The 141,509-nt window shown below is 41.4% G+C and overlaps 11 protein-coding genes and 1 long non-coding RNA gene across 16 annotated transcripts in view; 10 read left to right on the forward strand and 2 right to left on the reverse strand.

Moving 5' to 3' along the window:
• Positions 1–775: 775 nt before the first annotated feature.
• Positions 776–4,477, forward strand: LOC115403884 (uncharacterized). Of its 2 annotated transcripts, XM_030112921.1 has the most exons (8): positions 784–999; positions 1,118–1,133; positions 1,246–1,279; positions 1,396–1,591; positions 1,778–1,930; positions 2,115–2,281; positions 3,150–3,250; positions 3,870–4,477. In XM_030112921.1, exons 5-8 carry the CDS (start codon positions 1,920–1,922, stop codon positions 4,050–4,052), a joined length of 462 nt encoding a protein of 153 aa, XP_029968781.1. In that variant the 5' UTR covers positions 784–999; positions 1,118–1,133; positions 1,246–1,279; positions 1,396–1,591; positions 1,778–1,919; the 3' UTR covers positions 4,053–4,477. The 2 variants fall into 2 exon arrangements, 1 of the variants encoding a protein (XP_029968781.1); XR_003933255.1 differs by lacking the exon at positions 3,150–3,250 and having other exon boundaries at positions 776–999.
• An 18,905-nt stretch (positions 4,478–23,382) lies between these two features.
• LOC115403855 (interferon-induced protein 44-like) lies at positions 23,383–89,993 on the reverse strand. 3 transcript variants are annotated; one of them, XM_030112873.1, is made up of 14 exons: positions 89,868–89,993; positions 89,514–89,619; positions 89,375–89,408; positions 89,059–89,251; positions 88,622–88,774; positions 88,284–88,455; positions 86,006–86,106; positions 85,672–85,864; positions 85,499–85,532; positions 85,197–85,389; positions 84,771–84,923; positions 25,278–25,449; positions 24,200–24,300; positions 23,406–24,057 (listed from the first exon to the last, which is right to left on the reverse strand). In XM_030112873.1, exons 1-14 carry the CDS (start codon positions 89,877–89,879, stop codon positions 23,884–23,886), a joined length of 1,791 nt encoding a protein of 596 aa, XP_029968733.1. In that variant the 5' UTR covers positions 89,880–89,993; the 3' UTR covers positions 23,406–23,883. The 3 variants fall into 3 exon arrangements, with proteins under 3 accessions (XP_029968735.1, XP_029968733.1, XP_029968732.1); XM_030112872.1 differs by lacking the exons at positions 23,406–24,057; positions 24,200–24,300; positions 25,278–25,449 and adding exons at positions 79,930–80,967; positions 83,600–83,700; positions 84,413–84,584; XM_030112875.1 differs by lacking the exons at positions 84,771–84,923; positions 85,197–85,389; positions 85,499–85,532; ... (6 more) ...; positions 89,514–89,619; positions 89,868–89,993 and adding exons at positions 25,635–25,787; positions 26,699–26,894; positions 27,011–27,044; positions 27,161–27,197; positions 27,349–27,524 and having other exon boundaries at positions 23,383–24,057.
• LOC115403864 (interferon-induced protein 44-like) lies at positions 56,592–59,627 on the forward strand. The gene is made up of 8 exons (XM_030112893.1): positions 56,592–56,687; positions 56,811–56,850; positions 56,945–56,978; positions 57,091–57,289; positions 57,531–57,683; positions 58,145–58,310; positions 58,868–58,968; positions 59,116–59,627. The coding sequence occupies exons 1-8, from the start codon at positions 56,676–56,678 to the stop codon at positions 59,296–59,298; spliced, it is 888 nt and encodes a 295-aa protein (XP_029968753.1). The 5' UTR covers positions 56,592–56,675; the 3' UTR covers positions 59,299–59,627.
• LOC115403860 (interferon-induced protein 44-like) lies at positions 68,632–72,606 on the reverse strand. Of its 2 annotated transcripts, none has more exons than XM_030112885.1 (8): positions 72,470–72,606; positions 72,188–72,224; positions 72,043–72,076; positions 71,718–71,913; positions 71,489–71,633; positions 71,222–71,387; positions 69,443–69,543; positions 68,632–69,302 (listed from the first exon to the last, which is right to left on the reverse strand). In XM_030112885.1, the coding sequence occupies exons 4-8, from the start codon at positions 71,834–71,836 to the stop codon at positions 69,081–69,083; spliced, it is 753 nt and encodes a 250-aa protein (XP_029968745.1). In that variant the 5' UTR covers positions 71,837–71,913; positions 72,043–72,076; positions 72,188–72,224; positions 72,470–72,606; the 3' UTR covers positions 68,632–69,080. The 2 variants fall into 2 exon arrangements, with proteins under 2 accessions (XP_029968745.1, XP_029968744.1); XM_030112884.1 differs by having other exon boundaries at positions 71,489–71,641.
• LOC115403887 (uncharacterized) lies at positions 86,228–87,104 on the forward strand. The gene is made up of 3 exons (XR_003933256.1): positions 86,228–86,434; positions 86,511–86,580; positions 86,656–87,104. It is a non-coding gene; the product is annotated as an uncharacterized LOC115403887 (long non-coding RNA).
• Positions 89,994–100,116: 10,123 nt separating the features above from the next.
• LOC115403877 (fish-egg lectin-like) lies at positions 100,117–102,259 on the forward strand. The gene is made up of 5 exons (XM_030112915.1): positions 100,117–100,171; positions 100,271–100,507; positions 100,604–100,818; positions 100,937–101,052; positions 102,118–102,259. The coding sequence occupies exons 1-5, from the start codon at positions 100,117–100,119 to the stop codon at positions 102,257–102,259; spliced, it is 765 nt and encodes a 254-aa protein (XP_029968775.1).
• A 220-nt stretch (positions 102,260–102,479) lies between these two features.
• LOC115404705 (fish-egg lectin-like) lies at positions 102,480–105,138 on the forward strand. The gene is made up of 5 exons (XM_030114098.1): positions 102,480–102,516; positions 102,575–102,811; positions 102,908–103,122; positions 103,228–103,346; positions 104,997–105,138. Exons 1-5 carry the CDS (start codon positions 102,480–102,482, stop codon positions 105,136–105,138), a joined length of 750 nt encoding a protein of 249 aa, XP_029969958.1.
• Positions 105,139–105,326: 188 nt separating this feature from the next.
• On the forward strand, positions 105,327–107,509 carry LOC115404706 (fish-egg lectin-like). The gene is made up of 5 exons (XM_030114099.1): positions 105,327–105,333; positions 105,427–105,663; positions 105,757–105,971; positions 106,839–106,963; positions 107,350–107,509. Exons 1-5 carry the CDS (start codon positions 105,327–105,329, stop codon positions 107,507–107,509), a joined length of 744 nt encoding a protein of 247 aa, XP_029969959.1.
• A 4,499-nt stretch (positions 107,510–112,008) lies between these two features.
• On the forward strand, positions 112,009–117,799 carry LOC115403878 (fish-egg lectin-like). The gene is made up of 5 exons (XM_030112916.1): positions 112,009–112,063; positions 112,151–112,387; positions 112,476–112,687; positions 112,786–112,904; positions 117,658–117,799. Exons 1-5 carry the CDS (start codon positions 112,009–112,011, stop codon positions 117,797–117,799), a joined length of 765 nt encoding a protein of 254 aa, XP_029968776.1.
• A 221-nt stretch (positions 117,800–118,020) lies between these two features.
• On the forward strand, positions 118,021–121,202 carry LOC115404707 (fish-egg lectin-like). The gene is made up of 5 exons (XM_030114101.1): positions 118,021–118,027; positions 118,133–118,369; positions 118,462–118,676; positions 118,771–118,889; positions 121,061–121,202. Exons 1-5 carry the CDS (start codon positions 118,021–118,023, stop codon positions 121,200–121,202), a joined length of 720 nt encoding a protein of 239 aa, XP_029969961.1.
• An 893-nt stretch (positions 121,203–122,095) lies between these two features.
• Positions 122,096–127,301, forward strand: LOC115404709 (fish-egg lectin-like). Its single transcript, XM_030114102.1, has 7 exons — positions 122,096–122,111; positions 123,185–123,421; positions 123,514–123,728; positions 123,829–123,953; positions 124,317–124,454; positions 125,871–125,940; positions 127,233–127,301. The coding sequence occupies exons 1-7, from the start codon at positions 122,096–122,098 to the stop codon at positions 127,299–127,301; spliced, it is 870 nt and encodes a 289-aa protein (XP_029969962.1).
• A 12,352-nt stretch (positions 127,302–139,653) lies between these two features.
• The window catches only part of LOC115403874 (interferon-induced protein 44-like), a 5,846-nt gene continuing 3,990 nt past the window's right edge, over positions 139,654–141,509 (forward strand). The window contains exons 1-5 of the mRNA XM_030112911.1: positions 139,654–139,795; positions 139,930–139,942; positions 140,059–140,092; positions 140,200–140,395; positions 140,617–140,769. Of these exons, the coding sequence (XP_029968771.1) occupies positions 139,781–139,795; positions 139,930–139,942; positions 140,059–140,092; positions 140,200–140,395; positions 140,617–140,769 (411 nt within the window). The 5' untranslated portion in view covers positions 139,654–139,780. The remainder of the gene's footprint in view (positions 139,796–139,929; positions 139,943–140,058; positions 140,093–140,199; positions 140,396–140,616; positions 140,770–141,509) is intronic.

Below are 141,509 nucleotides of genomic sequence, written 5' to 3' on the forward strand. Positions count from 1 at the left end.
CTTACGTTCATATCAACTCATACCGGCTATTCTCCTCATTTGGTTTTCACTCATTACTCTTGTATAACTCATCAGTTGGTAATCATTTGATATTAATCATTTTCTGGTAATCTGGTTGTTTCATTGGCAATATAAGCTGCTACACTCTTAGGTTGATTACATATACACAATAACCACATATCCTTCAGAAAACGGCACAAGTACACCTTAGCATGCTTACATTCATAGGCCTATTGCATTTTAGGTTAGGAGATTTTGCAGTCTCAAAGGAGGGAAATGTAGAAGGGTTTGCTCAGACGTGGAGAAAGCTCAGACACAGAGCCAGGAATAAAAAGGAAATGGAGAATTAAAATGGGGCATGGAGAAAAGCAAGGCACTTGCGCAACAACAAGGTGCAGAAGTTTACAAAAAATAAAAAGAGTGCCGAGGGCAGGTCTAACAAACTGTATAAAGGAACATGGAGGAGGCTGTAAAATCAGTCTGGAACCGGTTCCTGACTCATCTGCAAACAAGTCTGAGGTCTCCATCTGATTTTTCAGTCCAGTTTTGACTGTCTCCAGTAAAGCTGAAGAATTCTACCAGAAGGTTGGGGGTCATCGTCGAGGCACCCCCTGGCCCAAGGTTCAAGTAAATTCAAGACACAATGCAACCCAAAGAGTATCTGTTGTTAATTTATTCTTCCAGTCATTCTTCTTTTGTTCTGTTCTATTCTGATGAGCGGATAATTAAATTCTGACGCAAATGAACACACCCTTCATTCATACACACCTGGAACATTCCTTCATCTTTACATAACTAAAAAGAAACCGAAAGCATGATGGGTGTTTCTTAACACCATGTATTTGTTGAATGGTTTTATTGAGCATTGACTTCAAGCATAACCAGACATCTAAAACTTCACAGCTTTACTGAACACTTGTTTCTTCAGATTTACTTCAGTTAAAAACAATTCATTGCTTCCCAGTGACAGCTTTATTTTTATTCACCATGGCTTGGATGGTAAGACTGTTTTATACCTTTCTACTTTTTCATGAGTGATTTAAATGTGTTGAGGATTTTTTTTTAAATGTTCAAATGTGATTACTGATTATTAAGATTAGCTTCTGTTCTACCACAGTTTCACAAATCTCCAAGTAAGTCAATTATTTTTTCAAACTCTGAAATTCATATTAGTAAATAAAATATGTACTAATTACACAATATTAGTATAAAATGTGAATTATGAATTTGTGTTTGTCTTGACAGCTTTTGATAAACCATGGAGAGACGTACCATGGGGGTGAGTATTTAGAGGAGTGTGTTCTGTTAAAACCTCAAGTTGAAGAAATATTTGTCGATTTTGAAATGTGTCACAAAGTTCTTATTTATATCCTACTCAATCATCTTTTCGAACAGGAATAAAAAGGAAGACTTTGATTATGTGAGTAAGTTTAAGCCTTGTTCAGAAGCTCAACATCTCAGAGTTCTGCTGCATGGACCAGCAGGCTCTGGAAAGTCCAGCTTCATCAACTCTGTTGACAGCGCTCTGCGAGGAAGAATTGGAACTCGAGCTTTGGCAGCGACTAACCATGATGACAGCTTCTCTAAGGAAGTATGAAGAACTTATCGTAATCATTCACATAAAGACACACAGAATGAAATGTTAAGACTTTTTTTGAACTTAAAGACAGAACAGCTACTTATACTCCAATTAACAGAGTGTCAACGAGAGAAACACAAATCTGACCTCAGGCTAACAGCACATGCTAACATTGTCATCACTTGTTTCAACTTGCAGTACAAAGGTTTTAGAATCCAGACAGAAAAGCCTGGAACCTATTATCCCCTTGTCTTCTGTGACACCATGGGTATTGAGAAGGGCTCTGGGAGAGGTGTTGATGTGGAAAATATCAAACTGATCATGAAAGGACACGTCAAAGATGGATGCAAGGTACGAAAATGATGTTGGCTCTCTTTACTGCTACTTTATTTTTCAAGAACAGTGAGCACAACTCGATTAAATTATACAATTATTTCATGAGAAAAAAACTTCCCAATATATAATTACACAAACATGCAAAAAATGTATTCCAAGTGCTTGCATAAGTTTGCCAATTTTAACTTTTTTGTTGTAGCTCCTTCCTGGCAGTACCCCAACTGGATCCGACTACATTGAATCTCCAACCATCAATGACAAAGTTCAATGTTCTGGTTTGTGTTGTTCCTGCCACCACATTGAACCTGATGGATGAAGAGCCTGTTATAAAGATAAAGAAGGTCAGAGAAGAAGCCCGGGTTTTAGGTGAGTGCATATCTGTTATGGGCATTTTACACTGAACCGGATCCACAGTGCAACCATTACATCTTGCAATAGTAGTTGCACTGCAGGTCTTTATGGTCAATTCTGATTTCTTGCTGAGATCCAACTTGTTTGTGTGATCATTCACATTATATTTAAATGCTACCTATATGAGATTACTGTATGAATGTGATACGACCGGGCAGTGAACAGCATCTAACGAAAAAAGCATGTCTGCACTGTTTTTGTTAGTAAATATGGACGCTATAAAGGCCAGGGTGTGTTTATGCAATTTCAAGTGGTGATGTTATAGGAGCCAATATAGCTTTGAGAAGTAATGATGGAAAAAAAGAGGGAGATTAACAACAAAGAGAGTTTCATGAAATGAAAGTCGCATGCATGAAATTTGACTGTTCAGTTTGCAGTCTTCTTGATAAATATCAGATACTTATCCGATTTGTTACTATATATGAACAATCTGAAACTGGTGTAAAAAAAAAAAAATCGGAATTAAAATGTTTACATTGTCACAAATCAGATTGGATATTAGTCACTTGTGAGAAGAAAATTTAGAATGGGTCACATTTTCCTCTTGTGTGAATGGAGCCAAGATGTGTTCTCTGTCATCCTGCAGCCTTGTGTGCTTTGAATCCATGAGAAGATCATTTTTAAACTTTTCATTTTCCATTGCACTTGTATATCGTACATTTAGTGTCAAAAGGACATGTCATCTCTACCAGTTATGATAAAATATCATATCATGTTCTTTTCAATTTGAGACACGGTCATTAAGCCACATTTCCAAATTTGAAACACCAGCATAATTTCTGAGGAAAACTGACTGCACTGGGTGTTTTCTCTTTCCTTCCAGGAATCCCCCAAATAGCAGTCCTCACCAAAATTGATGAAGCCTGTCCCGAGGTCCAAAAATATATCAGGAATGTCTATAAGAGCAAGTACCTGAGAGAACAGGTTCATAATTCTTGTTTTTTTTTCACATTCCAAACATGAGCCAAACATTAAAGGTATAATGGACGATGTTTTAGCCAATGAATTGCGTGATGCGAATATCAACTATTGGTCCTCCAACATGTCAATCATGCTGGAGAAATGCTTGCGTAATACCATCAAGCGCGCTCGTTCCCGTGATCTGCGCATGCGCATTCAGAGTGTTTATGTGGCCCGTGAGCTTCGGTTTCAGCCAGTGCTTACCGATGGCGAGTCTGACATAAAGAAACTGTAACTGTTTCGGAAAATAAGCTTTATGAACGAGGCCGATTGCAGAAACTGTAAACAGAGCCGTGCATGCCCGGGGAAGATGAGCTCACGCTCACACGCTTCCAACATTGATAGGCGTTTCCTCGGGAGGAGCAGTAGAGCTGGTAGGATGGTATGGCGCGTGCGCATTTTTCAAGACGCGAGGAACAGACGTTTGGCTTCGTCTTTTTGAGAAAATCATCCATTATACCTTTAATAATGTGATATATGTATATGTGTGTGTGTATATATAATATATATATATATATATATATTTATATATATATATATATATATGAAAAAACATTTATATTTTGTCTTGTTGAAAACTCAGATGGAAAAACTCAGTGTGATCCTGGGGATTCCAAGAAACTGCATTTTCCTGGCTAAGAACTACAGCGAAGAAACCAAAACAGACGAGGACACGGACACACTGATACTGGACACCATGAGAAAGATCATCGACTACGGAGAAGACTTCCTCAATGACACCTTACAGACAGCAGACACCAAGTAACCTGTTGGTGATTTGACATTCAGGCCAAAACACGAAGATGCATGTGCTGTCTCTATATAGCTTTCATTAGTTTATGCTCTTTTTTTTTCCATTATGTTTTTGTTCATGAATTTGTATTACATTTGCAAAACGTGGATCAGGACAAGAATAGTTCACAGCTGCAATGTGAAACAAAACAAAAAGATATTTTGGGTTGGAATTCTACATTTTATACTTTGCTTTTGATTCAGACTTTTAAAATGCTGCCATTTTTTCCTTTGATGAATCACATATTGCGTTGATTAAGATGTAATCGTTCATGCTGTTGTATTCACAACATTGCCATTATCTTTATTTACAATACATCTTCATTGTCTATATTAAATCATACTGTTTCCTCTGTTATAGAAAAATGTTTGAATATTATCCTGTAATAAATCATTCTTTGCTTCATTAATTATTTGGAAAGTTTTGGAGTAACAGTTTTACTATGGTAAACGAGCTGGAAAAGATGGTCCATCATGGAATGAATAGCAAGTCAAAGCTCAGAACAGGGTTTAGTGGTGAAACATAATTGCAGCCTGACATCCCAGATGGGGTGGTGTATTGGGATTGATGCATTGTTCCAATCCACCAAGCAAGAACTCTAAAACTAAGGAGGACAACACAGACGGGTTTGAGAAACTAGTCTGACAGGCTGCAATCGAAAACAAAAGTGGCTCACAACATTTTGTTGCCATGCCAGGATGTACAAAAATTATGGTGAGAACAGGGAAATATTGATAAAACATTGGAAATGAGCCCAAATGGCATGCCTGATACAAAGTTTGCCACATTTTCTACAGAAATGGTGAGTCTGCAAGGCTGAGAGCTTTCAACAGCATGGAGATACCTGAAACCAGGCGTGGTGAAGACGAAGTGGGTAGATCAGAATGTGCTCATCAACAAAACAAAAAGACATGTTCTTAGTGGCCTTTGGAATTACACTTGTCATAAACTTTTCAATATGGCACAGACTTTTTAAATGTAAATCTGAGAGTCTCCGCTCAGACTGTAACTTTTCATTGTTTCCCAAAACAATTTTTGAGAATTCTGTGGTAACAAGTTATTCCTTGCTCTGTTTATTACCTGAGCAGTTTTAAACTCCACAAGATCCATACATGTTAAAGATTTTGTCTCAGAGGACTTCATGAATTTATTTTTCACAGTTTTGGATTTTTTTTTCTCCTGAGTAAGCAATGGGATGTGGAAACATCTTTGACAGGGCAACAACTGTTGCTGTTGATTGTGAGTCGAATGGAACAAGTTCAGGCCGTTTGGGCTTCTGTAGAGTCTCCACACATGGCAGTTCTTGCTACAGTTCTTCCAAACTGTCATTCCTGAAACATACACATACCAAAATGAGTTGAGTGGCAGCTGTGGCTGGGATGGCAGACTGGCCATCTTGCAGGTGGAAGGTTGCAGGTTAGATTCCCCCTCTCCCCATGTCAAAGTGTCCTTGAAAAAGACACTGAACCCCAAATTGCTTCCAATGGATGGGCTGAGCACTTTGATTACCTTAAAATTTTCTTTGGTGATCAGTTTATATGATGAATACCCTATCAACATCACCTGCAGTTCATCAAGTATGAAACATTTTAACTTATTGAAGAGTTTTGTCAAGTATAAGTAAACTTTTAAATTTACTCGTGCAGCAATGAATAATAATTTTGATGTTGGAGTGCAGTTTTAAGCAGAACCAAACAAACACACACACACACACACACACACACACACACAATTTGCATGGGCTAAGCATGACCCACTGATCACTGGTAATTTGTAATTTGTTTTGTAATTGCATGGGATAAGCCAAGTCTTTATTTTACTGGAATATGCTGACATTAAAGCCAGGTATGATATGAAGTCTGTGTGTGTTTGAATATCCGCTTTTGTTATGTGTTAAAAAAAAAAAAAAAAAACGTGTGGTAAGACATTAAACGACATTAAATGAGATATTAAACTTACTCACTGCCATTGACATCATTTGTTGACAATTATGTTTTCAGTGGGAAGGACGAGGCGACGTTCTGGAAGAACTTGTGCACAAATTTAAGAATTTGGCCTCGGGCCTTTCAAGCGTTGGATTGTTCACCCACTAATAGGGAACGTGAGCTGGGATTAGACCGTCATGAGACAGGTTAGTTTTACCCTACTGATAATGTGTTGTTGCAATAGTAATTCTTTCCTCTTTCAAGGGATTGTTTTGAATTCCAAGAGGCGCCAAATGCAATCAGTAGGTGTCTCGTTTTGGTGTGGAAGGAGCCGTTTGACCTTCCTTTGCTTAGTTCTCAAAATCTCAGACAGCAGCTGCGTTAACCCTCTCAGTAATGATGACATCCAACTTGCATCTCGAATCGACCACAACCCCAGTCAAATTGTCCATCCTTCGAAAGATTTTGCGCAAACGGTCAGCGTCAGCTTTTGCCCGTTGATTTGAAAAGACAGTCATCCCTTGGACATCTTTTATGGTGGCGATCTTTTTAATTCTCCAGAAGATCAGGCTGCAGTGCGAGCCCATCAGCCGCAGGCCTGTCATCATAAATCTGAAAATGTAAACATCCTGTATGTCCTCCACGGACAGGGGTGCCAGGCATGTGACACCCCTCCACATGCCCCGGGTGCCGATCACATACCCAGCATGCCGAGTCCCATTTGGGCAAGAAGGATCCCCCGCTCCTGTGTTCTTTGTTGAAATGATCGTATCGATTGCTTTGAGAGACCAGCTGATCAATTCCATTGTTGGTATTTGGTTTCTTCGAAAAAGCCAAGTCAAGTGATTGCTCCAGTTCAACAGACGAGACACAGTGCAGCAGCAAGCAGAGACAATACGGGAGGGAGAAGCAAGTAGGGAACGATAGAAAAAGCGTCTGCCATGGGACCATGACCACAGACAATCCAAGTTTACCACAGCTGAATATTCAAAAGGTTTCAGCTTATCTTTGAGTAGTGCACTAGAGAAAAATAATTTTTAATAGTCCAGAATTAATTGTTATTCAAGAAATAAATCCATTTAGAGGTCCGATTGGTAGTGTTTTTGTAATCTATATTGCAACTTTGCTTAAATACTTGTAGCAGAGCAGAGACAAAGTCCCAACTTGGGAGAAGAAAAAAGGAATAAGTTCCACAGGCAGTCTTCAAGTTAAAAAAAAAAAAAAAGATGTTTATTCCAGATGTTACTGAGACAACACCACAACCATACCTGGGGTAGAAGTGCCGTTCCCACCTTATCTGTCTGAACCCGATCTCACTTATTATCAGTTTCTGCCCAGTGTTGCCAGATTGGGCGGGTTCCCGCCCAATTGGGCTACTTTAAAAGTCATTGGGCTGGGAAAAAGAGCCTTGGGCGGGCATGTAAAAATTGGGCTGGTTTTAACTCCTGGGGCTGGAAAAATCAGACTTGGGCCGGAGCCCAAGTTCCGCGATAGCGGAATTTTTTACGGAAATCACGTCTGTCCGCTCTTCCACGGCCGGTGCAGAAATGCGACACGCCCCCCTCCACTGTGTACCTGCCGAGCTGAGACGACTGCAAGGTGGCAGATACGAAAAACCAGTAGTCTGCAGCAACCATTGTCATCCTCCACAGACAGTTACTTGAACGGCTCTTTTAAGTGAACGATGAGAGCCGGTTCACAGCTGTCTGAGAGCCGCTCCTTTGTGCAAATTGTCCACGCTTCCTTCACGTGTCTCCTGAGTCCAGCTGTCACCGATGCCTTCATGTGAATGACCGAGTTTCAGTTTTCCGCAGCTCCCTCCAGTCACCTGAACGCAGCAGCTAACTAGCGGAGGAGGAGTGTGTAGAATCCGGAGCGGAGCCCGTGTTTTGGAAGAACTGGTTTCCCTATTAATTGGCGAGTTCAACGTTCAAAGTAATAAAAAAGAAAAAGAAATGGAACTTTAGCCCGATTCTCCATGAAGGTAAGATAATTTCATTAGGATGTGCGTGTGTGTCTGCGTGTGCGCGTGCGCGCGTGCGTGCGTGCATGTGAGAACCGTGCTGTGCAGATGAGAGAGAGCAGCTGCTGGTTTTGAAATGCATTGTTTTTTCTTAATAATTTTATTGTGGCAACAGAGAGGTGTTACTTGCGTTGTCTTATACAGTTGTTTATCCTCGTTATGGTCACTATGTGAAGGTTTGTATGCTTAGGAAGTGTTTTCTGTTGTGTGTGTAATGTTTTGGCGCTATCTCATGGGTTTGGCCGAATTGGGCTGGTTTTTATAAAAATGGGCGGGTTTTCAGCAGTACTTGGGCTGGAAACTACCATGAGGATCTGGCAACACTCTTTGTGCCTCAAAATCATACATGATGACACAAATCCAGAATGCTCACAGTGCTCACCCCTCCTCTTGGGAGTTTGAACTTGTCAAGGGCATGGCAATGACGCCCTTTTCTGGCCTTTAGTAGTATATCCTCTACCTCTTCAGTGTCAATTCTGACATCCTTCCACCAGAGTGTGACAAATTACATGAAATGTCCCCACTTTGGTCCTGGAACAATGCTAGACTACACACATAGACCTTAAAAAAAAAACCCTTTAGCTGACATCGGTCTAATGTTGACATACATTTCAGCCGCCATCTTACTGAAGGAACTGGCATCACTGCTGTCCATCAATGTTTTATCATTTTAACCTCGTTTAGCCATGTTCAGTGTTGTATCAGTGTTATTGTTTATTTGGTAAAAAAATTTCACCCATTACATCAGTCACTGTAGAGATTTTTATTACCCATTTTTTGGATGTTTCGTTGTTTGTTTAAATCCATGTTTTGGCTGTATTGTTGGTCAGTTTTCCTGATCTATGACTTTTTAAGCCTCGTCGCCACAGCTCCGTTACAGGCCGGGTCGTGTTGGGTCGGCGTGTGTTTCCGCTAAGCATGGTGCCATAATACCTGTTTCCACCCGTGACCACCTGACACCATTTCTCAGTACCCCTCCACATGCGATACCTGGGACCATGTCCCGAATATGACAGGGAGAGACATCAACAGAGCTGCCTGCCGATTGGTCCGTGACAACTGCTACTGTTTGGAAGTCTGCCATCTTTAAAAAGTTAAACAGTAAAAGTAAACAGAAAACACTCCGCGAAACACCAAACTTCTTCAAAAAAGTCTTAAGAACACTGGTCTTTACAGGAGGTGCAGCTGCTTCTCTCCATCATTGGAGAGAAGGCAATTCAAGGGGAATTGTTGTTTTGTGCAAATTGTGGAATTTGTTGTTCCCCCTCTTCCAGTGCAGGAAGCGTGTCTTAATGCCTGTGGACCAATTTATAGAAGAACGTCCCAGTGCATCGAGCCAAACGCACCTATCCCCAAACAGCCACTGTTTCACATGGAAACGCACATGCACAGTCCCTGCTGAGTAAACTCTCCGGTACTTAGCTCCTCAGCGACTTGTTTTCTGAGCTGCTCTGTATCCTTTAAACTTAAAGCGATACTTCAACATTTTGGCAAATTGGCCCGTTTAGCGCAATTCATTAGTCATTTCGAACAGTATACTTACTTTTTTTGTGAGGGCGAGCTGTTGTTTATTCCGAGGTGAGTCGGGGAAGGTTTTCAGGACGGACACAATGGAAGTGGATGGTATTTTTGTTCCCCCTCGTCAAACTCATCAAATACACAATATAACAACCCCAAAACACTTTGGTGGGCAAATTATAATCCGCACATTAACTACGCTGTGAAATATTAATGCAAAATTACGAGATTGAGTTGTTTATGCGAAGATTGCTAAGACGGAACTACTTGTCTGGGCGTAGTGATTTCAAAAGAAAAAGTAGTTCCCAGTATTTGCTTCAGTGTCGTAACGCTACAATATTATTTGTTGGTGTTCCACAGCGTAGTGAATGTGCGGATTATAACGTGTCCACCAAAGTGTTTTGGGGTTGTTGGATTGTGTATTTGATGAGTTTGACGAGGGGGAACAAAAATACCATCCACTTCCATTGTGTCCGTCCTGAAAACCTTCCCCGACTCACCTCTGAATAAACAACAGCTCGCCCTCACAAAAAAAGTAAGTATACTGTTCGAAATGACTAATGAATTGCGCTAAACGGGCCAATTTGCCAAAATGTTGAAGTATCGCTTTAACAAAATAACACGAACCGCAGCCACTTCATCTCCTACAGAGCATGGACACTCATCTTGGACAGCCTGGACGACCTATTCCAGTCAGTCCCGCCACAGACACCGAGGCTGGACGGGAGGCTGGGCGTGAGGCTGGGGGGTCTGGACCAAACAGCCAGCTAGCAACATCAGCAGCAGCAGCTAACTTCAGCTAGCAACAGTAGCAGCTAGCAGCCCGATGGCAGATCAGGCTGAAGACACAAAGTCTTTTGCCCGGCCTACCCCATATCTGTCTGCATTTACTCTTGCGCAACACAAGCACTTTAAGCACAGCAATATTTTTGCATTTGCCTTTTCTGTTGTTGTTGTTGTTGTTGTAATTATTGGTGCTGAATGGTAAACAACTTAGAAATAAAATATTTAGATTTAAAAAAAAAAAAAGTACATTATGTTTTGCACAAGGGCATCATCTGAGTCATGAAGTTTATTCCAGATAAATGTGCACTGCGACACTTAAAAATAACAGGATCCTTGATAAAAACCACATGCTTTAGTCTGACTGCTGTTAAAGAGTGTAAAGTGAGAAGGTGGTGCCAGTGTCATTCACATGCAGGAAGAAGTCCAGACTGATGTAATCTTACTGTCACGCCCCGTGCCCCTCCAGCCTTGTGGGGGCGCTCTGGACTGGTTTTGGTTTTGTTTCCCCATTTTTACATGCCCTGTCTCTCCTGCTTGTCTGTTCCTCATGTTCTCCTGCCTGGTCTCCTTCCTCGTTAGCGCCCTAATGTGCCTCACCTGTGTCCACCTTATTTAAAGCCCGTAGCCCTCACTTGTCCTTGCCGGTCCGTTGTGTGTGTTGTCCGTGTCCCTGCCTGCACCTCAGCTTGTTTGCGTTCCTGTTAACCTGCTTTTCTGGACAATAAACCAGCTCAACTCTCTCTGACTGCCTGCGCGTGGGTCCTCCCTCCTGCACACGTGACAGAACGGACCGGCCACGTCTGGACCCAGCAGGCAGTAAGTCCTACCCCACGGATCCTCTGCCTCTGGCCGCCACCAGCGCAGCTCGCGCCCCCGGACCGTCTGCCTCTGGCCGCCGCCGGCGCAGCTCGCGCCCCTGGATTGTCTGCCTCGGGCCGCCGCCGGCGCAGCTCGCGCCCCCGGATTGTCTGCCTCGGGCCGCCGCCGGCGCAGCTCGCGCCCCCGGATTGTCTGCCTGTGGCAGCTGCCAGCAAAGCTGCTTGCCCCCGGACTATGTGCCTATGGCCCCCCGCCGGCGATAGAAGCCCGCGCCCCTCCAGGGCGTGTGCCGGCAAGGCTGCTCGCCCCTGCGATAGAAGCCCGTGCCCACTGGGCGTGTGCCGGCGAGGCTGCTCGCCCCCGGACCGTGTGCCTATGGCCCCCCCGCTGGCGAAAGAAGCTCGCCCCCCCATCGTGTGCCGCCATGCAGTCCCGACCCGTCCTGTTCCTGTTTGCTGCCGGCGTTCCTGTTCCTGTTTGCTGCCGGCGTTCCAGTTCCTGTTTTCTGCCGGCGTTCCTGTTTGCTGCCGGCGACCCGTCCTGGCTGAAGAGGTGCAGCCCTGGTTCCTGTCCCGTCCCGTCCTGTCTGCCGAGGTGCAGCCCCGTCCTGTTCTGTCCGTCCTGTCTGCAGAGGTGCAGCCCCGACCCATCCTGTTCCTGACCGTGCTGGCTGCCGAGGAGCGCAGCACACCCCGTTCCGTGCTGGCTGCCGAGGAGCGCAGCACACCCCGTTCCGTGCTGGCTGCCGAGGAGCGCAGCACACCCCGTTCCGTGCTGGCTGCCGAGGAGCGCAGCACACCCCGTTCCAGTCCGAGTCTTGTCCCCGTTCCAGTCCGAGTCTTGTCCCCGTTCCAGTCCGAGTCTTGTCCCCGTTCCAGTCCGAGTCTTGTCCCCGTTCCAGTCCGAGTCTTGTCCCCGTTCCAGTCCGAGTCTTGTCCCCGTTCCAGTCCGAGTCTTGTCCCCGTTCCAGTCCGAGTCTTGTCCCCGTTCCAGTCCGAGTCTTGTCCCCGTTCCAGTCCGAGTCTTGTCCCCGTTCCAGTCCGAGTCTTGTCCCCGTTCCAGTCCGAGTCTTGTCCCCGTTCCAGTCCGAGTCTTGTCCCCGTTCCAGTCCTGCCCTCCTCTGCCTTGTGCGCCAGGAGGCGCACATGGAGAGGGGGGTACTGTCACGCCCCGTGCCCCTCCAGCCTTGTGGGGGCGCTCTGGACTGGTTTTGGTTTTGTTTCCCCATTTTTACATGCCCTGTCTCTCCTGCTTGTCTGTTCCTCATGTTCTCCTGCCTGGTCTCCTTCCTCGTTAGCGCCCTAATGTGCCTCACCTGTGTCCACCTTATTTAAAGCCCGTAGCCCTCACTTGTCCTTGCCGGTCCGTTGTGTGTGTTGTCCGTGTCCCTGCCTGCACCTCAGCTTGTTTGCGTTCCTGTTAACCTGCTTTTCTGGACAATAAACCAGCTCAACTCTCTCTGACTGCCTGCGCGTGGGTCCTCCCTCCTGCACACGTGACACTTACTCCTTTACATCTTTAAACACAACTGTCACTAAACTAAATACAGCATTATAAAGCAATCCTGTCAGCAGCCAACTCTCTTTTGGAGTTGGCCTACAAGCATGTAGGCATCTCTTCTATCACAACTGTTTTGTTTGTATATATGAATGTTTCCCATTAATGAGCAAATCTGTGCTTCATATAAAATTCATATAGTATCAACAGGGTTTAGACATTTTCACCTCTGATTTTCAAGTAGTTTTACATGACTTCATACTTGTTACTTAATTTCAATGACCAAAGCACAGCTTCAGTCTTCACTGAAATGTATCTTTATTCCAGTATTCAGCTGAGTAGATCTCCTCAGAGCTCCTCCACTCCCCATCTGATGTCTCCGCCTTATCATCTCTTCAACTCTGCATCAGCATCTCTTCTGGCTGCCTGGAGCCTTCTTTAAAACACAGCCCGTCTCTTTTTTCAAAAATACAATGCACACCATATCCTCCATGCTTGTTCCACAAATTTGCCTTCGTTTGCTGGTGAGTAATAAAGTCACATCCTGTGTCATAAAGTGGCCATTCATCACCCCGAGTACATTACAACCATAACCCCGTACAGTGGAAACGCGACAATGATTTGTATCTGGTACGTTTTGCCGACCCGACCCATACCGATACAAGCTTCACAGTGGAAATGCGGCATTATTGTCATTTTTTAGATCTTATTCACTCTTCTTCTTATCATTATCAATCAGCAGGTTACACCCTGACTCACACCCTGAATTCTTTTCCAGTAACATCAAAGCAGGATCTCACACAAAGGATCCAGAGAAAAGAACCTTCTTCCTATACGTCCTTATAGGTCTTTTCTTCAAAGAAGTATGCTTCAAATGAAAATAACTATGTCCATGTTTTAGCCATAAACCTTAAATAATATTAAATAATATCTATTAACTGGAAAAAAATGGCAAGCCCCACTTTAATAGTTTAATAGTTAATACAACATATAATGAGGCACCTGCAACCGGGGAAAAAATAGATTTTTACGAAAGGGGAAACTGGATGTTTTAATTTATCTTCACGGCCTTTGAGAGCCTTTTTAATAATACAATAAATGTATAAATACTGAGCTTGTTAAAACTACTCTGTTTATGGCATCCTCTGTTTCATGTTTTCTTTGCATTTCTAATTGTTCCTGTTGTTTCCCCTTCTCTTGCTGCACAATTTTGACTGTATTCTGACTCATCTAATATGTGTCCATTCTTGAAAATTGTTAATTAAAAAAAAAACTTCCACAGTAATTAACACATTGTGAGTTAAAGAATAGTGCTATAGCCACACCGTCAGGAGTACACATCCAGTGCACTGAAAAGTGAAACTGAAAGATAAAATACTCAAATACTTTTTAGACACAGCTTTTTTTCCACAGTGCTGGTTATATTAAGCTTTCATTTAAAGTACAAGCAGACGGCAACAGCTTCACAGCATCAGCTGACTCTTCACTCGGGTTCACTTCAGAGGCAGAAATTCACACTTGATTAATTCCAATCATTATCATGTTGATAAGATTTTGTTTTAAACAAAGATTGTCCAGTTTTCTATTAAAACATGAAAAATAATTTGATTTTTGTTTTGTTTAGTTGTTTTAATTTAGTTTCTGTTTTGCTAATCAGTGAAAAAGTTTCCATTACCCTTTAGCTCTTGATACAGATATGATGGTTTTATTCTTGTTGAATAATTCAAACAAAATATAATGCAACTTTTTTTTTTTTTTTGGCATGCAGAAGGGTCTTTTTTTCCATTTTGGATTAATCCTTTAGGTATTGATGTTTTTGTGAGGCAATCTGCCCCAACAATTTTTCAGTTGTTTTAAATTGTCAGCTGCACACATTCTGTACACATGCTTTAGTTTAAGATAGTACATGGTGGAGTTCATGCTATCACTCAATAGTTGGTGTTGGTTCCTCCTCTGAAAATCACATTTTCTCTGCAAAGCGTTGGCTTTTTGGGTCTGGCAATCCTTCATCACCTCCATCTCCCTTGTAAGAGAAATGTTTGAACTCAAAAGAGAAAATAATGAGGTAGGAATGACAAAATTCAGTTGAAATGTGACTGCTGTGAAATGACTTTAGGCTCTAATTTGACGGCGCAACTTGGCGATGATCAGCGGCGGAGGCAGCGCATTCCTATTTTCGACAGGCGCAGAAGAGGGTTTCTGACCGGTCTGCTGCACTTGCGCCGAGATGGGCGTGGCGGCGCACCAGGGGGAGGGCTCGACAGAATCAGCTGGGCGCAGTGAGAGTTTATTGCAGAAGGTGTGAGCAGGCTGGGGAGGAGGATCTGATGATAATTTGTCTGAGAAAACCTCAGAGGCAGGGTTTCAGCTTGTCAGTGTCATGAAAGATACACAAAATCACTCATGAAGCACATAATTGTTTTTATTATCTTCTTTAGCACTAGAACATCCAAGACGATCTGACAGACTATTTGGGTTTTTAGAATTCAAATAAATCTGTTAAAAATAATTCCCCTGTCCTCTAGTTCTTTGACTTTTCCTAAATATGTGTCTTGTATGTTTTTCTGAAGCAAATAAGGTCCTAACAATGACACACATAATATTACAAAGCATTTATACCTCCAAAGGCCAACAGTGGTCTGTGAGACTTATTATTTATTTATTATTATTATTATTATTATTATTATTATTATTATTATTATTATTAGACTGATTAAAAAGACGCACTTCACGGGGCTTTTTTTTTTCTGCTATTGATTTCTTTTGGTTCATGCGCGCATCTGAACAGGGGGCTAGCTCTGACAGCAGACAATCAGACAGATGGCCAAAAATATCAAGCAAATCCCAAAAGAAAGATAGTAAAAACAGGCATAAATAAGAGATATAAGGTGGAAGAAGCTTTAGCAATGATACAGGAGGTCAGTGAGGGGGAATCGGATGGCGGAGACGTGTCGGACATCAGCGATCTTGACTGGAGTGAAGAGGAGGAATGTTCTGAATCAGAGTCAGAACAGTCGCAGGCCAAACAGCGAAACAAATATAATGCTGCTGCCCCAAAAATACCCGACCAACCTCCAGCTGCTGTACAGTCCAGGTAGAACCTGCAGCGGCGCATGAAGCGCTCACGCGTCACCTCCAGGTATAGAGAATTACTGTAGGCTGCTGTCAGTTTACAACTAAATAATAATAACATAAAATGGTGTAAAATTATTATTATTATTATTATTATTTAAACTAATGTAATAAATCTGAGCACAACAGTAAACACGGTATTGACAGCAGGGGCACTGCAGCGTCTCCAGATGTGCCAGTTACAGATTCAGGTAAAATATTATATCCTCCATTAAAGTACAGCAAACCATGTATTTTTCGTTTCCAAAAATTAATTTTAGAACGAACATATTTTCTGAATAAATACCTTTGTCCTGTGGAGCCTGCAGTCCCAGAATCAAATGAGCAGGGTGAGGACGGGTCGGTGTGGGAAGGTGTCCGTCCTGGTGCGCAGCCGGGGAGACTTATTTTACTAATTTTAATATGTTCTTGATTATTATTGCCGGTTAATAGTACAACTATTTTGTGTGTGTTGGCGTGTGTGTGCGTGTGTATCAGGGAAACAAGTGCGCGGAGTGTGAGTGAGAGGTATGCTGCGCAAATGCGCACTGTAAAAAGTTCAATACATTTTAAAACCTGATTTGAGGCATTAATAAAGCAGATATGAGGCAGAAGTTTTGCTGATCCACTTGATTTAATATTTTGTTTCTTTACCTTAAAGCGACACTAAAGAACTTTTCAACCTTAATAAAACATTTTGATATCTTTTGTGACGATACATCGACTTACAACTAGTTGAATGACCCCTCTGTCACGGGCTGAGGGCGTCAGTATTGCTTTCACTTGGACTAAGCAGCTGTGAGGAGGGTGGTAGGAACCCTGCACACTAAAAAACTCCAAATGTGCAGACTGCTTTACGGCATGCGTCACATCATGATATAACATTGTTTAGCCACCATTAGATTCATTACCTCGTCGCTATCCATCCTTCAGACAGCCACTGGAAACAAATGTAGCCGAGTTCAGTCCAACAGCATGTGACCAGGAGCAGCATTTTACCACGCCACGCGCTAGTCCTCATGGGAACTGTGGTATTCCTTCAGGCAAAACACTACCGCTTTTGTCCACTGGCGCCGCCAAAATCAACAAAAACTGAAAGTTCCTTGGTGTCGCTTTAATTTCTAATGCATTAGATGACAGAAAAGCAACCTGTTGGTGTGCTCCTGCGCAAAAACACTGCATATGAATGACAGTCTGGCTGACCATAGCGGCCTTTGGAGGGGGGTAAGAATGCTGGCAACACGTGAAGCAGAGCAGAGGACGGAGCAGATAGCAGATGTCGCCACCATTCTCTCATAAATGATTATCCTTCGTCTGGGATGGCCGGAATGCCATGTGTGTGATAGGAATTATAGGGAATCATTTCAGAGGACATTGATCTGGATGACAGCAGAACCAGCAGTCCTCAGTAGACTCACCCAGCTCAGCTGTGCAGCTGCGCTGAGTGATTGGCGCGCAGACACCTGTAATTCTTTGTGCTTTCCCAAATGTATCTTTAAGAGTTATGATGCACACAAATAAAAACAGATTTTCCCTTTCCCTACAAAGTCTGTATGTAGCTGCTAAATGCAAGGTGTCTGCATTTTTATTTCATTTGTCTGGCTCCCCAAGGTCTTCAAGAGATTATTTATTTCAAAATGCAGTCATATACATTGTTACTTCACTATGGTTTAGTATTGAGGCCAGGAAATAAAATGTATTTCATCATGTTAATATAGCAGTGTCCTTCGCTGCAGTGCATTTGAAAAAAAGGAGAGGTGTTCATTTGATTGGTCAAATTGCGCTCAGCTGGGTTAAACCCACTTTCTCTCCTCTCTCTTGTGCCACCTGCGCCGGTGGGCGGGATGGAGGCGTGACTGCGCCTGGTTCACGAAATTAGGACAATTTTCTGGACACGCCCCGTTGATTTTATCCGCCGACGGCGCACTTTGCGCTGCGCTGACAGCGGGCGGATTCGGCGGAGTCTACCAAGTTAGGGCCCTTTAACTTCATTTGCTTCTGGCTTTTCAGTTTTTCAGGATCCATGGATAAAGACTTAAGTAAAGCCCAAACCATTAAATAATTGACAGAAAATTCCAATTCTTTGAACTTGGAGCCTTTATTGGTTAACCTGACACGCCAGATGGACAGTTTCAGATGTCCGCCACGGAAATATTTCACAAGTCCATCAGGGTAGCCGCTCTTCCGATTTGATTTCAGAGGCAGGACCTTCAAAACAATCTGTAGCCGGCGATTGGACGACCGTTCGAATCAAAGAAGAAGAAGATTGGATGACCGTTCTGATTGACACGCGATTTACTCACCACAGACCAATCCACATCAAGCCACGGTGTGATGGAGCTTACGTGCGCTGCTGCTGGGAAGCAGTAGACATCGTTTCCTGACAAAAAGGCTTGAAGTGATGTTCTGTGCTCCTCTTTCAAAGAAGAAACTGAGTCGCTTTCTTATAAAACTGCAGATATTGCCGTGTCCACGGAGATCGCTCCGCATGCCGCCATTGTTTTCGAACTTTTTCGAGCTTCCCGCTGTCGTCACGTCTTCCGTCTCGTCCGCTCCTCCCGCAGCTCCCGCCTCTTTCCCCTGATTGGGCCGGTGAAATTTTATCAGAGTGAAATCACTGGTCTATGGAGCGCTACAAGATGGGATCTGGAGGATTTAGGAACTGAATCAGGCAGGCCCATCTGCTATGCAAGGTTATTTATTGGTCCCTCTTAAGAAACAAAAATTTTTTTTTCAAATATCATTTTCCATTTATGAGTTTCAATTTGTATCATATTTGATACATTAGGTTGTAATGCTTTACGATAGTTTTTTTCCCTGAAGAAACAAAAACAAATCCAACTTCCAGCTTCCTGGCTGCTTGGGGCCGTCTGCCCCCCTGGGGGTGGGATATGGGTGGGGGATGGACGGGTGGGGTGTTGGGGTGCAGGATTTGGGAGGGGCTGGGGCGGGCGGGTATGGGTGGCGGGTGGGTCAATAAAAAAAAAAAAAACACTTTTTGAATAAAATGTCTCTGTCCTGACACTCTAGTATGTGCTGGAAGTTTTTAAAGAGTTTCTCATTTCTAGTTATTTGCACTTTTGGTACTTTGATGGATTAAATCAAGTTATTGGACAAAATGGCATGCTTTCCCCTAAAGGTTAGAGAGAAGACTCCACCACCACCACCACAGTACTTTAATATCTGATTCACCCCTAGTGGATGTAGAACAAAGCAACTCTGATTCATCCCACATTTTGTATTACAGTGGGCCAGACAGTGGGAAAACTGGTGTGACGGTGTTTTAGAGTATAGTAATACAAAAATAATAGTTCAGTAGGCAGAAATGTGCCATATGTAAGTGTATAATGAAAGTATTCCTTTACTTTTAAAGGGCGGGCGGATGGACAGACAAACGGACAAAGAAACCCCAACGATTACTTTACCTCTGCTGGCGGAGGTAATTTTCGAATTGTAATATGGTAGATTGTAGATATACATGAAGCGATTGTCAGTGAGCTCTATTTTTCCTTTTTTTTTTAATTGTTTTAATCGTGTTCAACCTGTGTTTTTTTCCCCTCTAAACGTATTATTTTCCTGTGCACAACACTGACCAGCGGACAAAGTTTTACATCAGAAGATGACAAGAGTAAGTGCACACACATCTGCATATACAGACATGTAAAAAATCAAACATTTAAGCTGATGAACCCCAGCTTTCCCAGGAGTTTGCTCTATAAAAAATCTCCATGATATGAATTTAAGTAATAAAATTGATTCATAATAAACTTAAGAAGCCCACTGTCCAATTGAAGCCCATGTAACCCATGCAAATTGAATGTGGACCCCACATGACTGTGTTGACTGGGAACCTGGGAACTGAATTTCCCAGTTTGGAATCAATAAAGTAACTCTCTACTCTAACCTCCCCCTAAATCAGTCTTTCATCAGACGCGTGATTGTCTGAGGTTGATTTTCTTTACAGCAGCTCCTGCTCCGAGAACTCGCAATCCCCTCCCCCGACTAAAACGGGAGAGGACGACAGTATCTCCATTTCTAAATTGTTTTCTCTTTTCATGGATCCACTTTTTAGCTCTCATGAAGTTGTGCTGGCTCTTTTTTTTCCTTCGCAAACATTCATTTCTTGTAAATCACTGCTGTCTACTCACTTGCTGAAGGCTCCTCTGTTTCGCGGAACCTTGCTGCTAGTTACAGCTTAACTGATTCTTACCACACTAAGAACCAGTTAAGGTGTAATCTTTGACTTGTGTGTGTGTGTGTGTGTGTGTGTGTGTGGCCCCATGGTGGTATTACTAAGGTAATATGCAGTATGTATTTACTTCAATGTACGTATATATTAAATGTTAAAACTTACGTTTATGCAAAATTGATAATAACTTTCTTGTGTCTCATTTTAGATGCAGTAAGAAGAAATCCATTGACAGCCACAGCTACAAACCAGGATATTCAGCAGTGGATTCGAAGGTGGCTCCATCTTGCTGGGGACAGAGAAGGAGGACGCTGAGCCAGGCAGCGGCCTGAGTAAACTGACTGTTCTGCCGAAAGAATTTCTGATGTTACTTGTTGTAGTAGTAGTTCTTGTTTTAAATGTTTAAGCAGGTTGGCTTTACAGCCAACACACCACACACACACACACACACACACACACACACACACACACACACACACACACACAGTTTATGCATCCAGATAGCAAACTATCTTCAGTTGTCATACATTTTATCTGTGTTGTCTTGCAGACAAGGCAACTGTAACATGCAGTTTTAAGAGTTTTATTCATTTGTAGGAAAATGACAATTTGATATTGCTAATTGCTAGTTTGAGCACTTGGTTGAATGTATATGTGGAAAATTTTGTATAGAAAAGAAAATTGGTGTTCATATTAATAAAATTGTACATCAAGGCAAAAGCAGGTAGTCATTATTGTATTGTATAGCCCTGATCTGGCACATGTTGCCCAATTAAGGTGACACTGTGGTTATTTTATCTGGCCCAGATTTGGCCCAGACCTGGCCCACAACATGTTTGGCATCCGGTCCATGTACGGTTTACCTGTGGCTGAGTTCCGGCAGCCACACTCACCCCTGAATGAACGCCACGACCATGGCCGAATGTGGGCCGGAAGAAGACTACGGATGTGGGCCACATCTGGGCCAAAACATCGTTGCTATCTGGGATGTCTATTTCCAAACATAAAAGTGCTGCCATAATGCAGTAGTTGGAAATCCACCAATGTAACTGATTGGGTGGAAGCCTGAATAACATAACATTCAGTTATTTTTACCCATTTTGCGGTTCACAACCTTTTTACTTTGCATGGTGGTCAGTTTGAAAACAGTTTCTGTCCTTGTTCAAGCAAAGATGCATTTATGACAGTACACATGGGTAAAGTGGCCTGTGAACTTCTTGCATCTCTGTCGGGTTTCCCATGTTGGAAAATGATCCATGCCATCCTTTCTCACATCAGAGGGGACCTCAGTGGTTTTCCTGTTTCGGGGAGGCGTTGGTGTTGCTTCTAGAGAGGTCATTGGTCTGCCACACCTTTTGACCTTTCCTACCCTTGTGAGGGCAGTGCCAACAGAAGCCTGAAACCTGAAAGAGGCAGGGGCTTCTCCCCGGGCTGCAGCTTCTCCAGGTCTCTTCTGTAACAGATCCTTGCATTGATTACTGCCACTGTAACAGTGTGTCACCAAATGTAAATATACCATCATCGAACCTCGTACCATCCAGTCAAGCCTCTCTTCAGAGTCTTCCCTAACACATTGCACCAACTGGACAGATGGAGGTTCAACCTGATTTCTTTTCGACTGATACATCCTACTTTTCATGCTGTGTCCCTTGATTTTGTTGTGTCTTCTGGGACTTCTGGGCTTTTCTCATCATCACTACTATCTGGGTTTTCCTCCTCATCCTCATCACTGCTATCTGAGGTTTCCCCAATCTTTGCAGGAGTCCATTCCTCATTCTCCACATCATTGTCATCATCATAATCTTCCTGTATCTGCTCTATGTCACTTGAATTCCCGTCCATAATCATTTTGAGAGCATCTTCCGCACTGTATTTTTTGGCCATCTAAAAACACACATAAAAAAAAAAAGTGATTTTAATCGAGTTTTATCAGTTTGTAGTGTAAAGTAGTAAGCAAAAGGAAGATACAAGAAATCCGATCACACTGAACTAGTCATCAATCACGTTAACACACCAAGTTACATATCTATTTACTCAAAATGTACCAAATTATGTAATTTAAAAATCAAAAAGACTGTATACTGCTTGATGTCTTATATAATGCATAAAATCCAAGAAAATGATGATTGACTGTTTAAATGTTTGATGACCTTATATACCCGCTGTATCAAATTTGATACACCATTTTCAACACGGTTTTACTAAAACATATATTATGCAATTTTAAGTTTTTTTCACATTGCATGAACGCAGTAACTGTGCCTATTGATATTTCAGTAAAAAAAAAAAAAAAAAAAAATATGTTTTACTTACCTTAACCTTTTCAAACTTTGCAAAGTTCTTCTCCAAAAACTACCTATGTCCACTTCCTGATCCATGGCAATCTTGAAGTGTCACTGGAAGGACCACTAATGAGTGATTTACTACCCCCTGTTGGTTTATCTGTGCACTGCATGTATCTGATTGTATACATCAGGTTTTTCAGGCAAAAATATACCACACTGCTCACGTGGAGGGCCGACAAACTCATGTATCAAATATGATACATTTGGCGTTTTAGGGATAATTCATACCATACTGCCTCTAATGTCCTCCGAAAGACTGTTGCATAATGTCTCATCAAATTGTGGAACCTTTGCAGAGTGCATTTGTGGATCATAATTGTGTAATTTAACCTAATCAATCTTTTATAGTGACAGAGCACAGCATGAGTTTATTCAGAACTATCAGCCAAGACAACAAGCTCAACATCTCAGAGTTCTGCTGCATGGACCACCAAGCTCTGGGAAATCCAGCTTCATCAGCTATGTTGACAGCGCTCTGCGAGGCAAAATTACAACTCGAGCACTGGCCACCACGCCCTATGATCGCAGCTTTACTAGAAAGGTATGGAAAGACTTTGTAATACATCTTATTTTCTACTTACTCCATCTTCTTTCCTGTGTGGTGCTGTATTGCAAGAATTTCCCTCTGGGATTGATACAGTTCTTCTATTGTATTCTGTTTTGTTCTTCATTGAAATGTTAGAGTGTATTCATTCACTTTATTATCTTGTACAGTTTATGTGTGAATATGTAGATCTTCGTCTCAGTTCATTTTCAAGAAGCTGTCTTTAGCTGGAGGAGCGAACATCTGCACAGAGAGGACAATCATGAGTATTGTCATTAAAGTACATTAGAATAGTGGGTAACACTTTACTTGAAGCACCCCTGTATAACACATTGTAAGTACTTTATAACACTGTATAGCTATAGTTATAAACATTCATAATTGATCATCAGGACCGAACCCTAACCATAACCCTATGCTGTATAGCGCTGTATAGTGGGTTATAAAGCATTGTAATCATTTATGAGGGTTTATAACTACTTATAATGTGTTATACAGGGTGCTTCAAGTAAAGTGTTACCAAAGTAATAAAACCACACTTCATTCAAGATTTCAAAACTTTTATTATATAAAGACTTATATTTTTTTTTAACAGAAACAGGGCGTCTTGGCATTCAGTAATTATTCAATCAACTTAATAATCACTTTAACATTTTCTTTGAAAAAATATGTATATGAACATTTCAACAGCAAGGCTCTTTGCATTTGACTCCAAAATCAGCATCATTAGTGATTCCTCAAACTTGAAAAATAGTAGCTATTCAAAAGTCTCATACATTTTAAATGAACTGAAATTAATTTGTGCAGAAATAATAATCTGTCTTATATCTATAGAAAAATTTTAATTCATAACCAAACACACCTCCCCACAAAGACACCAAAGTTATAAAGAGGGCAGTGCACAAATCTGCATGTTTTGGTCTGACCTCTGAAGAACTGAAAGCTCACAACATACTGCCTGTTTAACTTCATTCATGAACATTCATACAGAACTCAGTTCTGATTTCAGGTGTTAAATGTCAGTGTTTTTATTATCACTGTTTTCCATTATGTTGAAGCAGACTGGTAATTCAGGAAGTCATCTCCGTAGTCGATGATCTTTCTCATGACACTCAGTATCAGTGAATCCGTCTCATCGTCTGTTTCGATTTCTGAGCTGTAGCTCTTCACTGGGAAGATGCAGTTCAGTGGAATTCCCAGCGCAGCACTCACTGCTTCCATCTAAGTTTGAACACAAAAAATGAACAGTTTAAAAGATTATCACGGTCAGATTATTTTAATGTACTTGTATAATCATGATCGTCCCCTCTGTACTGATCTGATGCTGTGTTGATCGTCACCAGCTCATGAAATCTCACCATACCTGCTTTTTAATGTGCTTGCTCTTGTAGACATTCTTCAGGTCTTTTTTGACTTCAGGACAGGCTTCATCGATTTTGGTAAGAACAGCGATTTGTGGGATTCCTGCCAAGCAAGAGCAGAAACCATGGCAATTAGTTTATCTCAGAATTTATATGAGTGTTTGAAAGTCAAAAGTTTGACTTGTAAACTGTTGTAAATCCCTTCCCAGTGTTCACTTTGTGTCTTTATTTTGTAATAAAAGATGGCTATAATCCTTTGTGTGTTTTGTGATGTGGAAGATATCTCATCCTCGGTTCTGATGCTTCCTCTGCTTTCAACAAGGAGGCTTCATGAGAGGAAATATCTAGAAACTCACTAGTATTTTGAATGAAATGAGCTGAAAAAAAAAACTGAGTGACCGTCATGAAAAGGACTGTGCCATATATCACTCTTTATGGTGTCGAAAATCATGGTGTAGACAAGTTTGTGGGTCCAACCTTCCATGTGGAACCAAAAAAGTAAGAACCATATACAGCTGAATATGTTTGATATGCTTGTAGAACAAAGGTTTTTGCAATGTAAAGAACATAATGCAGAGGAGTAGACACTGCACATGATGCTGCAAGTGTTTTGTTTTCCGTGTAATGTATCTCTCCACAAACACCATAGCAGAGTTATTGCAGAGTCACTTATCCTGCCAGCCCCAGCCAGTGTTCAGTCATGTTTTTCATGTGACATACAGGAGGCTTCAGGACAGACATATTGGAACATATCCTCGATGCACATTACATGTATTATGAGTTTTTCTGCTCCATAACAAATACAGATGCTTCACTCTCCATGATTTAGCCAAGATGGTGACTGTTAAATGTGGAACTATTTCAACAGTGAATAATCTGAATATCAGGAGAACACAGTCTGGAGTCTGAAATTACACTGGTCAAGCATGAACACAGTACTGAAGAACCTGATGTGGGATGAGGCACAATGGTATTTCAAAAACATTACATGAACATTGTGAAGTGCTTTAGGGGCTGCTCAAGAGTTGGAAAAGTGCTAAATCAGTTTCGCTTTTCCAAAATATATACATCAACTCTTACCTAACTCGCTGGCTGCTTCTCTGACGTACCGTATCTTCTTAACTACTTCATCTTCCAATATTGTTGCTGTGTTGGCAGGAACAACACAAACCAGAACACTAACTTTATCATTCACAGTTGGTGTGCTGTTGTAGAAGGGGTCAGTCTCAGACAGGGGGCTAACAGGGTTGAACTGAAACAACAAAAACATGTTACATCCCATTTTTTCCTGCAGTTCTTCAGTTATCTGTTATTCTTCAGAATTATCTGTATTTTTATGGAATGTTTGGTCAGAATTTCAAACATTTATTGCAGAGCTGTGCTGACTGTTTTTAATAAATTAAGTCTGAGGGAAATTCCTTGGTGCAGTTGTCTCACCTTGTATCCTTCTCTGATCTTTCCTTTTAAGATCAGTTTGATGTCGTCGATATGTACCCCTCCTGTGTTGCTCTTCTCAATGCCCATGGTGTCACTGAAGATGAAGGGATAAAAGGTTCCAGGATCTTCTTTCTCGATTTTATAACTTTTGTGCTGCAAAGTAAAAAGTCATAATGTCATGACAATGTCACCATCTGCTCTCAGGTCCAGTCAGCTTCTCACTTTCCATTCCATTTTTCCATTTATTGTTGATTTCATTCTTTGAAAAAAAACATGAAAAGGAGCAGAAAGAAGTAAAACTTATATCTGCCCCTACCAATACAAAATAACTGACAAAGCAAAAGTTTTCATCGAGATTTGATTTTGAACATAACCATTTCACACGAAAATGATTACAAAATCAAAACATTATAATTTTGTATGATGCAGTAGCATCATATCTGTTTAATAATTGTTCTTTTAAACATTTCCTGGAACTATAAATGGACTGAGACATTTTAATTTTAGAGTCAAGATTGTTCCACAGACTGATTCCTTGGATTGTGATACATCTTTCTTCTCACTTCCACACTAGTTTTTCTCTGTGTAACTTTTCTTTTCTTTTGTTGTTTTTTCTGTAATCAGTAGAAGTGCTCTCCTCCAGGTAAAGACAGTGTCTGTCAGGACCCTTTATGTCCCACTCCTCTGGTTAGGTCTCCCATCCTCTCCTGTGTCCTTGTCCTTCACTGTGTGTCTCATCAGTCCCACCTGTTGTCTGTGTCGGCCTCACCTCATGTCTTCCCTGCTGTCTTTGTTGCTGCATTGTGAATCTGTATGTGTGCATGTCAGTCAGTGTAGTCAGTGCTCTCCTCGGTGTCAGCCCAGTTCCTGTTTATCGTCGTGTTTATGGAAATAAAAGAGTTTCTCCAGAACCCCGCTGCCTGCATTGGTCCTTCAACTTGCACCCTGACAGTGTTAAAACAGAGAGGTTCTTCCTCTTTACACAAATGTTGAACGGTACATGATAATAGCAAAATGAATGAATACAATTTAAGTTTTCATTATATTCAAAAGTATTTCCACACCTTTTTAGTAAAGCTGTGGCCATAGTTAGTAGCTGCCAAAGCTCGAGTTGAAATTCTTCCTCGTAGAGCGCTGTCAACAGAGTTGATGAAGCTGGACTTTCCAGAGCCTGCTGGTCCATGGAGCAGAACTCTGAGATGTTGAGCTTCTGAATGAGGCTGAAAGTTTTTCACATAATCAAGGTGTTCTTTTCTTTTCCTGTTCAAAATAAGATCAGATCAGGATGAAGTAGAAACTTCATGCCCGCATGTTTCAAAACCTACAAATATTTCTTGTTGTATTACAGAAGTGTTACACTCCCCTAAATAACTCACCCCCATGGTACGTTTCTCCATGGTTTGTCAAAAGCTGTCAAGACAAAGACATTTGCATAAATCACATTTTCTAATAATATTGGGCAATTGGCACTTCTTTTATGTACTAAAGTGAATTGTTGAATGTTTGTGAAATAGAAATTGACTTACTAGGAGGTGGAGGTGGAGGTGGGGGCTCTGGTTGTGACTTGAAAAAAAAACATCATTTATATGAATAAAAGTTTCCACAAACAAACAATAATCTCTGTCAGTATTCACGTTTGAACATTTTCAAAAACACTGAACATATTTAAATTAATCATTCAGCAAAAAAATAGAAAGGTAAACAGCAGTCTTACCCATAAAAAACCCATGATGAAGGAAATACAGCTGTCACTGGGAAGCAATGAAATGTTTTAAAATCCGAGGTGAAATGTGTCCAGTAAAGCTGTGAGGCTGTTGATGTCTGGTTACATCTGAAGCCAAAGCTCAGTGTGCTCAGTCCACAAATAACTGATGTTTAAGAAATTGTTCATACTTTCAGTTTCCCTTAAAGTCACATGATTTCAAAGAAAGACTCAGGGTGTATGTAACGGAGGGGTGTATTCAGTAGCATCAGACAGGACACATATGGTTCTGGATGATTAGTCACCCACTGCTCCGATCCCCGATGGACAATCTGGAAACTTTGGAACCCCCAAAACTGTTGTGGCAATTCTTTTGTTCTTGAAAGTTGAGCTTCTAAAAGTGGTTTATTGAAGACTCTTTTGAAGAGGGAAGAATAAGAAAAGTGCCTCTCCCCCAGTCAGGGTTCAGACCAGATACTTATCCAACAAGCAGATGATGGTGCCATCCAGTCTGAGCAAAGCAGAACAAAGGCTCCTGCATGGACAAAGTAAAGAATGAGGGCAAGGGAACCCAGAGAGAGAGGAATAATGATACAGCTGGAAATTAAACATTTGAATAAAATGCAATGCACATAGAAAAATTATATTTTCCTCAACAACAGCACAGAGGCACTGATCATGGCTGCACAAGAACAGGCCATAAACACAAGATCAAGAGAGGCCGGGGTGGATCACACTCCACAGGACCTCAAGTGCAGACTGTGCGAGGAAGCCCCTGAAACAGTGCAGCACATCACAGCAGGGGGCAAGAGGCTGAGGCATTATTCCTCTTACTCATCCCTCTTTTGTCTCACAGACCACATGTGGAGGGCATATTCCTCTGATCTGCCATTTTGAATGTCTTACTTGGACTGTCGGCCATTTTGTTCTGCAGTTTCATTCCTCAAGCTGTCCGTCTCTCTCACAAAAGCACTCTCTCTTTCTCTTTCTCTCTCTCTCTCTCTCTCTCTCTTTCTCTCTCTCGCTCTCTCTCTCTCTCACACACACACACAGACACGCACACGCACAGACACACACAAAACCTGGGTTGGGAAGGTTACTTTGAAAATGTAATCTGGTACTATTACACTCAAAAAAAGCACTCTTTGAATGAACTTAAAAAAATCATGGAAAGTATTTCCACATGATTAAATGTATTTTCTTCAGCATTAAACAATTTAGTCAGTCCAACATGATGTATTTAAGTTGTTTCAACTTAACCTTTTCGGGTTGTGTGAACTAATTTACTAGGTTTGGGTCCAAATTAATTTAGTCGCGTTGATTCAACTGATTCATTAGGGTTCTTGTCACTTGTTTACTATGGTTGGGACCAACTAACTTTAATACTATTAGACCAACTAATTTCACAGTAGCCAAATTACACCAGTATATTAAGTCGATCCAACCCAGGTTAAATATGTCAGCCAAACACACTTTCCTATTGATTGGCCAAAGCCGTTTAATTAAATGGAAATACTTTCCATAATTTAATTACATTCATTCAACGAATACAATTTTAGTTTAAACAGTTTGGTGTCAAGTGGAAAGAAACCTAAAAGAAGGTACACAATTCCATACAATTTTTGGATTTTTATTTTTCAAAATAGTCACATACTCTCAGTAAAATGAAATGGAACAATGCAGCAGCATGCAACAACACAAGCAGTGTGCAACAACACAAAAATGTTGCTTTTTTTTGGACTAGCTGAAATAAACAACCACTAAATGTTGGGCATTAACAGAAAATAAACAGGAAAATGCTGCTGTAACATTTTTTCTCCAAGTAGGCAATAACAGTTTAACAAAAGCAGTCGCTTCAACAAAATGAAAATGCAGTTCTCTTTTTCAAATAAAAATAAAAGATCACAGTGCTTCCCTGCTTTTTTTAAAGAAATATGCTCAGAGAATAAATCACAGTACCTAATAATAGAGCCATATAAAAAAAAAAAAAACAGATACAGTCAACCTAAAATATTTTTTGTTGCTTTTTTTTTCTGACTCATCAAACAAAACACCGCTTTTGGGTCAGTACAAATCAAATGGACAGCACTTCATACTTAATCCATTCCAAAGGAAAAAACAAAACAAAAACAACAACAACCAAAAAAAGACAGTATTCAAAATGAGACTATAACAAGATCATATCTTGCCTTGCTTCTGACCATTAACTGTTGGGAAATGGGACTACCTCCTGAGTCTCCTTCCATTTAAATATTTGTCCTTCACAGATAACTAATTGTCTGAGCTCCAATTCCTGTGTGAAGGATTCTCCATCACTTCACTAACGGCAAAGGAATGTTTTGAGAGCTTGTACTTCTCTGGATAGTCTGCTTCCGTCTAGTTCCATTATGATTTTCTGAAGTGCTTCGAAGGTCTATTTCAACTCCGGAGGGTAACTCAGGTTTAGAGCATACACAAGAGCAAGCAACATCGCAACAGCAAAAGGAACATTTCTCAAGTTGTTGAGTACCTCCACCCCTTCCAGAATGATTCCAACATCCTCTGGGTCATCAGCAGGCCCGGCTCCTTCCTGTCGGATGACAAATATTCCAAAGACCGTCTCTGCCATAGCTGTTCCAGAGCCTTCGTCATCAGCCTGCCGAAACAATTCAGAAAAGGTCAATGATTTTTCTCTGATATACATTTGACACCCCCCCCCATCACCTTAATTCACATAATCAAAACAAATGACTGACAGCATTTCCCAATACACACAGTAAGTGTCATTACAAATCGAAAGGAGGCTTATTTGATAGGTAGAGAGAGACGGGCTCAGCAGGACAGACATCGGGACAGATGTTTGCAGTTCAGAGATCTTCTTCTTTGGAGTGGGTGGCGACCAACAACTTCGGTGCACAGCGCCACCTTCTGTGTCTCTTGGTGAATGTACTTCAGTTTGCTTCCAGATCACTGTATTCACTTCAGAGATCTGTAAAACCGCAACAACATGTATTTTGCGACACCGGGCTGTGGTGGAGGAGAGGCTGAGCGGACCATGAGGAAATATTGGTGAAACTAATGAGTTTTTGGACGATTAAAGCCGTTTTGGGAGCCGGCGCCACGCATGCCCCATTGGCTAACAGTATATGGAGGTCTGCAGCTCGACTATGGATCTAAATTTCTCCCGGACCACTTTTCAGATCAGAAAACCCTTCTGAGTGAATATATTGTTCTACATCTTTCTATAAACAACGTGAAAACAGTTGAATCCAAACTTATCCTTTAAGGTACATCTGTCAAGAAAATACATTTGGCTGAAACTGGCACACATCAAAAAAAATATGCAAGATCTAATCTCTAGGTGAGGCATCGCTGCAGCCACACTGCAATCCTGCACTGAAAATGTTACTAAGGAATTTAACCACCACCACCACCATCCCTCAAACACACTTCATACCTTTTCCAGAAAAGATGTCGTCACTGATGCAAACGAATGGAAGACAGATGTAGTAAGACAGCTCACTTGAAGACACAGGACACTTTGGTGACAAACTGCTGTGAGTTAATGGGGGAGATCAATCAATTCTTGTCCATGACAAGACAACAGTTGACAATTGACAGATGCAAACACAAGTAATGAAAAGGTGCTTTTCATTTTGAACATGAAAACACATTTTCATAAACACATCAGCTTTGCTTAAAATGCTGAGCTCTGCTTAGAAAATGTGGGCATTATTTGCAGGTGTGAAATTAGTTATCAGTATGACAATGGCACAATAAAAATCAAGTTAATTGTGCTTTCTTGAACATATGACAAGAGATAATAAACTGACATTGATATCAGAGTTCAATACTAAAATACATAATCCAGTTTGAAAACAAAGATGCTACAAGATGTTAAAAGATTCTTCCATTCATTATTATCATAATTATTATTACCACAAAGCAACATTATCAAAAAAAAGAAAAAAAAAAAAAAACGGACTGCAGTATTGTTAAACAAATGAACAGAAAATGAACAGACAGAACACTATTCATACAGCCAGGCAACAATCCATGTAATCTATCTTCAGAATTAAAAAGATAACTGCAGGAAAAGAAAGTAGACAGCTGCGCATCTATATCTGCCATCATAATAACAAACGGTTCTTTATGAATATTTTATTTACTGTACGCCCAATATCGACATGTCTCCACCGTCCGCATGCGTTTGTGATTAGCGTTTTAGCATTAGCACCGAGTGTCTCAGGTCGCTCAAAAGTTAAAATATTTTAACTCTGGCTACGGGCGACCTCAGGTGGCTCGTTCTGGGATACAGGACGCGAGTGCAGAGATCGCTCGTCGTCGCTCATCGCCATTGACTTTGCACTGAAATTGGTCACCGGCGCCCTGAAGTCGCGTCCGGTGTGAACACAGCATAAAATACACCAACCTGCGACCAAACAACCTGCACACAGTTCCGCTGCAAAGCGCACTAACCAGCAACATTTATGCATAGTATTTCGTTTGCATTTAGATGGCTAATAATGAAGTTTTATAACATACCTTTTCCATGTGCGCGGTCAGCTCCTCTTCCCAGGTGTCACTGCGAACTGTCGCAACAGCAAAGTCTCGCGGATCATCGCGATATTGACGTTGCTTTCACTGCCTAGTTGTACAAACGCAATTTCTTCACGTAACTGCAATGTGAATTAATTTAATGAATGTTTAGTTGCTTAACTTCATGTAAAGCCAACGTGATTTTGTCATGTTCATGATGGAAACACTAAATTATAGCTTAGATGAAACATGTTACAATTGAGTTAATGTAACAGCCTACCAGTTTGCTTATTTTGAGTGTACAAATTACCTGTCAAAAAATGTAATCAGTTACTTACTCTAACTACTGAAATAAAAAAGTAATATACCAGACAACTTTTGGTTAATTTTAGATTGCTTCACCAGCAGCCATAAAAATAAAGACGAGGACAAATACAATGTGTCAGTGTAGTGATAACTGTTCCAAACAGCAAACCCAAAATGCTCATAGTGTGATGAATACATGCTGAAGTCTGTTTGCTCAGTCCTGATTAATATCAACAACATGACATCTTCTAAACCTACTGAGAATCTTTCTTTCTTTCTGACCCAGTGTGAGAAGGGGCCATTTCCCTTCTCACTCAAAACTGTGACTTTTGCCCACCTGCACACACTTTCATCTACATGGATGTTTGAACGTGTCGGCTGTGAGACACCCATACAGGCAAGGGTGGGGCTAGGAGCATGCATATCTGTGCTTGTCTTTCATAATCAAATCTTTCTCACCACTGGTGAGTGCATGAAGAGACATTCAGGGCAAGTGGTGAGGTTCCCACTACTCCCTGTGTTATGTACACCCCACATGCAATCAGGACTGAAGAGAAACTCCAGAATAAAACTCCCCACGTGCACTTTCTCCTTCTGTACCGGGTTCGACTGCTCACTGTGGAGCGCACACTGTGGCAGGAGCAGTATTTCACCTGTCTGACGGAAGAAGACACATTGCACTACATGTCGGGGGCACTGTGTATATTGGGCTCTATATATATGTAAATATACGTATACACACACACACACACACACACACACACATATATATATATACACAAAACACATCAACATAACAACATAATTGTACAAAATACAATGTTTTCTTAAAGCTGTAATATCGGATGTTCTATTTGCTTTGAGTTGGTGGATCATCAAAATAACTGGTGGGTCTGTTTGTTACGGAGCCCCTAAAGGGACATGCAAAAAGTAAAATTAAAAAAACATTTCAGGTGCTCACCAGAAACTTTCACGTGCGCACCTGAAATGTTTTAGGTGAGCACTTGAAATGTTTCACGTGCGCACCTGAAAGTGTCCTTTATTTTGACTTGGGACTTCATTATAAAGAAATTGCTGCTTTGCTTGCAAGTCGTCATGGTAATGTAGGAACTAGGCGGCAGCCTGGGGCGCAGCGTACGGGGGGCGTGACCGTACACGTGGGCACCCCGACTCCATGTACCGTGTTAGCGCCGCACTGCGCTAACACCGCTAACTCCGCTAACTCCGCTAGTTCCATCCTGCCACAGAAAGGAGTGCAGTTTTAACAGTGCGAAAAGACGCACACGTTGCTGCAGAGCACAGCTTCAGACCCAGCGGGGCAAACGCTGCTGTTCAGCCCCGAAAAGATGTGGCTTTATTTTGGCCTGTGCAGTTTCACACTTTCACACTTTCATTGGCCGATAGAGTTACTTTTGATGCACCGGTGCCACGAGAGGACCCGATGTGGGAACCAGCATGCTGGACGGAGGAGACAGGACCTGAAGAACCGCTAATGAAATGTAAATAAACTCTAAAGCTTAGCAAATGATTTATTTAATCAGTGATGTGCAGCGGCCTAGAAAATAACATATTAGCTAAAGGGAGATTAAATACAAACAGAGGACATTTTGCCAAACATTTTATTAAGACTGCTATGAATTGTCTTTCATTTAAGCAGCACCGGCAGCAGGTGGCAACCGCCGCCCTTTGTGGCCTGAGTCCCGGGTCCTGTTCAGTCCTGTGTGCTGTTCGGTCCGGGGTCCTGCTCGGCACACACTGGGTGTGTGTGTCTCGGTGGGAGGAGACCTGGCCACGGTGCTGCTGGAGTCTGGCTCTCAGACATAATCAAGCGAAACAATAAAAATATGAGCTGTATAACATGAGTCAGCCTCATTATTTGTAATATCAGGGTTAAATTAACGGATCTATAATCTGTTCAGACCTCAGCTGGTGTCCGTTCCTCTCGGCGACGCTGTTCACCGCCGCTGTGATCTCCAGACAGTATTTTTCTATTCCCCTTGAATTCCATTCAATTATTCTTCCAAAGATGATTTACCTCCACCTCGGACCTGAGAGGATCGATTTCCAGCTCCGTAAAAGTTCTTTTTTTCGCCAAAATCGCTCCTTTTCCGTGTTTGACCTCAGTGGGCGCGGCTTCAGATCTATGCATATTTCAGGTCATAGCATAATGCAAATTCAGCCGCAGCATTTATCAACACCCGATCATTCAAACGCTGAGATCGGCGAGGTACGGAACTTTCGTTATTGCCACACAAGGGTCGTCGTACGATGAGCTCATAACTCTCATATACACAAAATACACACACACCAACTCCTGTACTGTCATTCTGAGGAGAAGGAAACTTTCAGGTGCGCACCTGAAACTTTCTGGTGAGCACGTGAAAGTTTCAGGTGCGCACCTGAAATGTTCTTTTAATTTTATTTTTTGCATATCCCTTTAGGGGCTCCGTAGTTTGCCAATCATTCTGACAAGCTGCTTTTGTAAAGACGTTGAACGTGCTCGCTACCAATAAGGTTCTACTTATTGCGCATGCGCATTCAGAGTGTTTATGTAGCCGGTGAGATTCGGTTCCAGCTAGTACTTACCGATGGCGAGTCTGACATAATGAAACTGTAACTGTTTTGGAAAATAAGCTTTATGAGCGAGGCCGAACACAGAAACTGTAAACAGAGCCGTGCACGCCCGGAGAAGATCAGCTCGCGCTCGCACGCTTCCAGCATTGATAGGCGTTTCCTCGGTTGTCTGGCGCATGCGCCTTTTTCAAAAAGCGAGTAACAGACGTTTGGCTTCGTCTTTTCAAGAAAATCCTATATTACACCTTTAACTTCTACAATAAAAAGAACATTGTCCATGGTTGAAAAAAAAATCTTTGGTAACCTGCAACAGTTGGGAGAGGAGAAAACGTACCGGTATGACCGGAAGAAAATTTTTATTTTGGAGGACCAATACGTGGTTTTCCATGGTGTCCCAAATCTCTGTCTTTTCTCCTCCAGTCCTCTGAGTGTTTGCTGAGGCATGCGGGCAAAATAAACTCACCGTCTACCATCTGTGGCTGCGTTGCGTCTTGTCACTGTTAAACTGCATCCAGTTTAAATACAGCTGTGTTTTACAATGAGGGCTAATCCTTGTGTAAAATGGGGGTCAAGGGGACTAGAATTGGAAGATAGATCGAGGCAGTTCGCCAGGAAGACAATTGCACCACTCAGTAAACCTGTGACAATAAATATCACTTTAATTCCCACAATAACCGACCTGAGTCAAAGTTGGACTCCCGCCTCCATCCGTAAAAAAAACAAAAAAGCATAAAAAAAAAACATAAAAATACATAATTGCACAAACATACCAAAACTATATTAGAAGTTCTATTATGATTTAATAAATCTTCATTTCTGGGGGGTTTTCAGCTCCTTCCTGGCAGTACCCCAACTGGATCCTACTACAATGAAACTCCGACCATCAATGAAAAAGTTCATGAACTTGTTTGTGTTGTTAAAGCCAACACATTAAACCTGATGGAGGATGGGCCTGTTAACAAGATAAGGGAGGTCAGAGAAGAAGCCCGCAAATTAGGTGAGTGTGTACAGCAGTTTTAGAAATGTTCATTTGATTTTTTGTGCAAACTGGGGGTTTAATATTCAACCAGCAATATGATTCACTACATCTGAAAATAACTGTTGTATTATTGTGCCTGTACTTATTGTTTCTTAAAGGAGGAGCAAATCTGCTCAGCCTTCAGTATTTAAACTTTTGTTAACATGGTGAGATTCAGTTCCTCAGCTGCTACGTGACTTTCACTTCCTGAATACAGTCATTCTCTGTGCTGCACATCAAACTTTGACAATGTTCCCAAAAAGCTGACATTACTTTAGCTATATGTTATGACAAAGTCAAATTCATTTTCTGTTATGGTTGTCTGTTTGGTTAGTTTCTCCTCCAACCCATCCCACTATTTGTTGATACGATGTATCAAAGAAGAGACAGAGTCATTGAGTCAGAGTTTCAAATTTTACAACTGAGCAAAATTGACTGCATTGAGGTTTTGTTTTTTTTTTGTCTTTCTTTGCAGGAATCCCTGAAAAAGATATCAGGAATGTCTACAAGAGCAAGAGCCTGAAACAGAAGGTAAGTAGTAAGATTTTCAGGAGTGCAGACACTGATGCAGCATCAGCTGAACTGTTCCTCCTTTAAAAACTATAGTGCACTTGAAGCAAAAAAACAAAATAACTTTTTTTTTTTAAATCAGTTTTTCTTCAATGTTGTTTTGTTGAAATGTAGATGGAACAGCTGAGTGGCTCCCTGGGGATTCCCATAAACTGCATCTTCCTGGTAAAGAACTGTACAGAAGATGAAACAGATGACAAGACTGACTCTCTGATACTGAGAACAATGAGAAACATCATCGACTACGGAGAAGACTTCCTGAATGACACCTTTACTCCTGTGGACACTGACTAACCTGTCAGTAATTACAAGTTCATGTTCCTTTTGCAACCAGTCTCGACTGCCCTGTGCTGTATTCTGCTTTGTTTGTTGTGAGATTGGAAATATTAGACTGAGTTGCTAAATGTTTGTTTTGGGTTTTTTTTTGAACCCTTATTCTATTGTTGAAGTTTGCCAGGGAGGCCAGACTTTGTGTTCCTTGCTTGGTTTGATAGCTAACTGTAGCTCTCACTCTTGCTTCAAGTTTTTTTTTAATTACCCCCTTATTTGATCACGTATTACAGTAAATAATTGTATTCCCTTTGTCTGTGAAAACGTTTTGGCGTGGCTGTGTTACTTAGAGTAGAGCAGTAGTTCCCAGCCTCTTTTCACTGAGACACACCCTGTGAACAGTTTTTTCATTCATGTACCGTCTAATCAGGCCTGTGCAGTTAAAGGTGCTGTAGGCAGGATTCCACATCTCCGCCATCTTGCTTAGGCTTACCTAAGCAAGATGGCGATTTGACCCATCTAAGATGGCGATTTGAAACCCAGCACAGCCAATCCTGTCCTGTTTTCTCTGACATCACGCCCTTACGCAAGTTAAGCCCCTCCCACAAGAACGTGCGACGAACGCCCCTCGACCAATCACGGTTAGAGCCTCATGGGCTCTTCTGATTGGTCAAAGATACCTGGAGCTGTCAAGACTCCTTTTCAGCTCAGAACAGAGACAGATGGAAACACCGCGCCCTCGCGGTAGAGCAATTATGCTACACTCCTAAAGGATTATCAATGGATACTCTAACGAGGGGCGTTCGTCGCACATTCTTGTGGGAGGGGCTTAACTTGCATAAGGGTGTGATGTCAGAGAAAACAGGACAGGATTGGCTGTGCTGGGTTTCAAATCGCCATCTTAGATGGGTCAAATCGCCATCTTGCTTAGGTAACCCTAAGCAAGATGGCGGAGATGCGGAATCCTGCCTACAGCACCTTTAATAGACCCTCCAGAAAAACGCGAGCAAAAATTATTGATTATGCATACTTAAATCCCAGATTATGTGAGCTAAAATGTTTGATTATGCAAATGAATATGCGAGGTTTTTATGCCATTTTATGCGGTAAAATTGCGGACTTGTGAAGTATGCTGTGAAATATGCGAAAGGATGCCAGATATGTAGGTTACCCACACTCTCTCTCTCGCACACACACATGCACGCACGCACACACACACACACACACACACACACACACACACACACACACCACTAAATCACATTCATTTTATATTAGTTCGTTATTTATCTTAAATTGTTACTCACCAATGCTCAATGGAACGCACGCGCACACACACACTTTATCACAGGTTTTAGCAATTGTGTGTGTATGTGTGTGTGTGTGTGTGTGTGTGTGTGTGTGTGTGTGTGTGTGTGCAATTGCTAAAGCCTGTGAGAAAGGGGTCAATACGGTGTTTCAAATGAACTGGTTTCCTTGTTACCTGGTGAATGACTTCCTTTAGCACTTCCTGCTGCTGCTGCTAGTAGCAGCGGATGTTGAGATCAGACTCATTAAAGGTCTGAACGGCTTTTTGTCTGGTTTTTAACATCTATCAGCAACAAGGGACGTGAAAGAAACCCAGTGGCCAGTTAATAAGGAAACCAGTTCTTCCAAAACAGCGGCTCCTCTCCGGTTTCTGGACACTTCTCCGCTAGTTAGCTGCTGCGTTCAGGTGACTGGAGCTGCTGCGGAAAACTGAAACTCCATCATTCACATGAAAGCAGCGGTGACAGCTGGACTCAGGAGACACTCAGGAGACACTCAGGAGACATGTGAAGGAAGCGTGGACTATTTGCACAAAGGAATGGCTCTCAGACAGCTGTGAACCGGCTCTCATCATTCACTTAAAAGAACGCGTTCAAACGAACGACTCCTTAATTGAACGTCACAGCACTTCAAGCGAGACAATTTCTCTTTTTTCGCGGTAAATGTGAGGTTACTGCGGAAATTATGTGCCCTGTTGGAAAATATGTGGCCCCTGCATAATCAGCGGCAAAAGGGTGATTTATGCTTGAATTCATGCGACCGCATAATCGCGTTTTTCTGGAGGGTCTACTTTAAGGTAAAAAAAGAGATAAAGAAATAAAATATAGCACTGTGTATTCTGTTTCTGATTTCATAAATTTTATTTCAGTATAAAATATTCCTCATTTGTAGATTTGTTGAAATATAGGAAAAAAGACATGAATCAAAATAAATGACATATTTATATTAAATCAATTATATAGACAGCAAAATAAATAAACTGTGTAAATAATAAATTATTCAATAACAAATAAAGATTTCTACATATAGAAGTAATGATCAACTTAAAGAGCCCTGTTTTTGTATTAAAATAGAGAACCATCTGGATTCACAAACTTAATCATGAATGTGTGTCAGGTAGGATCGCACCATCATGGTCAGAGGAAAACTGGGTTTATTGTAATGACAAGGAGCTCTTACTTCATCTGAAAGTCAGTTGAGGAACTTACACTCATATTTTAATGAAGTATTATTTGCTAAATATATTTCATACATGATTTTTGAATTGCTGCTATTTACAAAAAAAAAAAAAAAAACATACCCTCTGGCATGCCTTCAAGTAACCACAGGGTTGCTGGAACCCCCATTTGAGAACCACTAGATTTGAAGATGGTTTTTCTGCCATCCCAGTCACTGCTCGGCTTCAGTTAGGGTTGCCAACCATCCCGTATTAACTGGGACGTCACGTATTTGAGCCAAAAGAGGTGCATCCCGTACAGGACGTTGCTTGTCCTGGCCACATGGGTCAACGCAAGATGCATACATTTTTTCTGTCGGTCCATGAATTGTGTGTCTGGCTGCCTGCCTGCATGGCCAGCTGTAAACTACCGCTCAGTTGACAGCCAGGATAGGCAGCCACCGCTTCCATGACTGCAGAGCTTATGTGCTTACATGCCTGTGACTCAGTCGCAGTATGTGTGTGTGTGTGTGTGTGTGTGTGTGTGTATACGTGCGCACTACACTGTGTAGCAAGCGACGAGCAGTGAGGCAGGCACGGTGCGGTTTTTTTTTTGAGTGTGTGTGGGGGTGTGTGTTTTCAGTTTGGATACTGCATCTTGTTGGTTTTTTTGTTCAGAAGGTGTTTCAGTTTTGATTTCGCACTTTTTTTTTAGTTGGACACACAAAAAGAAAATGTTAAAATCCAGAAGAGACAGCAGCTGTTTAATATTATTTTACATATTTAGCAACTGTCTCACATGTATGCCTGAGATACAAACTGATCCTGAGTTATTACAATATTGCTACTTTAAGTGTAATGCAGTAGCCTAATGTGTTTTTATAGTCTGAAATGGGTAGAACTGTGCCAAAATGCTGTTATAAAAATTTTTCATCTGCCCATGGGAGGTGTCCCTTATTTCATCTCTGGGTGTTGGCAACCCCAGCTTTCATGTAACAGTGACATAAACTACAGCCTCAAACAAAAACAGCTTTTAAATGAATGAAATTAATTAAAATTAATTTAAAGCTATTTCATGATGTTGTCACGAGCAAAGAATTCAGAACATTTTTGGAGGAGTGATGAGGAACCTGTGTGCTACATTCCAAAACAGTGAAACGAGCCTGGTTGGATTTCCAATTTTAACTCCTCACATGACAGAGCGACAAAGTATTCATTGCAAACTGCAACTTTGTTCCTAAAATGTTACAAAAATCTCAAAGTAGAATTGATGTTTGATTTTTCTCACTTTTCCACTCATCAGTGTAACACGTAAAGGCATGTTTGTTTTACCTTGACAACTGAGCGCGCTCTCGCTGGTTGCTGTTGTGGGAAAAACTAACAGCCTTGGTCTTTTCTCAATACTATATGAACGATAGCGTGAGGAGCTGCGAGGCACAACTTCATTTGGGCCCCTCCCACGTTTACAATCGCCAAAAAGGCCAGCTTGCACGATTTCTTAAGGAAGTGAGCCGGGTCAAGATCCAAAAAGCAGGTCTCCAAGCTGCTCTAATGAGAAAAGGAAACAGAAAGATAATAGTTAAACTAAAGGTCCCAAAGGAAAAACAGGATTAAAAAAAGGTGGCAGCGCCAAATAAAACTTACCCTCTTACCCCCCCACACACACACACACACACACACACACACACACACACACACACATGCTGGCTGCATGACAGATGATTCCTGGCAGCTGGCAGCCTTAACTCCCTGCCTTTTTCCCATGAACAGCCAGTCAGCCATCCTCTGCACTCCGGCAGCACTCCCCACCAAAGAAATCAACATCTGACCAACAGTGTTTCATGTCAATGTTTAATTTTTTTTGTATTTATGGAGTGATACCAGTGTGCTGATATAATCATGCAGTCATAGCTTGTTTTTTATGTAAGTGGCAGTTGACTGGGTGTCTTCCTCCCAGGCCTTCAACAGGATGTAGGTTTTTGCAAGAGACACAGGAGGGAGAGGCGTTTCAGTTCATTCACAGGCAGTCAACTCAGTCAGAAACACAGATGGAAGTTAGACAGGAAGTGAGTGTGTGGAGACCGAGATAAGACAGGCAAGGCTGTAGCTGCCATTGAGAACACTGAGGTGAAGACCTTGATGTTTTTCCATTGTGCTCATGTCTTCTGGCTTTTTGTTTTTGTGTCGTGGCTTTTTTTAAAAAAAAAAAAAAAGTTACCGAAATCACTCTTTGGAACCTAGGATATTTTGCAAGGTCAAAATGAACTCCACTCGTTCAAATGTTGCTTACAAGTAGTTCATGGGTTTTTTTTCTTTTCTTTTTTGAGCAAATGAGAATATTTTTCCAATCAAAAGCTTTTTCAAACAACTGCACACTGATTTCAGCAGGCAGTCCTTCATGTACGCTGAAAACACCAGAAAACTTAGAACCTGAAGGTTTAATCTGTCTTGAAATCTTGAAAAACCTTCTCGGGAAACTGGAATCTGTATCATATCAATCTTGTTCCTGCTTTACATGATAGCCCCATTATTTGACTTTATCACTGTGATTGATCTGTATTTGATTTTATCTCATTTGAATTGTATTCTATCGACCTCTGCACTCTGTTCTAATCCCTCAAACAATGTTTTAAGCTCTTGCTCTAAGCATCTATCTTATGAAGTTTTATATTCCAAAAATTTAACAGCTCAAAAAGAGCTTTTTTTTTTTTTTTTTTCTTTAAATCAGAAAGTTATATTTTTCCTTGAGAGATCACTTCACTTCAGAATTGCTCTATCGTTCCACAAAGTTGAATTATGAGGTGAAAGATTATGGTTGATTATGGCCCATCCAATCTACAACCAGAGGGTTTAAGCTTACTGGGTTGCACAAAAGACCAATTCAGGATGAGAACACATGGATTCATCAAGCCAGTGAAAGCAGAGCAGGATCAGCGTGTGTCGTGAATTTTTATTTAAAAGTATCCTAGGCCAGTCACAGTGCAAAAAAAACCTACAAACATATTTTACAGAAAAATCTTAAAATCTTCAAGTATACCCACTCTTGGTTCTTGAAGTCTTCAATCGTAGTTCTCCTCGGAACAATCAGGCAGAGTCGGAGTCAGAATGCAAAAAGAGGACTTTATTTCCAAAACCCCCGGCAGTCAGGTAGACCAAAAAGAACTGACGCGCTTTCTGCTCCATCTATTTATACTATTTTCTGAGAGTACGTTGCATCTCATATGACTTTTTGTCAAGACTACACAAATGCTCTAAACCATTCCGTAACCCTCCATTGTGGTTGTACACATCTAAAGCGCAATTGTGAACCTGTCATTTGCCTCTCATTTGCCTCTCTTCCCCCCTCCCTACAAATGTGAATGTCCGTGACCCCTTCAGAAGCCTTATCAGCCTCCATCAATCCTCCATCCATTCTCCATCCATTCTCCATCCATTCTCCATCCATTCTCCATCCATCCTTCCCAAATGCCAGATGTTGTTCAACAATTCACATAGTGTCACATTCCTTGTCAATTGAGCCTCATTTGCGTTAGAGGGAAACAGAGAGGCAAATGACCTGTAGTCTTAGCTTTAGAAAAAAGCAAACTGTCCAGCTGCCAAGAGGCTGCCGTAAAAATGAAAAATGACAGGCAGGCAAACCTGAAAGAATACATTGGCTTTTCCACACCTGTGTCCACTAGCACACTATAACTAACAGAGACATGCATAATATGAATAATAGTAAATAACATAATATAATAAGCATGATGTGAAGAATATTCTAAAATCATTGAACACGTGCTACCGGCGAGACCACCGCAATCGATCACAGCATCACGGATTCACCATGACAACCAGAGTGGAGTCCTTCTCTTCACCGACACAGGAAGTTCTCATGGAGGCAGGTGAGGAGTCCGGAGCTCGGCAATGTCCTCTACACACGCACACACACACACACACACACACACACACACACACACACACACACCTTGAAGGCGTGCTGTGAGTGAGAGTGTAAAGTGCATTTGTTTTTTATTTCACAGTGGGTGCATTTGCAAATTTAATTCCAAATATAAGTTAATTCTGATTTAAAATGACCACGTAAACACCTAGAATATTTATTCTGAATTAAGTTTCATTCCAAATAAACTGGACAGTTTATTCTCCTTCGAGGAAGGAACCTCAATGTAAATAAGATATAACTTTATTTCAGTCTTCATGCACATGCTTATTCCTTCCCGATGACGCATTATTCTAACATAGCAACCTGTGGCAAGTGTTGGACTCGTACGGAGATGATTCGAAGAAATGGATATCATGAAAACAGTGGATGGAACAAGGTGGACCTTCTAAAAGCTGTGGCATGAAACTTATTCAACAAAGAAATCGACACAAACGTGGCACCAGGGTCTGTTTACTCATGGTAGACTAAAGTAGGTCACTTTCACCCCTGTCCAATGAGAATACTTCACAAAAGCCAGCGTGAAAGTGGATTTAATCCTTCGCTTTTCACATGTAAACACGACACTCATGAATGTAATTCAGAATTACTTGAATCGTACAAACCAGTTCCAAATTAAAAACACCATGTAATGCACAAACATCATTTCACTCAAACATTTCAGGTATTGTGACACAAAATTAAAATCTAAAAAAAAATCTGGCTTGGAGGCGTGGGAGCATCATCACAGACAATCCATGTTTATGACGACTGAATATTCAAACAGTTTCAGCTCATCTTTGAGTCGTGTGCTGAAGAAATAAATGTTTTTAATAGTCTAGAATTATTTGTTATTGAAGAAATAAATCTATTTCAAGGTCCAAATGGCAGTGTTTTATAATCCATAATGCGACTTTACTTCAATCCTGCAGCATAGTTCCAGCTTGTGAGGAGAAGAAAAAAGGAATAAGTTCCACAGGCAGTCTTCAAGCAAAACAAAACAAAAGGGTGTTACTGAGACAACACCACAACCATACCTGGGGTAGAAGTGCCATTCCCACTGACGAGCAGCCCCTTATCTGTCTGAAGCCGATCTCACTTATGCTCAGTTTCTTCCCTAAAAACATACATAATGGCACAAGTCCAGAATGCTCACAGTGCTCACCCCTCCTCTTGGTAGATTGAACTTCTGAAGATCACTGCAATGCTGCCCTCTTCTGGCCTTTAGTATTATAACCTCTACCTCTTCAGTGTGAATTCTGACATCCTACCACCAGAGTGTGGCAAATTACATGACACGTCCCCACTTTGGTCCTGGAACAAGACCAAGTTACACACCAGAGGTGTCAAGAAAGTACTTTCCCATGCCATGTTTTTGTTGTGCCCAGTCAGTTAACAAAGGGCTGGGCTGATTTGAATCACCTGCAATAAACAGTTCTGGGCCCAGGTGATCACAATCAGCCCAGCTCTTCGAGAACTGACTGGGTACATGGAAAACATGGCATGGGAAAGTACTTTCCTGACACCTCTGTTACACACAGTGAAAATCAAAAGGTAAATATGAGCGAAACTAGTTCAAACTAATCAGGCTATCAACCACCATTCCAATCAATATCTGTCAACGAGCGTTATGCATGTGGAGATGTTCCAGCAATCAAGAAGCAGCTGAGACTTTGACTCCTGAAGTCATCTGGGGAACTCCTCTCAATCAGATGACCCGGAGATTGACTGTGGTTGACTGGATCCTAAGAGGACCTGTGACCTGATGAGGGACATATCCTCCATGTGCAATTTGGCATTGAGGAGGTAAAACTCCCACCATGTGGCAGGTGAGCATTCATTCATTCTGCTGATAGACTGAAATAAACATAAAACACACTGAATATAAAACTCATTGAAGATTTAAAAAAATGCTGGCAAAAACACACTGAATGTAAAACACACTGAACATGAAGCACTGAGCATTGAGCTTGAATTCAAAACATACTGTGGAGCACACATGGCCCTAACACACACTGAATGGAAAAACCTAGTGAATGTGAAACACATGAATGTGAGTCATAAGCGTTTGGTCTGGTCAGATGTAGAGGTCATCTTTGAGTGCTGCTGCTTTCTTGATCCAGTTGTCTTTCTGTCTTTGCAGTGCAGCTTTTCTTTCATTTGTGTTTTTTTATAGGGCTGTCAAAAATAATGTGTTAATTGCGTTAATTAATTTATGTAATTAATCTCATTAAAATTTTGAACACAGTTTAACGCATGCACATTATGACAAGCCTCAGCTCTGCCAGCAGGGGGCGGTAGTGCACCCGCATGGAATGCAAGCTGTCTGCAAGCTGCCAGCAACTGAAGAAGAAGAACAAGCCTCACTTCAGCGTCGGCTCCAATGACGTATCCGCTCGTCCATGCTTCACATGTACGCGTTTCCGCTTCCGCTTTGGAGTGTCCGCGCACCACCGATGCGCACGCACTTTCTCCCACACTACAATCTGGCTGCTGCGCGGACGTCCGCGAATCGGTCCGCGCGGACCCTAGCAGACAGGAGTTCATGACGATATTTACGTCACGCGGACCAACGCGCAACGCACACCCATGCGGACATGTGAAGCTGGACGGGCAGCAGACAGGAGGCAGAGGAGGCCTGGCATCAATTCATTTATCAAAACAGAGGAAGAAAGCAATATGGAGGGAGATAAGCCGGCTGGCCCCATGGATTCTACTTGTTTGATTAAAAAAATGTTGAAGCAGTTTTCTGATTTCCACACAAAAAGGAACACTGGCTAAGAATGCCCTGTTGAATTGTGCAAGAAAAAAGTGTGGTATCTGTTAGTTTTACTTTTCTTGTGGTACTACATTTTAGGGGTGGGACGAGACACAAATTCCACGAGACGAGATGTCTCATGAGATTGAGTCCACGAGATCGAGACGAGACGAGGCTGTACACTGCGCCCGAGGCGGCCGCCGAGTTCGCCTATTCCCGTTCAAACCACGGCGCACAAACGATGTCATGACTGCATTTGCACTTCATGCCACTAGGTGTGCTGTTTGCATGTTCAACCTTATTTTACACAGACACCACAGAGGAAGAAGGGCGCCGCAGCCGCTGCAGGCTCTCTCTGCATGCTGTTAGAAAAAGAGCGTGAGCCGGCAAGACGTGGTAAAATGTTCATTGATGCGATGCAACGTTTTTTCAATAAAAGAGAAGAACTGAACAATCGTTTCCACACATTTTCTTTACGTCGTATCAATTAAACTGCATCACAAGTAGCTTGTGTACTCAAAAGACCAAGATTCCTTGCGGATAGAACATGCGCAGAACAGTATTTCATGTCCCTTTCGACCGGGTTTTTAAATATGAATATGAGCATATTCAGGGTTTTGCACGTGTTTATATGGCTGTGCGCCATGTAATGTATTATTCCGTCAATATTCCAGTTAATTAAGAGTTATTGCCTGCATATAAACGTACTTAATCTCGCGGCATTCGATCTCGCGAGATCTCGCGGCATTTCGATCTTGCGAGATCTCGTCCCATCCCTACTACATTTGTTACAAACCTAAAAATGTAACTCCTGCCAAAAGCCAACTTTAGAGGGACTGCAGAGGAAGCACTGCACACACACAGACATTATGTTATGGTGTGCATGTTTTAGTTTTTTGAATATTTATTTGGAGCCTTAAATATGAAACATATCATGTGTTAAACATATATAATCACGTCCTGTCGTTTTTTTGTTAATGCAATACAGGAAAAAAAAGGGTATATTTCAGACATAGTTGGAAATTGTGATTATTTGTGATTAATCATGATTAATTAATTTGTAAGCTGTGATTAATCTGTTTAAAAAATTTTAATCATTTGACAGCCCTAGTTTTTTTAATGTTTTTTCATTTCATTCAGCTTTGACGGAGCAGCTGACTGTGAACAGCACGCACACACACACATGCTTCAAGCTGCATGTTCAACATTTTGCTACTTCCTCCTTTGAGGCAGAGAGGAAGGCAGAGTTTATAGACAGAGTTGGTCAGTAAGAGTCACTAAGTCAACAGTATGAATGTACATATGTGCAGAGAAGGCGTGTCTGACTGACCTGTCTTGGTGGAGTTTTGTCTGGAGGAGGGACCTGAAGTGGAGTTCCAGCCAGACCAAGAAGCCTGATCAGGAGTGGTCACACATTGTTCTTTCTTTGTGATGGCTGGAAGAAGGAGCCATGGAAGAGGAAAGATCACAACCTCAACTGACTGTAATTTTTTTTTTGTTTCATTTTTCAACCTTGCAATTATTTTTGGTTCATCAATGGAATTTTGAAGTGGTGAAATAAACACCATTTTATCAATCAATCAAACTTTATTTGTACAGCACTTTTTCATATTTATGAAAACATCGCAAAGTGCTGAACAGTAAAAACAGTATAAAAACAAAAGAATAAAAACTGCACCATCAGTTAGTATACACTACACACACACACACACACACACACACACACACGTTTGTACTTATATCGTTGTGAGGACACTCATTGACATAATGCATTTCCTAGCCCCTTACCCTAACCCGAACCATCAAAAATAAATGCCTAACCCTAACCTATGCCCTAAACCTAACCTAAACCCAATGGTAACCCTAAATCAAAAACCAAGTCTGAACCCTCAAAAAGGCCAAAAAAGGCCTTTTGAAAAGTGAGGACCGGCAAAAAATGTCCTCACTTTGCAAAAATGTTCTCACTCTGTTGGTGAAATACGAATTTTGGTCCTTACTTTTGGGTATGTACAAGAACACACACGCACACACACAGACACACACACACACACACACACACAAACAGACACACTCCCAAATTTTATGCAATACCCCCTCTCGACTACGCCATACTGTTTTCGAAATGTTTTGTGGAAGGAACCCCGTCAGAAGTGCTTCGGGTGTACCTTTGCTTAAACTGTTATTGATCAAGCTACTTGGTTGTCTGTTGTTTCTTTTAGCAGTCTCATCAAAATGTTCAAGAAGTCACCATCAATGTATTGCCTGTCGTCAGGATAGTTTATTTCCTCCTGAAGACAGATGAATGCTTTCTCTGTAACACGACACAAAGTGTAACATGTGGTGTTGAACTCTTCACTCAACTATACATTTATTGAGAAAAGGTACAGCAAGTAATTTTAAAAATTGGGCAAAAGGTATGACATCTCAACAGTTTTAAAGTCATAAATTTCATTGTGTACATCAAAATTAAATTAAATCCAAAAGGATGTAATCAAATCAAAACTGTGAGTCAGTGTAGATGATGAAATGTTCTCTCATGAATTGTTATGAATTGTGTGTGTGTGTGTGTGTGTGTGTGTGTGTGTGTGTGTGTCTGTGCGCGCGTGTGTCTGTGCGCGCGTGTGTGTGAGTGAGCGAATGTGTGCGTTGCATTTCTGCATCTTTTTTTTTTTTATGAGATGTCAAACATGACCTCAAAGGAAGTCTCCTTCTGTCAGCTTTACCACTTGACTTCAGTAAACACACTTTCAGTTTGTACATTCAGCTGTTGTGGGTTGAGCTGCAGCCGAGGGGGGTGTGTGTGTGTGGCAGTGTCAGCTCCCTGTGCCACATGACAGAAGACCAGCTCACCTATTGCAAATTACAGAGTAACAAGAACGAAATTCATGTGCTTAAAGGTGCTGTAGGCAGGATTACCTTCGCAAGATGGCGATTTGAAACCCTGAGTCGTGCCCACCTCGGGGTGCCGAGCGGGGCCGGCAGTGTCGCTGCCGCCTGCGCCGGCGGGTTGATTCACCTGTAACCTTTTCACAGCGGGCCTGGGGTCAAAGCCTTTTTTTAAGAACTACAGTAGAAACAGACAGTGTCCTCCGGGGAGTTTTGATGATGTTATGTCCGATGAGGCAGGTAAATATGCGGGCCTGGACTTCCTCGTGTGCGTTCACGAGAAACAGAGCTTTAAAGCGGCGCCCCCTCGACCAATCAGGATAGAGCCTCATGGGCTCTTCTGATTGGTCAAAGATACCTGGAGTGGTCGAGATTCCTTTTCAGCTCAGAACAGAGACAGATGGAAACGCTGCGCCCTCGCGGTAGTGCAATTATGCTACACTCCTAAAGGATTATCAATGGATACTCTAACATTTAATCCAAAGAAAACACAGAAAAATTAGCAATGACTAGCAAAATCCTGCCTACAGCATCTTTAATTGGTTGAGTCAGTCCAGATTACTTCTTAAATACGTTGCATTAATTAAACTAAATAAATCTAAAATGCCAACAGTAATGTAAACAAAATGAATCAGTTTCAGGCTAAAGGCCCTTGGGTTTCTGCAGCAAGGGCTTAGAGATGCACAGGTCCAAAGTCTCCTGTGTGTCAGGGTTTCTGAAAGAGACGGAAAAAAGATGCAGTGTCACAAGTGGATTACAGCTGTGTAGGATAGGGAAAAGTTGCCAAACAATGAGAATTGTATTCCAGATAGTAGTAAGCTGAATTATAAGGTTTTGGGAGAGTACAGGAAGACCATGAACTGGACAGAAAAAATCAGAGAAGGAAAGATAGAAGAAAGAAAGTGGAGTGGTGATTTGACTGATGCCAGGTCACACAACACAAACTGCTTCAAAATTAATTATATTTCATAATTAATACAGACCCACATGTAACTGACTGGGTTATGTGAAAAAAAATGGAAAAAAAATCTAGGTAAATGTGCTTACGTCACGTGACCCCGGACTCCGGTTGATTTACAGGCGAACCGTGACTGGAACGTGTTGGTGAGTGGTAATATTTTGATGTTCGGTCTTAAATGACGATCATGGATCCAAGTAAACGGCCAAAGAAGCCATCAGGTGCCCAGTTTAGAAAAAGAAGAAAAGCAGAAGAGGAGAAACGTCAAAAGATAAAGGTATGCAGATTTTTATGAGTGATGTGATTGACATTATAGGCGACAGGCCAGTTATTAGCCTTTGCTGATATGTTGCTCAGCTACAGAAGATGACTGTATGTGGTATTTAGTTTTGCTGAACTACCAACTATTGGAATTGATGCATCATGTCATGCAATTAATTTCACCCAGAGGCAACCTAATATAGTTTGTGTTTCAAATGCAACAAGAAGTGCAAATTCACACAGACATCCTGACTGTGGACTTTTTTTATTCTTATATGCTATATGCTGAGTTCAACAACTTCTAACATAAATTGACATGGCATTTTGTAAGCTTCATGTGAGATGGCTTTTTAGATTATTTGCAGTGTGTCATGCTTAGCTAATAGAGTGTTGACAAATGTTAATAAAATGTGCATTATGGTCATTTTAATTGGGTAACTGATGCATATGGGATGAAATTCAGGGGCCATTCTGAAATATTTTGGGGGTTGAGCAGCCGCTGACAGACATGGTCCTGGAGTCTGATGAGGAGCCATCCACCTCCTCAGCCACAAGTTATTTGCAGGACTCCTCAGGTGTGCGTGTGTGTGTGTGTGTGTGTGTGTGTGTGTGTGTGTGTGTGTGTGTGTGTGTGTGTGTGTGAGAGAGAGAGAGAGAGAGAGAGAGGGAGAGACAGAGTGGATTGTGTATGTGTTGTTTTTGCATTTTTTAAAACTTTCATAAACACTGTAAATGCTGTGAGTAACATGTTGTCACACCCTGTACTTCTGCAGCCAATTGGGGGCCCTCAGGAGCCTGTTTTGTTTCTCCCTTTTGTGCAGGTGAGTAGGGTCCAGCTATTGTCTCTCTAGGCCACCGTAGTGTCTCTCAAAGTGGGCGTGTTTTGGAGTGGCGTGTTTTGTACGCTGCAGCCGCCTCACTTCCGTTGCCCCCGTCACAGTGGGCGTGTTTTGTAGGGCCTGCGGTCTGCAGCTGGATTTACTCGGTGCAGGTGGGCGGCACTGAGGTGGTGTGATGGAAGCCAGGGGCTGGGCTAATCTCTGGGATCAGGTTCAATGCTTCCAGGAGTGGTGGCCACTTCCGATGAGGAGGACTATTCAAGGAAGACCTCAGTCCCCACTGCAGTGCTGGATCGTAGCACCTCTTGAGTTAGGGGGTGTAATGGTTTTGTTTTTCCTGTGTGGATATTTTTCCCACTTACCCCATGTCTTTTGCCTCCTCTGCCTGCCGACAGCCCAGCCGGAGATCCTTCCGCCCTTGATCACTCGCCTCATTGTCACCTGCCTCCGTCTGCACTCTGCCTGTTCTGAAGACCGGCCCTCCATGCCCGGATCACTCTGCCCCTCTCCAGCCTCTCGACCCAGCTTCTCCCTTCCCCAAGGACTCTGTTCGACCCGGATCTGCCCGAACCTCAAATAAACCTGGCTTATTATTCACAACCCTTCTGCGCTTGAGCCTCTGTTAGCCCCACACAACATGTAAACTAATGACAATACAATTTGTCTTAATTAGAAATGCCTCAATTAGAAATCCCACCAAATCCTGTGCCTGAGCTTGAGCCTCTGTCTGCTGATCCCGCTAATTGGCCTTCAGTTCTGACTGACAGAATTTGGAGACAGCCGGTTTGTAGAGGACCAAGTGAGGTACCTGGTGACTTTGCTTTCCCCAGGATGGAGTTGGATGGAAGAAGCTGTCATTGGCAGTATTTTACAAAGACATTGGTTAATGGTGACAAGATTTCCAGGAGCTGGTTTGTCTATTCTGAGAGAAAGAAAAAAAAACAGCCTTTTCTGTTTTTGCTGCAAACTCTTTTCTAAGAGGGCAATTAATTTAACAAGTCCAGACCTGACAGACTGGAAACATGCAAGTTTTTTGCTCATCTCTCACGACAACAGTCTAGAACACATCAACTCCATGAAAGTATGGAAAGAACTGGCAGTCAGGATAAAAAGCGGAAAACAACTGATAACCAGGAGGTGGCACTTCTAGAGGCTGCTAGAGTGCTGACCCGTTTGACTGCGATTGTGCAGTCTCTGACATTTAGAAATTTGGCACTAAGGGGAAGTACAGAAACACTGTTCACACCATCTAATGGCAACTTCCTCAAAGAGGTTGAACTGATGGCACAGTTTGACCCAATAATGATAGAGCACCTTAACCAGGTCCAGAAAAGGACCTCTGGTAAGACCAGCTACCTCAACTACAGCATACAGAACGAACTAGTTAATTTGATGAGCAACAGGATCATTTTTGAAATGGTAAATGAGATCAAGCAGGCCAAATATTTCTCCATTATTCTTGATTGCACACCAGACATCAGCCACACCGAACAGCTGTCAGTTGTAATTCGTTTGGTGTCACTGACAGAGGAGAATCCCTGCATAAAGGAACATTTCATGGGTTTTTATGGAGGTAGAGGAATCGTTGATTCCTCCAGGACTGCATTTTGCCTCTCTGATTCTAAAGAGACTCGAGGAGCTTAAAGTTCCTTTTGAGGACTGCAGAGGACAGGCTTATGACATCGGGGCCAACATGAAGGGGAAAATCTAAGGTGTTCAAACCAGGCTTCTACCAATTAATCCAAAAGCTCTTTTTGTGCCATGTGAGGCTCATACCCTGAATTTGGTTGTGGCTGATTTTTCTAAGGCATCCAGTTATGCCATGAACTATTTTGGCATCTTACTCAAGCTTTTCACCCTGTTTTCAGCCTCCACTCAGAGATGGGCCATACTGAAAAAAACATGTGGGCATCACTTTGAAGATGTGGACTGACACAAAGTGGGAAAGTACAGTGAAGAGTATTGAGCCCCTGAGATATCAGGCAGCTGCTGTGAGAGACAGGACAGAACAGTCCTCATTCCTCCTCACTCCTCAGGGCTGCAGTCTGGCCCTATAAACGTCTGATCGACAACATTTAGCCAAACAGATGGATATTCTTCTTTAAGAATATTAACATATTAACATTTTCAGGGTGCAGTTGAGACCTTTGAGAGCTCACAATATCTCCTGCTGTTGAAAAAACTCGTTTGCTAGGAACTGAGGTGGCAGGAACTGCAAGGTATGCTTTTGCTATTGGTGCAAGCATGGAGTAAATGTGTGACTTCCCTTTCCACCACTTGAGTGGGCAGCTGGTGAGTGGGACACTTTTTCTTGTACATGATGATCTCTTGTTCCACTGACCATTTGTCCTCTGCTTACTGGGTCTGGGGGGAAGTGAAAGTGTCTCCGAAAAGGTCCTCAAGCGCTGTCCTCTTCGTGGGAGGCTGGTCCAGCTCAGCTCTGTATTTGTGTGTCTCCTCTTGTTCTCCATGTGGGGCGCTGTCACTGCTGGCACTGGCTGCTCCTGCTGTGCTCCTCTCTTCCTCCACATCAGAGGTTGGTCTCTGCATAGAACAGAAAAAGAAAATGCAGGACATTAGTACAACAAAATATGAACACATTTTTCATTTAATTACTGGCTGAGCACTACGTAATTTAAAAAATATTACAAAAAGCTACATATGTGTCTGATCAATTATTATTGGTGTTATAATATGCTGCTCAATGAAAATCTAGAATTGTGTGATGTGTAAAATACCTGATTCTGCTGTAGCTGTAGTGCTGTCTCCCTCAACCATTCAAAAACAGCCTCACGCTGGTCCTCAGGAACATGTGCCAGACCTTTAAATGTGGGATCGAGCGCAGCACTCTCCAGAAGATACTCAGAAACATCTCCAGTGTACTGTCTTGAAGTTTTTGCAGGATTGGCCTTTTTCATTGCAGCCACTGTCGTTGAGTCCTCTGCAATATGGGCCATGCTCTGTTTTATCATGTGGGTCAGGGGTAATATCAGTGACAGTGTTGGGTTTTTCTCATCACTCTGGACTTTACTGACTGTTTTGAGATGACTGAGTAGCTTGACAATATCCTCTGCATCAGTGATCTCACTGCCATCCATTTTGTCGATGTCACTGTACCACGTGCTGTGTCGCAGCTCTGGGCAGATTAGAGCTGCAGTCACAGCTGCATGCTGCTCCGGGGAACGGTCAAGCATTTCTACTGAACTATTCCACTGGGTGCAAACATCCTTCACAAGTTTATGAGGTGGCAATCCAAGCAGTTTTTGCTTGAATGTTTTCAGTTGTTTCCAGTTGCTCAACTCTGTTTAGTTGACATCATATCATCTTCTGGCTGTGGCAGATGCTTATTTTAGTTCTTTCCATAGTTTTACAAGTTTATATTTTACATTTTAAGATTGCCCTCTTTCCATTGAGTAGTAGGCACAATGAATTTCAGCTGGGTCGGAAAATGTTTTATTTGTTAGATTTAATTATTTACAAGATGAGTTTCCTTGTTGCTATAAAATTTTCTCTGGAATGCCATGTGAAGTACAGATCAAACGTAATTTGAAATTATTTGTCAAGACCTCTGATCTAATCCAGGTCTTATTGCAACCCAAAAGGCATACGGTGTTAATTTACTGTTCCAGTCATTCTTCTTATTGTTATGATGAGCTGCAGTTTATCTTCTGGTGCTACTGAACCAGGCTGGCCATCGGGAGGTTCGGGAGGTTTCCCGAACAGCCAGTCTATTCCGGGCCGGTGGCCAGAAATTTTTTGGTAACACTTTATTTGAAGCCCCCCCTGTATAACACATTATAAGTACCGTACTGGCCCGAATATAAGACGACTCCGATTATAACACGACCCCTATTTTTCAAAGATCATTTTGTGAAAAAAAAAATGCTGAAGACAATAAGGTCACTCATAAAACAACTTTTTATTATACAATTATTACAAACTCAAAACCTCACAACTGAGATAACATTTCACAAGATATAAAATGAAAAATTATTACTACAGTATTGAATAAAAAAAATATTCTCTTTCTCAAAACTAGAAATTGGCACTCAGAGAGCGCAGACATCCGCCACAGCTCAAATCAGTCACCAACAACAATAAGAACACCATATATAATCGAACATTTTTCGAGCCCCTTTGTTCCAGATGATCCGCCATTTTTCATCAGATCATTTGATCTCAGGTAATGCTTCCTTTTACAGTACGGTAATTACCATGTATTAACATGGTAATTGCAAGGTAAGTACCATGTAATAAGGAGAAGTTACTGTAAAATTACCATGTAATTACAGGGTAACTATGTTGCTAATTACCTAGTACTTTTAGAGTAATTACCAAGCCAATTCCAGGCAAATACCAAGTAACTACCTGGTAGTAAGTGTTAATTACTGGGTAATTATAAATATATAGCAACTATGTCGGTAATTGCCAAGTACTTACTAAGTAATTGCTAAGTAATTACCATGTAATCATTGGGAAATGTAGACTTTTTACTAGGTACTGCTAGGTGTGTATGCTATGTATTTCCCTATTAGTCAAGTGTTTTTTATTACTTACCTGGTAACTTCTTAGTATTTTCCAGTAACTACAACATTTACCTGGTAATTACGGTTGAACTGTAGACTACTGCAAAAGGAAGTGAGGCATGTTTCCACGCTATTACTTGGTAAATACTTATTCATTACCCAGGAACTGCAAAAATACCTACCTGGAAATTACATAGTTATTAAAGTGGATTTGTACTGTAAAAGGAAGTGAGGTCTGTTTCCATGTTATTACCTGGTAATTACTCATTTGTTACCCAGTAAATAGAAAAATATCTACCTGGAACATAGCGTACACACCTAGCAGTACCTAGTAATACCTAGTAAAAAGTCTACATTTCCCAATGATTACATGGTAATTACTTAGCAATTACTTAGTAAGTACTTGCCAATTACCGACATAGTTGCTATATATTTATAATTACCCAGTAATTAATACTTACTACCAGGTAGTTACTTGGTATTTGCCTGGAATTGGCTTGGTAATTACTCTAAAAGTACTAAGTAATTAGCAACATAGTTACCCTGTAATTACATGGTAATTTTACAGTAACTTCTCCTTATTACATGGTACTTACCTTGCAATTACCATGTTAATACATGGTAATTACCGTACTGTAAAAGGAGCGTTACCTGATCTCATGTCATCACTCCACTTGCTCTCTGGTCAGTGATACTTTGGCTCCATCTAGCGGCGCGGATGCGTATTGACCATCTACCGTAAGTCCGCGATTATAACACGACCCCACTTTTGAAGATGCAATTTCTGGAAAAAAACATCGTCTTATATTCGGGCCAATACGGTACATTTATAAAGCATTTATAAAGTAATGCCATTATAACATGTGGAGCTATAGTTATAAACATTCATAGATGATCACAATGCCAGGACCTAACCCTAACACTAACCCTAATCCTATGCTGTATAGTGCTGTATAGTGAGTTATAAAGCATTGTGATCATGTATAAGTGTTTATAACTACTTATAATGTGTTATACTGGGTGCTTAAAGTGCTACCAATTATTTTTTTTCCTTCTTGTTGTACAGTAGTTTGTTTGGTTTAACCTAAACGCAGCCGTGGCTGACCGCATGTCAGCAAGCACAGACTGGATTAATGATCTACCGTATTTATAATCGAACAGCCTATGTTCCTCTCTTCTGTACTGGGCCATTGAAACTTTCTGTCAGTTGCCTTACACTCCGTGCTCCGTGCATGTGGGGGGGGGGGGGGGGGGGGGCTGAATTTCAAGCACACTCCACCTGTGTACTGAACATAAACTTCCGTTATACACATCCTGAGTATTTCTTTGAAAACACGTGACCTGACAGAAACCGAAAGCATGAACAGTGTTTTGAAACATCAGGCAAGTTAGGCGTTGGCTTCAAACTCAACCAGACATCAACAGCTTCACAGCTTTACACTTTTCATCTCAGTGAGAACAATTCATTGCTTATGGCTTTTTGGGTAGGACTGTCATTTACCTTTCTGTTTTTTAATGTGTTCATCATTTTTTTTGAAAATGTTCAAATGTTGTGGAAATTGATGATTTTCTGCTTGTGTAAATTTTCATTTATTTAAATTATTTAGTCATTCAAGAAACGCAATCAAGAGTCTCCAACTTCTCTACGTAAGTCAATTTATATTTCACAGACTCCGAAATTCACACACTAATTACACAATTTTAGTAGAAACGTGTTATGCAGATCTGTTTGTCTTGACAGTTCTTGATGAAGCGTGGAGGGACGTACCATGGGGGTGAGTAATTGGGGTGGGGTGGAAAACCTCAACAACAAGAAACATTTGGAGCTTCTTTTGACATTTGGCACAAAGTTCATTCTTCATCCTATTGAATCTTCTTTTTGAACAGGGAGAAAAAGAAAGACTTTGATTATGTGAGAAATTTTAAGCCTCATTCAGAGGCTCAACATCTCAGAGTTCTGCTGCATGGACCACCAGGCTCTGGAAAGTCCAGCTTCATCAATTCTGTTGACAGCGCTCTGCGAGGAAGGATTTCAACTCGAGCTTTGGCAGCAACTAATGATGGCAGCTTCAGCTTCACTCAGGAAGTACGAAGAGGTTTTCAGTAATTGTGTACTACTCATGATTCATGTCATAATAATAATAATAATAATAATAATAATAATATGTACACAATAAAATGTTTGGAATTTTCTTCAACCTAAAGACAGAACAGCTACTTTTACTACAATTAACAACAGAGTGTCAAATAGAGAAACTGAGCAGCTGAAATGTGACCTCAGGCTAACGCCCCATGCTGACGTTGTTAACACTTGTTTCAACTTGCAGTTCAGAAGTTATAAAATCCAGACAGAAAAGCCTGGGACCTTTTATCCCCTTGTCTTCAGTGACACCATGGGTATTGAGAAGGGCTCTGGGAGAGGAGTTGATTTGGAAAATATCAAACTGATCCTGAAAGGACACGTCAAAGATGGATGCAAGGTACGTATGAAAAAATGTCTATAAACTCAATATTGGGTCATATATATTTAGCATTTTCAAAGCAATGTTTGCACATAATTCTGGAATTTTTATTTGGAAATCAATTTTTGCCATCCCTTATAAAAAAAATAAAATCTGAATGAAAAATGCAACTTTTTGAAGTAAAGTAATATCTTTGAAGTTTATCAAGATTCTTACGTAAAAGTAACAGAATTTCAACATGGATCGAAGCATTTGGTTAGAAAGACAATTGCACCGTTCAGCAAAATCAGACATTAAACATGAACTTTCGTTCCCACAATATCACATATTATAACCTACCTGAGTCACAGTTTGACTCCTGCCTCCATTCATAAAAAAAAATTCATAAAACAACGTAATGCACAAACATACCAAACCTGCATTCTAAGTTTTAATATGATAAAGTAAATCTTCGTTTTTTTGTTTGTTTTTTTTTTCAGCTCCTTCCTGGCAGTATCCCAACTGGATCCTACAACAATGAAAATCCGACCACCAATGACAAAGTTCATGTTCTGGTTTGTGTTGTTGATGCCTCCACAGCAAACCCGGTGGAGGATGTGTCTGTTAACAAGATAAAGGAGGTCAGAGAAGAAGCCCGGAAATTGGGTTCGTGTATCCAGCAGTTTTACAACTGTTCATTTGATTTTTTTGTGCACAATTAGAAGACACATGGAACCTGGCAGATTAATATTCAACCAGCAATGTAATTCACAACATCTGAAAGCAACTGTTGTATATTGTGTCTGTATTTAACGTTTCTTAAAAGAGGAGCAAATCCGCTCAACCTTAAGTAGATCAGCTGTTTTTATTGTGGTGAGATTCATTTCCTCAGCTGCTATGTGACTTTTACTTCCTGAATGCATTCATGCTCTGTGCTGTACACCAAGCTAATGTTCCCAATCAGCTGACAGATGACTCTATATGTTGTTATGACAAATTGAAAATTATTTTCTGTTATATTTGTCTATGTTTGGCAAGTTTCCCTACCAACCCATCCCACTATGTGGTATCATATTTAAATATTTGCTGGTGGCAGCTCAATGCTCCATGCAGTCACTCCAGTGAAAGCAAGAGACAGAGTCACTTAGAGTTTCAAATTTAAAACTGCAGCCAAACCTGTGAGGAAAACTGACTGCATTGAGTTGTTTTGTCTTTCCTTGCAGGGATTCCCCAAATAGCTGTCCTCACCAAAGTTGATAAAGCCTGTCCTGAGGTCCAAAAAGATATCAGGAATGTCTACAAGAGCAAGACCCTGAAAGAGAAGGTAAGAAATAATTTTTTGACGAGTCCAAATATTGATGCATCATCTGTTCCAGTGATTTAGAAAATGAAAATGCACTTGTAGCAAAAGAATAATATCTTGATTTTTTTTAAATCAGTTTTTCTTTCTTGTTGTTTTGTTGAAACATAGGTGGATCAACTGAGTGTGACTGTAGGGTTTCCACTGAACTGCATCTTCCTGGTGAAGAACTACAGCGAAGAAACCAAAACAGATGAGGACACTGATACACTGATGCTGGACACAATGAGAAAGATCATCGACTACGGAGAAGACTTCCTGAATGACACCTTTCCTCCTATGGACACTGACTAACCTGGCAGTGATTCCATGTTCAAGTTCCCTTTGCAACCAGTCATGACTGCACTGTGCTGTACTCCGCTTTGTTTGTTTTGGAATTTAAAATATTGAAAGACTCTGTTCCTACATATTGTTTTTAACCCCTTTTCTGTTGTTGAAGTTTGCCATTGAGGCCAGACTTTGTGTTTCTGTTCTTGTTTATTTTGATAGTTAACTTTTGACATTGAGAGAATAGTTTGGATTTTTGGTTTATTTTTAGTAGCTCTTACTCTCGCTTCAAGTATTTTTAATTGCCCCTTATTTGATCACGCATTACTGTAAATAAAATATTCCCTTTGTCTCTGAAAACATTTTGGCGTGGCAATGTTAGTAGGTCAGTGGTTCTCAACCTTTTTTCAGTGAGACACACCCTGTGAACAATTTTTTCATTCATGTACCATCTCATCAGGCCTGTGCAGTTGTGGTTATTAATGAAATTAAGTATAGCTGTAGGTTCCTGATCAATGAAGCCCAAGCTTGACGCTCCTATTTCCTCTTATAATCCACATGTGAAATGAAAAACTCCACAGAATCCTCTTGATTCAGTTAAACTGTTTAGTTAAACTCAAAATCGTTAGAAAACATAACACCCATAGAAAAATAAATTAAATAACAAAGGTGATATCCAAAGACAAAAAGAGAGAAAGAGAGGTCAAAAAACTGTGTGGCTCCACTCCACTTGCCCGACTGTCTGAAGCAGGACAGCCACATCCATAACGAAACTAAAGTTTTTTAACAGGTAATAAAATATACAAATTTACAAGAAAACATAAGTTTACTCCACAATATCAAACAGACCTTATCCATATGGATTTTTAACCTTAAAGCTCGTGTCCGGAGTTTCCGTTTCTTTCCAATGTGTGTATCATTTTCTTAACAGAGCTTAAATGTGTCAGTCTGGTTCGAAACTACAATATAATATTAGCATAAAGCAATATAAAAATGTATTTATGAGCCCCGCCTTCATCTCATAGACCCCCATGTTATCGAAAAAGCGCTGGTCAGCTTCAGCCAATAGATTTCGAGCACCCCGTTACATCCTGACATAACCGATGCGCCATCGTAGCACTGACCGACACAAAACTGCAGATTAATGTTACACTGACTGAGGGTGCGCTTGATGCTGGTAAGTAAGGAGCTAGCGTCTCGTCCATCTGCAGCCGTAAAATGCAGAAACTCCTCCTGCACCTGCTCTGTCCCTGGCTTTAAATAGCGAACAATAACTGATATCTGTTCTTTTTTGCTTACATCCATGCTTTCGTCCACCAAAATGGCAAAGTACTCAGCATCCATCAGCTCATCACTTATTTGTGTCCGAATCATTTCAGCCATCACAGAAAAAATGTCATTTTGGATGTCATGATGACTACATTTAGCATTCGATGGATTGTTGTCCAACTTTTTCTTCACCACTGGATCAAATAATGCAATCACATCCAACAGCTCGCGAAAGTTCCCTCTGTTTGTTGATTCCTCCGCCTCATTGTGACCTTTCTAGGCGATCCCCTGACAAGCCATGTACCGTAACCTTTCCACCACTGCCTTCATGTAGCGTCTGTTCTCCATAACCGAAGCTGAATGCCCCTTGTCTAGCATGTTACCTATTCTCCAGCTGCTTGTCTGAGTTTGCTTAAACTCACTCTGTCAAGTCATCCGTGTTTGTGCGCCGCTCCGGACTTGACACGGAGCATTCCCCTCGAAAGGATGTTGTGCAGGGTTTCACTCAAGAACCAGTCCAGGTTTTCTTTCACACTCTTTTATTTCCAACAATTCTGTGTTTTTTTTTTCCCAGATTCCTTTAGTTTCCTTTAACTCCTTAGCCCTTTAGATCCTTTAGATAACTCTTTAGCAGGTTCTTAATTGCTTTGGGCTTCTCTTTAGGATGTTAAATAACTTATAATTGATGGAAGGTCCTCAGGTGAAAAAACTTAAGGAAACAAAATACGCCAATTATTTCTAGATTCTCTTACAAAACAACTAATAATGAACTGGCCATAAAGGACCAAGTGATTTTAACAAAGGCAGGTTCTCAGTATTAACAAAAGTAGATTCTCAGTTTTAAAGTATTAAACTTATTTAACAGCTCAAGCACAGGTGGCAAATGAGCACAAGAATAAATCAAATCCCTATCCTAACTGCTTCAGGTTCCTTTTCATTGGATTTTAACTTAAACTTTACCACCTTAATAAATAAAAATAGTAATTCTTATTTTAATCTAGTGAATGAATTCTTACTACTTCAATGACTTAATGACAAGAAAATGTTAAACTTAAAGTCCGTCGCAGCTGGAAAGCCCAGGTGCTCCTGCACACCAACACTTCTCCCGGTCAGTGGAGATGTGGAAATGGCCACCGTTCCGCAGGCTTACCGGCAGTCCATCCAGTTTGAAGGGTTCTGTCGCACTGGTTAAACCCAGGGAGGAACAACTTTTCTGATCATTTCCAGAGCTGTGTCCTCCCCTGGTCTGTCTCCTGCTGCAAGCAGGAAGGCTGTGAAGCAGGCTTTCCCTCCACCCACCTGGCCAGGGGCATCAATCAGGTGATAGGAATCACCTGGTCTTTGTTCTCCCTGATGGGGGATGGGATGGGAGGCAGAGCCGGCTCACTGCCACTTCTGACAGAACACACTCCATGCCTCCATGGCAAATTTATGTCCCATACTTTCATGGTGGCTCTTCAGGGATGCAGAAGCCTTTCGCAAGTTATTAAAACCACTGCTTGGTAAAAGCTGGCTCAATGTGAAATCCGTGGCTCTGTTTAAGAAAATGCCGACAGGCAAAGCAGAACGCTGCGTCTTTAGACATACTGTATTCCAGCCAAGTGTATTAACCCATCCAGCTTTTGTTAAAACTTCTTTGTTGGTTCCCAAACAGCTTTGAGGGGTACTTTTGGAGAACAGGCCGCCTTGGGCCGTCACATGGCCGAGAACTGATGTCATCTGCAAGGCCAGAGTTGCAAGGGTTGTCAGCAGAAAAAGTGGGCAGCTGCCCTTCCTCATCTCTTTGGTCCTGCTCTGGTCCTGGCATCTCCAGATTTTCATCAACAGAGCAAACCTGACTTGTTTCCCCACCATCAGAAGTTTTTTGTCCACCCATGGACGTTTTTGAAAAACAAAGCGATCCATCTCTGCACCGTTCACCTCGCAAGCTACCAAGCTAACTTCTTCTTCTTCTTTGGACTAATGGCGGGTAGCGAACAACAACTTAGGTGCATACCGCCACCCACTGTATCTGTACCAAGCTAACAAAGAATGCCTCACTAGCCAATAACGGAAGAGTTGGGTCAAAGGTTATGTGTGTATTTTGGCTTTTTTTTCTTTTTAAATTGATAGTTTTTATATTTTCTTATTTAAAACTACTTTGAATGTGTATTGCACAGCTGCAAATAAAATTTCATAAAAAATTTTAATCACTTAAATTTTTTGGGGGGTGCTATGGAAATCCCAGGGGTAGCTGAAGCACCCCCAAGCCCCTCCCTGGCACCGCCGATGGAAAATAGTTCATTCTTCTAATGTGTATAATGACTACATCATGTTGTTTCTTATGTATTGTACCAGAAAAATCTTAAAAGAAGAATGTTAAGGCAAAAACACGACACAGATTTTATTTTCGAACATGTATCTACTTTACTTCCTGCACCCGACTTACTTCTGTTCAGATTGGAGCCACACCGCATCCAGTGTGAGCCCAGCGTAACAAAACCAAACAAAAGCTTCTAATTTTTATTTTTAATAATGGCCAAGAATGACATTTTACAGGTATGTAAAATAAATCACCGAATGCAAATATAATAGCCTTAACTCCGATCAAAGGCAATGAAATTGAAATACTATGGATAATAGGCTAAGAGGGCGAGTGCAAGAGAAAAGCAGTTGTATAATAATTCATTACCTGGACAGGTTTATGTTGAGGGAGATGAGTTTATTGATGTCTGGTAGTAGCCTGGAGTGTTGCTTGGACACAACTTGGCCTGTTGCGGAGAAAACTCTCTCAGAAGACACCGAAGCGGCCGGGATGGAGAGGAATTTTCTGGCCAACCTTCACATAATTGGGTATTGCAGTTCATGGGCTTTCCACCACACAAGAGGGTCTGTCTGAAGAGGAATAGCCGACTCAGAGAGTTATTGCTCTAATTCAGATTTGCTGTCCTCCTCGTTCTCTTACACACAATATGATGCTCCACAAAGAAAAGACATGGCACTAGTCTCTGTTTTCTTCTCTTTTTTTTTTTTGGACCTGGTACCCAATCTTCACTTTGTTTCTCCTCCTCCTCTTCATCAGGTCTCATGTGTGCCTTTTCTTTTTCCTCGTCAAATTTTCCCACAATGTATGTTTGCCCCAACTCGTACTTCTGGTGAGAGGAACCTTCGCTTTTTCTGCTGAGGGTTGAGGACTGCCGCCACCACAGCAGGTGCTGAGGCCGTTTCGATGTCAGACACTCAAACATATTATATATTGAATTCCGCCCGGTCTTACAGCACTGAATAAGTGCATGTTCCTTGTCGGAAAATATTTGTTTTTGCTTTGCACGGAGAGCTTGTGTTGCGATGGTGCTATGGTGAAACTGCGGTACCAACTTGCTGCTGGCTCCCACCACGCGCTCCAGAATCGGGACGGCTTTGAACCCGTTTTGTATTGCCAGCTGAAGATTATGGGCAAAAGCAGCAGACAGACTGCCACTCACAGGCCTGGTTGACTTAGACGATATTTGCTCCATTGTCGTGAACACACGCACTCAGCCTGTCACTCTGGCTGAGTTGCCGTTTTCAATATCATTGAAAACGGCAACTTTCTATCATTTAATGCTCTCACCTCACAATACGGAATCAGCAGCACAACATTTTTAGAATACCATCAACTTAAATCTATTATAGGTTAAAAAATATACCTTCAACCAATTGCACTGGCAGCTTCCCAGGGTCGAAGAATTCTTAAACCTTCGTTCCCCAAAGTTGCTATCGAAGATATGTGGAATATTATCAAAGCTAGAAGAAAAAAAAATCTTTCTTCCGACTTTAAATGGGAAGCTGACTTATCCAATAACTTTGATCAAAATGCATAATCACAGATATGTTGGAATACCTATAAAATGACAAAGAACTCAAATATACTACCAATACAATTTAAAATTCTGCATAGGCTTCCCTTGAAAAAAGACATTGTTGTGTCTCAACAGGTCTGACCTGCTTAAATAAAGGCTAAAAAAATAAATAACAAATTGTTCATGGATTTTTCAAAATAAATTAATCCCAGTCATGACTATGCATCCTAACACCAAAAAGTAAGAGCTGCGGCGAGCTGAGAATCGCGAGACATTCATGACGTCTTTCGCAAATCTCAGATTAATCATTGGTCTTGTCAGTTGGTTTCATTTTAAACTGAGATTTAGACACGACACATCCAGATATATTATTTTGAGTGAGTAAGGCAATTTTTAGCTTGTTCAGGAGACCATTGTACTCTTTAAAGGAATACTCCGAAGATTTTGGACCCACGCCCTATCCCTATCATTTACAGAGTTAGATAAGCTCATAAATACCTTTGTTGTGTCCGTTTGTCCAGCCGCAGGCTAACAGCTGTTAGCATCATAGTTAGCTTAGCTCAACTATGGCAGGTGAAGAGGAGGCAGAGCCAGACTGAGAAAGTGGACAAAATACTCCTTCCAATGGTCCAGGGGACGGCGTATTAGCACGTGAAGTAAATCCAAGTGGTTATAAAGCATTTTAAAAGACGTGTTATCTTTTCAATCCGTTAAAATAACGTTTTGATCCACACAAACCTGCGCATGCGCAGTGCTCCGTGGAAGGATATACCGGAGCACAGCAGTAGAAGCATAGACTCAGCCGCTGTGCGCCTGGTATATCCTTCCGCAGTGCACTATGCTTGTGCAGGTCTGTGTGTATCAAAACACTATTTTAAGGGATTGAAAAGAAAACATGTCTTTTAAAATGTTTTATAACCATTCGGATTTACTTTGCGTGCTAATACGCCGTCCCCTGGACGGAGGATTATGTCCACTTTCTCAGTCTGGCTCTGTCTCCTCGTCAACTGCCGTAGTTGAGCTAAGCTAACTACGATGCTAACAGCTGTTAGCCAGGCACTGGACGAACGGACACAAAAAAGGTATTTATGAGCTTATCTCACTTTGTAAATAATAGGGATAGGGCGTGGGTCCAAAATCTTCGGAGTATTCTTTTAAAATGATTGCTGTAATTATACTCTTGTCCAGCAGTTGGCGGTGCTCAGCTGTACATAATCTGCATCGACGCCTCATTATATACGGGATCATCATCCAGTGTCTCTGTCCTGTTTAAAAGTTGCATCTCTGCTTCTGTGCCTGAAGCTGCTTTCACTGATGTTTCTGAGTCTCCAATTGGCAAAGCTCACCTCAAGCCATCTGGCTGTAAGAACAATTGAAGGATCCCTGCTCTTTTCCAACATAATGTAGTTTGTATTTCACCTGGAATGTCGTACTGGAACTGTCATGTAAATATGTGCTGGGGAAAAACAGGATTTTGCCTCAAAAATACTTTATCATAAAAAAGTTGTGGCAACTGTGGTAAGATACCAGTAGGTTTACCTTGGATTGTGTCTTCAGCAACTTTGAGTTTATGCTGCAAAATGTACTTCCTGGCTTTGCACAGTGTGGCACTTCAGTTCAAAAAGTTTATTATTATCTTTCTTATGAAGTTTTATATTCCAAAAATTTAACTGCTCAATGAGATATTTTTTTTAAATGGGAAAGTTATATTTTTCCTTGAGAGATCACTTCACTTCATAATTGTTCTATTGTTCCACAAAGTTGAATTATGAGGTGAAAGATTGTGGTTAGATTATTTTCCAAACTGGAGGAATTTAGATAAACTTAATGGTGATTTTAAAATCACAGCTCAACCAAAAATTCTCTTCTGATGAGTTGTTTTAATAATGGATCATGTGGAACCACGTGGAGTTTTTATTTCTCATACAGGCTTTTAAAACATTGTGTATGTGCTCTGACAACAAAAGATGAAAAAAGGCATGTAGTGTGCTGTCCATCCGTTGGGTCTGCTTTGGTTCCATCAGAAAATATTGTCCTCTGGAAAAAAGTCAGTTTTTCTGATCAGAGTACTTCTGTTTTGATGCTTTGCATTTTGCTGTTGTCAGTTGTTTTTTTGTCAAAACTGTTTTGACCAGCAGGTGGTGGTGATAAACCTTTGACAGAAGACAAAAGAAAGAAGAACTCCTTTTGAAAGACAAAAACAAAAAACACTCCAATATGAATAGTCCTTATTTGTGTGCTACCAGTGAGTAACTAACTATCAGGTAAGATAAACTTACTAAGACCTAGAGGGGGACACAGAGGGAGACATTAGAGTACCAGGGGCCTTTTGCACAAAAGGAGGATTCAGGCATCAAGGATGAACGACTGATCCAGGCTCGTCTAATCCATAACCAGAGGGTTCAGGCTTACTGGGTTGCACAGAAGACCAATCCAGGATGAGAACGCATGGATTCATCAAGCCAGGTGAAAGAAAACCAGGATCAGCGCGCCCTCGGCGAAACCAACACAGTCGATCACAGAATCGTGGATTCACCATGACAACCAGAGTGGAGTCCTTCTCTCCACCGGAACAGGAAGTTCTCATGGAGGCAGGTGAGGAGTCCGGATCTCTGTAGTCTCCTCTCCACACACACACACACACACACACACACACACACACACACACACACACACACACACATTGCGTGGCCGCATCACTCCACCCATGCCTGCACCATTCCCTCCCCACACCCATGGCGGGGCGCACCGTTCACCCACCACCCCTACACCAGTCGTGCCACCCAACCTCTTATGTCTTTGTTCAAATCATCAGTCAGTTTTCAATATGTGACATTTGATCAAAAAGCCTCCATAGTTTATTATTGTCAGTCAGTGAAGCAGTCAGTCGAAAACAGTGGGGAGATCAAAGGTCACATGACCTGCACCTACTGGCTGACTCAGAACACACTGGTTTTTACATCCAAGTTTGGTTGATGTATTGATTCATTAGCCAGAGTCCGGTTACCAGACAGCAATTTGTAATACTCACACTTACAAAAAAAAAGAAAAACCTTTTTTTTTTTTTTTAAATTTTAAGTCATATTTCTTGGAGGGGCTTGGCTTTCCCAGCACCCCTCACACTTGACCCAGGAAAACAGACCCATTTATCCCTCCATCAGGGATGTATATGGAGCATTCATATGTACAGTATATTGACTCTAACCTAATGATTGCACATAATCTAAAATCATAATCTATCTAAAATGATTGAATGATCACAATGAAAAACAGTCAAAGAAATCACCCAAGAAATAACATTACTGAGCGTGAGATTGACAGGCGGATCGGTGCAGCGGCTGCAGTGATGCAGTCGTTGTATCGGTCCGTCGTGGTGAAGAAGGAGCTGAGCCGAAAAGCGAAGCTCTCGATTTACCGGTCAGTCTACGTTCCCACCCTTACCTATGGTCTTGAGCTTTGGGTCATGACCGAAAGGACAAGATCCCGGATACAAGCGGCCGAAATGAGCTTCCTCCGTAGGGTGGCTGGGCGCTCCCTTAGAGATAGGGTGAGGAGCTCAGTCACCAGGGAGGAGCTCGGAGTACAGCCGCTACTCCTCCACATCGAGAGGAACCAGCTGAGGTGGCTCGGACATCTGTTTAGGATGCCTCCTGGACGCCTCCCTAGGGAGGAGTTCCGGGCATGTCCCACTGGGAGGAGACCCCGGGGAAGACCCAGGACACGCTGGAGAGACTATGTCTCTTGGCTGGCCTGGGACAACGCCTTGGGATCCTCCCAGAGGAGCTGGAGGAAGTGTCTGGGGACAGGGAAGTCTGGGCATCCCTGCTGAGACTGCTTCCCCCGCGACCCGGCCCCGGATAAGCGGTAGAAAATGGATGGATGGATGGATAACATTACCTGTCTTAATGAGTGCTGGAGGGAGTTGGAAGAAGAATAAACTTAGATCATTCTACCCCTTTGCATGTCCAGAGCTTCTCAGTTCAATTCTTTAAATCTGACTTCAATCTAAATCTGTTTCATAGTTGAGAAATGCCATTATGTGACAACAGTGTTTTCATGTCATTGCTTTGATACACCCAGACATCAACAGCTACCATTTTCTCCAACAGCACAACCATCGATGCAATACTATCGTCAAATAAACAAAAAACAAACTCTTTGTTCCACACTTTACTCCACAGATGATGAAATGGAAACTTTTCAGATAAGGTGGAGGTTGAGTGAATGAATGATCTTATTCAACAATCAAACAAGAACTCAGAACTGAGGCGGCACAATTCAAACAAGTTTATTTGACAAAGATGAGGATCTGGTCCAACAGGCTTCATTAAAAACGAAAGTGGCTGACGTGGATTATGTTTCCATGCCAGGATGTAGAAAACTTATGGTGAGAAAAAGGAAAAGATGATAAGCCATCTGATATTAGCCATGAACAGCAACCCTGAAGTTCATTACATAAATATGAGAATAAAGGGTGAGTCTACAAAGCCGAGAACTGTCAACAGCACACACTGAAACCAGGTGTGGTGAACACAATAGAGGTAGAACAGAATGTGCTTATCAACAGAACAAAAGAGACTTCATTAAGAGCACAATCTTAATTCAATACAAAAAAAAAACACACAGGAAAAAAAGATATCAAAGGGGACAACACTTTGGTCTGACCTCTGAAGAAGTAAAAACCCAGGGGTTAAATGTCAGTTTTTATGATCGCTGCTGTCAAGCATGTTCCATGTTTTGATTCAGGGCAATTTCCTGAGTGCCATCATCGCCTGCAGCAGACTGATCATTCAGGAAGTCTTCTCCGTAGTCAATGATCTTCCTCATTGTGCTCAGTATCAGTGAATCCATGTCATCATCTGTTTCGATTTCTGAGCTGTAGTTCCTCACTGGGAAGATGCAGTGCATTGGAATTCCTGTCGTCACACTCACTTTTTCCATCTAATTTTCAATGAGATAAGAAAGAAAATCATTGATTGTAGTTTATGCATAAAAAGTAATAGACATTTCAAAATCACTGAGACTGTGGTCGCATGTCAGCACAGTTCAGCTGATCAGTTGTTTTTTAGTTGATCACTCACCTGCTTTTTCAGCCAATAGCTCCTGTAGACATATTGCAAATTGTATTGGACAACATTACAGGCTTCATCAATTTTGGTGAGGATCGCGACTTGGGGAATTCCTGCCAAGAAAGAGCACAAACCAGAACAGAAATGTATCTTCAGAATGTTTGATAAACATCTGTTTGTGTCATATGACACTGATATAATATAGTTTCTGGTGATGGTGACACATCCTGACAGAAGATGCAAAACATACAAGACAAGTGTGAAGTGAAAGACAGACGTTAAACATTACCCAGTCCTCACTGTGGTCCAGTGGCTACTGACTGATAACCAGAAATACTGAACGTCATTCTGAGAAGAGCTATTTTAAGAAAGGAACGGACAGTGGGCAGCTATAGAGTTGGTGTGGAGGGCTTGACCTTGTTTCACTTTGTTGTTGCTGTTTAAAAGCTGAGCGTGCCCCCTCTGACCTCTTAGGACAGAATGTTTCACAATTATTGGCGAATATTAAAGTTCAGGTAATGACTGATAGCAATGCTTTATTGCAATTCTAACCAAAACGGTTGCTTTTGATCCCTTCACTCAAATAAAATGCCTGTTACTACGAAATGTATTTGAGATGAAAAACTGTGATAACACAAGTTAAGAACTATAAAATAAGATTTTGATTAGTGTCATTGCATTTATGAAATCAACAGATGTTCAGAAAGAGTCACACACATTTTGTCAAAATATTCAGTGGTTAAAACGTTTACATTCTTTTTTTGTTTTTGACATTATTTGCAGATTTATAATTGTGGCGGTGGGGTGTGGTTAGGCACAGCTGTGGGGGGAGTTTGCAAAAGTGGCTCAATGAAAGCACGAATGGAGACACCAGTCTCTAAACATCACTGATTATTAATCGCTCTCTCTCTCACAGTAGACCTTAAAATGGGCCTCTCCAGTGAAGTAGGGGTGGGTTTTGCAAATGAAAATGAAATTTAATAGCATATAACTGGAACAATATCAACTTCATGATACTTTCATTTCAGTTTCTGTTGATTGTCTGCTGTAAAAGTTACTGAGTAGGGCCCACAGTAGGCTATAATCCATTTTGACTATATTTGCATGTGTGACATGATATTGAACCTGATATCTCTTTCTCTTTCGATCTCCCTGAGGTGAAAATGGGACTAAATGAGACATACAGGTTTTCACCTCTTCCTCTGAACAGGTATTTTCCCTGTATAAACATTTAGGTGTTATTGTTTTTATGATTTTGTTTGGGCTGGGGATTGGTGGTACTGATATTATCTATCTATGGGGCGACAGTAGCTCAGTTGGTAGAGCAGGTTGTCTTATAACCGGAAGGTTGGCGGTTCGATCCCCGCTCCCGCAGGCGTAAAACTGTCGTTGTGTCCTTGGGCAAGACACTTCACCCACCTTGCCTCGTATGACAGTTGTGAGAGTGAATGGTTGGTGGTGGTCGGAGGGGCCGATGGCGCAGATTGACAGCCTCGCTTCCTGTAGCTACAGCTGGCAGCTGTGGCTACAGTAGTAGCTTACCACCACCCAGTATGGTGTGAATGAATAATGCAATGTAAAGCATCTTTGAGTGTCCTGAAAAGCGCTATATAAAACCAATGCATTGTTATCATTTTATCAACTTGTGGTTTTGATTTGCTTACGGTGATTTCATGAAAGACATCAGAAACGATAAGGTTGGTTCATTCAGAATTTCATTTCATCATTATAATGAGAACACCATCAGGACACTATAAATCAAATGCTCTGTTATCAAACAGTTAAACTCACCTAACTCACTGGCGTCGTCCCTGACATCTTTTATCTTGCGAAATGACCTTTCATCCATCAGGTCTAACATGGAGGCAGGAATGACACAAACCAGAACATGAACTTTGTCATTTATGGTGGGATTTGCATTGTAGAATTGAGCACTTGGTGGACTGCCGGAATTGAACTGGAAAAAAGGAAAAAATTCTCAGTCACAGTTTTAGTCACAGTAATCGTGATGTTTTAGAGCTTAAAAAAGTCAGAGATAACAAAATATAGATTTCGTACCTTGAATCCTTCTCTGATGCGTCCTTCCAGGATCAGTTTGATTTCATTCACTTCAGCTCCTGTCCCAGAGCCCCTCTCAATACCCATGGTGTCACTGAAGACAAGGAGATAATGGGATCCAGGCCTGTCTCTCTGGATCCTGAAACTATTGTACTGTAAATACAAATATTTTTTTCTTTAAAAAATATTTGAGAAATCTCTAAACAATTATTGTTCAAGCTCTTCATACTGTGTTGGTGAAGCTGCCATCATAGGCAGTGGCTGCCAAAGCTCGAGTTGTGGTTTTTCCTCGCAGAGCGCTGTCAACAGAGTTGATGAAGCTGGACTTTCCAGAGCCTGCTGGTCCATGGAGAAGAACTCTGAGATGTTGAGCTTCTGAATGTGGTTTGTAGTCCTTCACCTTCTGAAGGTTTTCTCTTCTGCGACTGATTCAAAGAAAAATCAGGGGTTGAAGTCTGGAGTAAGTGCCCACTAATATATGAAGAAAAAAAGCAAGATATATTTCATGTTGATGAGGTATTACCAGTGATTTAAATCACACCCTGATTACTCACCCCCACGGCACATCTCTCCATGGTTGCTTTAATGCTGTAAGGTCAAACACGTCGGCATCACTCATATTTTCAACAGTCATTGTGGATTTATTATTTATTTTATTTACTATTGAGGATTGAAGACATGTCATATTAACTGACTTACGAGGCTTTCCAAACCATCGAATGTATTCCCAGGCACTCTTGGTAGAGGCAATAAGAGAAGACAATATATGAATGACTTCAGCTTTCTTATAACAGTTTGAATAAAGCTAAATAAAGATAGACCACTCAAACAAGATGCTTACAGATCAATGTGTTTGACACTTTTTGGCAAGTATGGGCAGAAAAAAGTAATCTTCTTCATTATTTAGTGAATTAAAAATATTTGAAATATTAAAGTACATTTCAGTTGATAACAGAAAAATATAGTTTAAAACAGTCTTACCCAAATATAATCCATTCTGATTAAAAATAAATGTGACTTGAAAGCAATTAATTCTCTTTGCTGAAGTTAGTCTGAGGTGAGCAGAGTGCAGTGAAGCTCTTGATGTCTAGTTATGTTTAAAGCCAAAGCTCAGTGTGCCCTTTCCACTGATAACTGACTTTTAAATACACTGTTCATGCTTTTAGTTTCCTTTAGGTCATGTGATTTCAAGGAAATGCAAAAGGTGTGTAGACCTGAAAGGGAGTGTCACTGCAAATTCCCCAGTGTTGAATTCACTCCGAGAGTGTTTAAAATTGGACTTAATTATACACTTTTGCAGTGATTTTCTAATGCTGGCACTCTGCAGAGTACTTTGTGTTGACCAGTGGCGATTGCTCTAAGACTGCAAGGGAAGCTCAACTTCCCCTAAAATGTCAAAAAATAAGTGGTCCAATATTTACTGTTGTGTGAACATTTCATTGACTAAATATGCGCTACAACACGTTCATCTTTTGTTCAGAATCGGCTACTTATCTCAAGTAATTGACTCGGCTTTTTTCTCACTCCTCCTCGCAGCGCACGGCTCTTTAAACAGCCGGACGCTGAGCGTCCATGCGGAAGCCAGAGTGGGTTGTTCTGCTGCAGTGAAACTGGACGCTCATTGGATAAAATACTGGGCTGGTCCCGCCCACGGACGCTCAGCGTCTCTGGGGGTCTATGGGGCAGTGAGCTGGCCTGGACGCTGAGCTTCTGTGTGGTGATTGGATGATCTGTGTGAAGCTTGATTGACAGCGAAATGAGCAAATCAGCGATCTTGAAGTAAAAAAAATGCACCAAAGTGCTTCTGAAGTTTTTCATTCTGTTGTGCTGAGTTGATTCGGAGGCTTTGCTGATCCCTGGAGACTTTGTGTTTGTGAAAAACGACTAGCGTTGTGTTTGGAGACTCGTTTCGGTCACTCTGTAGTTTCTGTCCTCGACTAGCAGCTGTGGAGCTTCTCCCCTTCTCTCACACAGCTCCAGCCTCGCAGCAGCTCCAGCTGCTCGCTAGCTGCACACAACGCCAGACAATGTGAATGTTGAGGACCGGATTTTGGTGAAGCCATTTGATATTCTTCCTTACGAAGAGAAAATTGGTGTTAAACTGCAGAACAGATCAACTCCTAAGACTGAGCTGGTGCCGAAAGGTGGGGAAAAGTAACAGGTCCTTTCAGCTGTCCTGGTCTGACCAGGTGAGCTGCTGACTGAAGCGCTGTGACCAATAAAATGTACTGCTGGCCATGCCTCTGGATGAAACTATCTCAGGGAGGTGTTGTCTGGTCACAAGTGGGCTTTGAGGATCTGTCTAACTTTGTCAGGGCGTACAAAAGGCATGAAAGCTAATAGAATTTACATACAAAAAACAGATTACACATATTACAATGTATGCTGAAAATGAGCTTCCCCTCTTTGGAAGACCAGCAGCCGCCACTGGTGTTGACCATTATTAATGTTTAACTCTATACAGTGTTGATTCTCAGAATACTCCCTTTTAGGTGTATATTTTAACATTTAACTTTTTATTTTGTAGCATCACAATGTAAACTGCAGCTCATCAGAACAATCAGAAGAATGATTGGAATTAGCGGCAGATGCTTTTTAATTTGTATTCAAGAGAAAAGAATCAAAGCCTGTGCTGGGAAAATGTTGGAACAGAAAATGACTGAATGAATGTGTCTTTACAGTTTTATGTCAAGTAATGTTCTTCTATTGGAAGTTGTAGTCCTAGAAGGTTGTGAGATTCCTGTCACAAGTGATCTGTTTGAAAGCAGCAACATCGTCTTACAGAAGAACATACAAAAGGCCTGTCCTTCATCAGTGTGAAAGCGAAACAATCTGCATGCTGCTGACTTTCCTTTTTAATAAATTAAACAGGTTAATATTTCTCTTCTTTTGCACATAAACTTAATTCAAATTTGAGTCTGAGCAAAAGTTAAGGGATTAACTTGACTAAAAAGCATGCTATGAGCTGAAAATGGTTAAAAACTGATCACAATCAATACAAATTAAAAATCAATGCAGGAAGTTGAAGAATAAATTAGCAGCTTATGCTGTTTGAGCAAACAGAAAGTATATCTACAGTTGTGTGTCCACTTAATTTTTCCACATTAGATATAGTGTTCTGTTGAAGGCTGTATTCCTTTTTAAAAAGCAGCAGCACTGTCTGACCAAACATTTTTTGAGAGGACGGGTGGCATGACTGTTCTGCGATTAAAAGAATAGAATGAGTGATACAATGTTTTAATCGTACAAGCAAAATGAAATTGAAAGTGCATTCCATAAGTTACCACAGTTGAAAAACACTAAAATTAAATGAGCAAAATTAATAGTTGAGAACAACATAAGAAAAACATAACCTGATCCCTGCTCGAAATCATTGTTCAAGTCTCGGGTTATGGTTCAAGTAAAGAATCAATATTCGAATACATTCTGAATTTAGTGGAATATTATTTTTTCTTCAGTTCACATGCTGATCATTCGAATAAGATTCTCTTCATACGATTCTCTTAAAGGAACATTTTGTTCAGATGACACTTGGACTTCATTCAAAGACAGGGCACTGTGTCGAAAGAATTTCAGGTGAACATGTCCGGTAGATGTTCTATTTAGAGGTCAAAGGAGATATGGTCTGCACGCTGAAGAAAAAATATCTGAGAAGAAATACATTTAACACTAAGAACAAAATTTACTATCTGTACTATTTATGTCAAAAAATATTTCAAAACACAAAACATTTTCATGTACAAAAAAAAAAAAAAATCAGTAAATAGTTCTAAAAAAGGACAACAACAGAAATAAGTTATGGAAAAAAGTTGTCTTACTTTATTACTTACTTTATTATAAGTATAAGTATAAGTATAAGTATAAGTATAAGTATAAGTATAAGTAACATTTTTTTTCAGTGTACGCAGTCCAGGTTGTACTTCCAGAATTAAATTCTGGTTAAGTTCAACATGGATAGATTTATATAAGCCCATCAGAGTGCAGGCCCGACTCAATATCTATCATCCATCAGTCTTATCAGTCACTTTATGCAGTCATAATGCCCTGGTGCCATTCCCACATGACTAAAACAGAAATGAAGTGAAGGGACAGATTATGTAGCTCTACGAATTAGGCTACGTTCACACTGCAGGCTGAAGTGACCCAAATCCGATTTTTTTGCCCCTATGCGACCTGTATCCGGTCCTAAATCCGATACGTATCTGATCTTTTGCCATGCGACTTCAGTCTGAACGGCCAGGTCGCATTTATCCGACCTGCACGTCACGATATGGGGCGCCGAAGACGTGTGTCTTGCCATGAGAGTGTTAAAAAAAGGCGCTCGCAGACGCACATTAAGGGAGTTCTTGTCATCCAAAAATTATTATTGAACTCCGTATCACTAAAGCCTCTCATCACTGCCCCACCACTCCTGGCTGCGTTTCTCAGTTGCTGCCGCTGCCCCACAAAACGCCATGGCCAAAAACTTGGCTCTCTTCCTTCTCATTCGCTAAATTCTGCAGCGCCAGGACAACGGGGAGGAAAAATAATAATAATATCCACACGCGCGCTCTCCCTATCTCTATCCCTCTCTCTCGCTCCCTGTCTCTCTCTCTCACACACACACACACACAGAAGGAGCTCGGCGCGGCTGATTAGAAGCGCAGCACTGAAATGATTGCTCACTATTCAATTGTAGGAATACGTGTTTGATCAGTTCTTAAATAAATCATCGACGCTTGAAAAGCTACAGATTCTGTATTGTTTGTGGGTTCTGTAAACACTGAAGTGCGCTGCTGTGTGACGTCGTTCTGTCCTCTTCTGCGCATGCGGGACACTTTTGGGTGGTATTCCGTTCAGACGGGAGATCACATACAAGTCGCATTTTATTGTAAATGTGAACGAACTCGCAAAAAAATCGGATTTCACAAAAAAATCCGAAAGGAGCATCAAACCCTGCAGTGTCAACGTAGCCTTAGTGTGAGGACCCTCCAGGTCCTGGCCTTTTTGCCATGTGAACAGGCTCAACACAATCACAGAAAAAGTCAAACACTGACGCCGTCAAGTCCCATTAAAGGTGCTAGCACACTGTTGCAAGCAGTACAACTAGCGTAGGATCAGGACTGACCAATACTCAAATGGGATGAGGATCTGTTACACACACACACACACACACACACACACACACACACACACACACACACGCTCAGTCTTGTATTTCTATCCTTGTGGGGACCGTCCATTGACTCCCATTCATGTCTAGCCCCTAACCCTGACCCTTACCCTAACCCTAACCCACACCACAACAAAGCCTAACCCTAAAGAAATGTTTTTGCACTTTTACTTTTTTCAGTAACAACAACATGGTCAAGAAAACACTGTTTCTCCTACTTAGGACCGGAAAAAGGTCCCCACAAGGCACGTCGTTCCACGTTTTGCTATCCTTGTGGGGACATTTGGCCCCGACAAGGATAGAAATACAAGAACACACACACACACACACACACACACACACACAGCATTTTTGGCCAGTGTTGCAGCCCCAACTAGGACAAAGGGGGTCTAGAATATGGATCGATGAACAAACAGTACCGTACACAACTCACCAGATTCACTGAAAACAGTGTTTGTTTTCTGACAGCAGCAACTCTGTGTTACACAAGATATTTTTTTACAGTAGAAGGGAAGGGCTTACGTAACTGAAAGGGAAAAAGAAACTCCTTTGAATCATATTGTTTTAACCTTCGTTGTGATGTGTTTTGGTTGCTAACCAGAAAAACAAGTTCTACACACTGTAAATACCTGAAGGGAAGATTTCAAAGTGAAACTACACCAGTCCACGGTCTACCGTGCACTTTAAGGAAATTGTTTTCGGCCCTGAAACAGAAAGGTCAAAGGTCAAGCACTCATTTCAAGGTCAGCTTCAGATTTTCTCTCCAGAAATTCAGATGAAATCATGATAGTGGGTGACTTTACCATTCAAGTAAATGTTGACACTGATATCCTCAACACTGCATTCAGTTCATTACTTGATACAATTGGTTTTTCACAGAAGGTGAATAAACCTACTCATTACTTTAATCACACCCTCGACCTTGTTCTCACTCATGGTATTGACACTGATCAATAAACAGTTTTTCCCCACAGCCCTGTACTGTCTGATCACTTCCTGATATAATTTCATTTTACATTAACTGGCTTTAAAGCACCTGGGAAAAAAAAAAAACCTTACATTTAGAAGATGTCTGTCAGAGGATACTGTGACCAAATTCAAGGAAATGATCCCATCAGTGTTAACTTCACTCCCATCTGTTGGCCCAGTGGACAGCAGTATCAGCCCCACTCAGGTTGATTTAGTTGCAGATGGAGTGGCAGCCTCGCTATGCTACACACTTGATTTGATTGCTCCCCTGAAGATTAAAAACAACAACTCGGAGGGTAGCTCCATGGTACAACAAACAACTGCAAACTTCAGCACAAAAACTAGAGAGGAAATGGCGGCTAACTCAACTAGAAGTATTTCATACTGCCTGGAAAGAAAGTCTGCTAACCTAGAGAAAAACTTTACATAAAGCTCGAACTGCCTACTATTCCTCCTTAATAAAAGAAAACCAGAACAACCCCAGGTTCCTCTTTAATACTATACCCAGACTGACAAAATATCACAGGTCTGTTGTGCCTCATATCCCATTAACTTTGAGCAAAAATGATTTTGTGAACTTCTTCAATGACAAAATTCCAACTATTAGAGATCAAATTGAAAGCACACTCTCCAAAGTGGTCACGGACTGATCAATCACATCCTCAGATCCGTCAGTAGAACCTGACTTACAACTATCCAGCTTCCATCCTATAGAACACTGTGTTATCCTCAATTATAGCCTCATCTAAGCCTACAACTTATCTGTTAGATCCAATCCCAACTGGACTGTTTACAAATATGTTTTCCCCTGATCAGAACATCAATATTAGATCAGATCAACCTACCTTTAGTAACAGGTTATGTTCCACAGGCCTTCAAGGTTGCTGTTATTAAACCTCTTCTTAAAAAAGCCCACCCTTGATCCAGGTGTTCTGACAAGCTACAGGCCAAGATCCAACCTTCCCTTTATTTCTAAAATCCTAGAGAAAGCTGTTGCAAGTCAGCTTTCTGACCATTTATATAATGATGACCTATTTGAGCCTTTTCAGTCATGTTTTCCAGCTCATCACAGTACAGAGACAACTGGTAAAAGTTAAAAATGACTTTCTCACAGCCACATATAAAGGACTGGTCTCTGTTCTGGTCCTGTTAGATCTCAGTGCTTCATTTGATACTGTTGATCATGACATTCTACTACAGAGACTAGAATATATTATTGGCATTAAAAGGACAGCATTAAACTGGTTCCAATCATATGGATGGAGCACTGTCCAGCAGCCCTCCCAGGGACTCCAAGAAGATCGGGTACTCTGCACTGCTGTTCGGCCCGTAAGTCAAGACAACGATGAGGCGCTGATCCTCGACCCGAAGGCACAGAGATGCGACCCTCTCATTCACCGGGGAGAACTCCAACACATGGCAGCTGAGCTGTGGGGCTATAAGCAGACCCACACCAGCCCGTCACCTCTCACCACGGGCAACGCCATAGAAGTGGAGAGTCCAGCTCTTCTCAAGAGACTGGGTTCCTGTGTGTGGAGGTGAGCCCGACTACATATAGTCGGTACCTCTCGACCTCCCTCACAAGCTCCAGCTCCTTACCCCTCAACAAAGTGACATTCCATGTCCCTAGAGCTCGTCTCTGTGTCTGAGGATCGGGTGTCGACGCGATGTAATTTTCTGCCCAGTGCTCTGAATGTCAATATATATATATTTATCCTCATTTGAAGAGTTTTTTGTTTTTCTTTTTGGGAAGAGCTGAACTGAACAAACTGAAAACAATTTATGTTGGGCTGTTTTTTTCATTCAAGTCGTTTGAATTTTATGTATGTGTTTAGTGGTTAAAGAAAAAAAGTTGGCTTGTTAAAATTTTAAACTGAGAAAGACAATCCCTGGCTGAAACTTAAGCAAAAAAAAATCTTATATGTCAGGAGAGAAGCCTGGCTGGCACCCCCAAAAAAGTAAAAAAATAAAATAAAAATGCACACCTGCTCTACTGATCCGTCACAATTTATCTTTAGTGGGTTGGATTATTGTAGCTTTTTGTTTACAAGTCTCCGAAAAAATATGTCAGTCACCCGCAGCTCATCCAGAGTCTTCAACAACACAAAAAGGGTGGAGCAAATTATATCTTAGCTTCAGTCTCTGCACCGGCTGTCTGTGTGCCCACGGATTGACTTCAAAATCTGACTTCTGATCTGTGAAACTTTGACTATATCTTAAGGATTTATCTATTTATGGATTTTTTTTCTTACAATGTGACAGTTATAGAAAACTGGAAAACAACAAAAGTTCCAATAAAAATCAAGCTATAGCAGAGGAATGAGTTAATCAAACTTAATTTTATTGTAATTGAGAATTATTTTAATAAACCAGGCTGAGATCAATGACAATCTTCAAGATTTGAGTCACCAAGAGCACCAAGCTTGTGTAAGAGAAGAAAGCAACACAATAATCTATAGTACATATGTCTTAAAAGTTGAAATAACTGGGGAAAAAAGGGAAGATACAAAAGGAAGAGAAGAGGCAATAGGAAGAAAAAAGTGAAAAAGAAGAAAACAGAATAAAAAAATAGCAAACAATGACCAAAAAAACCAAAAAAAACAGGTATCAACAAAACAGAAATCAAGCAGGGGAATCATATTGCAGGAGAGCACTTTCTAAATTATATACATTGATTGAGTGGACTCTAGATTCAGAAGTTTCACAACAGTTTTCATCTGGCTGTTTCAATCATGTTTTTTTCCGATTTTTTTTCAAGATGTAGCCCGAACACTATTGCAGGTTTAAAACATCCCTGAGCTCATCCTACCACATTAGGGGTTCCTACTGGCTTAATTACATATTCCCTAATGTCAAGGAACTGGAGGCAAGCCAAATCCCATGCATATTCCCACAAAACTAACAACAAGCAATAAAAAAACCCAATCAATTTGTCCCTTTCAAGAAATCAAATTCATGCATTGATCACATCTCCTTACTTGACATTTCTTTGTAGTGCCAGATGTTGCCTTTCATTAATACAGTATTTCACCTGATGAACATCTTGTTGATGATTGAAAAATAATCAATAGTGGTCAACATCTAAACATTTATGTGCAGGCATCTGTACTCCTTCTGACATGGTTATTTGATTTGTGATTGGCACATTATCCTGCATGTGTTTCTGGATTTATAGAATTGAACACCACCTTTCAGGTGGTGAGTCATTCAGGACGTCTTCTCCGTAGTCGATGATCTTTCTCATTGCGCTCAGTATCAGTGAATCCGTGTCATCATCTGTTTCGATTTCGGAGTTGTAGTTCTTCACCGGGAAAATGCAGTTCATTTGAATTCCCAGCACAGCACTCACTGCTTCCATCTAAGTTTGAACAAAACACAAAAAAAACTTAAATTGTTTACGAAATGATCATAGTTAGTGAACCATTCATAGCATGCCATGCTGGCACAACAATATGCGTAAAGCCTGATTTATGGGATTTTTTTCAACCTTTACCGATTCAGAGACCACACAATTGAAGACAGCAAAAGAGAGCTTTCACTAGATTTTACTCTTCTGACCTTTTAGTGTGTGGTGTCACTACGGAGCTCACCACACACTAGAAGGTTCCTCAGCAGAGAATCGGCTCCTTCAGGCTCAGTCTTCCAAATCTCACAAAGACAAACGTGACTTTGAACGGTCATACTTCATTCGTATGTTTACATTCATCACCACTATTAATAACTAGCAGGAGCGTTCTTTCCCTCAGTTCATTCATTCATATCCACATTTCCCCTCACCCCCAACCAGTGCAGAGACTGTGAGGCCTTAAATGGTACAAAATGTTTAACTCTACAGATAGGAGTAACATAGTTTGAGGAAAAAAAAATGACAATTCATCCTTCGCATTTTACTTTTGACTGGAGTGGAGTAGTAGACAAAGCATTTATTAATAACAGTCTGTCACAAATACAAGCTGCTTGTTTTTAAAATCGCCAAATATCTTAAGTTATTCTTTTTTTCGTACCAGATTGGATAGCTTAGACTAGAATAAAAAACATTTTTAGCTTTGATTATTCAAAGTTTTATTATATACATCCACTCTGTCCCCTCTTATTTTCATTCTTCCATAATTGTTAATATTGGAGATGAATGAAAACACTGGGATCCCTTAGAGTTATTGCAGGAGTGGCAGAGATCTGGGCCGGCTCTAGGCACAGGTGAACTAGGCGCCTAGGGCGCCACGTCCTGTGGGGGGCGCCGTGGCCGTACAAGGGGCGTCCCGACGCTCCGTGTCCCGTGTTTCCCGCTCTGCGCTGCCCCTCTCTGCGGCGCTCCGATGCACCACACTGCTCGGCATCATTCGGCATCGTTGCGGTCACGGTGTGACTGCTCGCTCAGATCTACCACGTCTCGTCTTTGGAACAAACTTCCTCTGGACTTGCACTCCCTGGACTCTGTGAATGCTTTCAAAAAACATTTCAAAACATATCTGTTCCAAAGAGCATTTTAGTTCAAACTGACACAGCATTGTCTTGGCTGTACTATTTATTATGTACTTTTTATATGATATCTTATCTCATGCATTATCTGTAAAGCTCTGTTTATATGATCTTTTATCCCTATTTCTTGATCTTAATATGATTCTCTGTCACTGTGGAGCACTTTGTGACAGTTGCTCTGTGAAAAGCACTGTACAAATAAATTTTACTTATTTATACATGTCTCTGGTACTGACAACTGAGATGTTTTTTTCTTTAATCCCACTTCAATCCCCTTTTTAGCAATTTTAAAATGTTCTCAGGAGTGTTGGTTTGTCTTTATGAAGTTTTAAGCGAAAATCACTAAACCTGTGCCATTTCCCAGGCCTCATTATTCACCTCTGGGCTGTGGGCAGAGTCAGTGCTGCTCCGCTCTCCCCTGTCCTGCAGTATGTACTGGCATAAAGATGCAGTTATGGCACTTTTCCTCTTTTCTGCCTCAAAATCCTGGCAATGTACGACAAAATTCTAGGCACTGCGACAATAGCATCAAAAATCTGTCATTATCCATTTTTTCAAGCATAGCATAACGCTACTGCTAACGCACTAGGTTCAGAAGTAGCGTGTCATTTGTAAACACTACACATTTTGTGCTCATGCAATATTTCTGATGTTATAGACAAGTGTAATCATAACAATCAGATATGAATCACTTGATATAATTTGTGCAACTCCACAGTCAAACAAAAACAGATTTCGGCAGCAAATCAAGAGCTCCTGTGTGAATGTACCCCTGTGTGTATTACTTGTTTTTTTCCGTTCTTCCTGTATTATTTTGTACTGTCCTGTTGGCCTCATCATGTCTCACTTCTCTGATCTCCCTCTATGTGTCTGATTATGCGAAGTCTCTCACCTGTGTCTGCTCCCTCCCCATATTAAGTCTTTCTCCCCAGGTGTCTGTACCAGAATGTCTCAGTACTGTGTTTAGATCAAGCACCAAACTCCACTGGTGAAAACTGAAACCAATGCAGAACTGTAGAAAAATTGAATAAATTCCACCAGGGGCCTGTGATGTTGGTTTCAAAAAGAGCCTAAGTGCTTTTGGAAACCTGTTAAAAATGCTGAATTTCAGAATGCAAATATACATATTTAAAGTCCGGATTCAAAGATGTTTTGGTCTCTATCACTAGTTTGCACAACTGTGTCGGCTTCGCCAGACCGATTTTCATTTCCATCATCTGTTGATATTACTTCACGAGTTTAAGTTGTGCATAATTCGCCCTGTCATAGCATCTCCTCTGTCCATGTGATGTGGTCACATGCCATGCTTGATCAATCACATTTACATCCAGTTTCAAATGTTCAGTACGGAGACGTCCTGCTGGAAGCTTCAAAACAGGATTTCAGAACGTTTTGGGGGTCTCCACTACGATACCTTCGCCTGCTCCCAAAAAAGACTGAATAAAACTGTTGGTTGAACTTCGAACCACTGTGCCTGAGTTTGCTCCTACACCTTGGTTTCTGACATATACCTGCTTTTTGATGTACTTGCTTTTGTAGACATTCTTCAGATCTTCTTTGACTTCAGGACAGGCTTCATCGATTTTGGTGAGAACAGCTATTTGTGGGATTCCTGCCATGAAACACCAGAAAACTGGCAATTAGCTGAGCTCAGAAAACATGCAAGAGTTTGAAATTCAAAACTTTGACCTCAAAAAATGTATCAAATCACTTTTACCTTGTGACACTTTCTTTTTTTTAATATGACTATATTCATCATGTGTTATGAATTATTTTTATTGATCTGCTCCATAACAAGTGCAGATGCTTCACTTTCCATGATTTATCAGACAGTGACTGTGCGAAGTATTTCAACAGTGAACAATCTGAATATCAGCAGAACACATTCTGTACTCTGAAATTTCTCTGCTCAAGGATTAACAGACAGGACAGACATACCTGACATACGACAAGACTCAAAGGTCTTTAAAAACATTGCATTAAAGGTATAATGGACGATGGTTTAGCCAATGAATGGCGTGATGTGAATCTCAACTATTGGTCCTCCAACATGTCCATCACGCCGGAGAAATGCTTGTGTAACGCCGTCAAGTGCGCTCGTAGGAGCAGCAGAACAGGTAGGACGGTCTGGCTCATGCGCGCTTTTCAAAAAGCGAGTAACAGACGTTTGGCTTCGACTTTTTCGAGAAAATCGTCCATTATACCTTTAAATTAACAATGTAAACTGCGTTGGAGACTGCTCAAGCATTAAGTGCTACACAAGTGAAATATATTTATCTTTTACAAAAAAAAAAAAAAAAAAAAAAACATACATAAACTCTTACCTAGCCCACTGGCTGCTTCTCGGACCTCCCGTATCTCCTGAATTACTTTATCATTTATTATTGTTGGTGTGTTGGCAGGAACAAGACAAACCAGAACACTAACTTTATCATTCATAGTTGGTTTACTGTTGTAGAAGGGGTCACGCTCAGACAGGGAGGACACAGGGTTGAACTGAAACAACAACAAAAAACATGTTACATCACAGTTATTCCTGCAGTTCTTCAGGGTAATTTTAGTCATTTTCATTCTTATGCTGTTTTGAGTAAGAACTTCATACGTTTTTTTTTTTTACAGAGCTGTGCTGACTATTTTGATTAAATAAAGTCTGAGGTAAATTCATTGATGCAGTTATCTTACCGTGTATCCTTCTTTGACATTTCCCTTCAAGATCAGTTTGATGTCTTCGATATTTACCTCTCCCTTGATGCCCTTCTCAATGCCCATGGTGTCACTGAAGATGAAGGGATAGAAGGTTCCAGGCTTTTCTTTCCGGATTTTATGACTTTTGTACTGCAAGTTAAAAAGTCATGTCATGAAAATGTTACCATCTGCTCTCAGGTTGTCACTAGTTTTTTTTTTTTTCAACGTGCAATTATCTTTTTTTTTTAATAATCTGTAACCAGTAGAAGTGTCTCTAAAAACAAATGAGAAGATCTCCATCTTTACACAAATGTTGAAAAGATTCAACATTTCTGTAAGATTCAACATTTTTACAAGATTAGTAAAAGTATACAAAGTAAGTAAATCCACTGGGTTTCAATATATTAAAAAGTTTTTCCATACTATTTTCATAAAGCTGCCATCATTGGCAGTGGCTGCTAATGCTCGAGCTGTGATTCTGCCTCGCAGAGCGCTGTCAACAGAGTTGATGAAACTGGATTTCCCAGAGCCTGGTGGTCCATGGAGCAGAACTCTGAGATGTTGGCCTTCTTTTTCAGGCTGATAGTTCTGAACAAACTCATGCTGGGCTCTATCACTGGTCAGAAAGAAGGTTGATTCGGTTAAAGTGTACAGCTATATTCAGCAATGGGTCCACACATTTCACAAAGCATTATCCAGCAGTGTCACTGACTCTGATTGCTCACCAAAATTGTATCTTTCTCCATGGATGCTGCAAAGCTAAAAAAAAAAAAAAGGTAAATTATGTGAAACACATTTCTCATTAATCACATTTTTAATTGAATTTTGATTGTATCATTATTCTTTCATTATTTCTTCATTTGAGTTCAAGCATTTCTCTGTAATCAAGATTTATTACTAGGAGATGGTGGAGGAGTCGGAGGATCAGGTCGGGTGTCATTCAAGAAGTCTTCTCCGAAGTCAATGATCTTTCTCAGTGCGCTCAGTATCACTTCATCCATCACATCATCCGTTTCAGATTCTGAACTGTAGTTCTTCACAGGGTATATGCAGTTCATTGGAATACCCAGCACAGTACTCACACTTTCCATCTAAGTTTGAACATATTGTCACAAAACTTGAATCATTTTTAATTCCAAGACATTTACATGGGGTTTTAATTTAGTTTAATAATCTCAGCCATCTTTCACTGATGCACACACTCTTCACGACCTCATAAGATTTTAAAATACCTGTTTTTTTATGTGCTTGCTGTTGTAGACTTTCTTCAGATCTTTTTTGACTTCAGGACAGCCTTCATCAATTTTGGTGAGAATGGCTATTTGTGGGATACCTGCCAGGAAGGAGCACAACATAAAATTAGTTTCAGTATTTAAAATTTAAAATGTTCTCAAATCTCATATCTTCCCATAAGAATGGAGCAGGAGGAGGCCCTCTCCTGGCTTGTAATAATTAACCAATCCCGCCAGGGGGAGCTGTGTATAAAAGAGGGCCATTCTCACTGGTGCAGCCTCTGCCGCTGAGTCTGGAGTAGACCCCGCCCCTGGGCTTTCTCACTTCCTGGTGTGAACCGTGTGAGCCGTGCGAGCTGTGCTTACCTGTTGGGCCGCGTTTGGGGATCAATTCCCCCTTCATCTGGGTGTCAACTTGCTGCTAGATGAGTGAGTACAGCTCTCCCTCTGGAGGCACAGCCCTACTGTCATGATCAGCTGGCAGTAATCAGCTGTTTGTGTTTAGGTGGCTGTAGGGAGGTCGCAGACTCCCCACCTCTCCTACTGGGCGTGTCAGTTAAATGTTTGTTTGCCAGGTACGCAGTCTAGACACCCTCCTATTCTTAGCTGGTTCGTGCAGGTGTATGACTGCCCTTTTTATTGCTTATTAGGAGCGGCTGGCTAATCTGCCGTGGCGCCCGCCAGCTGTTTTGTCCTTCCGGGTGGCTTGGAAGTCCAGTGTTGGCACCCATAAGTACGCCTGGACTGCCTCGGCTCCTTGGAAGTCCGCCGTCCGCAGGTTGCTGCACCCCTGTCGACCTGCTGGCTTCCTGACCGAGCTGTTTACACGCTTGTGGGACGCCAGGAATACACAGAAGCGATCCGCTTACTTTATCATCTTTTCTTTTGATTAAGTATATTTGGGTTAGGTGTTGGTATATTTTGTTGTTTTTTTTTGGTTATTTCCTTATTTAATTGTGTTCATTCTTTGTTATTTTCCATTTACCTTTGTTTTTGTTTGGGGTGTGGCAGTTACAGGTTTGCATTTATTTATTTTACTTGTGAGTTGTGGCTGCCCTCCCACTTGTGTGTAGTCCATTCATTTAATTCTTTTTTTTTTTTTTTTGTTTGAATGCATGAATGTGAGGGGAAAAACCCTTTTTAACTCCCCTTGTCTTTTTCCCTCCCTTCCAGAAGCTGAGCACGACGGTGGCGGCATCGGTGTCCCTGGGTGGTGGGTCTCCCTCCTGTGTGATGTGCTGCGCACCCCTTTTTGTTTGAGTGTGTTCACCTTTATTTTCAGCGAGTGAGAGTGTCCACGTGTGTCTGGGGTGATCCCTCCGAGGCCTTCATTCCCTCTACTACCCGTGTCCCTCCGGTAAGCCTCAGCTTCTGATTGGGCTTCCCCTTCTTTTAAGAGGAGTGAATGTGTGTTTTTTTTTTTTTTTTTTGAAGTTTACTATTTAATAAAGATTTTCTGTTAGCCAGAACCCACGTCTCCTGCTTCTTAATAAAGTCACTCTTGTAAGTTGAACTATATCTCTTTCTTTTTAGTTTTCTTTAATGTTAACAAGGATGTTATGCAGAGGTGTACCTCGAACAATTTTATAGAAAAAAGCTATTTATAGTTGCAGTGGAGAGTGGGTGCTGGGGTGGGGGGGCGCAAATTGTTTTTGTCTTGCTGGGGGGGTGTAACAGAAAATAATTGAGAAGCACTGCTATAGACCATGTTGTACATGGTCTATAGCATACCTACCTCAGGATAACAAAGAATGCAACCAGTGTAATATTATGACAAACGGATTACTGGAACCAGGGTGGGCAATACAGGATTGATGAAATTCTAATACATGAGCAATTCCAGTGAGACTGCATAAATGCAGAGAGTGTGGGACCCGTGGTTATTTCAAAACCATAATCAAAATTAAGAAACATTTAGCACAGTGTTCGAATATTCATTAACACCACCGACTGTCGCAACTTAAGATCAAGGTAATACAACAAAAATGCTATGGCAAGGGAAAACTAGTGCATCAGGTCAGTTGGATATCGCCACCAACCCCACAATCAGAGATTGGTACCAAGCCCAAGTGTGCAAACTGGAAACCTGGAGCCTCCAATGAATACCAAAACTGAGTTGTAAACTACCTTTAAGTGATTTGCTACAAAATGTGCCCGAAACATGCCTTAACAGACGGCAACTGTTATGTGTGTGAAGTTTAGAGGTTTTTTTTAACAGTCTGAATATAAGTACCACATGAGGCACACAGATATTTCAAATATATAAATTAACTCTTACCCAACTCACTGGCTGCTTCTCTGACGTCCCGTATCTTCTGAATTGCTTGATCATCCATTATTTCTTGTGTGTTGGCAGGAACAAGACAAACCAGAACACTAACTTTGTCATTAAGAGTTGGTTTACTGTTGTAAAAAGAGTCACTCTCAGTCAGGGAACAACCAGGGTTGAACTGAAACAACAACGACAAAAAAGTGTTACCTCTCATTTATTACAGCAATTTTTCAGGGTTATTTTAGTAATATTTATTCTTCTGCCATTTTTGGTCATAATTTCCTATGTCTGACTGTTCTTATTAAATAAAGCCTGAGGGAAATTCATTGTTGCTGTTATCTTACCGTGTATCCTTCTTTGACATGTCCCTTCAAGATCAGTTTGATGTCTCCAATATTTACCCCGTGCTTGTTACTCCTCTCAATGCCCATGGTGTCACTGAAGATGAAGGGATAAAAGGTTCCAGGCTTTTCTCCCTGGATTTTATAACTTTTGTACTGCAAGTTAAAAAGTCATAATTCCATGACAATGTTACCATTTGCTCTCATTTCCAGTCAGCTTCTTAGTTTCTCACTTGATTCTTTATGTGCAACTTTTCTTGTTTTTGTTATAAATCTGTATTCAGTTGAAGTGTTTAACTATAGCTAAAGATAGTGGCTCTGAAAACAACTAAGATGAAAAGCTACATAGACATCTTTTCACAAATGTAAAGTACAATTTAATTACAGAGCGAATAAATGTCCTTTAATTTTTCAATATATTGATGTAAGTCTTTCCATACTTTGTTGGTGAAGCTGCTAACATAGCCAGTGTCTGCCAAAGCTCGAGTTGTGATTCTTCCTCGCAGAGCGCTGTCGACAGAGTTGATGAAGCTGGATTTCCCAGAGCCTGTTGGTCCATGCAGCAGAACTCTGATAAATCTGTCTTGTGTTTCAGGCTGAAAGGTTTGATCAAACTCATGCTGGGCTTTGTCACTGTTCAAAACGAAGGTTGATTTGGTTAAAGTCGACAATTATGGGCCATAGTTGTATTCTGGATTCTTTTATATGGTAGAACAGTGTTACAGAGATCAGAGGCACTGTGCTATGAATAATCACCCAAATTGGATGTTTCTCCATGGATCCTGAAAAGCTGAAAAGCCAAAAGCAAATTATGTTGAAATCAGTCTCATTTCACACAAATGTTGTGTCCTGCCGCTTCATCATTTTCTGATTTGAATTCAAGCATTTATCTTACTAGGAGACACCGGTGGAGGCTGAGGAGGAGGTTGAGGAGCTTGAACAGGAAGCTTGGTATCAGATTTCTGTTCTCCAGGATCGAAAAACCAACGCTTTGCAGAACGCTTTGCAGAAGTAATGGAATAGTAAGTAGCAATTTGATAGTAATAAGTAAAAATAATTAAATAAAACAGTTAACATTAGACATTTGAATGATTCCACAATAAGAAAAAAGCAAAACAATGACAACCTCATTAAAAACCGAAAAGTCGTGGAACCAGTTTAATTGATTATTAAAAAATTCTAATTACTTTACTGTTCTAATAAAAAACTGTTCAGTCTCTGTTGATCTATGTAGAAAACAAAATCTTACCAGAACGTCCATCCTGAAGTTATCAAATCTGAAATTTCTTCTCGAAGTGAACCCGAGGTTGAGAGTGAAGAGTCTTCAGTTGATACTTGTGAAGCTGCTGCTGTCTGTTTGCATTTTAAATGAAACCTCGATGCAACCAGCATAGTTTGCAAAAAAGGCGTGTCTAAAAGTATTTGAAGTATTTTGTCTTTCAGTTTTCTTTTTATGATAGCCTGATCTGGAGGGTGTGGTAGGTAGCATTATTCTTTAAATCACAGTTGCCAGTGTTTATGGACTCAGTATTGTTGATGTTTTCTAAATAGCAAATTGTTTTGGAACTATCTTTCATTTTTGATGAACTATTTCTCATTACCTGAAAACTGTACAAATCCACATAACCTAAAACACAGGATTTAAGTGTATCACTCATGTGAAAATTGGAATAATTAACCATTTTTGTTGTTTTTCAAGCTTTACAGGTTGGGCTGGGAAAGTTCTACCATCAATTCCTACATCACTGGTCACAGTGATACCTGTCATTTTTATCTGTAAGATGGGATCAGATCCATCCCATCCCAAAGGGTCAATCTGGACAAAACAGCAAATGCAGATGTAGACTGATATTTGTGACATTTCTTTCGCTATTAATGTGTTTGAAAAAAGCAGCACCACCGTACAGAAAAATACACAAAAGGCTTGTGTTTCATCAGTGTGAAAGTGAAACAATTTACATGCTGTTGACATTCCTTTTAACTTAGTAAACAACACAACATTTTCTTTATTTAAGAACAAAGGATTAAGATGACTAAATGAAGTCAGAAGTATACACTGAGTTGAAAATGATTAAGATCTGATCACAGTCAAAACTCACAAAAAAAAAAATCAATGCAGGAAGTTGAAGAATAAATTAGCAGCTTATACTGTTTGAGCAAACAGAAAGTATATCCACAGCTGTGTGTCCACAATTTTTCCACATTAGATATGTTATTGTGTTGAAGGCATTATTCCTTTTTAAAAAGCAGCAGCACTGTCTGACAAAATATTTTTCGAGAGGACCGGTGGCATGACTGTTATGTGACAAAAGGCATAGAATGAATGATTTAATTTTTTTATTGTCATTTTAGAAGTAAAATGAAATTGAAAGTATATTCCACAAGTTACCACAGTTGAAAAACACTCTAAAAACAGATTAATAAAATTAATAGACAAGAACAATTTAAGAAAAACGTAACATAATCCCTGCTAGAAATGACTGTTTATGTTTAGGTTATGTTTCAAGCAAAGAATCATCAATATTCACAAACATTCTGAATTTAGTGGAATGTTCATTTGTTTTTCAGTTCACATACTGATCATTCAACTAAGATTCTCCTGAAGGAACATTTTTTTTCAGATGACACATGAAATGGAAATAACTTCAATTGAACATGTTAGGTATGTTCTATTGAGAGATAATAGCAGATAGGGTCTGTACAGAACCAGCCCTGGCTGATTTTGTGCCCCAGACGAGCATGTCGAGCTTTGTTGACAGGGCCTGGCAATATCGCAGCACGTTGTGTCCCATTCCATATTTCAACTCACTATTGCTCTATCCACAACCAGCGCCCCTCCCAGAAAACGGCCCAGGGCCAGCCCTGAGTCTGTACACTGAGAAAAAAGATATGAAGTCCAATAAATGTAACTTAACTGAATGTGTGAAATTGACAATTTACTATCTGTACACATCCCATTTTGAAGTGAAAATTTTTGTTCAAAACACAAAACACATTTGTTTTTTTCCTTGTAAAAAAAATTTAAATAGTTTAAATAAAGGACAGTCTTGGTTCATCAACATAAATAAATTATGCAAAAAGCCTACCTTACTTTATTCTAATAGACTCGTAGGATTTTTTTTTTTTCGGTGTACAGAGTCCAGGTTGTACTTTGAGTATTAAATGTTGCACAGGACAGATTATGTTGCTCTATGAATCAAGTGACCCACAGATCTTAAAGGAAGCACATAAGAGTCCGAGGATGGGGATCGCAAAACCGAGTCCAGGTACAAGCAGCACACTGAGAAACACAATGACAATATTTATTTCAAATGCATGTGACTGGAAAATCAATAGTGGTTATGAAACACTTAATCATCCGCAACTGCCCTCACAGGTCTGCCCTCCTGACTGACTAGAGTTATGTTCTCCAGTTTTACAGTGAAGAACACTGAGGACCTGCAGTGAGGGGTGGAAGTGACATGGGAACTCTTAAACAACTACTTCCCTTCAGAGACATTCACATTGTCCAACCCAAAAAAGAAGCCAAGTTGGATTATACAGGACCCAACCAACTGTGGACTCAAACTGATCTCCTTTTAGCGTGCTACGAGCGCGATCTTCTTAAACCTTCCAAATTAGACCTGAATAAATAGCAATGTATTTTACTTGAAAAGTGCATTTTACTGTGTGAACAGGCTCAACAGAATCACAGAAAAACTCAAACGCTGATGCCAACAAGTGCCATCAAAGATGCTTGCACACTGCTGCAAGCCTTACAACCAGTATTGGATCAGGGCTGACCAATACTCAGATCAGATCAGGATCTGTTTTCACTTGAAATGTTGTTGTGACCTTAATCAAATTCACCCATTCACACACAAACACACACAGAATTCTGTCCCTTGGCCATTGTTAGTTGGGAGACGTGCTTGCTCCTGCAGCCCCAACTAGAATAAAGGGAGTCTGGAATATGTATTGATGAACAGTATACCTGTACTGACAGCTCCACTTATTCTGCTTTTCACAACTGACCAGATTCATTGAAAACAGTGTTAGTATTCTAAGAGCAGCAAACAGTGTGTTACAAAATAAATTCTTTTTAGAAGGGAAGGGCTTATATAACTGAAAGGGAAACAAACTCCTTTGAGCCATGTTGTTTTAACCTTTGTTGTGACGTGTTTTTGATTGCCAACCTGAAAAACAAGTTCTACACACTGTAAAGATCTGAAGGGAAGATTTTTATTGTGAAACCACCAGTCCACGGTCTACTATGTACTTTGAGATAAATGTTTTCAGCCCTAAAGAAGACAGGTTAAAGGTCAACATTCATTTTGACTCAGGGGGTGCCTTCACTCTGAAGCACACCTGAACAGTTTAAAAGCCCTTTTCAGTTGGCAGTCTGCAGGACCAAATGCACAGGGAAATGTGGGTGTCACGCCCTATCACATCTGTTCCTCATGTTCTCCTGCCTGGTCTCCTTCCTCGTTAGTGCCCTAATGTGCCTCACCTGTGTCCACCTTATTTAACACCTGAATCCCTCACTTGTCCTTGTCTGTGCGTTGTTGGTTGTCCGTGTGCTCTGTGTCCCTGCCTGCACCTCAGCTCAGCTTGCCCTGCATTCCTGTTTCCCTGCGTTTCCGAAATAAATAAGCTCAACTCCGCCTGGCTGCCTGCGTGTGGGTCCTTCCTTCCCCGCACCGTGACAGTGGGTTCCTTGCTGCTGCACTGTTAAAAGTGAGAAGTAAAACCTCACCGCTCTGTGACTAGATGCTTCCTCCGTGCTCCACTCGGACCCCCAAATAGCTGCCATCCTCTCAGGTAGTGCTGTTCAAATTAATTAATTTCACCAGCAAGTAAAAAACACACTCACTTTCGCCTCTCTCCTTCAGCACTCCCCCTCCCATTCTGGACCAAGTTTCAGAATGCAGCTCCGAGCCAACACATGAGCGTTGGACAGAAAATGTATTAATTACACTCGGCACTAAGTAGTGAATCACTCGGGGTGAGGCGCTTTGGGTTTCAACTGCTCTTGGGTGAAGTAAATACAGGGTTGCACCATAAAGTTGTTTCTCGTTAAACTCCAGATTTCATTTTGTTTTGAAGGAATATCATTGTTCTCAATAGATGATTCACATGCAGTGAACATTTCACGGTTGTTCACAGGTGGCAGGTGGTAGCACTACATTACTATTACACCAACACATCACCAGTAGGGTCAAACTAACCTGTCTCATGATAGTCTACCAGTGGCGGACCGTGCATTTCACACTAAGGTCTTCAGAACAGATCCGCCTGAACCAATCCACCTCTCAATAACTATTTTGTCTACCAAAAAAAATCTTATTATGCAGATATGCACATGAAGAGTTGTTGCACAGCAGATAGATACTTGTGCAGCCAGAATAAATGCCTTTGCTGAAGTGCACAAGTCTCCTAATACATCTGTGTACATACAATAAGCATCAACAACTTAATAAAACAGCAATATTATTTAGGAAAAGAGGAACATTTTACTCACCAAAATCCCGATTATTTGAAAACAAAATCCATCCTCATTTCCTTTCTCAAAAAGAGTTCAACTGCTCTGTCATATAGATTATCCGTGCGTCTCAGTTCCATAAAGCCAGGGCTGAAAGTCAAGCTTGCCCTGTGGTATTCTTCTTCTTCTTCTTTGGAATAATTGAGGTAGGCGACCAACAACTTAGGTGCATACCGCCCCCTACTGTATCTCTTGGTGAATGTAAATCAGAAGGCCTGGATCTGCTGTTGTTAGTGTACGCTCGCTAGAAGGCGCTGAGTCACCAACTCGAAATCTGATTGGTTGAAGCAACTGTCTGATTGGTTGAAGCAGCTGTCTGTTTGACACTTCACTTTAATTTACTGCGCCATCAGGAACGGATAGCGAAGGCCTCGGGCAGATTTCTTTGACCCTAGCAACAGATGATGCCTGAAATCTGATTGGTTAAATGATTTAATATGAAAAAAACATGTCTGGAAGCAGCGCAACCACGGGAAAACTATGAAAGGAACTGGAACATACCGTTTGGAATCAGTTATTAATTATTTATGGACAAAATATAATTTACATCAGTCTGTAATTCAGATACTTTTTAGGCTAGCAGAGAAGGCTCTGCAGGCGCTGACGGCCCACCACTGGTCTAAACCCAGCTCAAGTTTCCTATTAGTGGGTATACAATCCAACACTTGGAGAATTCTGCTTCACAATGATAGGAAGAGCCGACATCAAAGGATCAAAAAGTGATGTCGCTATGAATGCTTGGCCGCCACAAGCCAGTTATCCCTGTGGTAACTTTTCTGCGTCCTCACGGTAGTGCAATTATACTACACTTATAAAGTATTATCAATGGATACTTTAACATTTAATCCAAAGAAAACACAAAAAAATTAGCATTGTCTAGCAAAATCCTGCCTACGGCACCTTTAAGGCAAGGTCTATATTTATTTTTTGCAGTGGTGTTGAAATAGAGAGCATCATACAGTCAGAGGACTGTTTCTAACATTTTGATCTCACACAGTTTAATAAAAGGAAAACAGTGACTCCAAATTATAACCATCACTAAAAATCGAACTTTCCTGAACACTTCAAAATGTGGACAATATCATCTTTGTCAAAGATTAAGTCAAATCAAAGCTGTTGTAGTGGATTGCATTATACAGTAGAGGAGTAGTGTACATTATAAAGTGGCTGGTGAGATTGTCAAGTCAAACTTGAGGTGGATCTGTCAAAAGAAATGAGGCAGCTTCAAAGAACAGGAGGCGGAACCTTCAGAGCAGGAGGCGGATCCTTCCTGAGGCTTGCCGTACCTGAATGAGTGGAGCCCCAGCACAGGTGAGGCAATCAAGCAGACAGCAGCACCAAGCATCAGACAGAGGAAGCAACCAAGCAGACAGCAGCACCAAGCATCAGACAGAGACTGAACGCGATTGCTTGCAACTCACCCTGCAGATTCAAAGCAAAGGAAACACCAGAGAGGCAACCGGTTTTTCACCTAATGTCCAAATGTCAAGTGGCAACACTGAATCCTGAAACCTGTACCTAAAAATAAAAGATGCAAAGAAGGACAAGCTGCTTGATCGTTGAGTGAATCCGCTTCCTACAACTCTGAGTAGGTGACTCATCCCGTTCAAGTGGGGATTGCAGGGAAACCAGCGAGAGAACTTGACAGTGAAAAACCGCAAGACCGGGAAACGGCCAGCCAGGAGAGCAGAAGTCCGGGAGCTTCAGCTGGATCAGCTAGAAGAAAACCTGGAGTCCTGGTGGGAAACAAGCAAACAATCACCTTGGAGAAAGGCTTTACCAAGGAAGACATTCATCAAGCGTCAAAAGAGTTGGACTTTTGTGAGTAACCAGCAGGTGGAGACATGGAGGGCCAAGTGAGTGGAAAAGCTGTGGAGCAACTTAAAGTTCAGAGGACAACAGCCAAGAGAATGTTTTCTTGCCTTGTTAACAGTATCACAAGAACATATGCTGACATGTCTGAAGAGGAGCTCAGAGACAGCTACAGTAAACTCACAATTGAGGCCAGAAAAGTCATGGAGGCCAATGATGATGTGGAGGCTGGACTTATTGCAGAGCTGGAGGCAGAGCTGGGCGCAGATGAAGAGGCTGTATTAACCAATCAGCAAAAAGCCGATCTGGAAAGAACTGCAAAAGAGTGCGAGCTGAAGCTAAAAGAGACAAAAGGCCTAATTCAGGAAATTTTGTGGTCCAACTTTGGAGGAATTGAGCTGTCTATCGCGGTCCAGGCAGCAGAGGAGGAGTGTGACCGTGTTGCTGCTGTTCAGCCAGACATCTGCCAGGAGGCGTATGAATTCAAGCTCGAACACCTGAAGGAACTGGCTAAGACTGCAAAGGAAGCGCACAGGCGGTGGCAGCGGTGGGTTCCCCCAGATGCACAGCATGAATTTCAATGCCGGCTAAAAGAGCTTGATCTCCACATCCCCATATTGGTGTCTAAAAAAGGCTGATGTCATACAGGCCAGGGTAAAGGACGAGGCTGGAAGACAAAATCAGTCATCAATTAACTCAAATAATTCCATCCCATCCATAAGGTTAAAATCATCAGCCCTCCCCAAGTTCACTGGCAACAAACGTAACTTTTACCGATGGAGGAAAGACTGGGATGCACTTCAAAAGCAGGGGGAGCCAACCGGCTCAAAGGAGGTGAAGAAGATTCAGCTGCTGGACAGCATCGATGAGAAAATCGTGAGAGATCTGCACCTCACCACTTACAACACTGCTGATGACATCTTCCGTATCCTGGGTAATCGCTATGGTAACCAAACCTCCATCGCCATTGAAATTGTGGAAGAGTTACAAAAAATGCCAGCTGTCAGGAGTACTCAGCCACGGAAGATAGTGGAGCTGATTCAAGCTCTGGAGAAGGCACTTCAGGACCTGAGTGACCTTGGAAACACAGATGCTATCAAAAATCCTCTTGTCACAAAATCTATTGAAAGCAAACTTCCAGAAACTCTGAAAAAGGAATGGCTTGTATATGTTGCTGATAGAAGGAATGCCGTGGCACCAGAGAACCAATTCGACAGTCTGTTGGCATTCCTGAAAGAACAAGAAAGCATATATGAGCAGCTTGATCAGCTAAGGGAGGAGGAGTCAAGCAGGAGAGAGCCCAGGGTGGAGCCAAGACATGCCAGAACCAAGTCAACCAAGGCAGGTAGTGGGCCTGCAGGGTGTGTGGTTTGTGGGGACCCGAAGCACAGAATAAAAATTTACTTTTGTAAGCAGTTCCGGGGCCTAAAGCTGGCAGAGAGGAAAGCTGCTGTGAGGAAGTTGGGGGCATGCAGGGAGTGTCTCGAGGTCCATGATGACAGCACGTCCTGCAAACCTGGGTTCCTGTGCAGAAACCAAGACTGCAAAGATGGAAGCACTCCTGCACACCATTATTACCTATGTCCCAACGCTGAGACAAAGAGGAATGGTGCATGTCAGAAAAGGAGCAAGTTTGGCCCAGAGGAGGACAAAAGCAGGAGGAGATACACAGAGGAGCAAGAAGAGTTCTTCAGTAAACTGTCAAGCTATGGTGTCTTATTTAAAGCATTGTCTATTTCTTTGTGTCTGAATGGTGCTATATTGTTACATTTGTCTTACCTTGTCTAACTTTAACTAAGCAGGGCCCTATAAATTTGATCTGATTTCTTTCTCTTTGTGCATTTTACCTTTTAATTTATGTTGATGATTGGATGCTTTTATTATGGCAGCTTCCTGTCAGACTATGGGCACTGAGGGTGGCGACGAGTGGCGCAAGCCCCGCAGTGGTAATGTCGACTGGCGCAACACACGCAAAGCCAGAATTGGTATTTTTGGCCAGTCAGCTCTGCTGGTGCCTAGATGGCTGGGGCTGAGCACCAGGGGCAGGTGTCGACAGATTCAAATTGGTACAGAGACATTTTTGTGCCAAAACACTTCACGGACGATGCGCTATTCTCTGCCCAGGCGGAGCGCGCATGGTGTAGTGGTAATCTGTCTGACAGGTGCAGTGCACACATTTTAACAAAACCTCAGAGGCAGATTTCTAGAGTGTCAGTCACATTAAAGATTCACAAAGTCATTCATCAAATAAATACACCTTATTTGAATGTGTCTCTGTCCTCTTCCTTCTCATGTGCTTGGACTGCCGGTTGGAGAAGGAAGAGGAGAACCTGAGGAGAGCGTTCTCCCCTGGTCCGAGTCTCAAGGCCACCTGCCTAAAGCACTATTCACGATGCCATTCATGATTACAATTACCCCAGGGCCTATGATGATTTGTACTGAGGACATCTGTGATTTTAGTCCTGTCCGAATACTCCACATCTGTATCTTTTTAAGAAATAGTTCCACTGCAAATTAATTACCATACTTCACCAAACACCAATGTCCTGTGATAATACAAATGCTGTCCAAATCTGTACCGAACTGGGGGGTGTATTCGCACATTTCGCACAGAGTTATGATGCACATAAATCAAATTCGATCTGTCCTATACCTTGGAAGTTTTTACTTAGCCTCTAAATGCAGGGCGTCTGCAATGAAATCAATAAGACAGCTGTACAAACTCAGTTAGTTTTTCATTTATATGCATCTCAACTCAAAACCAAAATCGTACAAAACCACAAAGAAACACCGAAATGAGCTTAAGTTATCTTTGTCTTTGGACCGTGGCAGAGCAGCACGTCATTCATGGCAAAACGGAGGAAATAAAAACTATTCAGTCTTGTTTATTTCATCTTTATTTTGCTGCAGCAAAGTTAAAGGCGAGGAGAGGCGTTCATTTGATTGGTCAAGATCACATTCGGCTGGATTTTAGTGCCAGTGGGAAGGATGGAAATAAAACAAAAACAAAAAAACAACAACTTTTATAGATTTTTACCCTCAAAAACATCGAGATATATTCTCAAAGTGAAGTCAAGGACATAATAGGTCCAGTTTCAATTTGTCTTTTCATAAAAAGTATTTATTCAGATTGACTTTCAACATGTTCTTTTTTCTTCTTCTATTCCATTTAGAATTTTTTTAATTTGGCAAGATTCAGTAAATTCCCTCAGTATTTTGGTGTGTTTGCATTTTTAAGTACTTCTATTTCCATGTAATTTTCATTGATGTTTTGTGCTGTTTTGTCTCTCCTGTTGTGTTTCTTTGAATGCATGCCACATGTTATTGTGTTTTATAGAGGTAAAGCTCTTTGGGTAACCACAAACTATTCAAAAGTACATTACAAATAAATTGTTTTATTTGTTGATTGAAAAATTATTTCCATTTATTCTTTTAAACACCTGTAGATGTCAATTTTATGATTGGTCATTGAAAGCATTTCTTTCTCTTTTAGCCTGTTTATTTAAAGTTACTATGCACCTCACTTTGACACTACAAGACCGTGGCAAATGTGTGTTTGCTCTAAAAACTGCTTTATTGACATTTGTGTAAACTTTGTTTCATTGACTGTGTGTTTTGCTTTTCAAGGTATACTAAGTAACCGTCATCAAAAAGAAGGTGGAAAAACAGTCCATATCTAAATTTTAACTATGGGATGCAAAGTTAGTGTAAGGTCAATTGTCTATATGTGTTAGCCCTGCGACAGGCTGGTGACTTGTCCAGGGTGGACCCCGCCCTCAACCAAAGTAGCTGGGATTGGCTCCAGCCACCCATGACCCTGAGAAGGACCAAGCAGGTTAGATAATAGATGGGTGGGTGGATGGATGGATGGGAAGTTTTTGCTGGGTCAGAAGTCCCAAAGCTTTATTGCATTGCATTGTATTACCTCAGGTTTCTCTTTTGGTTGGTGTAAATATTACATTAACCTTAGCTCCATCGATTCCCTGTGTTTGAACATCACACCATTTGGTTTTTCAAAAAACTGAATTTAAAGTCTAAATCCTTGAGCCACTTGGAAAAACAAAAATGTCAGACAGCTCTCAAACATACGCCCACTCTGTAAATATACGTCTCTTATAAAACACAAAGATATGAAAGTTCACTGCAGTGTGGGCTTAGAGGTGACATGAAATCCGCTGCAGTCTTGTTTCTGGTGATAAACTGCCTGTCCAGGTGTCATGGTAAGTCCAGTTCGAACCAAAAAAAAAAAAAAAAAAACTGAAGTGTTAAAGCTACTGCCGCTGATATGGAGTTTGCCTGAGGTGTTTTTCTCTCCACAGGCTGGGCTTGCAACCTGGGTCCACAGCACTCGGGTGCAACACAGATTGATGCTGGACAGGGACAAGTTGTGATGAGAAATGACAAATCTGAAGTGTTTGTTCTAAGTGGATCGACGTGGATCAGACTGGGTTCAGTCCCCATCAAACACGTCTCAGTGGGACCTGCAGGAATCTGGGGAGTTGACAGTTCAGACAACGTCTACAAATATGGTGGCAGTGATTTTCTTCTTTCCCAAGGTAAGTCAGACAACACAAAATAACATTACATTCAACCTCAAATCACCTTTGAAATTGTTTACAGAGGAGATAATGTGTTCTTCCATGTATTTTCAGGTCAGAGTCTTCACCAGGTGGATGCTGGAGGTCAAGACCAGATTGTTGGAGTCACCTCATCTTCTACTGTTCACTGTCTGAGCAGTACCGTTGCTTCAGGTTTCAAGCAAGGCGACTCTCTGAGCTGGACCACCTTCCCTGGAGCGTTGATGTATATCAGCTGTAGCTCACATGGATGCTGGGGGGTGAACTCTGGAAAGGAGATCTACTTCACTGTAAATTCTCCCATTGGTTGGGTTTCAGTTGAGTTCTTACCAGTTTCATTGATTGTAGAATGCAGCAATACATGATTTTTGTTTTCTTGTTTTTTTTTTTGTTTTTTTTTGATGACAGATGCCTGATTCCTGTCAAATGAAAGCATGGACACGTGTGACTGGAGGAACAAATATGGTTGAAGTTGGGACTGATGGAACTGTGTTTGTGGTTGGAAATGGATATATCTATCAGAGGTGGGGTTTTAATCTTATTATTCTGCTTTTACATATTTGAAGTGAAAACTCATTGTTTTTTGCGTTCTCATTTCAGAAACATTTTGTGTTTTGACAGTAGGATTTTGAAAACAGTGCCTGTTTACACAGCAACAGCAGAAATGCCTCAAACAGTGCCTGTGGGTTCTTTTTCCAATGAAATTAAAAAACAAGCATGCAGAGAACGATACATTACAAGCATTAACAATGAGAGAACACAAACATTCTTATGGACAGACCACCAAATAAGATTGGTAATACGGTGACTGTTAACTCCAAAACCACCAAGTTCAGGAGAACATGGAGGGTGAGTCATGACTCCCTGGAGGAAAACATTGTTCTCATTGTCCAACTCCTGAGCATGTGCAAAAGAACTATTAACTACAGCCGTGGCCTGCATATGCAGTGGCGTTGTTTTAAAAAAGTTGTACTTTCAAACATTTCCACAGAGACAGAGTTGCAGAGTTTTCAAAAACTTCCGCCTTTAAGGCCGTTTTCAAAAAGTTGTGTGGGTCTGACCACTATTGTCATATAAACATACCATCAAAACAAAACTAAAGTTTTTGTGTACGCCTGAAAATGTTGTCTGGTAAACAGGTCTTTCATACAGTGAAGGGCTTTGGAGCAGGGAGAAGTGAGAAACTCACTCTGCTCCACAATCACGCATTGCAGAAAAATAAATGAGACCAAAAACAGAAAACAGCAGACAATGCACAATATGTCAGTACCAGGAAGCAGATCGAGAGCCTCCTTCTTCATAAACTGAGGCATCTGTAAGAAAGAATGACAGAAACTGGAGACCTCCTGCTGTTGTCTGTCCTATCTGTATTGAATGAAGCATCAACTTGAGGCTTCACAAATATATGGGCAAGTTTTTCTCAACTCGTCCCTCACATATTGCTCATCCAACTTGTCCATCACAATAGGACCTTCCTGATTGTGTCACACAGAAGGAACAAAGTGAGTGTTGGGGACTTCTTGTGAGTCATAGGGAAGTCCCAGATTAAACATTTTGATGGTGAACGTACCTATGTATTGACTTTACAGAACTGGCATCTCTGCTGATGTTCCACATGGAACTGGTTGGTATCACATCCCTATGTCGAAGACCGTCAAGCATGCAAGCTATGACCTGGGGAACCTCTGGCTTGTGCTCAATGGAGGAATCATCATGAAGTGCATTCAGTAATGTTTTCACTGGCAACACGACACCATCAACATTCTCTCGTCTAACTGTTAATGCAGTCAGAGGTCATGGTTCATGAAACAAAAAACAATCACAATGTTTCTTTATTTCAGAGAACTCATTGATTCCAAATTGCTCACAACAATCTGTGTTTGTTTCCTTTTGGGTTTTTTTCCATTGCGGTGGCGCTATTTCATCAGACGTGGTAGGTGTACGTTATAAAATGTTGTATGTTGAAGCCAACAGAAGCTTAAAGCAAGGTTTATTTACAAAGGGAATACAAACCCACACACAAAACTGCTGGTTTTGTCTCCACAGGTTGGACCTGCGACCCGGGTCCAGAGCATTCTGGTGCAACACAGATCGATGCTGGACAGGGACAAGTTGTGATGACAAACAACAAGTCTGAAGCGTTTTTTCTAAGTGGATCGACGTGGACTGGACTGGGTTCAGTCCCCATGAAACACGTCTCAGTGGGACCTACAGGAATCTGGGGAGTCGACAGTTCAGACGAAGTCTATAAATATGGTGGCGGTGATTTTCTTCTCTCCCAAGGTAACTCATACAACCCTAAGTAACAATACATTACCACTTCGATCACTTTTGAAATTGTTTACAGAGGAGATACTGTGCACTTCCATGTGTATTCAGGTCAGAAACTGCACCAGGTGGATGCTGGAGGTCAAGACCAGATTCTTGGTGTCACCTCGTCTTCCACCGTTCACTGTCTGAGCAGTGCCGCTGCTTCAGGTTTCAAGCAAGGCGACTCTCTGAGCTGGACGACCTCCTCTAGAGCCTTGATGTATATCAGTTGTAGCTCACATGGATGCTGGGGGGTGAACTCTGGAAAGGAGATCTACTTCACTGTAAATTCTCACATTGGTTGGGTTTCAGTTGAGTTTTTACCCATTTCATTGTTGTTCATTGTAAAATGTTACAATACATGTTTTCTTTTTTGTTTTGAACGACAGAAAACTGATTCTTGTCAAATGAAAGGATGGACACGTGTGCAGGGAGTTGCAAGAATGGTTGAAGTTGGGACTGATGGAACTGTCTTTATGGTTGATGGAAATGGAAATTTCTATCAAAGGTGGGGTGTTAATCTTATTTTTCTGCTTTTACCCATGATTTCAAGTGAAGACACATTGCTTTTGCGTTCATGTTTCAGAGAGGTTTTGTGTTTTGGCAGCAACATTCAGATAATCATCTGTTTACATGACAGCAGCAGAAATGCTGAAAACTATCTGTTGGTTGTCCAATGAACTAAAAACGTGTGCAGAGACCGATACGTAACAAACAATGGAAGAACACAGACCTTCTAAAGGACAGACATGTATTGTCATTAAGGTGACTGTCAACTCTAAAACTCCAAAGTCCTGGAGAAAACGGACTGTGGGTCATGACATTCTGGAGGAAAACATTGGTCCATTGGTCCATCTACTGAGCATGTGCAGACAAACTATTTGCTACATGCATGGTGTGCATGCGCAGTAGCAGCTTTTTGAAAAAGTTGTATTTTGACCCATTTCCACAGAGACAGAGTTGCAGAGTTTTGGAAAAAGACCACCTTGGTAGCGTTTTTCAAAACATTGTCTTTTCCATGGGTCCGAGCACTGTTGTCGCGTATAGGCTACAGACCCCCAAAACATTACCAGACTTTTTCGTTTACACTTGAAAATGTTGTCTGGTCCACAGGTCTTTTATACAGTGAAGGGCTTTCGAGCAGGGAGAAGTCAGAAACTCACTGTGCTCCACAACCATGCAAAAGTGAGACCAAGAAGAGAGAACAGCAAACTCTGCAGATTAGCAGTACCAGGAAGCACATCCAGAGCTGCCTCCTTCTTCTTAAACTGGGACATGTGCAGGACAGAATGAGATAGGCAGGATGCCTCCTGCTGTTGTCTGTCCTATGTTGAGACTGGAGCAAAAAACTGAAGAAAGGAGTAATCAAGAATGCTCAAAAGTTTCAAGTCTCTGCACAAGTTCTTTTAATTGAGTGGGAGGGTGATCAGACAGGGAGATAACCTGAATGCTAGCAATAGATAAATACAGGGCGCCCCGGGCCTCAGCTATGAAGATCTAACAGCGTCAGAATCTCAAGCAGAAATGGTGCCGATCTCTTCTTTGCTCGGGAAATTATACTCTCGTCTCTGCATGACTCAAGCTGATTGATGGTCACATTTTGATAAAACTCTGACCGTCACAGGTTGTTTTTCCCAGAGACCAATACAGACAGCAATTGTTTCATGAAGGTCACACGTATTCTGAAGTGAATAATCAGGCCAAAGAAGTCCAGTTTCTCATGAGAAAGATTAGGGAGTGAGCAGGGAGGATGAGCTTACCCCCCTGCTTTTGATCACTGAAACCGGCCTGGGACCGTCAGAATGCACACAGAATGAGCTTTCAGTTACAGCCTATTATACTGAAGGCCTCAAAGTCATGAAATAATCACAGAATGCATATATATATGAGGTGAAAATATAGTGAACAGTTGAATCAGTACATATTCATTAGAATGTGAATAAAATTGCAAATAAACAAGTGAATCTCAGCATAATGATTTAGAATGTGAATGCATTATACATCACCTATCTGTACTGAATACAGCATTTTGAATCAGCTTGAGGCTTCACAAATATATGGGCAAGTTTTACTCAACTCGTCCCCCAGATATCAGATGTCCCTGATTCTTCTTCAAGTCACACAGCAGAAAGTAAATGTAAACGTCTTGTTTTTACAGAACTGGCATCTCTGCTGATGTTCCACATGGAACTGGTTGGTTTAAAATCCCACTGTCGAACAACATCAAGCACGCGAGCTATGACCTGGGGAACCTCTGGCTTGTGATCAACGACGGGGTCATCATGAAGTGCACTCAGTAATGTTTTCACTGGCAACACAACACCATCAACGTTCTCTGTTGATGCAATCAGAAATAATGGTTCATAAAAAAAAAAAAAAAAAAAATCACAATGTTTCTTTATTTTAGAGAACTCATTGATTCAGAATTGCTCATAACAATCTCTGTGTTTCTGTGGGTTTATTTTTTCCGGTGGTGGCATCAACAGGCATGGTAGGTGTAAATTTTAGAATGTTATCAATTGAAGCCAATTGAGGCTTGAGTATTGAATACACACCCCTACACAAATCTGCTGGTTTTGTCTCCACAGGCTGGACCTGTGACCTGGGTCCACAGCACTCTGGTGCGACACAGATCGATGCTGGACAGGGACAAGTTGTGATGACAAACGACAAGTCTGAAGTGTTTTTTCTAAGTGGATCGACGTGGACTGGACTGGGTTCAGTCCCCATCAAACACGTCTCAGTGGGATCTGCAGGAATCTGGGGAGTTGACAGCTCAGAAAAAGTCTACAAATATGTAGCTGGTGACTTCATTCTAATGAGTGGTAAATATGTGACAGTCTTTTAACCCTTTCCCTTCCACTCACAGCACAATGGGAACAGTTTTGAAGAGATGACGTCTCTCTGTGTGTCCACAGGCCAGAGCTTGATTCAGCTGGATGCAGGAGGTGAAGGGCAGGTGGTCGGAGTCAACAGCTCTGCCTCTACTCACTGTCTGAAGAGTAGCTTTGCTTCAGCCTTCAACCAAGTTGCCTCTATGAGCTGGGACAGTATTGAGACGAACCTGCTTTATATCAGCTGCAACTCCCATGGATGCTGGACAGTGATGCCATCCCACAAAATCTTCTTTATGGTAAATCCTTTGTTCATTATTGGTTAAGCAGTGAATTCCTTCATTATTACCTCCGCCAAGGAGGTTATGTAATCACGTTGGTTTGTTGGTTTGTTGGTTGGTTGGTTGGTTTGTTAGCAACATTATGGAAAAAGTTAAGGACGGATTGCAATGGAACTTTGTGGAAAGGTGGGTCTTGGGCTAACTTAGAATCCATTAAATTATGATGATGATCCGGATCACTGTCTGGATCCAGGAATTTTTTTAAAGGATTCTTTATCATTGACAGATAGGGAGTCTTTCACATAGTTGGGCAGGCCCGCCGACAAGGGGGGGGACAAAGGCCTGGTTCACACAGGACGCGCCGTGCGCGAAAGCGCCACGCACTAAGTTTCAGATCGGCGCCCCTGTTAACCTATCTGACGGCTCATACAGGAGGATCCCCGCGAGCGTAACAGCTCGCGCCCTGGACCGCAGCGCTCCGCTCCTCTCTATTTTCTCCGCGAGCCGCGCGCCGTGCACCACCAGGTGTAAAGCTGGACAGAGCAGATCGCACCAGGCAGGAAGTCGGGAACAGAAAATACGAGAGAATCCGGTCAATTTTCAAATTAAAATAAAGTAAAATAAATGATGTTGCTTTTCGATTTTTCTTTTCAGATAAACACACACACACACACACACAGGGAGAGAGGGTGAGAGAGAGAGGCACGCCGCAGCACTCCGCTCCGATCACACCCCGATCACAATGTTGTTATATTATATATGGTGTTCTTATTGTTGTTGGTGACTGATTTGAGCTGTGGCGGAGGTCTGCGCTCTCTGAGTGCCAAATTCTAGTTACTTATATACCATTTTAAATTGTATTGTTTTTTTAAACATCTGCTAAAGAAAATTGAGCCTGATTCCTGTGAGACGACCAACTGGAAGGCTGTGAACGGAGCAGCATCGATTGTTGAAGCTGGGACAGATGGATCCGTCTTCATGATAAACGAAGAGGGTCAGCTCTATGAGAGGTGGGATCTTCGTGTCATTTACATGACTACATTTCAAATGAAAAAACTTGGTTTTTGTATTTTTCTTTTTGGAAAAGTCTCATTTCTACATGGCAACAGTTTTAAAATGATGTGTGTTTACACATAAACAGCAGAAACAAACTTGTTAGTGACTGAGCACCATTGTCATGTAAACAAAACACAGGTTTGCCATTATCACTTGATGACATTCCCATGCATACAGAGCCTGAATATTTTAAGAACATAATGTTCAATTCTTCAGAGAATGAAACTCATACAGTGAGAACTTTGATGAAGAAAATTTTACTAATTTTAAGACTTTTATTGCATGGTGAACAGAATTGATACACATTCATGTATTCATAATCGATGTCTTCTCCCAACAGAACTGGAATCTCCTCTTCGTATCCAGTGGGAACTGGTTGGACTCTAATACCAATGACCAGTAACATGAGACACATCAGCTACGACCAGGGCATCCTGTGGGCCATAAATGACATTGGTGCCATCCTGACATGCACAAAGAAATGTGATCACTGTCTTTGAAAGACGATCAGCTTCATAGTGCTTCTGGCACAGATAATAAACAACCAGCAACTGATGCATGACATTCTTGAGACTCAAACATTCCTTGCATTGTTGCTGTTCACTGGGTGATGTCTTTTAGGTTTTAGGTTTTAGGCTATTTTAGTTGCAATGTGAATTTTCAGTCCTCTAACTGTCTCTTATTCATAAATGATTATTCAGGATTCTTCTTGATCATCTTTCAGCCGTATCATTTTATCTCTTACATGCTCCACTGTGACAACAATCAACCATCTCAGCATAAATCTCTCACATGTTTGTGATTTACTGACAGAAAATGTGCTAAAAAAGTCCCACAATTCGAAAATAATATTAGAATATTCAGCCATATCACCCCTTGACAATGAGTTTATGTGTAGATGAACATGTGAATCATTGAATGAGGGTCAAGATGTGAAAAGTATGTAATGTTTCCATTATACATGTGGAGAAAAAAAGTCTTGACTTGGAGTGAACAGTAATTATGGGTCAAAGTTCTCATGATTCAAATTTTGAATCAGCAGGAGGCTCTTTGGGATGAGAATTACTTTTTCATTTTTTTATTGTGTTTCTTTAAACTCAGGCAGCATTAATAAAGTTGGTTCGCTCTCTTGTTGCTCATGAAATATCCAACAGGTGCAGTGAATAGAAATGCAATATGTTTCCTGAATCCTTTTCCAGTGTCATAGTTCATTTAGACATAAAGAAAGACAAATTGCTTGGACACGAAACCTGCCTGACATTTTAAATCAGTGATTGGCGGTGACAGTCCTGCAGTGAGGTATGCATCGATACTGACACAGCATCAAGTATTGGGTGTGATACTGCACAGAGTTCACAGATACCCAGAAGATTCATGGTGCAACTGTTACACCAACAACGTGGTGTGAAAAATAGTTCATTTCTATTTACCACTGGCAGGACAGGGAAAATATATAGATTGCGAAGTACTCCAGGAGAACACCAAAAAAAAAAAAAAAAAAGCTTTATCTCACCACTGCAAACTTTGCTCTTCTGCCCATTGACTGGCAGTCAGCAGTAAAATTGTTTCACTCTGACCCCTACTGGCAACTGCAAGTATACCGCATGAACACAACAACTGATAAATGAACGAAATATCTGATGAAAATAAAGGAATATTGAGTAAATTCGAGTTGGTGCCCCAGAATTATTAATTAAACAAACCACAGGTTAATTTAATTTAATACATAATTCACAACTTGTCTCAGCTTATTTTCTGTAATTTACCCATTCCCAGTAATTGGTCATTTGTGGCATTGTTAATTAACTAATACCACCTTGTACAGCAGCCACACAGGGACAAAAAGCCAAAAAGCTCACTGCGTCTCCCCTGAAGCCCTCTGGCCCCCACCCCCCCCCCCCCCCCCCCCCCCCTCCAGGGAAGACACACCTCACACTTTGAAAACCGCTGGTTTAAGTAATAAAAAGCAGATACTGTACGAGCACTTTTATTTTTCATAACTTTAAACACCATTATATTTTGTGAAAGTTACAAGGTTTCAGACATTCTCTTACACTGCTTCTCTTCATTTTCAGTTGAAATTAAAGCAGGCTATGCAACATTGTCCCCGCATCCCTCTATTTTGTTCTTCCTGTAGGTAGGCGTGGGAAAAAAATGTATTTAAAAATGTGAGGACCAAGCAACAACCCAAGGTTCTCCCCTGAGAACAAGATTAAAAATATTATGTGCACCCCTGTTGATGAATGAATAACAGTTTATTCGGATTAATAATAATTAAATTTGGGATAAATTACTTGGTGCTTCACTTTAAACAGTTTCTTACGCCGTAATTGATTGTTATCAGTGATTCACTGTTAATGACCAGTAATTATTAACTGGTAAATGACAAGTTACTCAAATTAACGAGCTAATAAATTACTTAAAGTAAACAATTGCTCTCAGTAATCGATATTTCAGTAATTTAATATGAGTTACCCAACGTAAACCCCAACAAACCATTATATATCATGTGAAATGGGATTCTCAGCGCCGGTGGCATTGAAAACAAAGTAGAGGAACAAACTGGAGGTGGGGTCAGATCTTTATACACAACAAGGGAGAAGCTTTTTGATGTTTGACTCAGATTCTGTGAAAGTGGGCCTTGGAAGAATTATCTTTTAACTTAAAATGTTCAAATACAGACTACATTTCTTTTAAAGACTGGCTCCTTGACGAACACCATGTGACTCTATTAGAGACATCAGCCTCATTAGTGTGGAGTCAATCTATTGTTTTCTGACATCTGACACTGTTACTGTCGCTTGTGAGTTTTCATCTGCTGGTTTAATTTGTTTTATGATCCATTTTAAGAGATGTTTTTCTGACACACATTACATTGTGTGTACGTGACCTTTGACTAAGCACTTTATGATGTGGGTGTGTGTGTGTGTGCGTTCCATTGTTAAACCTCTGATAAAGCGGTCAATACTGTGTTAAAAATTAACTAGTTACCCTATGACCGACTTCCTTCAGCATTTCCTACTGCTGCTGCTAGTGGCAGTCAATGTTTAAATCAGAATAATAAAAGGTCTGACACGGCTTTTTGTCTGGTTTGTAACATCTACCCACAACAAGGGATTTGAAAGATGTAAAATTCTTTGAGTAGCCACAAACTATTTGAAAGTACACTACAAAAAAATTGTTTTACTTGTTGATTGAAAATTATTTCCATTTGCTTGTTGAAACAACTTCACATGTCAGCTTTATGATTAGTAGTTGAAAATCTTTACTTCTGATTCTGTGAACTTTCGAGGTGACAGTTTACATTCAATGTGTTATGTTTCCTTTAGCTCGTTTATTTTATTTATTTTTTTTTTAAATAATTTTATTTGAGTAACATGATAAAACAAAAACAAATCAGAGTCACATCAACAAACAGAAATGCAGAACTTATAACAGTCCTGCACAATCAACAATCCAAAGTAGAAGAAAACAAAAACAATTTGCACAAATAGCGTGCTCATTCAATTTAAGGATAGCGACAAAAAATGCAAACAATTTGCATGGTAGTGTACTCATTACATGAGTCTTTCTCAGGTGTTAGCCATTTAATTGTTCTGCATATTTCCGCATAAAATAATGTTTATATGTCTTTTTAAATTGCCCCAGATCCTTACAGGTTTTAATATCATCTTCTAAATTATTCCAAAGGTCCACACCACACCTGGTTATGCACATGCTTTTTTGAGTTGTTCTAAAGTAAGGTTTTTTTAAGTCCCTTCTCTTGTACAGAACATTTTCTGGATATGTTCTGGCAAAATATTTACTTTAGCTTTAAAGATAAATAAGTTAGTCTTAAACTCTATTTGGTCCCTGAATTTTAAGATTTTTGACTGGAGAAACAAGGCATTTGTGTGATCACGATAACCAGCTAAATGAAGGATCCTAATTGCTCTTTTTTGCATTTTATACCAAACGTCTGTGTTGCTTTTATATGTATTTCCCCAAACTTCAGCACAATATGTTAAGTGAGGTAGGATGAGAGCACAATATATGGTGAACAGGGATTTCTTGTCAAGGATATACTTGGATTTATTCATCAAGGCCACGATTTTTGCCACTTTAGTCTTGATTTTTGAGATGTGTTGTTTCTAACAGATTTTATGGTCAAGGGTTACACCAAGAAATGTGTACTCATAGACTCTCTCAATAGAAACATCGTCAATTTGAATTTGGATTTGTGGATTTATGTAACGATTTCCAAAGAACATAATTTTTGTCTTTAATATATTTAAGGACACTTTTTCAGCTTACCCATTTCAATTGTGATCTCTTCCATCAATGTTTTCAGGTTCTCCCCTGAGCACAATATTGTTGTATCATGAGCAAATAGAACAAGTTTTAGTTTTTCAGAAACAGAATACAGATCATTAATGTACAATAGAAACAATTTTGGTCCCAGCACAGATCCCCGTGGAGCGCTACACACTATGTTTTCACACATTGACCTGTGCTGTCCCATCTGGACATTTAAAGTTACTGTGTACCTCACTTTGACTCTAAAAGACTGTGCCAAATGTGTGTTTGCCCTAAAAACTGGTTTATTGACATTGCACAAACTTTGCTTCATTGATTTTTTGTTTGGTTTTTCCAACATTTCCAAAGAGACTGTCATCAAAATGAAGGTGGAAAAACAGTCCGTATCTAAATTTTAAATATAGGATGCAAAGTTATAGCTGGTTCAGAAGTCCCAAAGTTCCTGTATAACCTCAGATTACTCTTTTGATAGGTGTACTTATTATATTAAACTTGACTCCATTCATTTGCTATGTTTGATCATCACACCGTCATGGCTTGGTATTTCAAGAAAGTGAGGTTAAAGTCAAAATCATTGAGCCACTTGGAAAAACAAAAATGTCACATGGCTCTCAAACATACGCCCACTCTTTGAATATGTATATGTCTGTGATAAGACACAAAGATACAAAGGTTCATTGCAGTGTTTGGACTCACAGGTGAGATGAAATCTGCGGCAGTCTTGTTTCTGGTGATCAACTGCCTGTCCAGGTGTCATGGTAGGTCCTGTTTCAGTGAAACAAAATACTGTGTGAAAGCCAGTGAAGCTGAAATGGGCTTTTCCTGAGTTGTTTTTCTCTCCACAGGCTGGACCTGCGACCTGGGTCCACAGCACTCTGGGGCAACACAGATTGATGCTGGACAGGGACAAGTTGTGATGAGAAATGACAAATCTGAAGCGTTTGTTCTGAGTGGATCGACGTGGACCCGGCTGGGTTCGCTCCCTATCAGACACATCTCAGTGGGACCTGCAGGAATCTGGGGAGTTGACAGTTCAGATAAAGTCTACAGATTTGGCGACAGTGATTTCCTTCTTACTCACGGTAACTCATACAGCACCAAATAACGTTGGATCCCCACTCAGGTCACTCGTTTGCAGAGGAGATAATGTGTACTTCCATGTGTTTTCAGGTCAGAATTTGAACCAGGTGGATGCTGGAGGTCAAGACAAGATTGCTGGAGTCACCTCGTCTTCTACCATTCATTGTCTGAGTGCTGGTGCTTCACCTCTCAAGGAAGGCGACTCTCTGACATGGACCACCTTCCCTGGAGCATTGATGTATATCAGTTGTAGCTCGTATGGATGCTGGGGGGTGAACTCTGGACAGCAGATCTACTTCACTGTAAATTCTCACATTGCTTGGTTCTCAGCTGAGTTTTTACCCATTTCGATGTTTGTGAAATGTGACAATACATGTTTTTTTTTTTTTTTGAACGACAGAAAACTGATTCCTGTCAAATTAGAGGATGGACACGTGTGGAAGGAGCTGCAATTATGGTTGAAGTTGGGACTGATGGAACTGTCTTTGTGGTGAATGTACATGGAAATCTCTATCAGAGGTGGGGTATTAATCTTGTTATTCTGCTTTTACACATCATTTCAAGTGAAAACACATTGTTTTTGCAGTCTCCTTTCAGATAAGTTTTGTGTTTTGACATCAATGGTTTGAAAAACGGTCTTTCTTTACATGGCAACTGCAGAAATGATGAAAGCAGTGTCTGTGGGTTGTTTGTTGAATGAAATCCAAAAACTGCAGAAGAATATGTTGCAAATATTACCAGTGGAAAAACAAGGATATTCCTATGGACAAACAACCAAATTTGATTGTTGTTACAGTGACTGGCAACTCTAAAACTACTAACTATAAAATTACTAAAAATACGGACTGGGAATCATGAGTCTCTGGAGGCAAATATTCAGACTGTCAATCTGCTGAGCATGTGCAGAATAACTATTCACTACAGTTGTGGTGCGCATGCACAGTGGCGGTGTTTTGAAAAAGTTGTGTTTTCCCCCATTTCTGCAGTGACAGAGGCCCTGCTCATACTTGCCATTCACTTGCGTCTCGGGAGAAGTATCAAGTACTGAAGACAAGTGTGAGCAGGCACCAATACGTCTTCATGCGTCTTCACTCATACTAATTCACGAGGTGGTCTGCCATGCAACTGCTCGCAAATGTTTTGTGGTGCGAACTATACGCGTCTTGAATGGGCCCCGGACAGCAGCAGCTTCTTAGGTGGGGGCTTCATCATTCTTCAATTTCAGCCCATATTCTCAGTGTTAACTTACAGTGTGCTTATAAACCAGACCCAAGCAGCAGCCATTAAGCGGCACTGGTTGGTTTGATTTTATGTCATTCAGAATGTTAATCAGTGATTCTTAAAGCTCGTGTCCGGAGTTTTGAAAGAATGAGAGTTTTTTTAATCCAACATCTCGAGGTTCTGCCCTCCCTCTGCTTTCGCGAACGACCAAGCCACGCCCCTTTAATTGTGAATGTGCATTATCCGCGGGCTGAAAATGAGTGCCTCCGAGTCCACAAGCATCCTACATGTTTAGCTGTTTATGGCGGATGTTTAGCATTCAATGGATATACCCGAGGTAAGCTAGGTAAGATAGCTAGGCTGCTCACCTCTGCCTGGGTGAGTGTGCATGCTCTCTGGCTGTGCGCACACGTTGATTGACAGCATGACAAAGCAGAAGCTCGAAATCTATTGGCTCAAGCTGACCGGCGCTTTTTCGGATAACATGGCGAAGCTCATAAATACATTTTATATTGCTTTATGCTAATATTACATTATAGTATCAAACCAGACTAACACATTTAAGGTCTGTTAAAAAAATGATACATACATTGGAAACGAACGGAAAAGAACGGACACGAGCTTTAACCTCTTGATGCTAAGGTTGTTGAATCTCTTCTCTTGATTTAGTGTCAATGGTTCAGCAACCTCAATCCACTCCCCCGAAAATCACTTGGGCACCGGAGCTTACTAGTGTGCAGCACGGTGGCATTGCTCCTGTTTGTACGAATAGCCGGTACTGATAGATGGTAGCCCAGCACTAGCCAGGCTGCTCGGCTTTCTGATACTGAGCCGGATCTACCCCTGTCAGGACGTTGCATCCGCACGCTCCCTCCCCCCGACATGTTGACTAGCCAGCCATGGCTGGTAGCGACGTGGTCAGTGCTAGCTTGGCCACTGTGGTGGAGGCACAGTTCTCGTGCACCTTGCTTGGCTTATCAGAACGATCCTGGTTTTTTAGCAACACAGCTAATGTTAGCTTAGCTAAACTTGTAGGCCACATTCTGCTTTTTTCCTCGGCTTATCAGGCCCAGCTATATGTTAACCACACTGTGAGTGTTAGCTTGGCCACTGCCAGTGGAGGTGGTGTTCATGCATTCTCTCCCAGCTTATTGGGGCTGAGGGCTGCTGTTAGCCGCACGGTTGGTGTTAGCTTAGCCGTGGCTGATGAAGGCTGTGCTGATGTCCCCTTCTTCCTGCTTGTTGATGTCAATCCTGTCTGTTAGTGACACAACTAGTATTATCTTGTGGCCATAGCTGGTGCAGAGATACACACACACACACACACACACACACACACACACACACACACACACGCACGCACGCACGCACGCACACACGCACACACGCACACACACACACACACACACACACACACACACACAAACACTTGTTGGTGCCAGTCCTGTCTGTTAAGGACCCAAATAATACTGGGTTGTAACCGCTGCCAGTGTCGACCCTGTTGTGTTCTTCCCCTGGCTTGTGGGAGCCAAACATTACTGTTGACCATAAGGTTGGTGTTAGTTTTAGTTGTGGTTGGTGAAGGGCCCCCACCCTCCGACTATTGGCACCAAGCCTGTCTGGTGAGTGACACTGTCAGTGTCAGCTTGGGGGCCTGTGACCAGGGAAGGCCATGGTACACTGTTCCTCTGGCTTATTGGTACCAGCCACAATTAACAGTATGGCCACTGCTGGTCTGTGGCCTTTGTGGTCTGTGGTCTGTGGTCTGTGGTCTGTGAAGGCTACTTTCTGCCCTTCCCCTGGCATCTTGGCACCAATCCTGTCTATCGAGTGACACTGCTAGTGCCAACTCGGCCTGTGTCTGGTGATGGAGGTTGTTGCGCCCAACTGCTCCTGGCACGTGGTGCCTCCAGCAAGAGGGCAGGAGGGAACTGCCATTCCGTCGTTCCCCACCCTGGACGGAGCCACAGCATAACCTTGCTGGTCCTGCTGCCATGTGTCTGTTGTGTAGATGGTGTCTGTGCCCCCTTCCATCAGCTTATTGAACTGACCTTGCCTGTTGATCTACTGAGAGATGTTGCTATGGTCAGCGTGGAGCCCAAGACCAGTGAAGGTGGTGGCCGCAACCCCGTTCTCAGCACAAGGTATCTCTTGACAGAGGGCAGCTGACGCTTGACCGTTCCCTCTTCTGAGCATAGGCTAAGCTAGACAGGCCCTGTGGTTCTGCATCTGCTGTTATAGGTCGTCTGTGCTCTTCCTTCAGTTATTGCAATGACCTTGTCTTGAACATACAGAGCAATGCTGGTGCTGTCAGCTTGGCTTTCACCGATGAAGATGGCATTCACACCCCCGCTCCTGGTGGGGGGAAGTTTCAGCTAGGGTAGTAGCCTGGTGTTTCTGCCTTTACTGGTAGGTGGCGTACGCCGACCTTGTCTGTGACGCACTGAGTGGCACTGGTCGTGCCAGTTCAGCAGTGTCTGGCAAAGGTGGGGTGCCCCCCCACCCCCACCGGTGGATGCCATCCTTCTCAGAAGGAACCACCGTTCAGCTGTTCCTCTCTTGGATGTAGCTTCAGCTAAGTGACTTGAGGGCTGTAGTCCCCAGCAACTTCTGCAAAGGCCGGATGTAGTGCCTTTGCAGAGGCTGCTTGAATGGAAGGCTGCCTGGTTGGATGGATCTTGCTTGGATGCCCAGTGGCACCACTCTGGGTGTGGTCTTTGGCCTGCCAACAGACTGTCACCACGGATGCTAGTCTTTCCAGGTGGGGTGCCATCTGGTGTCTCAGGGCAGTTCAAGGACAGTGGTCTGTTTGGTGTGGTGTAGATCGCATGAGTGCGCTGCGGCAGTACACCTGGCCCTTAAATGCTTTTTGGCCACACTTGAGGGGAAGGCTTGTGTTTGTATGGCCACAAAAGGCTCCTCTGGAGGGCAGTCGTCTTCAATATATCTTGAAGGTGTATGTGGCAACAATATCAGCCTGGTAGGATGGAGTTGCAAATGGCACAGCTGAGAGCCCTGACCTTTAGTCAGTTTTCTCTAAGGGGCTCTGAAGGTTAGGGTTAGGGTTGACACCGGAACATATTACCTTCCTTGGGTCACCCAGGGGTCGCCAGTGATGTTGTTAGTATACATATTCAAACTGCTCATGCGTGAAGGAAACATTCAATGCTTTCAGCACCACTTTCTGGGATTCATAAAACCATTGTTACATTTGTAACTTTCATTTCCCATTTAAACTTCTATATATTGTTTGGTAAATGGGCCTTTCATACAGTGAATGGCTTTGGAGCAGGGAGACTTGAGAAACCCACTGTACTCCACAATTCTGCATTGCAGAAAAAAAAATGAGATCAACAAGAGAAACAACAAAAATTGCACATTTTAGCAGTACCAGGAATCAGATGTATTGCCTCACTCTTCATAAACTGAGATATGTACAGGAAAGAATGAGAGCAACAGGATACCTCCTGCTGTTGGCTGTCCTAACTGTATTGGACGCAGCATTTTAAATCAGCTTGAGGCTTCAAAAATATATGGGCAAGTTTTGCTCAGCTAATCCTTCAGATATTAGAAATTCCAGCTGGAGCTAAGTTTACGAGCGGTAAACAAAGTGAAACCAGTGCGGCTGCCAGCTGGAGGCAACGCGGAGTGATATGAAGGGAGAGAAAATAGTGTCATGCATTTATGAGGTCTGATTTTTTCATGCAGAACAGTTTTGTGATGCAAATAAATCACTCTTTCGAACACATATTGGTTTGAGAAGAAAAACTCTTTGTTTTCATGGTCCCAGCAAACTTGCTGGACTACCTTCCTTTGGACTGAAACCGGACAGGATCTCCATTCACTGGACGCTGTCGGGGGTCAGTCTGTGTGAATGAACAACACTGCTGACGGAGATGCCATACAGATTCATGTCAAAAATCCCGAACTATCGCTTTAATGTCACTTGATAAAAGTGAATCTTTGGGACTTTTGTTGAGTCATAGGGAAGTCCCAGATTAAAAATGTTATGCTGAGCACAAGTAAATGTATCCATGTTTTGTTTTTACAGAACTGGCATCTCTGCTGATGTTCCACATGGAACTGGTTGGTTTCAAATCCCACTGTCGAACAACATCAAGCATGCAAGCTATGACCTGGGGAACCTCTGGCTTGTGATAAACGGAGGGATCATCGCGAAGTGCTCTCAGTAATGTGTTCACTGGCAATGACACACCACCAATAGTCTCTGGTCTAACTGTTAATGCAATCAGAAGTCATGGTTGAAGAACAAACAAGACTAAAAGAAAAAAAATCATAATGTTTCTTTTTTTTGAGATAACTCATTGGTTCCAAATTGCTCATCAGGATTTTTGTGTTTGTGTGGTTTTGTTATTTTTATTTTTTTCATACCTGTGGCGCGATTTCATCAGACATGGTAGGTGTACATTATAAAATATTTGTTGAAGCCAACAGAGCCTTAAATTAGCATTTCAATGAAAGGGAAGACAGACCCTTACACAAAACTGCTGGTTCTGTCTCCACAGACTGGACTTGCGACCCGGGTCCAGAGCACTCTGGTGCGAAACAGATTGATGCTGGACAGGGGCAAGTTGTGATGACAAACGACAAGTCTGAAGCATTTTTTCTAAGAGAATCGACATGGACCCGGCTGGCTTCAGTCCCCATCAAACACATCTCAGTGGGACCTGCAGGAATCTGGGGAGTTGACAGTTCCAACAACGTCTACAAATATGGTGGCGGTGATTTTGTTCTTTCCAATGGTAACTCACATTACACTAACATTCCATTACCACTCAGATCACTTTTGAAACTGTTTGCAGAGGAGATAATGTGTAATTCCATTTGTTTTCAGGTCAGAGTCTGCACCAGGTGGATGCTGGAGGTCAAGACAAGATTGCTGGAGTCACCTCATCTTCCACTATTCATTGTCTGAGCAGTGCCGTTGCTTCAGGTTCTAAGCAAGGCGTCTCCCTGAGCTGGACCACCTTCCCTGGAGCATTGATGTATATCAGTTGTAGCTCATATGGATGCTGGGGGGTGAACTCTGGACAGCAGATCTACTTCACGGTAAATTCTCATATTCCTTGGGATTCAGTTGAATTTTTAGTCCTTTTTTGTTTGTAGAATAAGACAATACATGTGTTTTTTTTATGAATGACAGAAAACTGATTCCTGTCAAATTAGAGGATGGACACATGTGGAAGGAGGTGCAATTATGGTTGAAGCTGGGACTGATGGAACTGTCTTTGTGGTGACTGTACATGGAACTCTCTTTCAGAGGTGGGGAGTCAATCCTGTTATTCCGCTTTTACACATCATTTCAAGTGAAAACACATTCTTTTTTTATTCTTGTTTCAGACAAGTTATTTTTATTTTATTTTATTTTATTTTATCTTATTTTATTTTATTTTATTTTATTTTATTTTATTTTATTTTATTTTATTTATTTATTTTACTGCAATGTTTGAAAATCGTGTCTGTTTACACAGCAACAACTGCTGAAACGCTGAAATGTTCTTCCTCATGTTGGGCTGGAATTGGTGCTGTGGGTATTTTTTTCTTATGAAAGCGTGCAGATAACAATGTCATAAATGTCAACAATCGGAAAACATGGACAGTCCTACTGACTGACCAACAAAATAGATTGTTATTACAATAACTGTCAACTACAAAACTCCCAAGTCCAGGAGAATATAGACTGGGAGTCCTGACACTCTGGAGGCTGTTGTGATTGTCCATCTACAGAGCACGTGGAGAAGAAGTATTTACAGCTGTGGTGTGCATGTGCAGTCGTGGCAGGTCAAAAAGTTGCATTTTCCCCTGTTTCTGCAGATATGGTACAGCGGACTTTTCAAAAAGCTCTACTTTGGGACTGTTTTCACAATGTGTTTTAATGGGTCCGAGTACCATATTCATGTAAACAGATCCCAAAAACATAACCAAAGTTTTTTGTTAACACTTTAAAATGTCTGATAAACAGGTCTTCCATACAGTGAAAGGATATGGAGCAGGGAGAAGTGAGAAACTCTCCATGCTCCACCGTCATGTATTGCAACAAAAGAAATGAGACCAAAAAAAAAAAGATACATCAATTCAGATCACGGTTCCGAAGGGAGTCATGATTAGAAGTGAGAGACCAAAAAAAGCCAACCTGCACACATACATAGCAGAAAAACACGAGACAAGTTGCTATCAGACTAACGGATCAGTGGTTGCTGCCCTCAATCGGCGCTACACGCCATCACCATTAGTCATCAGCAGAAGAGAGGGGAGGAGACTTTGAGAGTTGGGGGGGGGGGGGGGGGGGGGGGGCGGTCATGTGTGCGAGTGTGTGCCCTATCAGTTCATCAGTCCATGTTTATGTGTGTGGTTGGCCTGTCCTCTCTGCGCTCCAGCTGGTGACCTCCGTTGCCATGGGGATGTCCTCCAAAGAAGCAGTCCAGAAAGGGGAGGGTGTGTTGTCGGGTCAGAGTCAGACAGTGGTGGGAGATAGAGAGCGACCTCGTGTCTTTATCTTCTTCTGGGAGATTGTTTGAATTCCAAGGGGCGCCAGATTCAGTCCGAAGGTTTCTTGGTATCTTGTTTTGGTCAGAAGGAGTCGTTGTGACCTTCCCGTTATCGCTGGTTCTCAACTGTTTCAGACAGAAGCTGAGTTGTACCTTCCCGTGTTAGAATCCATCTTGCGCCTCAAATCGTCCATAGTTCCAGCAAATTTGTCCATCCTTCGAAAGAGTTCGCAAACTCGGTCAGCCTCAGCTTTTGCCCGTTGATTTGAAAAGACCGTCCACCCTTGGACGTGTTTTGTGGTGGTGGCCTTCCTAATCTTCCAGAGGATCAGACCACAGCCCAGGCCAATCAGCAGCAGACCGATCATCATAAATCCGAAAATGTAGACATCTTCTGCATCCTCGACGCTCAGATTTGCCAGACAGATGATGGCTCTCCAGCTTCCGCGGGACTCCATCAAATACCCAGCATGCCGAGCCCCATCAGGGCAGACAGGCTCCCCTGCTCCTGCACTTCTTTGTGAGAAAATCGTATCAATTGCGTTGAGAGACCAGCTGATCAATTCCATCGTTGATGTTTGATTCTTCGAAGAAAATCAAGGCAGGTTGTTGCTCCAGTCAAACAGACGAGACAGAGTGCAGCAGCAGAGACAATAGGGAGGGAGAGAAACAAGCAGGAGCGATAGGAAAAGCGTCCGCCTCCTCCAAGAGCCAGCGAAGGAATGCCTTTTTTTTTTTTTTTTTTTCAAATGAATCAGAATCATTTTAAATCAGCTTGAAGCTTCACAAATATATGGGCAACTTTTTCTCAGCTAGTTCCTCAGATATCAGAAGTCACTGATTCTCCTTCATGTCACCCAGCAGAAACAAGTTAGTTTTGGGGACTTCTGATTAATAAAATTAAGTTTCCTGAAAAGTGAAAGTATCTATGTTTTCTTTTTACAGAACTGGCATCTCTGCTAATGTTCCACATGGTACTGGTTGGCTTCAACTCCCAATGTCAAAGAACATCAAGCACGCAAGCTATGACCTTGGGAACCTCTGGCTTGTGATGAATGGAGGACTCATCATGAAGTGCACTAAGTAATGTTTTCACTGGCAACACGACACTGTCAACATTCTCTGATCTGTTTTTTTTTTTTTTTGTCTAACTGTTAATGCAGTCAGAAATCATGGCTGCAAAGAAAAAGTCAACTGTAGGGTTTATAATAGAGGTGAGCCGAATGCACGTTTTAAACGAGTACTCATTACGGATAATGCATTTTTTTCGAATCTGAGTATAACCTGAGCATTGTCAGTCATTATTCGTACTCGTGCTGATGGGAGATCCTCACTGGTCTTTCATTCTGCTCCATGCTCGACTGAGACGACAGGATCCTTGTCAGACAAGCCAATCAGTGCTGGTAAATTAAAAATTAGGTTTTTTATTTCGTTGTAGTGTGCATTGTGCCTGAGGAAAACCTTTTAAAGTCGAAATGTCGTAAGACTGTGCACGCTTGGGTTTTTTTCTTTTTTTTGGGGGGGGGGTTAAGTTTCGTTTTCCCTCGCAGTTTTGTTTTTCCTTTTTTTCTCTTATTTTTCATATTAATTTGGGCTTGTGCTCCACCGGGAGGCTGTGATCTGTGAGAGAGAGATGATAACTGGGCCGAGGTTCACTACGATCGGCGCTGCAGCCACGGACAGGACCAGGAAGCTCAGCAGGGCGGATCAGAGATTTTCCGGGACACCGGGGAGATTCCGGTGGGGATCTGGGGGGGAGGCAGTCCCAACCCTAACCTTGCATAGCAGATGGGCCTGCCTGATTCAGTTCCTAAATCCTGCAGATCCCATCTTGTAGCGCTCCATAGACCAGTGATTTCACCGGGTTAAAATGTTGCCGGCCCAATCAGGAGAAAGAGGCGGGAGCTACGGGAGGAGCGGAAGTGACGAGAAGACGTGACGACAGAGGGAAGCGCATGAAAGTTTGAAAACAATGGCGGCATGCGAAGCGATCTCCGTGAACACGGCAACATCTGCAGTTTTATAGGAAAGCGACTCAATTTCTTCTTTGAAAGAGGAGCAAAGAACATCACTTAAAGTCTTTTTGTCAGGAAACGATGTCTACTGCTTCTCAGCAGCAGAGCACATAAGCTCCGTCACACCGTGGCTTGATGTGGATTGGTCTGTGGTGAGTGTGTCGCGTGTCAATCAGAACGGTCGTCCAATCTGCTTCTTCTTCGGTTCGAACGGTCGTCCAATCGTCAACTACGGATTGTTTTGAAGGTCCCGCCTCTGAAATCAAATCAGAAGAGCGGCTACCCAGATGGACTTGTGAAATATTTCCGTGGCGGACATATGAAACTGTCCATCTGGCGTGTCAGGTTATCCCAACCCAGGACAACATTTATAGAGAAGCTGTTATGTAAAATAATTCATACACTTAAAAATATTCATGTTCTGCCTCAATAAAAATACTTGTTCTGTAAATAGTTCTTTTACTATTGTGACAAAAAAAAAAAATCAAATCTTTATTCTGAGGCTGTTGTGTGAATGAATAATCATTTATATAACTTTAAAAATATTCATGTTGTGACTAAAATAAAAAAAACCTTGCACATTGTATCAGTGAAACGATTCTGTAAATAGTTTTCAAATAAAGAACAAATATAGCAACTTCTGAACAATCCATATCAATTTCAGACTTAAAATAGTGCGCCAATTTCTGCCCCACCCAATTTCCGGTTAAACCACGCCCACTTCCGTTTTAGGTCACGCCCCCTCCGAGTACAGATACGGATACAGATAATTTGGATGGGTAAACAGATACAGATACAGATAGTGGTGTACTCGCTCATCCCTAGTTTATAATCCTGGTGATTCACAATGTTCATTTATTGAAGAGAACTCATTGATTCATATTTGCTCATAACAATCTTTGTGTTTGTGTGGCTTTATTTTTTCGGGTGGCGGCATTTCACCAGACATGGTAGGTGTACATTTTAATTTGTTTTAGACTATAGAGGCTTAAGTAGTTTTTCTTTCAAAGAGAATACACACCCCTACACAAATCTGTTGGTTTTGTCTCCACAGGCTGGACCTGTGACCTGGGTCCACAGCACTCTGGTGCGACACAGATCGATGCTGGACAGGGACAAGTTGTGATGAGAAACGACAACTCTGAAGTGTTTTTTCTGATTGAATCGACATGGACCAAACTGAGTTCAGTCCCCCTCAAACACGTCTCAGTGGGACCTGCAGGAATCTGGGGAGTCGACAGTTCAGAAAAAGTCTACAAATATGTAGCTGGCGATTTCATTCTAATGAGTGGTAAATATGTGACAGTCTTTTAACCCTTTCCCTTCCACTCACAGCACAATGGGAACAGTTTGCAGAGATGATGTCCCTCTGTGTGTCCACAGGCCAGAGCTTGATTCAGCTGGATGCAGGAGGTGAAGGGCAGGTGGTTGGAGTCAACAGCTCTGCTTCCACTCACTGTCTGAAGAGTAGCTTTGCTTCAGCCTTCAATCAAGTTGGCTCTGTGAGCTGGGACAGTATTGAGATAACACGGCTTTATATCAGTTGCAACTCACATGGATGCTGGACAGTGATGCCATCCCACAAAATCTTCTTTATGGTAAATCCTTTGTTCATTTCTGGTTAAGCAGTGAATTCCTTCATTATTACTAATATACTGCTTTAAATTGTTTTTGTTTTTTTTTAAACGTCTGCTGCAGAAAATTAAGCCCGATTCTTGTGAGACGACCGACTGGACGGTCATAAACGGAGCAGCATCGATTGTTGAAGCTGGGACAGATGGATCTGTCTTTATGATAAACAAAGAGGGCCAGCTCTTTGAGAGGTGTGAACTTTGGCCCGTTTACATGACTACATATCAAGTTTTAGCATTTTCCTTTCAGAAAAGTTGAATTTCTACACTGCAACAGTTTTAAAACAAAGTCTGTTTAGACAGAAACCGCAGAAGCCAAGTTGTTTTCGGTGACTGTGATGTAAACAAAATTAAAGTGGGCCATTATTACTCCATATCCATGACATTGTCATTGTCATGGATATGGAGCCTTGATATTTGCAACTTGAAAGACTTTTAAAAACAGTGAAACCCATACAGTCAGAACAACTTTGATAAGGAAATTTTTACTGCATTGTATGCAGTTTTATTGAATGATGAACGGAATTGATACAAATTCATGTTTTCTCCCAACAGAACTGGAATCTCCTCTGCTTATCCAATGGGAACTGGTTGGAGTCTAATACCACTGACTAGCAACATGAGACACATCAGCTATGACCAGGGCGTCCTGTGGGCCATAAATGACATTGGTGCCATCCTGAAGTGCACAAAGTAATGTAATCACTGTCTTTGAAACACAGTCAACTCCATAGTGATTTGGGCACAGAAAATAAATAACCAGTGACTGATGTATGACATTATTGAGACTCAAACATTCATTGAATTTTGGCTGTACTCAATTCACAGTGTCTTGGTTTTAGGCTGTCATAGTTTCAATGACAATTTCAGTTAAAGCCAAAAGCAAAGGTTCTTTTCCAAAGACCAGATTGGTATTTAGTTATTTACCTGACGGTTTCGGCAGCTGTCAGCTGTCTTCTTCAGAGTGTTTGTCACGTGATGTTGTGGTGACGTATCTTGTCAGCTGATTTGTACAGGTTTTGGCGCTATTCTCCCACTCTGAAGAAGACAGCTGACAGCTGCCGAAACCGTCAGGTAAATAACTAAATACCAATCTGGTCTTTGGAAAAGAACCTTTGCTTTTGGATTATAACTTGGAAGACCAATGAACCTTTTTGGACTATTCAGTTAAAGCGTTTGACTCTTGCATTTCTCATGAATTATTATTAAAGATTCTTCTTGGTCATCTTTTGGGCTGTTTCCTGGTTTCAGAGTAGATCATCTCAATTTATGTCCAGTCTCATGTATTTTATTCATTATTTTTTTCAAAGCTCTTCTGTCCAGAACTGAAGCAGCAAAAAGGAGGTCTGGCTGTTGTAATGTGCCTGACATATTTACTCGTCCATGATGTGGAATAATGCTTTGTTTTCAAAGTTCTCAGGAACACAGTGTGAAGGCCGCTCTGTTTTGTCTGAAGTCACTTGGAAACAGTGTTTGCTAGTCTGGTGAGATCGAGCTATATGAGATGGCGTGGCCAGAAGTCATGCCAGAGTTGGGTTGGATTCTCCTCGGAGCAACAGCCTTGCTCTCAATCAGCTGATTTGTGTGTGCTTCCTTTGCAATCCTCAAATCCTCCTTGTGCAGCGTCAACACCTTGACTCGTCATCTTTGGCTCTGATTCACCAAAAATTCCACAACAGTCCAAGTGAAGTTTATAGGTATAAAGCTCCTCTTGATAATATGATATTTTTTTTATTTATTTATTTTGAATAATGATCTTGCTGGAAATGACAAGGGGACAGAAAGACAGAAAGGCAGAGTGCGAAGGAAACAAGTAAACAAACACTGTCGTGACACTGACACTCCAGATGACTGGCTACTTCACCTGCACAGAAATATAACAGAGAGCACCCAACAAATTTCTGCTATAGAACATTGCTGGCAGTTATCTGGGACATGCAAACTGAGGATCAAGGTATTAAATTACAAACCAGGACATCAGGAGAGACCTAATACAGATAGCCATTAGTCTAACCCACCATAAGACAAGAAGGTGACTGAGTCCACATGCAGAATATGAAGAGTGATTAAAACTCAGCGTGATCATGCCTATATGACCTCTGACCTCAGAGAAGACTGGCTGCAGTCCCAGAAACCAGACCCCAGCCACCACCCCAGCCACCGGGAGCCGGGAACCCTGGCAGGTCAAAATTATTTACAGAAAAAGAAGGTCATACACTGTTAGTTTATCATCATTTCATATTAGAGTTTGATTTATTTAGGCTATTTCCTGAGTTGTGAGTGTGTGGGTGGGTGTCAGGTGTGCTTTGTAACGCTGGGCGGGGAACCTATATTAGTCCATGATAGTGAAGGTCTGAACAAACAATCTCTTTCAAAGGATGATTATGACACCCCCCCCCCCCCCCCCCCCCAAAAAAAAAAAAAAAAAATACTAATTTAAAGAACCCCACTCCTGCACTCACACATACTTGCTACTCAGAAACAGAAAGAAAATACAAAATAATCTGTAATATTAAATGATAATAACCTAACACTGTATGAGCTTCTTTCCCTACAAATAATCTGCACTGAAAGAAAAGATAAACAGCATCTCCTTTGCAGTTTAGTTTTGAAGACCTGAATTTTTCCTGTCATCCAGAATTTCTCCTGAATTGCATGTTTTAGTAATGGAAGCATCAAACTAGGCCTTTTTCCTCTCGTTCCTTCTTACCCTTACTCGACTCTGTTCGACCTGGTTCTTGCGTGTTTCCGTTATGTATTCTTATGCCATACTAGGTACTTTTGTGGTATCCACTCAGCCAAGCTTCTCTGTGGTTCCAAGCAGGGCCGTGAAGTTGACGCCGGCAGACAGGTGGCCGCTGATTGGGCAGGGCATGACGTCAGTAGAGGTCACAGTAGACTCATGGATTCATCCCTGACACTTTTAAAACCAGTGCAGTGACTGGGTTTTATCAATTTTATTACATTTTCTTTCTACCATGGATGCTCCTAAATTTACCTTGCGCTACCCGCAATGACAAAAATCTACCAGGAGATCGGAAGATGAAGGACGCCCATGGCTACCAAAGGTCTGTGAGGCAGTAGAGAAGCTCAAAAAGTGACTATTTAAGACCATAGTGGCCGGATTGGGTCGAACCACAAGGAACATCGAGTTACGAGATGGACGCTATAAAGGCATATTTACAACCTGTGAGCAACAGCAGCAAATTTGGCGTTTACTCGGCCACGGCTGTGTTAGGCTGGTGATTGTTTATGACTTAAAACTTCTTTTTTTTTAATGTTACTAAAGCAGGTGGTCGTAAGGTCACAAAGAGCAAACAGAGATAATTTGCAAGTGATGTTGTGGTCTTCCTTATGCAGACAGAGCTAGCTGATTATCCACAGCTGGATGATGAGCCATCGATGCCAACTCCTTTCTCTGTTTGTATTTTAATTTTGTTTGAGCCAGTGTTTCTTATTCCTGTTCCTCAGCTCCCCTGCCTCAATCCCTCCACGAGCAGCTGCATCAACACCAGGACGTCCAACACAACGCAACAATGAGCTGTCACTGGTCAGGAAGACCACAGCATCAATTGCTCAGGTGGAAGTACAGATAAAGTGCCAAACAAGTCATAAAGTAGTTATCACAACTCAAATTGATTTTCCTCCATTGGTGAATTTCTGGCTCATTTCTGTTCAACTGCCAAAATTAGTGAAGACCATATAGCAATATTAGACCTTAAACCTGACAGAGGGATGCTGAGGACAGTGACAAGTGAAGAGGTGAGCTATGAAACTCCAGATGCATTCACAGCACTATTTATGATTTTCTTTGTTATTTTTTTTGTGTGTGTTTGTATTACACAGTGTTGTACTCTGATGCATGGAAGTTACTTTGTGTGCATAGGAATAATTACAGTTTCATTGGCAGTATGGTCACAGTGTGTGATATCAAAACTTTATTTACTTTCTCTTTCAAGAATTGAGCCAAACCAAAGGCGAAAAACTGTAGTATAGAAAGTCATTTTGATTCCACAGCAAAGACAATTTTTTTCAAAAGTAGACTATAACTCTTGTAGAGCCGACCAGTGTGACAGACAACATCATGAATTGTTTTCTTAAAAAAACACTCACTTGGATGAATTGTGGATAGAAAACAGAGGAATGATCTTATGGGCTAGCTTCACCTTGTTGCCTGGATAAATGTTCAAGAATGAATCATCTTACTTTGTTCAGGGTTTTAGTGTCAGCATATGCATGAGTTGACAACAAGGAAGAACAATGTCTTAAAAACAAGATAAAGTTCAGGAATCTCATTATGTAATCAATGCTAGGATTCATCATCTCTGGTATAAACCGCATAGATTTAATGAATAAGCAGTGGATCAACATGACAGCACTGCTTTATTTGTGAAAATAGTGGACACACCTGCAAGGAAGTCCAGAAGAACCTGAGGAAGAGATCAGAGCGCCACCTGCTGATACAAGGATACTGAAAGATAATTTGACAATATTTATTTCAAATCAGGGAATACACCCCTGAATGGCTATAGAAGTAGTTATTCACCTGCAAATGGCCCAACATGACCTCTGCCCTCCAAATCCAGTACTGTACTCGCTGGTTCTGCTGCTGAGCAGAGGAGATACAGGAAGGACTTACAGCAGGTGGTGAGCGCAGCAGAGCAGTATCATGAACAGATACCTACTTCCCCTCCGAGAAAGAACATGAGCTGTAGTATAAAGGAGAGTTGGAAGATTTTTGTTGCTCGAGCCGAAATCCTTACTGTGAAATCTTTGACTAGCGAGGGAACAAAAAACGCCAGATCAAAACTCAAGGTTTACATTTATTCAGTCATGTACTACAACATCACATGGAATGCCTCCATCCAGATTTGAGGACTCTGTCTTCACCTGCTCCTCTCATGGTCCCCGGGAGCGAGAGAGTCCTGACCTTCCTCCCATTCAACTTAAAAATGTTCCGATGTGGGCCCCCAGTCCTCTGTCATTTTATTGCCTTTTCATTCACTTCTCTTCTTATCAGTTCTTTTCATCAGCAGCTGGCTGTTATCTGATCTCATGGTTTCTCTGGCTCCGTTTTATCATCATCCCTCCAGGGCTTGGCTCCGGGCTTTTGATCTTCTTCCTAGTTTGTTTTTTTCCCTTAATTATCCCCCCATAAACGTTATTGTGATGACAAGCAAAAATCAACCACATTTCTGCAAGGGGGTTTGACTCTATAGACCCTATCTATTTGATCTCACATTCAAAAGAAGTTTGCAGTGTGTGTCTTTAGCAATATCAATCATTTCATATCTCTGCAATACTTTTGACCTGTGTTTGTATTAAATATGGGGATACTATTACATTTTTTGTCAAGCATGTCGCTACTGTACTTCCTTGTTTGACTCTTTCCCTGACTCTGTTTCCACGCCCGTGCTGGACAGGTGGACACGTGTTGGAAATTCAAAGTCATTTTGAAAGACCTCTGATGTAATCCAGCCTATAATGCAAACCAAACAGCATCTTATGTAATTCGTTCTTTCACTCATCATCGTGATTGTTACAATGAGCTGATCATTTATATTGTGAGTCAGTCTACCAACCACAACCTTCCTTTATAGACCCAGACGGGAAAGAAGAAGTCATTAACATCATGTGATCTGAAAGAAACTGAAATCCTGAGCAGTGTTCTTAAACACCAGCGGTTTATTGAATGGTTGTATTGAGCATTGGCTTCAGATGTAAACAGCTTCACAGCTTTACTGGACACGTTTCACCTCGGATTTACTTCTCTAAAAACAATTTTTTGGTTTCAAGTGACAGCTTTATTTTCCTTCACCATGGGCTCATCACTGGTAAGAATGCTTTATACCTTTCGATTTTTTGATGATTAAATTAAACACATCAAGGATTTTTTTATGTTCTCATTGGTTGTGAATACTGACAAAGATGCGTTTGTTTGTGCAAACTTTTCTTTATTTAGACACACTTACAGATACCTCCAAGTAAGTCAATTTATATTTCACAGACTCCAAAATTAACATGAAAAAAGAAAATAAATGGCAATCACACAATATTAGAGGAAAATGTGAGTTATGGATGTGTGCTTGTCTTGACAGCTCTTGATAAACCATGGCGAGACGTATCATGGGGGTGAGTATTTGGGCATAGCAACACTAACACAACAACAACAAATATTTGTAGCTTTTGAAAGATGTGGTCAAGTGAAGTTTATACTTATTTTGAACAGGAAGAAAAAGAAAGACCTTGACTATGTGAAGAAGTTTAAGCCTCATTCAAAAGCCAAACATCTCAGAGTTCTGCTCCATGGACCACCAGGCTCTGGAAAGTCCAGTTTCATCGACTCGGTTGACAGCGCTCTGCGAGGAAGAATTTCAACTCGAGCTTTGGCAGACAGCAACTATGACAGCAGCTTCTCTCAGGAAGTATGAAGAACTTGTCATATAATGTGTTCTGTTATTTATTCAATTAAAGTCAGAACAAAAGGTCGAGAGTTTTCTCAAGTTTTTTTTTTGTTTTTTGTTTTGTTTTTTTCAGCCTAAAGCAGAACTTCTCATTTTTTGAGCAACTCATTAACAATTGTCTGAAGTGGAGAAACAAATAGCACATCTTTACATTGTCATCACTTGTTTCAATTTGCAGTACAAAAGTTATCCAATCCAGAAACAAAAGCCAGGAACCTTCTACCCCATCATCTTCAGTGACACCATGGGTATTGAGAAGGGCTCTGCGAGAGGAATTGATGTGAAAAATATCAACCTGATCATGGAAGGACACGTCAATGAAGGATGCAAGGTATGAAAATGATGGTGTTCATCCTTCCTCTTTCTTTATTTAGCAAGAACGTCAAACACAGCTCTATAAATAAAATTTGTTCATCTCAGAAAAAAAAAACATGAGAATACGTAATTATACAAACATATAAAAACTGTATATAAGTGCGAATGTGATTTTAATTTCTTTTTTTTTTCTTCCCCCAGCTCCTTCCTGGCAGCGTCCCAAAAGGACAGTACTACAAAAAAAATCCTACCATAAATGACAAAGTTCATGTTCTGGTTTGTGTTGTTTCTGCCGCCACAGCAAACCTGATGGATCATGATTCTGTTCACAAGATGAAGGAGGTCAGAGAGGAAGCCCGGGCCTTAGGTAAGTGTATAGAAGACATGTGGAACCAGATCTACTGTGAGGTGTGCATGTTTATAGATAATTTTCAATCAGCAATAAGAATCATAGTATCTCAAAACCATATGATAACAACAACAGAGAGTTTTTGACTCACACGCAACACCGAGAGTATATAATATCCCAACAGCAGCGCCAATCTGATGTGGAGAGAATTAAAAAAACAAAAAATAGCACTCACCCATCACTTGTAAGTGAAATCCTTCCTGCAATCTTTTTTTGGTTGAAGAGCTGTACGGCCAGCAAAACCACTTGTTGTGCTCCAAGCTAGCTGGCAGCCAGTCACACCTTTCCCATCATAAAATAACGCACAACGCTTTTGTTGGTTTGTGTTAGCCCATCCATTTCAGGCGTCAGCCTTCCCGTGTTTATAATTACCATTTTTTCTGCAAATGGGTGCCTTGAAAACGGCACCCAAACCAGGTTCATAATTGCATCTCCCGGTCTTTCTTTTATCTCAGCCGCCATCGTCTTCCAGAAATGTCAAACGTGCGTCAGCATCATCACGCAGCTGTCATCAGGCAGCAGGGCTAGCCCTGTCAAAAATGACACACATAATTGGAAGGTCATTCTGAAATGTGCCTGGAGTCAATTACTTGATCAGTTTGTAATTTTATCCAGAAAATCACTGACCAATCAGTGAAGCTCATCTGAAAGACCCCGCCTTAGAATCTGTAGAAACCTCAGCTATCTGTCAATTATAACACACCAAAATCTGACTGGCTGATGACACAACGTGACACATTATAGTAGCAGATGGATCCAAGGCAGCTAATGGAGCTCCAGCTGCCACAGCGGAGGGGCCAGAGCTGCACTGTGTTTAAGGATACAGGACATTTGATCTCGACTTAATTTAACTTTCATTTTCTGAATAAAATTACAAACTGACTCCAGGCACATTTCAGAATGACCTTCCAATTATGTGTGTCATTTTTGACAGGGCTAGCCCTGCTGCCTCTGACTGCACGCCACTGCTTAAACGTGATTTTAGCCTTAATGTGACGGTTAAAGGTGCATTAAGGAGTTTTTCAACTTTAAAAATAGTTATTTTCCACCATAAATATGTTACGAATATTCAATGATGTGTACAATGTGCCCTGATATATTCATTGTAAGTACTGCTAACAACGTTAAATTGTCACTTGAAAGTTGCAGTGCTGGTCCGGCACCAGAATTTTTTTGTTTTTGTTTTTTTGGAGAGAATTTGAGATGATGTGACGTAATGCGCGCTCCCGCTGGCCTGACTTCCCTAAGTTTCGTTTTTACTTCGCCAGATGCTTAACGAGCAGCAACCTAGCAGTATTGAGGATGGAGCTTCCAGAAAGTAAGAAAGGACTGGCTTCTGGCACTGCCACAACTCGAGCACAGACCCCACCAGGCAAAATAAACTTAAATTTTACTCGAGCGCTACTAAAAGAGCGAGGAAGGAGTTCCCCTCTTCCATGCACTTACATGGACCTAAGCCACAGACGCGAGCGTTTCACTAAGCTGCAGTTACGCCCAAGGCCTGCAGCGGCCGTTGTTTCATATAAAATGGGCACACTCCTTAAAGGTGCATTAAGGAGTTTTACAACCTTAAAAATACTTATTTTCCACCATAAATATGTTACACATTTTTAATGATGTGTACAATGTGCCCTGACATATTCATTACAAGTACCTCTAACAGCGCTAAATTGTCACTTGAAAGTTGCAGTGCCGGTCTGGCACCAGAGTTTTTTTGGGGAGAATTTGAAAGGAATGACGTAATGCACACTCTGGCTGGCCTGATTTAGTTAGGTTTTGTTTTGTCCGCCATTACTCCGCCAGATGCTTAGTGAGCAACAACTGAGCAGGATCTTCCAGAAAGTAAGAACAGACTGGCTTCTAGCACTGCCACAGCTCCACACAGACTCCACCAGGTAAAAGAAACTTAAATCTTACTTGAGCGCTACTAAAAGAGCGAGGAAGGAGTTCCCCTGTTCCGTGCACGCAAGCCACAGGGACGAGTTTTTCACTAAGCTGCATTACGCCCAAGGCCTGCAGGGGGCACTGTTTCGCATAAAACGTGCAAACTCCTTAATGCACCTTTAATGCACCTTTAAAGATTAGGACGTGATAAAGACACAGAACACCTGGGAAGACCATTTTTAAACTTTTTATTTTGCATTAGGGTCACATGGTGGCACATGTCACAGGCCCTGGGTTCAAATACCAGACAGAGCATTTCTCTGTGGCATTTGCATGTTCTCCCAGTGTGAGTGTGTATTTCCTCCAGGTTCACTGGTTTCCCACAGTCAAAAAATCTGCATGTGAGGTTAATTTGTGATCCAAAATCTACTCCTATTATATCATTACTAGTGATGTAACATCCACCACTACAAAAAGATATCCCACTTTGGAATTTTAGACACGAAACAAAGTTTCAAATTGGAAACCTCAGCATAAACTTTGAGGAAACTGAATGCATTGAGTTTTTTTTTTCTCTTTCTCTTTCCTTGAAGGAATCCCTCAAATAGCTATCCTCACCAAAATTGATCAAGCCTGTCCTGAGGTCAAACAAGATGTCAAGAATGTCTACAAGAGCAGGTACCTGAAAGAGCAGGTCAGTAGTTTTTTTTTTCTTTTTTTTTAAGCACGAAAACAATAGTGCAACATCAGCTGAACTATTCCAGTGATTTAGAAAAGTATATTACACTTGCAGCAAAATCAACAGTAATTCTTAAAAAAAGAAAAAAAGAGCTTTTCTTCAATGTTGTTTTGTTGAAACAGGTGGAAAAACTGAGTGCCACCCTGGGGATTCCTATAAACTGCATCTTCTTGGTGAAGAATTACAGCACAGAGACCGAAACAGATGAGAATACTGACACACTGATACTGAACACAGTGAGAAAGATCATTGACTATGGAGAAGACTTCCTCAATGACAACTGTTAGTGATTCATAGTTCAGACCAAAAGAATAAGATGCATGCACTCTCCTCTTTACAACTTTGATTACTTGCTGGGTGGAAGGCTTGAGTGTGAAAATCACTGATAAGCAGTGCAAAAAAGTCTTCACGAATTTTCATTCTTCTACTATATGGACAATTGTCACTTTTATACATTTTACATTTGTCGAGGTTGAGACTGTCAAAAAATGTTCCCATCTGTAATACTGTCAGTGGGACCCAGTTCCTACTTTATATGGAGTGAGGTTAGCTGCTGTGGAACTGTCAGACACCTGTTATGTTACTGTTTGTGACACTGCTGGCACAACGGTTAATCCTGTTCAATTTGAAACAAAAGGCAACCCCCACTCACTCGGTTTTAAAGGGGACATATTATGTCTTTTTTCACTTTGTGAAGAGTTTCTTATAGTAGTATGTGTTGCCATAGCCTCAATATGACGTTCAAATTTGAAAACTGTTTCCTCCCTGTCTTGCTACACCACATTTTGTGAAAATGAAACTGAAACTGAAGCCGAAACGGCCGAGTTTGTTTGGTCCACTTATCCTGAAAGAAGCGGATTAACTCCTTCCCCTGACTGTGCCCCCACCATGTGTGTCTGTGTGTGTGAGAGTGGGTGTGGACGAGGGCTGTCGTGGTAAACCGGTATTGACGATAATCGTGGTATTAAAAAAATGAAATTTCAATATCGTGTCCAAAATTCGCACATGACAATATCGCATCGAGGATCTAGTGCCACTTGAAATGTGTTGAAGTGTATTTTCAAAATCCGCTCCTGTTCTTCCGCCCTGCTTTGTCTCCCTCCTGCAGCACCCCCCCCCCCCCCCCCCCCCCCCCCTCCCCCTCCCCTCACATATAAACACAGCAGAGCAGCGGTAGCGGCCCGGCTCCTAGCTAGCCTGGCTCCCAGTTAGCGAGCGTCACGAGTGAACTAAACATGTCGGCGATGGTCGACAACGACAGCGAGGCGCTCTATCCTAACCCGAAAAAAGTGTGTTTAGCAACACTGACTGCACGTTGATGCAAGCTGGGTAGTAGTGGGGCCCCGTTAGGTCGGTTCCAGACGTGTCATTGTAATGTGTCCGGGGGGTTTCAAGTTGTGTCGCTGATATCCGCCGTCTTCTCCGCCGACCCCCTTCTAGCAACTAACCGGTGAGTACTCGGAAAAGGGCCCCATGAGGGGGATTTTCGACACGTTGTCATTGCAGCGTCTAGTGTAGCGCCTTAAATTTGTCATTGAAATTGACTGATGTCAGCCGTCCCTCGGGGCCCCCTTCAGTTCGGGGCCCTAGCCAGTAGCGGCGCCTCTGGCTGGAGAGAAGCAGCTGCTGCGCTCATTCCAACTCCGATTTAAACAAACAAACAAACAAAATCCTCGGCAGTGTGGTGGTGGTACAGGATTTCACCCCAACAGGGCCCGAGGGTTTTCATAACCCACCAACCCTACGTAAATGACGCCTCTGCTGTGGATCCTCTGTTCATCAGTTCATCAGATTTTAATTTGTTGAGTGTAACTCCACTTTTGTTATGCAGCTGTACAGTTACTGTTCTCATATAGTTTCAACACCTCATTTGAAAGGTATTCTGAATGTAATTCATCTGGGAAAAGAGAGAAAACAAACAGAAATAAAATTAAAGATGAATCTGAATGTTTGTACCATTATTAGTTAAATTTTTGCTGATATCATGATAATATTGTTATTGTGATATTTTTTGCCCATGATAATCGTGAAGAGAAAATTTGATATCGTGACAGCCCTCGTGTGGACCCATGCGTTCAAGTGCATACTGGAAAGCAGGTTTCAGAAAACGCCTGTTCTGAGGAAGGCTCGTCAGAGCCACTTTTTAGATCACTGAAACTCCGAACAAAGGATGAATTTGGGATGAACTTAAATAGTATTTTTTGGGCTTCTGAGACCTATATGGCGTGACTGAAAAATAGCATCATATGCCCCCTTTAATATCAGAAATAATGGGACTCCTGAAACTGGAAACAAAGAGGTTTCTTTTAAGGGAGAAAATGGATGTTTTAATTTAATTTGGCAGTCCCTCATTACCTTTTTTTTTGCACAGCAAATGTACAACTGTTGAACTTGTTAAAACTACTGTGTGAATGAAATCTTATGTTCGTTTGTTGTTGTTTGATTTCTTTACAAATGAACCTGACTCATTTAACATGCAATCTTTTTGAAAAAATATTAATAAAGATATTAAAAGAGGATATTTTGGTTCAGAAAAGTAAAAATGTATTGTTTGTTTTTGAGTTAGACTCTTGAATCATGTTGTTGATTGTAGATTGTGATGGCAAGTTTCTGCTGTTGTACTGCTAAAATAAATATTTGCTTGGGAGGTTACAGACTCGGTGTGCGTGTGTGTGTGTGTGTGTGTGCCTCCTTATGCTTCACCTGTCAACAGAGAGTGTTTGATCTGTTTCACCTGTCCTGTCACTCTATATAAACAGTGGTGACCTGCAACTGAGTCACCTGTTTCACAAAGGCAGTAACACCGTCCATTGACCTGTCAACAGTCAGCTCCTCCGAAACTGTCTTCATTGCCTGTTTGAGAACCTCGGTGTCAGTGACTACCCTGTCGTGTTGTGAGAGCACCCCGTTGCTTTCAAAGACACACCACTTAAAAGCAGCACATTGTTCACTTTGCTACTGACATCTCAATCAGGAGGTTCACATGGCATACATGCACATGTACACACATACACACACACACACATTATTCATCCCAAACTATAAATTGTGAACATTTTTGTGACAGCTGCAGTCACTTTCCTTTTATTTTTTAATGATTGATTTATCATCGTCTGTTTTGTTGTTATAGCCAATTGCCGAATCAAGATGGATACTGAAAGCCACTTTGGTAGTACTGATTTCAAATCACACAACAAACCCCTGAAAGACAATTTAAGTGGTTATTCACCTGGAAATTTCCCCTAAAATGAGCTCTGCCCTCCAAATCCAGTAATGTACTCTCTCTGGTTCTGCTGCTGAGCTACAGATACAGATACAGATACAGGAGCGACTTACTACAGGTGGTGAGCATGGCAGAGCAGCTTTATTAACAGATACCTACTTCCCCTCAGAGAAAGAAGATGAGCTGTAGTATAAAGGAGCTTTGTAATATTATTCTTTATCAAGCCGAAATCCTTACTGTGAAATCTGGAGAGGGAACGAAAACGCCAGATCAAAATTAAAGGTTTGCCTTTATTCAGCCTCATTCTACAACATCACATGAAATGTCTTCACCTAAATTTGAGGACTGTCTTCACCTGCTCTTTTCATGGTTCCCAGGAGCGAAAGAGTCCTAAACTTCCTCCCATTCAACTTAAAAATGTTCCTATGTGGGCTCCCAATCCTTTCTGTCATTTTATTGCCTTGTCTGCCTTTTCATTCACTCCTCTTCTTATCAGTTAACTTCATCAGAAGTGGGCTGTTATCTGATCTCATGGTTTCTCTGGTTCCATGTTATCACTGTCCCTCCTGGCCTTGGCTCTGGGTCGTTGATCTTCTCCTCAATGTCTGCTCTGTCATGGTGCTGGGTTGTACGAGAAGCAATTTCCCATTGGAAAAAAAAAAGAAAACCAACTTGTGTTGAAGCACTGATATCACATCACTCGCGGATGTTGACAGTGAATTCCCATGGTGCTGGCAGGCTGTGCGCATATTGTCTGTGTAAAACCACAATAAATGCCATAAAGTTCTACAGAGTCAGCGGAGGGGTGTCGTGCATTAGACACATACGGTGTTCTGTTTTCCTATAATTCGGTCTGATTTCGTTACATCTCTAGCTGTCGCGGACTGTGGGCTGTTTGAGTTTATAACAAAAGGTGTTTCGGATTAAATTCCATGGGAATTTGCCCCCCCACGAGCGTGTATGTATTCGTAAAGCAGTGTAAAAACCAACTAAATCTTCATTTCCACCCATAACTTTGAACAGAAAGGTACTTGGACTGTTCAATCAGGAAAACCAGGAGGAAGTTATTTATCACCGTCAAAGAACCTGTAGTGCTGCCACATACAGTATGTAATGACTGACAATGAGGTAGACTAAATGGGTATAGCAGAGAAGAAAGTTTCTGAAGTGGAGAATACACAAGAAAGAGAAGTTGTTGAGTAAATTATTACTTATTGCTTGCATGCCATTGTGAAACTGATGTAATGCTTATAATGATTCTTCACTTACAGTTTTGTTGAGTAACTTATTTTATCTTGGAGATGAGATCATGGCTTCATGTTGTATTTTTATAGCAGCAACAGTCCGATGAGATATTGTGAGATCAGTCAGAGAGCACACAAGGCCGAGATTGTTCAACTCATGCTATCATCTGCGACTGTCCGATGTGGAATGTTATTTTTCTTTTCTGTTTGAACTGTTTGTTTCTCGCATTATTTCGGAGTGACCATGCAGAGATGCCGCACATTTCTTACTACTGCCACATTTGGCGGATAGTTCTCAGACTGCACACATAAAATCCCGCATCATCCACTCCGTGACAAAATAGGAAACATGTTTCAAAATTTGAAACCTCCTCCCGTACAGCTTCTGACTGTGGCATATTGATTCCCCATCATCTCGCTAACGCAGTTCGTAAAGCCACAATTTGCATTCTCCATTGTTTTGGATGAGGGAACAGCTGTACGTTAAAGTACGAACCTCGGTTCAGAGTGAGATCATCAGTGGGAAAGAGGTATTGCCACTGATCTCCTAGATAAATGGCACCAATGAAGCAGCAATTTGGGTGCGCAGCATCGTAGCATAGAATTTCATGCACTAGATCTACAAGATGACGGCGCGCATGTTGCTTCCAGGTCAGCACTGGTTCTATGTATTGTATATGTATGGTCATCATGCACACGCTGTTATGCTGGTTCCAGGGTAACGTGATAATGTGGGATTTGCCAATGTGGGGAGAAGCATAGTGAAGTGAAGTCAAGTTGGACTTCCATGTTTGGCAGTCTCAGAAAAGCATGATAGGGCTCCTTTAAGGACAGAGCTGTGCACCCAGGTGGTCTCTCCTTTCTTCTGTCATCTGCTGCTGTCCTTGCTGATGGGACACATGCAGTTTGGCCTTCATTCGTCTTTAGTCCTGTAGTGTATCCTCCGTCAATGTGGCATCCACAATGTAAGGCAATATTATGTAGCAGGCAACATGCAACAAAGAAAACAAACACTCCGGAAACCTGTCTGTAGGTTTTTGTTAACGTGCATGCACAGTGCTCCTATCAGCCAAATTACCATTAGACTGGGCGGCCTGCACCGAGAATAGACCAGGTTGGAGATGGCGAGCTTACAACGCACCTTTTCTGCAGTGCTTTGGCACAAAATCGTCACTGAATCAAGCTGAATCTGTCGATACCTCCCTCTTGTGCACAGCCACAAACATTTCTGCGCAATGCATTCTACCAATTAGCATCACGCTGTAAGAACAAATCCATTCATTGATTTATATCCACTTTTTCCCAGTAAAGGTTGTGACACTTGGAGTTTTTTATGGCGAACATTAGGTGAAGGACAGGTATAGAAAATGTAATGCCATTTTGAAAGACGTCTGATGCAATCCAGCCCGTAATACAAATCAAACAGCATCTTATGTAATTTATTCTTCCACTCATCATTGTGGTTGTTATGATAAGCGGATCATTTATATTGTGGCTCTGCCAGCCACACCCATCATTTATAGACCCAGACAGGAAAGAGCCCTTGGCATCATGTGACATCAAGTAATCTGAAAGCATGGACAACGTTGTTAAACATCAGGGATTTATTGAACGGTTATGCTGATCATTTGCTTCAGATGTAACAGGACATCAACAGCTTCACAGCTTTACAATTCACCTTGGATTTACTTCAGGAAAAACAATTCATTGCATTCAAGTGGCAGCTTGATTTTCCTGTACCATGGGTTCTTCACTGGTAAGAATGTTTGATACTTTTACATTGTTTGATGACTGAAATGTGTTCAGGAATTTTGGGACATTTTTCAATTATTGTGAATACTGTAACCATGAGTATCTGCGTAAACTTTTATTTGTTTTTGTTTTTTTAAGACACGCTGTGCAAGTAAGTCAATTCATATTCACAGATTCTGAAATTTACATGAGTAAATAAACCAAGTGCTAATTACACAACATTATAAGAAAACTATGATCGAGGCAGGTATATGCTTGTCTTGACAGCTCTTGATAAACCATGGAGAGACGTACCATGGGGGTGAGTATTTTGGGGGATTATAACATTTCAGTAATACCACAACAAATATTTGTAGCTTTTGAAAGATGCGGGCCTTAACTTGAAGCTTTTTTTTTTTTTTTGAACAGCAAGAAAAAGAAAGACTTTGATCATGTGAAGAAGTTCAAGCCTCACTCAAAAGTTAAAAATCTCAGAGTTCTGCTGCATGGACCACCAGGCTCTGGAAAGTCGAGTTTCATCGACTCTGTTGACAGCGCTCTACGAGGAAGAATTTCAACTCGAGCTTTGGCAGCTACCAACAATGATGGCAGCTTCACTCAGGAAGTATGAAGAACTTTTTATAAACTGTATAAGGGTGATCATTCGCAGAAAGACACAAGAAAATGTTTGGAGTTTTGTCAAGTTTTGTTCAACTTAAAGACAGAACAGCCACTATTTTGAGCAACTAATTAGCAAACAATTAACAAAGAGAAACTGAGCAACTGAAGTCCGACATTAGGCTAACAGCACATGCTAATATTGTCATCACTTGTTTCAACTTGCAGTTCAGAAGTTACAAAATCCAGAAAGAAAAGCCTGGAAACTTTTATCCTATTGTCTTCAGTGACACCATGGGTATTGAGAAGGGCTCTGGGAGAGGAGTTGATGTGGAAAATATCAAACTGATTCTAAAAGGACACGTCAATGAAGGATTCAAGGTAAGAAAATGATATTATGTCCCCTGTAACTTTATTTAGCAAGAACAGTGACCACAGCTTTGTAAACAACAAAAAAATTTGTACACACGACAAAAAAAAAAATTACATTTAAAATTGCATACAAATGCAAAAACTGTATTGCAAGTCATGATGTGATTTTGTAAAAAAAAAAAAAAAAAAAAATTAAAAAAAAAAAAAAAAAAAAAAAATATATATATATATATATATATATATATATATATATATATATATATATATATATATATATACATGGATGGGTTTTCTCCGGGATCGCCGGTTTCCCCCATCAACTGATAACATGCACTATAGGTCAGTCCTCCAGTCAGGTGATATGACCATTAGCCTGACTCTCCATGTGGAGATGGGTCCCCGGGCGCTCCCCGCAGCTGCCCACTGCTCCTACGGAATGCTTCAGCGGCATCAATGGATGGGTTAAATGCAGAGGACAAATTTTGTTGTACAGTCACTGTGTAATGACCAATAAAGCTCCTCATCCTTATACATACATATTTTGTATATATGTATATATATATATATATATATATATATATATATATATATATATATATATATGTACAGACCTGATAAAAATTTAGAATGATTGTACTGCATCCAACCTCAGCAGCAATGGCACACTGTGAGAGGCCTTGTTTATGCAGCTCGACGATCCGACCACGTTCAAAAAGAGAAAGCTTCTTACCTTTAGCCATCAGGAGGAC

Source organism: Salarias fasciatus, chromosome 17, assembly GCF_902148845.1.
Source record: "Salarias fasciatus chromosome 17, fSalaFa1.1, whole genome shotgun sequence".
NCBI lineage: Eukaryota > Metazoa > Chordata > Actinopteri > Blenniiformes > Blenniidae > Salarias > Salarias fasciatus.

Excerpts from the sequence above, each read along its gene's own strand:
- LOC115404707 (XM_030114101.1), top strand. Across the intron at positions 118,370-118,461 it reads TGATTTTGTTCTTTCCAATG|GTCAGAGTCTGCACCAGGTG; the intron begins GTAACTCACATT and ends ATTTGTTTTCAG. Across the intron at positions 118,890-121,060 it reads CATGGAACTCTCTTTCAGAG|AACTGGCATCTCTGCTAATG; the intron begins GTGGGGAGTCAA and ends TTCTTTTTACAG.
- LOC115403884 (XM_030112921.1), top strand. Across the intron at positions 2,282-3,149 it reads AGAAGAAGCCCGGGTTTTAG|GAATCCCCCAAATAGCAGTC; the intron begins GTGAGTGCATAT and ends CTTTCCTTCCAG. Across the intron at positions 3,251-3,869 it reads GCAAGTACCTGAGAGAACAG|ATGGAAAAACTCAGTGTGAT; the intron begins GTTCATAATTCT and ends TTGAAAACTCAG.
- LOC115403877 (XM_030112915.1), top strand. The coding sequence starts at position 100,117 with ATGAAATCCGCTGCAGTCTTGTTTCTGGTGATAAACTGCCTGTCCAGG. Across the intron at positions 100,172-100,270 it reads CTGCCTGTCCAGGTGTCATG|GCTGGGCTTGCAACCTGGGT; the intron begins GTAAGTCCAGTT and ends TTCTCTCCACAG. Across the intron at positions 101,053-102,117 it reads AATGGATATATCTATCAGAG|AACTGGCATCTCTGCTGATG; the intron begins GTGGGGTTTTAA and ends TTGACTTTACAG.
- LOC115404706 (XM_030114099.1), top strand. Across the intron at positions 105,664-105,756 it reads TGACTTCATTCTAATGAGTG|GCCAGAGCTTGATTCAGCTG; the intron begins GTAAATATGTGA and ends GTGTGTCCACAG. Across the intron at positions 105,972-106,838 it reads CCCACAAAATCTTCTTTATG|AAAATTGAGCCTGATTCCTG; the intron begins GTAAATCCTTTG and ends CATCTGCTAAAG.
- LOC115403860 (XM_030112884.1), bottom strand. Across the intron at positions 72,077-72,187 it reads TCGATGGTTTGGAAAGCCTC|CATTAAAGCAACCATGGAGA; the intron begins GTAAGTCAGTTA and ends TTGACCTTACAG. Across the intron at positions 71,388-71,488 it reads GCATCAGAGAAGGATTCAAG|TTCAATTCCGGCAGTCCACC; the intron begins GTACGAAATCTA and ends CCTTTTTTCCAG.
- LOC115404709 (XM_030114102.1), top strand. Across the intron at positions 123,422-123,513 it reads CGATTTCATTCTAATGAGTG|GCCAGAGCTTGATTCAGCTG; the intron begins GTAAATATGTGA and ends GTGTGTCCACAG. Across the intron at positions 123,954-124,316 it reads GAGGGCCAGCTCTTTGAGAG|AACTGGAATCTCCTCTGCTT; the intron begins GTGTGAACTTTG and ends TTCTCCCAACAG.
- LOC115403855 (XM_030112872.1), bottom strand. Across the intron at positions 85,865-86,005 it reads GCAAGCACATAAAAAAACAG|ATGGAAAGTGTGAGTACTGT; the intron begins GTATTTTAAAAT and ends GTTCAAACTTAG. Across the intron at positions 84,585-84,770 it reads ATGTCAAAGAAGGATACACG|TTCAACCCTGTGTCCTCCCT; the intron begins GTAAGATAACTG and ends TTGTTGTTTCAG.
- LOC115403878 (XM_030112916.1), top strand. The coding sequence starts at position 112,009 with ATGAAATCTGCGGCAGTCTTGTTTCTGGTGATCAACTGCCTGTCCAGG. Across the intron at positions 112,064-112,150 it reads CTGCCTGTCCAGGTGTCATG|GCTGGACCTGCGACCTGGGT; the intron begins GTAGGTCCTGTT and ends TTCTCTCCACAG. Across the intron at positions 112,905-117,657 it reads CATGGAAATCTCTATCAGAG|AACTGGCATCTCTGCTGATG; the intron begins GTGGGGTATTAA and ends TTGTTTTTACAG.
- LOC115403864 (XM_030112893.1), top strand. Across the intron at positions 57,290-57,530 it reads GCTTCAGCTTCACTCAGGAA|TTCAGAAGTTATAAAATCCA; the intron begins GTACGAAGAGGT and ends TTCAACTTGCAG. Across the intron at positions 58,311-58,867 it reads AGAAGAAGCCCGGAAATTGG|GGATTCCCCAAATAGCTGTC; the intron begins GTTCGTGTATCC and ends CTTTCCTTGCAG.
- LOC115404705 (XM_030114098.1), top strand. The coding sequence starts at position 102,480 with ATGTTGTATGTTGAAGCCAACAGAAGCTTAAAGCAAG. Across the intron at positions 102,812-102,907 it reads TGATTTTCTTCTCTCCCAAG|GTCAGAAACTGCACCAGGTG; the intron begins GTAACTCATACA and ends ATGTGTATTCAG. Across the intron at positions 103,123-103,227 it reads GAAAGGAGATCTACTTCACT|AAAACTGATTCTTGTCAAAT; the intron begins GTAAATTCTCAC and ends TTTGAACGACAG.